This window comes from Choristoneura fumiferana, chromosome 24 (genome assembly GCF_025370935.1).
Source record: "Choristoneura fumiferana chromosome 24, NRCan_CFum_1, whole genome shotgun sequence".
Lineage (NCBI taxonomy): Eukaryota > Metazoa > Arthropoda > Insecta > Lepidoptera > Tortricidae > Choristoneura > Choristoneura fumiferana.
In genome coordinates, this window is record NC_133495.1 from 8,478,927 (window position 1) to 8,612,866 (window position 133,940).

The following is a 133,940-nucleotide window of genomic DNA, read 5'->3' on the forward strand; positions in this document are numbered from 1 at the left end:
AAAACACGATTTTATTTCGTGAAACAATCAATGAGTATGAATATGAATCTATTTAATTATAATAAGGATGAATTCATTAAATGCATAGTGCAATTTGTTTTACAATAGTTTTTAATTTTGAATCTGTTGGCTAAATATGCAAGAATTTAAAGCGACACTTTACAAGAAAAACTAAAAAAATTTTTTTTGCTATTTGAATTTTGAACAAATGCCCGTCCATTAGTCGTAGGTATTGAGCATACGTTTTTAAAAAGTAACATTGTAATTTTGAACAGAACGTAGTTTTTTTTCCTCGCATTCAAAGTGAAAAGTAGTGTTTATCGCGAGATCAAACAACCATAATGACACACGAACTATATAAACATCTCGTGTTATTATGCCTTGTTTTAGTCCCTTGTTGAATAATCTACTATTAATATAAAAGTGGACAAACGGGAGTACAGGTTTCTTTTCCATGAAACTGATAGTGATTGACCCCTATCCCACCTGATGTTAAGTGCAGATGAGGCCAAAGGTGTATCACTGGTTCAGTAAAAGCCTATTCACTCTAGCCTTGAAGATACCTAGATTGTATTTATCCAGAAATACAGACGACGGGAGCGAATTCCATTCCTTAGCAGCTCGCATTATGAAAGATGATGCAAACCGCTTCTTGCGGGTCAATGGAACTAACTACATAAGGCAGAAGACGCTCCCCCCGCCTAGAAGTCCGTTGGCGAAATGGAGACATGGATGGAATGGGTTGGATGGATGATTTACCTGATGGTAAGGCACTTGTCCCACCGCCGACGATGAGCGAGAAGCGAGTAGAGCGAGTAACTAGAAACGAGTGGGCGAGCAGCGAGAAGCGAGAGTAGTTTTGTCGCTCGGCTGTAAGCGAGTGTTCGCGTGCGACGGGCGATTACTCGCTCCACTCGACTCGCTCGTGCGGGGCGGCCGCCAAGCTGACATCGCTGAGCGAGTATCTATAGCTCAGCGAGTTTTATAGCTCTTGTCGCTGCGACAAAAGATGTAAGAGCGAGTTTTCGCCGACAGTGTGAACAGCCAGCGATCAACTATTAATATATGTGTCTCTTTTACTCACACAGGATCTTATATCTTTTGTTCGTTTCTTGAGCGAGAAAATAGTCGATAGCCAATCGTTTCCTCGCTGGCGGTGAGACAAGTGCCTAAATGATTTATCGAATCAGGCGTTTCTTTGTGGAGGATATCAATTAATTATAAACAACTAGCTTTTGCCCGCGATTTCGCCAGCGTGGAATTCGGTTATCGCGCGCTGTTCCCTCGGGAACTGGGCATTTTTTCGGGATTTAAAAGTAGCCTATGTCACTCTGGCCCATAAACTATCTATATGACGTGAAAGACGGACGAACATACAAACACACTTTCGCATTATAATATTAGTATCGATTACTTTGCTCACCCACAACCTGACGATACCTACATTTATGCAACATGTGTTCATGCATGCTCCTCCGCCTCCACGCTATAAGAACACACATTTTTTTATTCGACTGGATGGCAAACGAGCAAGTGGGTCTCCTGATGGTAAGAGATCACCACCGCCCATAGACAACTGCAACACCAGGGTATTGCAGATGCGTTGCCAACCTAGAGGCCTAAGATGGAATACCTCAAGTGCCAGTTATTTCACCGGCTGTCTTACTCTCCACGCCGAAACACAACAGTGCAAGCACTGCTGCTTCACGGCAGGATTAGCGAGCAAGATGGTGGTAGCAATCCGGGCGGTCCTTGCACAAGGTCCTACCACCTGCCTGCCACATCACACAAACCCAACTATCACCAACACCACACTACGCTGACGCATTTCAAACTCGACCAGAGTTCATCAACAGAGCAACACAACCGTTCATTATGCTACCAACACAAGACTTGACTAGATTTGAGTCAAAACATACTAGAATTCCTTAAAGGCATTAAATAAATAAGAGCAATCTATAAAAATAGCAGTTGCATCAGCAGCGAGTTCAATTTCAACCGCATTTTTTTTATTTAAAACTGACCAGACATTGTCCTCTATCTCAAAGTGCAGATGAGACCAAAGACAAAGCTCACTGGTTCAGTAACAGCCTATTAACTGCCTCGAGTTCGCGCTGTCATCGTTCATCCACCATTACCTCTCATATTTCGTTTTCTAGAATTTTTTTACCACAACGCAAAAACTACCAGACACTGGCAAATTGTCCTCAGATGGACAGAGACAAATTTTTTTCAGTAACAGCCTATTAACTGCCTCGAATATCTAAAACTTTGCCAATACTCACCATCAGTGAACAAAGTTATTTCATTCAACACAAGTAAGAAAGCAGTAAGCACAGCTAACGGGCTGGTCATCTCATCAACGAATATGATGATCAGCAGCACTTTTTAAAATGGCTTCTGTTTATGGATACGATTATATTAATAGACAGGTTCAAACATGTCGCAGATGGTTCGGTAAGGGTCCAAGACCCTCCGATTTGTTCAGAATTGAATATAAGGTAATGAATTTGTCATGTCATTTTGTGTTGTGATTGATGGATGACGTATTACGTTGCTTAGAAACGTGCGTGTATCGATAATAGATATACCTAGTGCCATCCACGAAGACGCGTGATTTTGTCAAAATTAGACATTAATGACATTGTAATAAGAACCACGGCACGCGTCATCGTGAATGACTCTACCTGCAAATAGAAATAAACTGAGGAAAGAAACGTTTTAAGTTGTCTTTGATCGATGGAATGAAGGAGGATTTTAAGCTCGTCGTGTGTTTGATGATCGACTGCTGCGATGTGCGGTGTGAGGGCTCGTGAAATTTGGACGAGAAAATACCTTGATGCAAGGCTCAAGGTCGGATTTATAGATCTGAAAGCCACACCATGTCTGTCTCTTTTCCTCGCCACTTTCCTTGCCATAGTCGAGTGTGTAGGGAATATTACTGCAATTATAGTTGTAAAAAACACATTCAGTGCCAAGAATCCGTTAGTTCTAGCTCTGTTCGTAGGCAGTTTTCGCTACAAAGCGGAGAAACGCTGCTACGCGCTACGAGCGTAGCGCCGTAGCGCATGTGGCCGCGAATGTGTTAATTAACCAAATTTATGGTTAGCTACCGATAAAATGCAGTTATTAACGGTTAATTATCCGACTGCGACAATGAAAAAGGGTAATATGTTTTATTGTGTAGTCAACTCCTAGGTGAAGTGAAAAATCGGTGTCCGAAGGATAAAGATTTCAATTTAGATTTTAGCCTACTTCCTACTAATATTATGAATGCGAAAGTTTGTGAGTGAGTAAGTGAGTGAGTATGTTTGTTACTTCTTCACGCTGAAACGGCTGGACGGATTTGGATGAAATTTGGCAAAAAATTGGTTTGTAACCTGGATTACAACATATATAGATAGGGATGGATAGGGATAAAATCTTGAAATAATAACTACTGGGTTTACAGTCATGAAATTTGATATGTAGGTAGGTAGGACGGGTGTAATAACACATAGGCTACTATTTTATCCCGATATTCCCACGGGATAGGGATAAAATTTCAAAATAATAAGCGCTCTGTTTCGAGTCATGAAATTTGATATGTAGGTAGCCGAACCTCTGAAATAACACATAGGCTACTTTTTATCCCGATATTCCTACGGGATAGGGATAAAATCTCGAAATAATAACCACTGGGCTTAGTCATGAAATTTGGTATATAGGTAGCTAGGCGGCTGGAATAACACATATACTACTTTTTATCCCAATATTCCCACGGGATAGGGAAAAATCTTGAAATTTCAGCACTGGGTTTAGAGAGTCTTGAATTTTGTACAGTTGTTCACAACACAACCTCAATAAAGACCACGATATAAATTTTGGAAATTTCCAGAGGAAGGTACTTGCATTGTCATCTACTAAACTACATTTCCATACCAAATTTCAAGTCCATGCCATTAACCGTTGAGGAGTTCTGTCCTGTGGAGACGATCCTGGTTGGACCACTAGCATGTCACTATTAGATTATTGTATTGTCACCAGATTTACATAAGTATGCCAAATTTTAAGTCAATCTGGCCACTAGAAGTGGGTGAAATTCAACTCGTAATATTTGACCTGCACATACATATATACATACATTGCAAGTTAAATAATAGCTTGTAAAAAGTGTGAGGGCGGCCGGCGCGCCAAAACACTGGTACCATTTTGTAGAAAAAAAAACTTTTGGAAAACTTGTCAAATTCATAGAGACATAAAGTAACGGTAACATAAAGGTTTTTTCAAGCCGGTGCATTCTAAAATAAACGCAAACAAAACAAACACTTTTTTTTTATTAAAAACAACGTGATACTAATAAATCACAGCGGCCATAAAATTCAAGAAAAACCCATAAAGTTCCGGAAATCTTGAAAACCCATTATTTTCTTCGCATTAAATCCGCGTGCCGATAAAGAAAATGTACGGGGAAATAATAATTTTAAGATGGACTTTCAAAAATATTTCGATAGAATCGTTAAAATTATTGTATTTATTGTATTGCTAAGTAATAATGCTGGAAATGGGTTAAGAAGGGGTATTGCGACTTTGGGGTATCTTTCGAACTTGAAAGTACTAGGGAAGCATGAACGAGAGGCTCCTATACTGAGGAAGTCTGAGCAAAACAGTGATGAGGAGATTAAGTCGATTTTGGAAGAACAGTACAGGTTCAAAAATGATGGGACGTCTACCAGATACAAAATCACTAAGGAAGACAGAGAGAACACACGTAAGTTTGAATTTTGAAAAATTCAAAATCGTGATTAGATAATATTCCTAGTAATGGGTCCCGTCCCGACTGATGAAGTTAACAGAGTAACTGTTTTTTACTTGTTAGTTTTTATTTAAAGTTTTTTAATGTACTTGCATCTTTAATAATTTTTATATTTAATATTTTTTTTATATTCCTGTGAAAATTATATCTTAAAAGTGTTATATGTGTGCTTAGAATGTGATAATTATTAGGTTTCATACGATACCATATTATTAAAATTAAAAAAAGTAAACCGTATCCTTACTTTTTTTCGTGGACTCCAAATTAAAATACGTACTTACAGTCTGGTTTTGACGAATCTAATGATACCTAATGTTGACAACAGTCTAGCCCTCAAGGCTACAGACAGGGCCAAAATAATAAACATACATACATACGCTCGAAAAATATAACCCTTCTTCGGGTAGTCGGGTAAAAAAATAGTCACGTTAAATAATGTACCATGTACTGTTAGAGGTAACATTTTAGGTAAATAGCTGTCGATGAATCCATTAGGTTCTGTGGGAAACCCAACATCTTGTATAGATCAATATGCAAGGATCGCACGCTAAGTGGCTATGCCACTTGGCCCCTTGCTGCTTATTTTATCCTGGTACAAATATTTTACAAGGAGGCGAGTTTCCAGTTAAAGTAGGTAAAGTAAATAGTGGTGCACGTAGACATAGTTCACGCAAGAAGAGTTTAGAAATGAAGCAAAATTCTAAAATCAAGCAAACCCCGAATAAAACATGTTTTTGGGCATTTCAATTTAGCAACTTATTTTATGACAATGCTGCATGAAGCGTAAATAAAAAAATTCTGTACGCTTTTTAGTGAAGTAAATGTTGTTGACTTTGCTTCTAATTATGACTCTATTCCTTCGTTATAAGACGCTAGACATAAAAAAAAAGTTATTGACACAGTGACAATACAGTGGTTACCTTCATTTGTTGACTTTAAGCATTTCATAAATTAGTAACATGTTATTTAATATTTTTTTAAACTTACTTGATCCTGCTGAACACGATTCTGCCCGGTGCCAACCTTCCCCGCGTCCAAAACTTCTCAATCGCACTTTGCCCGCGTCAGAATTACATCCCAAGCTCTTTCAGTTTGATACAAGACCTGTGCCCAGCAGTGAGGCTTAGTTCGGCTGGGATGATGATCAAATTACCACTATAAATATCTCTACCTATAATTGCGACTCTCGCTTATTGTTAAGTCTTGGGAACGATATACAAACAAGTGATAATTAATTAAACTTACCTATTATAATACTATCGACTGCGTTTTCGGCAGTTTACGACAAGATAACTTTTAAAATAAAGATTACAAGTTTTCTCAGTCCTAAAAATTTTTTTACCATATATTTATGGTAGTATTTTTTTTCCTTTAGACAAAATTGTCAATTTAAGCCCGACTTTAAAAAAGGGTCAACTAGCCTATCTTTGTCTCATCATCATCATCCCAGCCTATATACGTCCCACTGCTGGGCACAGGCCTCCTTTCAGAACAAGAGGACTTGGGCCGTAGTTCCCACGCGGGCCCAATGTGGATTGGGAACTTCAAACTAACCATTGAATTGTTTCGCAGGTTTGTACAGGTTTCCTCACGATGTTTTTCCTTCACCGCAAAGCTCGTGGTAAATTTCAAATGTAATTTCAAATCTTTGTCTATTGTTTTCAAATTTTATGTAATTTGCCGGCGTTAGAATGTTGTTCACCCTCCTCCCGTGGATGCCCCAGAAACCGGCTGAAGAATGGTACCAGTAGACGGGCAGCAGCGTCTTCTTGGTAACCTTACATCCTATACTGCGTTCGCCAACCTGCGGGGCTACTACGAAATTCGAAAATCGAAGTTCGTATCGTACCGTCCCTCTCACTCTCATATTAAACAATATTAGGCCGCATAGACGTCCGTTGTTTTCACTGGACAACGGACCGTTTTTTTTGCCGGATTTGCGGAATTGTTTGGCTTCGTCGCCCGACAAGTGTCCGGTGCATGTACACGCATTCATTGTTAGCCATATAACACCGTAAGCATTAGCACGCTGAAGGGTAGACGAGTTCTTGAGTGGAGACCACGGATCGGCAAACGTAGCGTAGGACGTCCTCAGAGTCGGTGGAGCGATGATCTTCGCAGGGCGGCTGGCAAGAGCTGGATGAGAGTAGCCGAGGATCGTGCTCAGTGGCGTGCCTTGGGAGAGGCCTATGTCCAGCAGTGGACGAACATAGGCTGATGATGATGATGATATAACACCGCAAGTCCGGCAAAAAAAAACGGTCTGTTGTCTACAAGAGGCCTTAGCGTCAGCGGGACGACAAGATACGAAGTACGAATTTTACACTTTATAATATAGGGCCTGTTTGCCAAGCGTAGCGAGTATTGGAATCCCCCTCTCGCCTCATTATGGGGGAGACCTACGTCCAACAGGGACTTCCTACTCCTACGTCATTATGATGATGATGTTATTTGACACGTATCCTGCAGAATGGTTAGAATCCAGTGAAAAAAGTGAAATTGCGTGGGCTTTCCGGACTTATGCAGTTCGTCGCATCGTGGGCGGTATGGAGACCAGCATAAGCATGTATCCATACAACGTGGCCATATCCCGCAACGGGAAGCACTGGTGTGGCGGCTCCATTATTGACGAGCAGTGGGTGCTCACCGCCGGACATTGTCTTGAAGCGTAAGATCTTTAACTTTATGGCAGCCTGGTCTTTATTTCTAAGTCTCGACTCAGTTTAGGGTTAGGCTTATAGTTTCGCCATGTTTGTCTGTCTGTCCGTTCGTCCGCGGCTTTGCTCAGGGACTATCAATTCTAGAAAGCTGTAATTTTGCACGGATATATATGTAAACTATGCCGACAAAATGGTAGAATAAAAAACTAAAAAGGTACCTCCCTATAGACGTAAAGTGGGCGTGATTTATTTTTCTCATCCAACCCTATAGTGTGGGGTATCGTTAGATAGGTCTTTTAAAACTATTAGGGGTTTGCTAAGACGACTTTTTGATTCGTTGATTTTTTGCGAAATATTCAATTTGAAAGTGCAAATTTTCATTAAAATCGAGAGTCCCTCCCCCTCTAAAATCTAAATCGGTGGGTGGAAAAATTTAAAAAAAATCAGGATGGTAGTAAGTATATCAAACTTTTAAGGAAAATTATAACGGCTAAGTTTGCTTAAGATATTAATAGTTTTACTCTTAAATAGCAGCCTAAGGTATAAAATATACCTAAACTTGGAAGATTCTGTATAATATACGAAATCCTTAGAAAAATATTACTTAATTTTTCGTAATGGCTACGGAACGGATTGAGTCTGATGTAGGGACTCGAATTGTTTATTTGAATTCTTATAAGATTTTACTGAAACGAGAATTTATATTTTGTAAAATTAAATCAGATTTATGATGATGATGATGAAATTATGATTAGACCCCAGTTATTTTTGTTATTTATTTAAATTTTATTAAAAACGAATAGAGTACCTAAAACAGCTACAGACACACTATAAATTAAAAAGTTATAAACAATACTTAGAAATTACGCTGTTATTATTTTTCTGCGACGTGACACCATGTTATTTTCATTCGGTACTAATTTTTGGGTAGGACCTTCAAAAGTGCGTCTTCATTGTGAACATTGAGGTTTGAACCTTTTTGGCGCACGCCTAAACAACAGATGCAACAGCTGGAGTTTTACCTTAAATCTTAAGTTGGAAATACAGGGCTCAATAAGACTCCAAGGATTTGCGTCTCTACCGACAGCACCTGATACCTAAAACAGGTCAAGTGTGAGTCGGATTCACGCAGGTACCTATAATAATAAATAAATAAATAATAAATATCACGGGACACTTGACACCAATTGTCTACTAGTCCCAAACTAAGCAATTTAAAGCTTGTTTGTACTATGGATACTAGGCAACGGGTTACTTATATAGATAAATACATACCTATGCCTATAACCTATGAATATACAGTGTTAGCAGAACCCCTCTCCTAAGCAAAATGTATGCATTGCGGGTTTGTGAAAACGTAGTGTAGGGCGTCCTGAGGAACGGTGGACGGACGACTAAGAGGGTCGCTGGCGGCGGATGGATGCGGTTGTGGCGCGCCATGGAAGAGGCCTATGTCCAGCAGTGGACTGCTGCAGGCTGATGATGATGATGGGGTCTTTTAGATTTCCGGTTGTCTAATAAATTGCACCATTTCCAGAGCATTCGATGGTGACAAGAGAAAACTGCAACCTTTCATAGTTCGCGCTGGCAGTTCCTTCCACAACCGAGGGGGATATCAGGGTAGAATCAATAAGGTAGGAATCAATCGGCATCTCTTTCATTTGTTAACCCTCGACGCAAAAAGAGGGGTGTTATTACTTTGACCGCTATGTGAGTCTGTCTGTGGCACCGTAGCTCTTAAACGGGTGGACCGATTTGAATGCGGTTTTTGTATTTGAAATCAGGTTTTTTAGCGATGTTTCTTAGATATGTTTCATCAAAATTGGTTTACCCGTTTTTGAGATATTGAACTTTGAAGTGACAAAGTCGGGGGTTTTCCAACTTTCTTACTATTATAGCAAAAAAACGAAGTAAATTAAAAATATTTTATAAAAGGCACCTTTTATCCAGGTATTTTTCCCAAAATCCTATGCCCCTGGGAGTGCGGATTACGACTTCTCGCTCCTACGTCTGGATCGGCCGATGCCTATTGGACGAAACATCGCCGTACTCAACCTGCCCGCCAAAGACTACGTCATCAAAAATCAGGATATTCTCATCGTCACGGGATGGGGCAGCACCCATGTAAGTAAAATCAAAGCTTCTTGCTGCTTATGTGGGCCTGGTATCTGGTTGATGAACGTTACAAGACACATCGCCGTACTTAACTTGCCCGCCAAAGATTACCTCATCAAGAATCCAGGAGCACTCATGTAAGTGAAACCGAAATTCCTTGTTGCTGATGTGTGCCTGGTAGCTAGCCGATGGCCTTAGGAAGAAACATCGCCGTACTCAACCTAAACGTTGAAAAAAATACACGCTGTACACTCATACAGATCGATACAGAAGAGTTAGCACGAATGAATTGAATGAGTGAATGGTAATGTATGTGCATCACAAAATTATTACAGGTTGATTCAATAAGTGATGATGTTGACACACAGTGCCAAGTGACATTCAATTCATTCATGCTAGCTCTTGAATCAACCTATAACCAAATTCTTTTCGAAAATAAATTAAGGAAATATTGTTGTGTTAAGAGTTCCCCGGGAATGGAATTGCGACCCTTTCAGAGATAAACGGAAATTGGTTCTTAAACATCGGCTTTTATCGCTTTTTGTTACAAGCACTCATGACAGGAGATGGTAAGGGGTAAATTTTATGGAACTTTGGCGAAGGCTCTGATTATCAATTGCAGAAGTTCGTATCTGGAGTGCCTGAGTACAGCACATCAACTAAATAGGCAACCTTTCTCCTCTTGGTATTCTACATCAGTTCGCCCTTCCTCCCAACTCGATGCAAAACCTCAACATTTAAGGCCAGCGCGTCTATTATGTCCACATTTCAAATGCTTCGATGCGTTTTCGGAGTTCCTCTTTAATGGTCCAGGGTTCACATCCGTAGGTATAAAAGTATGGGCCACACAATAGCATTGCAGTTGACGCACACATAAGATATTTTCAGGCTGCGACTGCAAAGCACCTTTTTCATGTTATAAAGGAACAATGAGCGATTTCGATGCGGGTTTCTATTTCAAAGTCATTGACCCAGTTTTTATCCACCCATGTGCACAAGTATTTATATCTACTGCAAACTGAACCCAATTAAATTGAAGTGGGCTCAAGTGAAGTCGTATGTAAGAAGGAACAATAAAACCTTTTAGAACAAAAGCCCGCAAGAGACCTTCGTTATAAGTAGTATAAAGGCTGAAAGTTTTTTATATAATGGTACTAATGAAGGTAAGAACGATCCTCAACTATGAAATTTGGATATTGAGGGCTTCGGAAAATAACATGTAAAATAAAAATGCTCAAACGGACACGCGAGGAAACTAAATCACATGCCAGGGTAGAACCTTTTTATAATCAATTTAGCTACGATTTCTTTGCCAGATGTTTGAGATCTCAACATGACATTAGGAGCGGAAAGGTTCCATCCTGGCATATGATTTAGTTTACTCGACGGTATTATTGGTTCATTCATCAAGAGGAAAAAATATTCAGCCACATTGTAGAAGTCTTCTTCCACAAGCCATGCTTTAAGTTTATATTTAAACTAGCTTTTGTCCGCGGCTTCGGCATGGAATTTGGTTATCGCGCGCTGTTCCCTAGGGAACTGTGCATTTTTCCGGGATAAAAACTAGCTTATGTCACTGCCTGGCCCATAAACTATCTCTATGCAGGTGGTAGGACCTTGTGCAAGGTCCGCCCGGATTGCTACCACCATCTTGCTCGCTAATCCTGCCGTGAAGCAGCAGTGCTTGCACTGTTGTGTTTCGGCGTGGAGAGTAAGACAGCCGGTGAAATGCTGCACTTGAGGTATCCCACCTTAGGCCTCTAGGTTGGCAACGCATCTGCAATACCCCTGGTGTTGCAGATGTTTATGGGCGGTGGTGATCTTTTACCGTCAGGAGACCCACTTGCTCGTTTGCCAATCAGTCGAATAAAAAAAACACGTCGATCCGTCGCTCCGTTTCGAAACACACACTTTCGTATTTATAATTAGTATGGATATCTTTAAAGATTTTCTTTATGTCATCAATTAATTTTCTAAAATTATTTCTTGACATGCAAACTGTCATCATACGGATCTGAGACGTAGGCGCTAACGATGGGCCTCATGAAGAAGCTCAAAGTCACTCAGAGGGCTTTGGAGAAGGCTTTGCTCGGGGTTTCTCTACGGGGTAGAATCAGAAATGATGATCTCACCGAAAACATTCTGTAAAAAACTAGCCAAGTCTCGATGGAGCTGCTTGTTTATCTCTAAAAAGTGATGAAATCTAGACAAAGTCGTGCCAAGTCTAAGGTTCCTTACTGCGATTTCTTTATTATTATAGTTAATGTTGTGTGACTTGGCCGTTGACTTGAACCCACTCACGTATAAAGAATGTTGAGTCTTAAGTCTTATCCAGTAAATGTTGAGACTCAATACGCGGACAATATAAACCGGAGTCCATGGACAATATAGATCAATGTGTTTCCAGAACATATGTGACACTAACGTCGATTACTTAAAGTTCCATCTTACAGACTGCTAATGGGATTCATTCCATGGATACAAAATTCAGATCTATTGTGAGGCGAGTTAATGTGGACTGATCCGCTTAGGTTCAAATAGAATACTGTGTTTTTGTGTTAAATACTTGTGATGTATACATGTATAAATCTGTAGAGATATTGGTAATTTTTTTTGTAAGTCTTGTTGTAATAAATTGAATAAAGATATTTTGATTTTAATTTGTTAAACATATAACAAACGTGTTGTATTGTTGTTGTAAATAAGTTACGTTTCTACCTTCGCAGGAATCAGGTTACGCCCACATACCAGACCGTCTCCGGTTTGTACCAGTACCGGTGATGAAAATGAACGATTGCCAGGACTCATACAGATTTTACATCACCCCGCGAATGCTGTGCGCAGGATACGCAACCGGTGGGAAGGACGCGTGCAACGTACGTTTAGCTTCTCATGATCAGCAGCCAGAAGACGTCAATTTTTGATCAAAAGCCCCCTTTACTCAAAGAAGCCCAAAATAAATAACAACTCGCCACTTGCATCCACCCTGTCCACAACTCCCACGATGTCGTCAGTCTCTCTAGTGGGAGACCAGCTAACGCTGTCTTCCAGTTCATGGTCGCCACTCGAGGACTTTCTCCCTGGCCCATCCAATGCCACTTCAACTTGCAATTGCTAAGGGCGGGCCACATCGCTCGAAGAACAGATAAGCGTTGGGGGAGTAAGGTCTTCTAGTGGCAACCGCGAATCGGAAGTCGAAGCGTTGGCAAGCTTCCCACGGTAACCGGGCAACCGGTAGATGCCAGTAGCGAGTTGTCGTTTATTTTGGCTTTCTAAGGGCTGATGATGTTGATAATTAGGTCTTAAAATATGGTACTCTAGCCCAGTCGGCAAAGCTTTGACGATTGTATAAAATACTATTCTTGAACTCTTCAGCACGACTCAGGTGGTCCAGCTGTGCGCGATGGTGTCCTTCTTGGAATAGTATCCTTCGGGGGCAAGCAGTGTGGAGATCCGCGGTCTCCAGGAGTCTACAGCAGGGTATCGGAACTGACTGAATGGGTGGAGAAGACCATCAGCGCGAACGAAGCTTCCCGGGTTCCTGAACTTCAGGAGAAGATAAAAAAGGCCAGGGAGCGGGAGCATGAACTGCAAAGGTGGGTGAAAGTCGTCCTTAATTGTCATATTTTGTATGAGCTGTCAAAACGTGATTCTCCTATAGATTTTGCATGATAATAGGTAGTTATATGACAGCGCCGTATAGCCTGGTGGTTCCAGTGGCGTAGCGTGGGTGCGGGGAGGGGGCGGGAATTTTGTTTTCGGCAAAATTCCATAATAAATAATACTGAATAATCTCTAGATAATATTTCACAGTTTTATCGCACCTACGATTCGAACCGATTAGAATGAGTACGAAATTTTCCATTACTTATGTGCTTATACTGTGACGAAATCGGGGATTCCCCTTTCTATAATTGAATGGTACAGTCGAGTTCATAAACTTGTGAGAAAAACTTTGGATCAAAAATATCTAAACACGCTTCTACGCAGTTAAGGGGATCCCATGCCCCAATGACCTTCGATCTGAATTCCTAAATTTTCTAATGATTTTTGTAGCTAATTATATTAACAACAACGGCTTTAAGCAATATAGTATCCCATATTTACTTCAAAGTTCATTGTTTTCGAGATATTTGGCATCAACGTTGAACAATTTTAGGCCAAAAAACTGGTTTTCTGGCCATAACCTTTGTGTTAATAAGTTTCAAATGAAAACCCTCGACCAGTTTTTAGAGACGTCAAAGACGAGCCCAAATATGTAGATTTCGTATATGATAGATCTTTCACGTCAATAGAGATACGAAATAAGTGTTTTTTCAGACAATGTTTAAAAAAACATACAAAATTAAGTATTAATTTTTTCAAAATACGGTATACAAAAATGGAGATAAAAGATTGGAGAACCGATAGCCGTTTGACTTATAATTCTATCTGTAGTGCAAAAGTAGGAGATATGATTCAAAACTTGTCAAAAATCGATGAAAACCTCGGGTAGCCCCTTAACAATAGAGTCGGCTGATAGCCACGCTACGCCACTGAGTGGTTTCTGAGTACGAAGCTTGAGGTCCCGGGTTCAATCCCCGGTTGGAGCAGATATTTGTATGTATGTATGTACTCTTTATTGTAAAAAATAAGTAAAAAAACACAATTGACAAACAGTGAGATATATATACACAAAGGCGAACTTATCCCTTTAGGGGATGTCTACCAGTAAACCTTTAACCTTTTTTAATTTGTATTAAACATACGAACTTTTGTTCTCGACTCTTGGGCCTGAGTACCCCCTCCCTTCACAATGTTAGTGTTGCTATTATATAAAATTAGCATATAACTAAGCTGTCTAGGATTTAACTAGTGGTATGTATTCACACGGAGAGATGTGGTTGTTACAATAATGTTTAAGTATAAACTACTAAGTACCTTATAAGAACGAAAAAGATAAAAATAAATCCAGGGCTCTGGAATCTGTTAAGTAAATTAAAGTTCAACAGTCGGGACCCATTCAAAATCGTGACCTGCTCTAACATTCTGTGCAATGGGTCCCGACTAATATTTTAGTTCTTCACTAGATTTACTTTTAATCGACATTTTACACAGGTTTAAGGCTAGAGTAGAAGACAAAAAGAATAAAATCAAAAGTTGGCTACGAGAAACTTTAAAATCGCCAACTTTCATCGAACTCGCCAAAAGAAAATTGAAAGAAGTCGGTGTCGTGATGCGGAGAAGCGCCTCTTTGCCGATTATGGAAGCTCAAAACATTAGTTACCTAGACGATAAAGCTATTGATGATATTAATCTCTCAAACCTTATAAACGAACGAATATTAGAAAACGATGATAAAGATGAAGACGAACAAATGCTCAGAACCTTGGCTTTAAAGGAAATCATGTTGAACGAGAGTGAGGAGAGCGACAAAGACGAAAATTTTGAAGCCATCGTTGCTTTCGTTCTTGGAAAATAAGAAATAAAATCTTGTTTAAAACAAGATTGACAGCGCCATCCCTGGATTACACAGCGAACAGCCTTGCAGAACTACACGGACATAATCACACAAGCTTGGGCAGTTTTCCTATTCGCAACTAGATGGCGTGTAAACCAAAATATTTTTTTCGTTTCGTTCTTAATTATTAGGTAGAAAAGTGCTATATCTTATAAAATCTACATATGTACGAAAATTACTTTTCTATACGAAATCAATGCTATTTAATTACGTCTCAGTTTACCAGGTGGAGAGGTTTTCTTCATTTTTAAGTTTAGTTCTGCTACTCGACAATAGATGTCACTAAAAGTCAAACTTTAGCAGTAAAATCTTTAAAAATAACAAAATAATAATATTCTTGTACCTATTAAAGTTATTTGAATTTATAAACTTTTAATTTGACTTGCGATCCTTTCACTTGATTTTTTGACTGTCGATAGACAGTTCAAAGATATACCTTACTACAAACCTTGACACAAACCCATCTATGACCACCACCACACTACACTGACGCGTTTCGAACTCAATCACAGCTCATCTTCAGAGCAGCACAACCGTACACCATGCTACTAGATGTCAGTCTAACATCTAGTAGCATGTGTTGGTAGTCCGGTCAGGATTGTCTCCACAGGACGGCTTTCTTTCTTCAACGATTAATGGCATCGACTTGAAATTTGGTATTCAAATGTAGTTTGGGTGACAATACAAGCGCAGTCAACTAAAAGTATAGTCAGCAAAAAAAGCTTCTATAAAAATGATTTTTTTACCAAAAACTTATTTCTGTTAGCAATTTGTTTTTGTCTGGAGTTTTTCTTTTCAGGTGGTAGGACCTTGTGCAAGGTCCGCCCGAATTTCTACCACCATCTTGCTCGCTAATCCTGCCGTGAAGCAGCAGTGCTTGCACTGATGTGTTTCGGCGTGGAGAGTAAGACAGCCGGTGAAATTACAGGCACTTGAGGTATCCCATCTTAGGCCTCTAGTTTGGCAACGCATCTACAATACCCCTGGTGTTGCAGATGTTTATGGGCGGTGGTGACCTCTAACCATCAGGAGACCCAGTTGCTCATTTGCCATCCAGTCGAATAAAAAAAAAAATATTCTTGGGAAAATAGTGCATTGGTTTTGTTATGTGAAATTATGCAAAAAGAGTTATGCGAATTAACTCTTGTGTCAAATATATTTTATGCGAAGTAATATTATTCTAGTAGAAAATGAGTGACTGAGCTTTTTTTACATGGTCATGTGACGTGATCTCTTCACTATGTAGTGAAGAGATCACGTTTCATAACCACAATTTATCACCGCTAACCGATCGAAATAAGCAAAAAAACAAAGACAAACGTTCAATTAATTCATTTAATCTTCAATTCAGTCTCCAGCTGCTCTATACTCTTGCCCCTGGTCTCCGGCATCAGCACCAGGACGGCAGCAAACCCAAGGAGTTGGACCGCGGCGAAGAAGTAGAAGTTGGCGTACATACCAAATGCCGCTGTAATGGGTGCGAAGGCCGCTAACAGCGCAAAAGACAGCCCCCAACCCTGGGCTGCTACGAAACCCATCAGAGTGGCTCGGATCTGGAAATATAATAGCCTGAGTCAGCAGGGGCAGGCTGAAAACCAGCGCTAGCAGTTTCTTCTCAAGCGCAGTATAAGTTGAGCCTGTTCCTTTTGTCATAGTGCAAGGGACTGCGCAAGCGCATTGTGCTGAGATTAGGTATATAAGTTTTATTGCTTTTACATTTTTAACATAGATACAGTGTTTAGGGTACGGAACCCTTATAGTTTCGCCATGTCTGTCTGTCTGTCTGTCTGTCTGTCTATCTGTCTGTCTGTCTGTCTGTCTGTCTGGCTGTCTGTCCGTCCGTCCGTCCGTCTGTGGTGATTTTTTTTTCTAATCCAACCCTATAGTGTGGGGTATCCTTGGATAGGTCTTTTAAAACCATTAGACATTTGCTAAGACGATTTTTCTATACAGTGATGAGTTTGCGAAGTATTCAACTTTAAAGTGCAAATTTTCATTAAAATCGGGCGTCCCCCCCTCTAAAATATAAACCGGTGGGTGGAAAAATTTGAAAAAATTCAGGATGGTAGTAAGTATATCAAACTTACAAGGAAAACTATAACGGCTAAGTTTCCTTAAGAATTATTAGTAGTTTAAGAGTAAATAGCAGCCTAAGGTATAAAATATACCTAAACTTGGAAGATTCCGTATAAAATACGAAATCCTTAGAAAAATACTACTTAATTTTTTCGTAATGGCTACGGAGCCCTATGTAGGGCGTATCCGACACGCTCTTGGCCGGTTTTTTAGGGTTTACACTGACAGCAACTGGTGTGTCGTCTGTCGATGTTTCGTAGCAAAACTTTGAATGTACAGTCACCAGCAACGATATTTGACACTACAAAGCGTGCATAATTATTTGATACGACTCTTTTTCTAAGGCGTGTCTGTGGCTACTACAATATTCGTAAATCTAAGTTCGTATCGTACCGTCCCTCTCACTCTCGTATGAAATAATATTAGCGACAGCGGGACGGTACCATACGGACTTCGATTTTCGAATTTCGTAGTCGCCCTACTGATATTTTTGCACGCTCCGCTGTGGCAGATATTAATGTGGTTGTATACTTATGGATTTACTAGCTTTTACAAGTAAAAGCTAGTAAATCCATAAACCAAGGCTCGGTAGCAAAATTCCGAAAAACAAAAATTCTAAGTACGATATTCCTAAAGAAAAAACTGCGAAAATCATAATTTATAATGCACACAATTCCTAAAGATACATGTCCGTCATGTTCAGTTCTGTTGACCCACGTTTAAAATATCTAAGGTGCAAAACTGCTTATGAAAATCCCAACTTCACTCTACTCATATCAGTCTCCTCGTGACCATGGCCACTGTAATGTGGTCGAAATGTCGAGGTAAATTTACTCGTTTGTTTAGCGTGATAAGTTCCACTTATTATATTTAACTGTTTGAGTGAAAATCACGAAAGTTTAAACATTTGAATACAATACAATATTCTTACCTGAATATTAAATAGTTCGGACATGACAATGTAAGGCACAGGCATGACTCCGCAAGAAAAAGCGACCATGGACCCCAGGATAGCAGCCAGCAGCAGCCAAGCGGGAACAGACCCTGGCGGCTGCTGCATCACCACCCCCACAGCGGCCAGCGACGCTGCTGATACCAGGTAAGCAGCGAGTAGAAGCACCTGAAATTTTTGTTTGTAATATTTTGAATACAAACTTTTTCCTAACTGTGCTTTTGACTGCAGTCTCATTCTCGCATTGTCATCTTTTGGATTTTGGAATCCACACACACCAATAGGACCCATGGACTTTGCGAAGGCTCTCTATCGTTTGCCCGAATTTCATATGCCATACATAAGGGTTACTCAAAGTGGGGTACGCGAACCCCTAGGGGTTCGCTATTCGACGGTAGGGGGTTCGCGACAAGGTTTACTTGATGGTGACTGCAAGAGTGGCAAGATGATTAAGATTGGTTTTTGGAGTCTTTTTGTATTTTTTATTTCAACTCCAAATTTGTTACTTATTTGTTTGTTATTTGTTGTTGTTTGTTTCAGTTTGTATTTTCGCTGTCGTCTAGAAACTATAACAGGGGTACGTGGAGCCATAAGTTTGAGAAACCCTGCCATACATAATGTAATCGTTTTCCATAATTTTCATTTGCCATAAAGTATGGTAACCTGTAGCGAAGGTATGTGGAGAATTAAGGCAAATCAGATCGGTAGGATTTTTCGTAGCGTCTGTAGGCCCTATTATATTTCCTAAAAAACATAAGCAAGCACGGGATCTCCAAGACAGAACAACATAACGTAACCGCTATTGGGCTTGTGAGAACAGTCTTAGGGTGTACTTTGATTAACAATGGAATCCGGAGTCTGGTGTTGGAGCAGTTAGTCCTTTCAGCTAAGTATATTATTACTCGCAGTAATGTAAGAAGTAAACCCACCTTTCTCCCAACTCTTTCCATAGCGACCATAGCCAGGAAAGACCCTGCCAACATGACAGCCGGAAAGGTAAGGGTCATCAGCTCTGCGTCCAAGTCCACGCCCGAAGCCTTCAGGATGTTGACTCCGTAGGAGACCAGGGCGAAGTTCCCGCTCAGGGTTTGTACGCAGTTCATGAGGGCTGCGATGATGAAGGCTTTACGCCAAGCTCGGTCTTTTACTGGAAGGCATAATATTCATCAATATCAGCGAATCAGCCGGAAAACGTCCACTGCTAAACATGCCCCCCCCCTCAGGACCTACGCTAGCTGACGCGGTTTGCACGGAGCGGATGGACGCCTATTGGAAAATTGTATGAGCTGTGCTAACTGCGCGCGGCGCTTGCGACGGATTTAACCCGCACCGCGTCCGCAGGCGTGCGCCCGCGCATTGCACCCACGCCAGCTAGCGTAGGCTCTTAGAATGCCACAATGAACGACAACTCGCCACTTGCGTCCACCGGTTGCCCACAACTCTCAAGATATTGTCAGGCCATTTAGTGGGAGGTGTGCGGTTCGTTTTCCAGTCGAGGCATAATAAGTGTTGTTGTTTAATTTATTGAATCAGGCGTTTCTTCGCGGAGGTTCATATCAATGAACTGTAAACAATTATTTTGCTCATCCGCGACCTGATGATAGCTACATCACAACATGCATTTATTTAGGGGCTGTTTCACCATCCATTGATTAGCGTTAACCGACGGTTCAATGTGATGCCGTCTCCGTCTATTCGAACAAAACAAATAGAGACGGCATCACACCTAACCCCCAGTTAACACTAATCAATGGATGGTGAAACAGCCCCTTAGTCTAACATCTGTTAGCATGTTGAGCTCTTATGATAAACTCTGGTAACTCTGGTGCGTTTTAAGCGGTCTTTTTCGCCACGAACTTGCAAAATCTGGAACGAGCTTCCCGCTGGGGTCTTCCCATCGACGACCTGCGTGCCTTTAAGAGGCGAGTGTACCATTTTCTGCAGGGCCGACAACGCACTGGCATCGCGTAAAGCGCTGCGGGTGTCTATAGACAGTGGTGACCACTTAACATCAGGTGACCTACTAGTTCGTTTGTCTGGCCTCTCTAACATAAAAACAAGTTGGAAAAGCGCCAATGTAGAGTGGTGGTGGTAAATAGTTGGGTTTGTGTGATTTGTGTATGTTCTTACTCGTGCAGTGTAGAGGAGCTGCATGAATACACATTTGGACGTAGCTATTATTGTAAGGTCGTGGATCATCATCATCATCATCATCCCAGCCTATATACGTCCCACTGCTGGGCACATGCCTCCTCTCAGAACAAGAGGGCTCACGCGGGCCCAGTGCGGATAGGGAACTTCACACACACCATTGAATTGCTTCGCAGATTTGCGCAGGTTTCCTCACGATGTTTTCCTTCACCGCAACGGTCGTGGATGAGCAAAGTAATTGTTTATAATCATTCAGTGTGTGAACTACATTATTTTTATTTAATTTAATGCCATTATACTTACAAATAACAATCATAGAAAGAGGCGGCATGGTTTTATAAAACTCGTCGTCCTTTTTCATTTCGTTGACTTCATTTTGGATTGATTTATCGTCTTCGTCTAGGCCTCTAAGAAAAGCCAGTGTTTGCAATGCTTCCTGTGGGTGAGATACTTAAGAGGTTGTAATTTGTAATAATTATGAAGTAAATATATAACAATTGTATTTACGAAATAGAGTAGGTAGGTGTGGTAACCAACACCTTTAACCCTTAATAAGGCCCTATTTATTGGAGCATACTATCACAGAATCAAAAGCAGCTATCGAATACATACTTCAAAAAATATATTTTTAAAGCTAGTCGAATTGTATCGTATTGAACTTAATAAAGTTTCCAATCGTAGCTAATTTGAAATTTGTTTTGTGTGACGTAATTGCATGAGAATTAATAAGGCAACATTTCATTGTTTACTTAACTCAATGCCTCAACGGTCGCTAATCGCCTCTACCTTATTAAGGGTTATCTAACAATTCGTGAACCTTCTCAAAAATTAAACCATCAAAGTGTAGGTATAACAAGATTGCTCATCATCATCAGCCAGAAGACATCCACTGTTGAACAAATGCCTCGCCACAGATATAGATTACACTAGATAACGCAAACACCTCAATCTGAATGAAAACCAACCGTGTCACTTTTTTATATCTACTGTGACGTCTTAAGAGCGAATTAGCGATGTGAATTCCCCGATGTCCGCGCAAAATCGATTCAAATGCGCCGCCCGCCCGTGCCGTGGGGCTCGAGTCAGTCACTAGTCATGATTAGTCAGTTAGCGGTCAGTCTTTGTATGGGGCCAACCCCGACGTTTGATCGGGGTTCGGACACGCGAAGTAGATGCATTTGCGTAATCTAGTGTAATCTATATCTGTGGACCTCACCCCCAGAACGCCACAATTAATGACAACTCGCCACTTGCATCCACTGGTTGCCATCAATATGTCGGTGGAGATGTTAGCGGGGAATCACCTGGAGTTTGTTAGCACCCCTACTTCTCCGTTACCCGGCTCGCTACCTAGGTCAGGAATAGAGGATATGCCGACGACTGTACTTTTCACTATTGTGTTGCCAAAACCTACACGCTTGACAAGCAGCTTGGGGATTGCTATATTGCTGAAGAAACCGCTACCTGTCTTCTGGGTTTTCCCTTAGTCGCCTTCTAAGATACCCAATGGGATAAGATGGGAGAGGAGCTATTCTTTTCCGGACCCCAAACGGACTATTCCTTAATTAATTCAATTAAAATACTGAAATAATCTACAGTATTGCCAATATTAGCTCGTTGAAGTGGCAATGGGCAGGCCATATAGCACGGATAACAGATGGTCGCTGGGGCCGAAAGGTTCTCGAGTGGAGACCGCTGATCGGCAAGCGCAGCAGGACATACACCAACGAGATGGACGAATGACCTGGTTTAAGTCGCGGGTTCACGGTTGATGCAAGCCGCTTCCAACACAGCGGACATCCTATGGCTGATATGATGATGATGATTGCCAATATAGCCGAATGAACTTACATCGTACTTTCCAATTTTCACCAAATACCCAGGAGACTCTGGACACTTAAGCATCAGGATAAACGTGAGCACCGGTATCCCGGCCACGATATAAAGCACTGTGTAGTATTCCACATAGGCTCCGAGGGCGAAGATGATGAGGATGCCCATGTTGCAAGCTACGATGAGTAGGGAACCCATGGCGCCTCTCATGTTGTCTTGGCTGATCTCCTTGTTGTACATAGGGACGACGTTGAAGCAGCCGCCAGCCGCGATGCCGCTGCAGACCCTGGCGATGACCAGACTGGTCGTGCTTGCAAAGTAGAGCTTAAGTACCCAGCATAACTGGAAGAGACATTTTTATTCTCTGAATTCGTTAGGGTTAGCTGAGATTTGGGTAGAGAGAAGTGCAGAAAGTGGCGTAGCGGGGGTATCAGCAGGGCTACTACGAAACTCGAAACTCGAAATTCGTATCGTACCGTCCCTCTCGCTCTTGTATTAAATAATATGTGTCAGAGGGACCGCACGACACGAACTTCGAGTTTCGAGTTTCTTAGTAGCCCTGCAGCCGGGGTGGAAGAAAAATTTGCCGCCCTCTTGCTTAGGTTATAAAAAAACTATAGTACAGTCACCAGCATTAATATCTGCCACAGCGGAGCGTGCAAAAATATCTGACACGTACTTCCGGCCCTAGAAATAGAGTCGTCATATATTTATGCACGCTTGTTGTGTCAGATATTGGTGCTGATGACTGTACCTACACAAGATGTCAATATGTTAGTGTACAGTCATGGACTTTAATTCATGAACCACCGTGGAACCATTTCACAGTAAACGTCATAGTGACATCGCTTAAATAACAAGTAAAAACGTAATGACTTTTCCTTTGTAAAGGTTCCGGGCCCGGGCATGCGTGGCTCATGAATATCCTTGACCGTACCGTTCAATTATAAAAAGGGGCTTCCCCGATTTACAGTATTAGTAATAGAAAATGCTAATTCTAAACAGTCCCAATCGTAAGTGCGAAATATGAAACATATTATTATCTAGATATTATTTATTATTGAATTTTGCCGCCCCATCAAAATTGCCGCCCGGGGCGGACCGCCCCCCGCACCCACTACGCTACGCCACTGAGTGGAGAGCCATTCATCAGCTACACTTATACAAAAGTGTTGCTCTTAAATAAAGAAGATCTTTTGCTGGTGGTAGGACCTTGTGCAAGGTCCGTCCGGATCGCTACCACCATCATGCTTTCTAATCCTGCCGTGAAGCAGCAGTGCTTGCACTGTTGTGTTTCGGCGTGGAGAGTAAGACAGCCGGTGAAATTACTGGCACTTGAGGTATCCCATCTTAGACCTATAGGTTGGCAACGCATCTGCAATCCCCCTGGTGTTGCAGGTGTCTATGGGCGGTGCTGATCACTTACCATCAGGAGACCCACTTGCTCGTTTACAACATTACAACTAGTTCTTCAACATTTCTTACATGCTGGGCTAATACTAATTTATTGCCTTTTATTACGGTTTGTGGTTGGAAACTAATATTGTGTGTAATACCGGGTTTGAAAAAAACCCGGTTTTTATGAATAAATTGCACTTAAATAACGTCAACAATGCTATTTTAATCTTTGGTTTAATTTTATTTGCAAAAAAACCAACAATGTTTACATGTCATTGACAGTCTCCGCAAATGTTGTCACAGCTACGCGTCGCCACCGTCGTGCACGTAGCCAATAGAATGATAATACAAACACAGACAGTTTAATGTACTATAAATAGATAACCAGATAGAGAGGCAGACAAAGGCACGCCCCTTATCAGAATACTGCATGTTGGAGACACCGTAAAACACAGCGGAATAGTGCATGACAGTTACCAGCATTAATATCTGCCACAGCGAAGCGTGCAAAAATATCTGACACGTCCTTCCGGCCCTAAAAATAGAGTTGTATCAGATATTTTAGCAAGCTACTGCATTCCTTGAGTGCGGTGACACCGAGCAAATTTAGATACGCCCGCGACCGCGTTGCCGCGACACTACCATATTGTACGTCGAGGTCAAGCACATTTTTAACCCCCGACGCAAGAAGAGGGGTGTTATAAGTTTGACCGCTATGTGTCCGTCTGTGTGTCTGTCTGTGGCACCGTAGCTCTTAAACGGGTGGACGGATTTGAATGCAGTTTTTTTTATTTGAAATCAGGGTTTCTTGAGACGGTTCTTAGACATGTTCATCAAAATATATATTCTAGATAAGGGTTAAATAAATAAAATATACTATTTGTTGTTGTTCAGTTTTTGGGGCTTTTAAATTTTTTGTTAAAAAGTTTTTGTCCATTCAGTTTTAGATTTTTTTTCTACATGGTATACCTAGCCATGAATATGGAGGTAGACAACTTAAAAAATAATTTTTCAGTCATTTCACAGAACTCTGCAGTCAGTTCAATATAGGAATGGACAGAAGGAAAATAGGCTCTATAATGCACGCTTTAGGAAGTCATTTAATAAATTGCTTTTTTTTAGTATACGGTCTAAACTAAATTCTAATTAAAATATCGAAGACGTCAATATTAGTTTTATTATTCATTAACTAATTGTTGCCCGCGACTCCGTTCACGTAGAATTCGTTTATTGCTATCCCGCTAAAACTATTCTATGACTTACACTATCTGTATACCGAATTTCACCTAAATCGGTTTAGCGGTTAAGACGCGAAGAGATAGGTAACAAAAAAACATACAGACTTACAAACTTTTGCAATTATAATTTATATAAGTGAGATTAACTTTGCTATTTTTCATATCATAGTTTAAAAACAATAAAAAAACTTTTTCTATTTTCTTGAAAACTTCTTCCTTACTGAAAGAGGCAGAGATAAAGAGCATTCTGCAAAAAACGAAACGTTTATAATATTGTTAACTCAAGAAATATTCTGTACATTATTCATAGATTTTAATCGCTAGATTGGATCAATATGAGAACCTTTAATCATATACGAATAGTTAATTTTTCACAACTATAGCACTGCACTAAATTTGATGAAATTTTGAATAGAAAAAAGCTTGCTTGAACTTCATAGCAGAAACTAAGAGTAGAATGATTTAAAAACATGGAATGAGAGCGGATGAGTCCACGAAACGCAGTTATTAAAGTATGTATAAATAAAAATCGAATTAATATTATGTATAAATTACGTAGGTAGGTGTTAATATTGTGTAGAAAAATTATGACTTCATCTTATTACTTCTTTTATTCATCACATCATCATCATTATTACGACTTCACAAAAAAAATTTAGAACCCCTTCTTCTGTAACTCTAGTCAAATGTTATCCTGAATGGACTATAGCGGAATACAAAACCTTACAAAGAACTATAAAACTCACTAGAAGTTAAAATTATCGCTTGGATAAAATATTTACCAGAGAACTATAGATTTTATGTGTAAAGAACTTACCGTTTGTGGTACCGCCATTATCAGTATGCTGGTCTTCCTGCCATACTTGTCAGCAAGGAATGAAAATATTGGCACAAATACGAAAGCTGTGATCGGTAGAGCGCTTGCCACCCATCCAAGCGTGGAGTCAGATAGAGGTGCTCCTGTGGGCGAGGACTTGGACTGCAGAACCTTGGCCACGGGCGAGATCCAGCAAGCTTGCATCGCGTAGGTGAAGGCAATTGAGTTTGCTGAAATAGCTTCTCGTTAGTTCTGGTGGCCTAGTACATTTTTATGTTTAGTGACTTGACATTTTAGACTTTATTATTTTTAATGTACATTTAGGGGCTGTTTCACCATCCATTGATTAGTGCTAACTGACGGTTAAATGTGATGCCGTCTCTATTTATTTTGTACGAATAGACGGAGACGGCATCTCATTTAACCGTCAGTTAACACTAATCTATGGATGTAACAGCCCCTTAATATTTGTTTTATTTATTTTAATTGTTGTTGTTATTCTTATCTTGAAATTCTTAGAATTTCATTTTTTATATTATTATCAATCTATTAAGCCCGGTTTAGACTTGACAGAAAAAATCGTGCAAGTTGCATTACATTGCGAGCCAAAAAGCCAACGAGTTTGTGTAGTGGTCAATCGAGCGCCGCAATCTAAGGACTTCCATGACTTATCATATCCCAGAAGAGGCGTAACTACTTCTCCGAAACTAATTTGTAGGTAAGGTGTAACAAACGTACACACACACACACACACACACACACACACACACACACACACACAAACTTTCGCATTTATAATAATAAGGTAGGATTTTATTTCTTTTGACGGTTTCAATATAACTTGACATTTACGTAAATAATGACGTAGGTTAATATTATATTTAATGAATGAATAAAGTAAACTAAACTAACTCTAAACGACTAAATAATAGCTGCTATGTGAGATGAAATGAGATAAGAAGTGTTTTTATTACCAATGATCCCCGCAGCCCATTGCACGTAGGTGTGGCCTTTCTTAGTCGTTTCTTTCTCAGACTTCATTTTTATTTCTTAATTTTTTACTTACTTACTAATTTAACAATGACTAGTAGTTGCCTGCCTAAATTGCAGTAAATGAATAAAAATGTGAAATAATGTAATATAAATACCTTTTGTTCTCATCTGTAGCGGCCGATAGTGATAGATAACGAACAATAGCGATAAACCTTATCATACCTAACATAGCTTTAGGGTTGCTAAAAGCTGCAATTAAGATAGCCTTACTTTCTGAATTAATTAGCGAATTAGCTCGTTGAAGTAGCCCGGAGAAATAGCTGTTGGGGCCGAAAAGTTCTCGAAAGGAGACCGCGCGCAAGCAAAGCGTAGGACTTCCACCGACAAGATGGACGGATGACCTGGTTAACGCGGGTTCACGGTGGATGCAGGCCGCTGCCAACCGAAGCAACTGGAGGTCTATGGGGGAGGCCTATGTCAAACAATGAACGTCCTACTACTGATAAGATAATGACTTTCTGAATCCTTTGCATATTTTTCTATTAAAATGTTAGTTTAAGAAGACGCTAAAATTTATGTTAAAAATTTATCTGCCCGTTCGGTTCTGGCCCCAGGCGATCCCATAGCTGGTACTTATGTGTCTCAAAGACTGCGAATAACAGTTCAAAGAGGTAGAGCGGCCAGTTAACTAATTTTCATGGTACGCGGAACAAAACCCGAATTTAAATCATAAAATGTGTAGTTTTAATTTATTTTATATTAAGTTTTAGTGTTTCATGGTATTTTATAAATTTCTTAAATTATTCTTAACAGTAGGTAGGTGAATAATCTGCTTTGAATTGCATCACCTGATAAAATCTTATTTTTTAACCCTAAAGATAGTCTGGAAGAAATCGCTCTAAAGCGATAAGGCTTCCTATTTACCTACCTTTGGAACCTTTTTTCTATACAGGATGTGGCCTGTAATACGAGCAAAAAGTTAAAACAGATCGTCCTCGTCCAACTAAACAACATTAGTTCAGCGACTTTTAAAAATAATAGAGTCTTTGAATGTTCCCTTTTTCATACAGATTAAGTACTTACTGCTATCAATGTACGCCATCCTAGAACATAACTGACGTCGCCTGTCACGGTACAAACTTAAAAGTGTAATAAACATTAAATTAGTGGATAAACGAACAATCCGAAATGTTAAATCTGTTGTAATTTAAAAAATAAAATGAAACAAAGAATCCTTGACAATAAACTGAAGAGAAGAGAAGAACTTAAGTACTTACTTCAGATAAGTCCCATTCTAGACTTGCAAGAGAAATGGATTGATCTGTTCAAAATCCTTTAATTTTTACAACTTCGCAATGTACGCCAACATACAATTTTTGTTGCAGGTCTAAACTGATCTTAAAAGCAGAAATTAAAAATGAAGATGTTCATGTTTGGTTTAGTTGTAACAAAATGAGACAATTTCAAGCAAGACTTAACGCTGGACACACCTCATGATGATACTAACGCCATCTAACGGAATAGTCACATAAGCAATTCATCATCATGCCAGCCGAAAGACGTCCACTGCTGGACATAGGCCTCCCCCAAGGCAATCCACTCAGATCGGTCTTGTGCTTTCCGCATCCACCGCGATCCCGCGATCTTAACCAGACGAGATGTCGGTAGGCCTCCAACAAGATGGAGCGACGACCTGGATAAGCAATTGCTTCCTTACAAATATCAATTAAAAACATTTTTTATTAATTAACTGAAATTTCCTAACCCTACTCTATTGGTCTTGAATCCTAAAATATACCAATGAGTGACTTGTATCTCTTATCATCCTTAGAAACGCTAACGTGGAACTCACGTCTACGTTAATAAAACATTTTCACAATGTTTACATTTGTAGTCCTACACAAATTTACACGGCATTTATTTAAATTGTTTATATAAAATACAATATACTATTGTATTACCTATGTCTGATAATACTTAAGATCTATTGTTTTCGATGTGTTAGCTTTGTGATTCAGAATTCCACCTGTTAGTTAAGTAAATATAATTAAGCCTTGACATAATTGCCTCTTTTTCGGGGAACTCTGTAGTCTTTAATTCAATCTTAGATACCTGTTGTAATAATCAAGATTCTATTCACACCTCTCCTTCAGAAAAGTAACTTTTCCTCCCAGACGAGAGGGAGCAAAGTGCAACTTTTCTGTTCAAGGCTTTTCTAAGTATTTTATTGCAAATGACATTTTTTGAAGTTGATAATTGTAAAGCCACGCCATTTTCTATGCTGGTTGCTCTTTAATAATACCTATTTAGATTTTTTTTTCAGGTTTCTAAATGCTCAGTGTGAAAAGTTGTATGAGCCACTCGGGAGGAAAATTATTTTCATCTTGGGCGTTAACACTTGAATCCCTCATAACGCTCAGGATTCTACTTTAGAATAGAATCCTTTGCTACATTCTGGATTCAATGTACGCCCTCGTCGTAAATACACCATTTTGCTCCCTTGTGACCCAAATAACTATTATAGTTCGATGGTACCGTTTAGCGGCTGTCAATGGCTTCGTTGATTTTTTTTAGCGGCGACATTTTGCAGGGGTCAAACCAATATTTTGCAGGTGGTAGGACCTTGTGCAAGGTCCGCCCGGATTGCTACCACCATCTTGCTCGCTAATCCTGCTGTGAAGCAGCAGTGCTTGCACTGTGTGTTACGGCGTGGAGAGTAAGACAGCCGGTGAAATTACTGGCACTTGAGGTATCCCATCTTAGGCCTCTAAGTTGGCAACGCATCTGCAATACCCCTTAGACCTGAGACCCACTTGCTCGTTTTCCATCCAGTCGAATAAAAAAAAACATTATTATACCGGTATTCATTTATACCAGATTCAAGTTTTGGTTTCATACCGGTTCAAATACCGGTATATACTGTTTTAGTACCGACATTTTTGATACCAGTTTGAAGCATTGACTAGTGATTTTAGCGTCTATTTTGACATACCTACAAATTTGTACGGAAACTATTGTGCGCAAGTTCTACTCGTACTTAGCCGATTTTCAAAATATTTGAAAGGATTTTTACCACAGAATCAGACACAGAAAAAATGATTATTGTAGAATATAGGTAGGCTGTAAGATACAGAGTTGTTTAGACATTTTGTGATGTTTTATGTCTTGCCAATGGGCGTACAAAACATTCAATTGGTAGGTACTTCAAAAATATAATCAGTTGAAATTAATTTAAAAATTATAATTAAATAAGAAATTGACATTAAATAAAAATAAAAAAAACAATAAAAATTTGTAATTACTTGTCTTAAATAACAAATTGAATTTATAATTCAGCAAGTTATAAAATATAAATAAAAATTATGATTTCACATTTATTATAGTCATTTTTGTAAAAAAAAAAACGAAATTGTCATTCAAGTAGTCAGAAACGGAATAATAAATCACAGGTAAGGTACAATACAGTACATAATTTAAAAATTCTGTCCCCTAAATAATTGAAGAAAAAAAGCCCTGTATCAAAATAGACTAAGCTTTTTCTATAAAAAATTCTGGTTCCTTGCTAAAGAACAGGCAAAAATTAATTTTCAGGTTATATGCTAGCAACTACGCTAGATCTTAGCGACAGTAACAAACAATTTTGACTTTGACGTTGCTTCGATTTTACCCGTTTTCGAATTCTAAATCACTAGTGCCTTCTCTATTTTTTTCCTTTTCTACGCCAATTTCAGTTCTAAAAACATTCTGACATATGCATTTAGAGTAGATAATGTGAGCGAGTGTAGCCTTTTACGTCTCTGAGAATATAGCTAGATGGTAAATGGCTGGCGTATTGCCGAACGAAGGAAAAGATGACGAAATAGGTACAGACCTATTTCGTCATCATTTCCTTCTTTCATTCTAAATTTCTATTCATTCCAAGGCCGCGTGAACCCCCTCAAGCAAATAGCGTGAAGCAGTATCGCAAAACACACCAACCACGCCAAATATCTAATTACATCCGCATAAAGTACATTTTACTTCAATTAAACTTCCTTTCTCGTAGTTATATCGCACCAATGACGCACTCTTAAGAAACTTAACATTATGAACTGTTTGGAACGGTAAATATTTGAAATTGTCAGCACTGGCTTTTTTTTGGATTATTTTTTGTTTGTATATTATTTTTGCGTCGCATCGGAAAATTTTGCCAAATTAATCGTGGAAGTTCTTGGATGGTCACCGCGGAGTGGGACACATGGCGTATGCCGTCTGTGGCAAAAGGATGAGCGGAAGACAGAGTACGGTTAGGCTGCTTTTGGTCTCCATCAGAGGATGTGTAGCGAGAATATGAAACGTAGTGACTTTTTCTACCAGAGATGTGCGAGGTAGCTGAGCGGTGCGAGGTCCAAAAAAGCGAGCTGGGTGCGGAGAGGCGAGCTAAGTGGGTACTTCGCACCACATCCCTCGCACACATCTTTCCCTTATTTTGTACTAGCTTTTGCCCGCGACTTCGTCCGCGTGGAATAGTAACTTTGGAAAGTATTTAATTTATTTAGGATACCTATTCTGCCAATAATAGCACATAGAAACTTCTACGGCTTACTGAAAATAACCATTTCAATACATTGCTATAAATATAAAGTATTTTTTTTGTTTATCCGGATCAAATGATTTTTAGGGTTCCGTTCCTCAAGAGGCAAAAATTGAACCCTTATAGGATCACTTTTCTGTCCGTCCGTCCGTCTGTCTGTCAAGACCCTTTATCTAACGGAGTATCGGTATCGAGTTGAAATTATAAACCCCTAAACTCAGGTCAATAGTCCCGAAAGCTGTGAAAAAATCAAACTTCTAAGTCAAGGCAAACAAAAGCTACAGTCATTAAAGAGGTGTTTTCATACAAATCGCCTTAACAGAAAAAGTTATAGCGCACTGCCGGCTGTCTTAGAAACTTGGAATCTTGCATAAAAGTGGCTCTTATAGCACAATAAATAAGAAAAATCTGAAAATCATAAATTTTTCATGATGACCTCACATTGCGTACATTATTCTTATGAGCTTAGAAGGTTCTGCTAACACTGCATCATCCCCTCTGCTAACATCCCCTCGCAGGTAAAGTTTTCAAATGAAGAACTTTTTCATAAACATTTTTTTTTGTTATTCATCATCATCGATCATTATCACCACAATCACCATCATCATCACCAATCATCATAATCAGCACCACTATCATCACCATCACCATCAATCAGCTCCACAGCCTCCGCTCCGCTCAGCAGCGTCCGCTCCGTTCCACTGCCTCCGCTCCGCTGCCTCCTCTCCACAGCCTCCGCTCCGCCAGCCTCCGCTCCGTCAGCCTCCGCTCCGCCAGCCTCCGCTCCACCAGCCTCCGCTCCGCCAGCCTCCGCTCCGCTAGCCTCAGCTCCGCCAGCCTCCGATCCGCTCAGCAGCGTCAGCTCCGCTCCACTGCCTCCGCTCTACTTGACTGCCTCCGCTGCAGCCTAGATTGTCTCCACTCTATCCGTTGCCTCCGCTCCACTCCGTTGCCTCCGCTCCACTCCGTTGCCTCCCTGCCTCCGCTCCGATGCCTCCGCTCCATTGTCTCCGCTCCGCTCCACTGCCTCCGCTCTGCTCCGCCAGCCTCCGCTCCGCCAGCCTCCGCTCCGCTCAGCAGCGTCAGCTCCACTCCGCTGCCTCCACTCTACTTCACTGCCTCCGCTGTAGCCTGCATTGTCTCCGCTCCATCCGTTGCCTCCACTCCACTCCGTTGCCTTCTCGATTTATCTTCGAAATGACTACCTTCCATATACACTTTCATCCCCTATTTCATCCCCTCATAGGTCAAGTTTTCAAAAAAGGTCAACCAAATATCGATTTATTTCTTATTAAGTGCCTAAATTCCAAGTTTCATGGTTTTATCATCAACAGCGACGAACTTCCACCATATAAACTTTCATCCCCTATTTCAACCCCTTAAAGCCTCTTTTTCGCGATAAAAGATAGCCTATGTTCTTTCCCAAGGTCTATTCTATCTCTGTACCAAATTTCATCAAAATCCGTTCAGCGGTTTAGGCGTGAAAGCGTAACAGACAGACAGACAGACAGACAGACAGACAGACAGACAGAGTTACTTTCGCATTTATAATATTTATAATAATATAATATATAATATAATATATAATATATATAATATATATATAATATTATAAGTATATAAGTATAAGTATAAGTATATATAAGTATAAGTATGGATAGTATGGATATACAAAAACCTCACTCCACTTCGCTGTTTCCACTAGAGCTGCGCTGAGCGAGGATAAGTATGTATGTATGTATGTAACTTTATTGTACAAAATAAGTAACAAACACAATTGACAGACATTGAGATATATGTACAAAGGCGAAGTTATCCCTTTAAGGGATCTCTACAGGTCAACCTTTGAGTGGATGAGAGGAGCATTCAGTTAGGGACAGACCAAAAGTGAGTGAGTGGGTGAGATTAAAAGTTAAAATAGCTAGTGGCAGCTACAATACAATGCTTTAAATAATACCAGCTGTGGCTTGCAATACGAGCAAATAATTAAAACATAGATCGTCCTCGTCAAACTAAACAACATTAGTTCAGCGACTTTTAAAAATAATGGAGTTTTTAAATTTTCCTTTTTTCATACAAATTAAATACTGCTATCAATGTACGCCATCCTAGAACACAACTGACGTCGCCTGTCACGGTACAAACATCAAACATTTTGCTTTCTCTCTTCTTTCTTTTGCTTCTTCGAATAAACTTAAAAGTATAATAAAAATTAAAGAATTAATTATTTTTAAAAGTCGCTGAACTAATGTTGTTCAGTTTGAGGAGTATGATCTATGTTCTAATTATTTGCTCCTACTCGTATTACAAGCCAAGCCCGGTATGTAGGTATATAATATAATGTCAGGGTTAAAATGAAAACAATAAGTTACAATAACTTTAATTAAAACTTTATTTAATTAATACAATGATCATTATTGTAAAATCGTCAGTAGATCTTAATTGGATTTATATTTATTGGTTAAATTAATGACTCATTAATACAAAGCACCTAGCTAGTAATTTGTTGGAGTTTTTGGGCTGAATTATAAAGCCATATTCTAGTCATCCCAGCCTATATACGTCCCACTGCTGGGCACAGGCCTCCTCTCAGAACAAGAGGACTTGGGCCATAGTTCCCACGCGGAAGCCGTGGTGGCCTAGTGGTTTGACCTATCGCCTCTCAAGCAGAGGGTCGTGGGGTTCAAACCCCGGCTCGCACCTCTGAGTTTTTCGAAATTCATGTGCGGAATTACATTTGAAATTTACCACGAGCTTTGCGGTGAAGGAAAACATCGTGAGGAAACCTGCACAAACCTGCGAAGCAATTCAATGGTGCGTGTGAAGTTCCCAATCATATTTTAGTATAAGTAAGTAATCCAAATATAAATTTGGTTGCATTGAGAGTCCACGATAAGCTCGCGATAAGGGATAAGTTCGCCGTTGTACTCGTACAGTATCTCAATTTTTGTCTATTTAATTTTTTTCTTCTAAGACAACAAAGAGTTTACGTACATACATTCATGGGTTGCAGCGAGGTGTAATTTTTGAATTTCTTCTAGCGTCTAATATCTACTTATACACCGTGTTTTTTTTATTTCCGTTTTTTTCATATGTTTTTATGTACAATAAAGAGTTTTACAATACAATATACAATACAATACTTTGACTGAAGGCTCAGTTAATTCAAAACAGCGCACACTTTCCGAGCTCTGGTCACGATAAGTCCTACCTGAATGTCTTAAACTCCTATCCCAAATCCTTGGACAAAGCTGAAGTTTTGCATAGGTAGAGGTTCTTTCTACGACGCAGACGAGGAATGAATAGCTTCCCACGGGTTTTTACAACTGTTAGTCTAATCCTGCAGCATTGAGGGTACTGCTGCGGTGGGCTGGCACTGCTGCAGGCACCAACTAACAGCTACCTACCCTAGAAATTCCCTGCACGCCAATGGTCTAGTCCAGCGATGTCAAACTAATGGCATGCGTGCCAGTTATGGCACACGACAATATAATCCCGGCACGTCACTAATCATCGAATACATGTACTTAATTAATAGTTTCATACTGTGGTTGTGCAACCACTAAGTCAAGAATGAACTTAATTAATATTTTTACACTGTGGTTGTGCAACCACTAAGTCAAAAACCGGCCAAGAGCGTATCGGACACGCCCAAAATAGGGTTCCGTAGCCGTTACAAAAAATTAAGTAATATTTTTATTTCGTATTTTATACGGAATCTTCCAAGTTTAGGTATATTTTATACCTTAGGCTGCTATTTAAGAGTAAAACTACTAATAATTCTCAAGCAACTTAGCCGTTATAGTTTTCCTTGAAAGTTTGATATACTTACTTAATACCATCCTGATTTTTTTCCAATTTTTCCACCCTTCGGTTTAAATTTTAGAAGGGGGGGGGACGCTCGATTTTAATGTATATTTGAAATTTAAAGTTGAATATTTTGCAAAAATATCATCGACGGGTGAAAGGCTATTTGTATCAAGCGACACTTTGGGCGATATTGAGTTATATATATCATTGCAATCAGCAGATTTTTCTGCGTCGATTGAGCTGGGTTTGGTAAAGATCTGAGCACTTTTTTGGCGCTTAAACCGGTCATAATTTGGGGACTAATTCAGAACATCGAAGTATGAAGTGCCATTAAATTTGCCAGTTTCAAGTAACTTTTGATTTAAGCTATATGAGGCTGTGATGGTTTTCCGCTTAAACTGTTCTTATCTTCCTTAAACTAATACACAAAGTAGCTTAAAACATTTTTCCTATATTTAAAGTTTACTAACAACGTCAGTTAAAGCATGTAGCTTTCCACAAAAAATCAACCAACATGTCGCTTAATACATTTAGCCTGCACCAAAAACAAATAAAGCATGTCACTTGAACCATTTTGTTCTCACCTAATTTTCATACCACATATCGCTTGAACCATTTTTAAACGATGTCAAATTTAGAAAACGATGTTGCTTCAGCTTTTTATATCCGACATTTTTTATCCTAGGTAGTCATTGCAAGCGTTGAAATATATTACTAAAGTTATTTAAACCTATACAAATCAATATGGATAAAAATACGTTGTGTAGGTTAAAGCATAAAACTTAACTTCACTTGCCCTAACTTCATGTCATGACGGTTAAATACACAATGACAGGAAATACTGTAGAAGAATTTATCCCTATTATTTCTAGACCGAAATTGCTTAATAATGCAAAGTATAAAACATCTCTCTCTATAACTAAGGTTAAATAAAATGAACTAAAGAAAATGTGCGATACCGAGAACGAGATAGTTATACCGAGAGGTTTTTCATCAAGAATATTTAAAACTTATGTGTAGATCACATTGATAACAAAAAATGCTATTTACTCTTAAACTACTACTAAGTCTCAAGCAATCTTAGCCCTTATAATTTTCCTCGTAAATTTGATATACTAACTACCAAACTGAATTTTTACAAAATTTTTCACTCAACAGGACTTTAGAGGAGGGGGACGCTCGACTTTAATGAAAATTTGCAATTTGTTGAATATTTTGCAAAAAGATAACTATATCGAAAAATTGTTAAGGCAACCCCCAATGGTTTTAAAAGACCAATCCAACGATACCCACACTATAGAAAAAAAAACACCCCTTCTTTACGTCTAAGGGAGGCAACGAAAAAAATTTTATTTTTGTTTTTTTACTCCTTCGTCGGCGTGACTGATATGCGAAACTATAAGCGAAGCGAAACTATAAATGCAAACTTTTAATAAAAAGCCGAAAAGAAATGGTCGGCTTGTATTTTTGTTCATGTAAACTTAACACAAAGATGACAGGTTCTTCAAATTTTTTTTTATATTTACACCATAATACTTGCAGTCAATCTAGCTAACTTCGAGTTTGCCTTTGAAATGTCGACAAACTTTTAATCGAATATCAGTTAAGAGTCAATGTTTCCTATTGTTTCATTTTATCGAATATTTATTACCTCGAATGATTAAAATAAGTATTTTTAAATTAACGATTTTTAATTTCTAGTTTATTTGGCAGAAATTCATTTCATATTTTATTATTTCATACTTTTTTGAATGAATTTTATTTATTTTTGTTGGGATCGCAGTTCTAACGTAACCTAACCAACTTTTCTGGTAGCGACTTATTTTTATTGGGGTCGCAGTTCTAACCTAACCTACTTTCCTGGTATCAATTTATTTTTGTTGGGGTCGCAGTTCTAGCCTAATCTAACCTACTTTTTGGTAGAGATTTGTTTTTGTTGGGGTCGCAGTTCTAACCTAGCCTAACATACTTTTCTGAAAGCGATTTATTTTTGTTGGGGTCTGGGTTCTAACCCAACCTAACCTATTTTTCTGGCACCGGTTTATTTTTTTGGTCACAGTTCTAACCTAACCTACTTTTCTGGTGGCGATTTTTTTTGAAGTGATAGTTCTAATCTAACCTATTTTCTGGTGTTTTATAAGATGTAAACAGCGATGTTTTGTTTTTCTGTGTCATGAATAGTTGATGAAATGTATTTTTAAGCAAATAATATTTCTTGTAGTGCTGTTCTAATAATTGTTTTAATATGTAATGAATAGCCGATGAAGTGAAATAACTCCAAGAGAAAGAATAAGTATTGAATATTCTATGAATAGATTTCGATGAAATTAAATTCGATAGATAGTTAATCAAGGGGCACCCCTAACTTTGATTATAATAATTATATTCTGCCTAAACATAGATACATACTTCTACTACTATTTCATCGACTAAAAATGTTGCCAATTTAAAGTATAACCGTAGGAAAGTTTGGCTAGTTAAATTCAATTTTTTTTTCTTATATGCCCTTATATTGAAAGTTGGCCAGATTTACTTGTAATAACAATTATTATAATTAAGCTTTTGAAAAACAAGATAAGTACTTTGTTAGTAAAGTTTTAAATTACGGAAGTTGAGTGTGATTTGATTAGTTATAATTATTATGGTAACAGGTGCCAGTTTGGTAAAACAATTAATAATTTACATACTTAGTTCCTAAACCAAACCAAAATTAAAGCTTTTTGCGAAAAGTAAAAACATTTTTGATTTATAATTTTACTTTTTTTATTTTTTTACTTGTAGACTTGATTCATATCTCTAAATACTGGAGTATCAACCGCCTACATCTAAATAATTCGTGAAAAATCTGTGATTTCAAACAATCCCGCTATTAATAAGCATGTGTCTTCAATCAATATGAACTTCCCCTATTTTTTTACAAATAAGGCATATAAACTAATTTACTTTGCACCGTTTGGCTTGTGACATGACGTTTGATTCATTTAGCTTTACTCTGAAAGATAACCATCGATACACTTCAACCATTTTACCTGCTTCTGCAAGCGGAACCTGGTGTTCCTTAAAACAATTATCCTGACTCTAAAAAGTGGCTACTTTGTATGAAGCGACGTTTATTTTAGGAAATAATAGGTTTTTTTTTATAACACCTAAACTGATTTTGAAGCATGCAAAATGAAATCCAGTGCTGGCACTATTCTATAAATATAACCATTTGTTTTATTTTTATGATTTTTTTTCTGAAATTTTCAACTTTGATTGCTTCTCCTGTAAAATTCGAAAAATGTCGCTTAATACAAATAGCCTTTCAACCGTCGCAATGAATAGAAAAATCGTCTTAGCAAACCCCTAATGGTTTTAAAAGACCTATCCAACGATACCCCACACTATAGGGTTGGATGAGAAAAAAAAAATCATCCCACTACGGCTATGGGAGGTACCCTAAAAAAAATTCATTTTTATTTTTTTATTGTACTATTTTGTCGGCATAGTTTACATTTTGGCTCCGGAACCCTAATACTTAATTAATAGTTTTATACTGTGGTTGTGCAGCCACGAAGTCAAGAATGTACTTAATTAATAGTTCTGCTCTGTGGTTGTGCAACCACGAAGTCAAGAATCTATGATGTCACGTCATAGTCAGGTTATTGGTTTTTATAAAAGTTGACGCATTCGCCGTAAAGGTTCGCCATCCCTGGTCTAGTCCATGTTGATCGGGATGGTGTTCTCCCCGCTATCGGCGCTTTCTTGGTCGGAGTGGGGGGGGATGGAGCGGATCACGCTGTCAATCCACGCGCGACTGTGTGACACCTGGATACAAGGAGTATACTGATTAATGTGGTTACTTGCAGAGAGAGAGAGAGTGATAACTTATCCCAGCAGAGGATAACGTAAAAAAAAATCTTCACTTAAGCTACGTTTCCACTAATGATGTGCGAGGTTCCGAGGGATGTGTTATCTCTGGTGGAAACAGCTGAGCGGAGCGAGGCGAGGTAGGCATGAAGCGTTTATATTTGTTCATGACATGAAAAACACATTCTTCACAACACATCCTCGCATATCTCTAGTGGAAACCGGGCCTTAGGGTCACCGCACACGGGTCACTGGCCACAACCGGCATATTTTCTTAGTTTCATATAAGTTTTTTATCCGCGACGATTTGTAGCGTGGGCCGGCCACCAGCGTCAACTGTGTGCAGCGAGTCCATTAAAAATATATGAGAACTACAGGAATATGCCGGTGGCCGCGTTTTGTTTGTGGTTGTGGCCAGTGACCCGTGAAACAAAATATCGGTTTTCTTTTTCATTCTCATTTGTATCTTCAGGAAAACGAAGAAAACCGAATCCCGAGCGCCATTTACATTCTGGTTGCACTGCATGATTATTTTTTAATGGTCGTCATCACCATCATCGTCATGTCCCAACAGGCCTCCCCCAAGGCTCTCCACTCAGACCGGTCTTGTGCTTCCCGCATCAACCGCGATCCCGCGATTTAACCAGGTCGTCGCTCTACCTTGTTGGAGGCCGACAATTTTTTAAAAACCTTTTGACCCCATCGGCCATCAGTCCTGCGAGCAATGTGCCCCGCCCACTGTCACTTCAGTTTCGCAATTCTTCGGGCTATGTCGGTAACCTTAGTTCTACAGCTACTTTATGTTAATTAGAGCTAATTTAATAGGTAACTTTAAACGAGAAATCCATATAATCCTTGTATTTGTACAACAAAGAGTCATTGTATTGTCTTAAAGAGTCACTGACATTGCTCAGAGAATTAGTTCGTTGAAGTGGCGTTGGGCTGGCCACGTCTGTCGCAGGACCGATGAACGGTGGAGCAGACGAGTCCTCAAATGGAGACCACGGACGGGAAAACGTAGTGTAGGGCGTCCTGAGGCACGGTGGACGGATGACCTTAAGAGGATCGCTGGCGGCGGATGGATGCGAGGGGTGAAGACAGAGTGTTGTTGCGCGCCATGGAAGAGACCTATATCCAGCAGTGGACTGCTGTAGGCTGATGATGATGATGATGATGGATTGTCTTACCATAGCGTAGACGCCCGGCTTGGACTTGAAGGCGCATTCTTCTGTGCCAGAGAACAGGGCGATGCCGTGCAGCGTGCCCCCGCGGTTGATACCGCTGAAGTGCACCGCTGGGTCGCCCGTGTCGCCCTGGTACATGCATAACATTATTATGACATGGGAAGGAAGCTTTGATATGTGGATGATGGGATACGTATGAAAATGTAGCTACAATCAAAAGCAGTCAGAAAATCTCGGATCTTCTCTGCTACCCTGGTATCGGTCGGTATAAATAACGTAAGGGATATGGTCAAAACAGAACTTTCTTAAAACGCTGTATTTGGTCTCTTCGAAACACAACTAATTAATAGCATTTTTTTAAAGCTCCTAAAATTATTAATTAGCAATACCGACTTTATGCGTTCACACAGGCGAACACAGACTGCGCAGGGTAATAAATAATTAACATAACAAAAAACTTTTCCCAACATCCCAAAATATTTTACTCAAATTATTCTTTGCCAAAAAATAATTTCCTAAAACAACTTATCGCAATTTTACGGTAAGACAATTTTTTTTGCAAATTATTGTATCAAAAATATTTAATTAGTCATGTTTCATATTACCAAGTATTATTTAGTCAAATGTATCGTTTGGCATAAAGTACTCCCCGAAATATTGCATGGCATTAATTATAACATTTATAACCTACTTTTCTAGTAGCAGTTCGTTTCTGTGAGGGACGCAGTTCTAACCTAACCTAACCTACTTTTCTGATAGTAGTTCGTTTCTGTGGGGGACGCAGTTCTGACCTAACCTAACCTTCTTTTATGGTAGCAGTTGGTTTTTGTGGTTGGTTCGTGTGCGAAGTGTAACATTTTTTGGAATATAATATTAGCCAAAAGAAAACGTTTGCTTAATAAACGTTTGTCGTAATAAAACTTGACAATGTTAAATTATGACAATTAATGCGAAATTTAAATATGCTAAAGATTCGTTTGGGAAATGAAACTACTGCGATAAGTTTTTTAGGAAGTGAAATTTGGCGAAAAATATTTTGCCGAAACGGCAGTACCTACACCGATTGACAGGTTAGATCCATGTTTTTGACTTCAGTCTGCAGAATCTGCTACGATGATTGTCCAAATACAATCAAGCTGGAGACATCAGTTCAGTGTTTCCTTTCATCAATCCGTTGTACATCAGATCCGGGAAGACGTGGCCATTGGATGGCGATTCTGACACCACCTTGATCCCCTGTTCCCCTGGTACTCACAGCACACAAAGCGACCCCCTTCACGACGCTTTGCAGACACACATGGTCGCGCTGCAGCCGATAATCGTTCCCATACTCGACGCGGCACGACGCCCGTGGCACCTCACGGACTATCATTCGTCGCAACTCCTGGTTCTCGCCTTCACGGATCTGCCCTGATATCTGGAGGAGAGGGATTAGTTGACAATTTATATGGGAGAAACAACCCAACAGTCTTCATGAAAGCTTCATGCTTGAGAGGCTATAGGTCAAACCACTTAAGCCACCACGCTTTTGAGTATTAGGAACAAACCTTCATATTTATCTCTACATATAAACGGTTGGCTCTAATATAATTCCAAGCCGGGAGCGGGAAATAATTATCAAAATCGCACCACTCTGTAAAAAGTTATGCGTAGTCATCCGTGGTGGTCATACATAAAAAAAATATATGTATACGCGTTGACTTGAGAACCTCTTCCTTTTTTTTTCGTCGGTTAGAAACGAATTTTCTTTCCACTGCATTCTCTAGCCATATTTCTCCAGGAGTGCCTACGTAAAGATGACGATATGAGAGTGAGCAGCTGCGGACAACTAGGAACTCCAGAGTCCAGCACTGCGATGTGGAGGGAAGGCAAGGGGGAAACCATCACACTATTTTTCCAACAAAGTCGGAATATTCAGTAGTTCTATCTAATCTAGGATCTAAGTGTAACGATTTAGAAGAACTGCCTAAGTAAGAGAAGGAGAGTACTAACGGATCCGAAGCCGGTAACGACAGTCTCTCCGAACCGGACCGGCAATTCGGCGCCGCCCGTCGCCAGCGTGACGGCCTGTATACGGCTGCCGTGCGGCACAGCGACGTTCAGCTGCAACATACAGAAATGAGTTCAATATTATCATCATCATCGTAATAATTCAAAAAAATAAAGGTATTTACAACAAAAAAAAAACCGACTACAAAAATCCATTCAAATTTTCTACTCGTTTGAAATCAGTGCCTCAACACGAGTCAGCAGGAGTGATAGAAGCCTCATAGATAGTATGGAGGTAAGTTAGGCGACTATAGGCTCATACTGCTAGCTCGTGAGGAGTCATATTATATTGTGGCGACCAAAAATTGCGTAGCAACCATGTTAAAGTAAGTAATCGAATTTCAACCCATGAAATCTAGTTATTGAAAAGTTCCAGTGCCTATTTGCGGTCTTCTTCATAATTCACCAAACGATCATTTCCAAGACCTAAATGCTAAATGTACCTAAATCATCAAAAGTGTCCCTGGGTCATATTCGAGCGTTTCAAACGCCTCAGTTTTCGTAGTAATGTTTTGTTATGAATGGACTGTAGTTTGATGACATTTACGATTATTTTTAGACGTCCTGTACTTTTCCTAGATAACCTGGAAACTGTAACAGAATCTTCTACCATATCAACAAGAATGAGCCCACGTACATTAAATAAAATAAAGGCTCGAATAATCGCCGCCCTACAATATTTGAAGAGTTCGCTCGATTTTTTCTAGGATCCATCAGATCCTAAGTTCAATTTCAAAGCTACAGTCGTTACGAAACAAAATGAATGACGTGTCTGTATGTCAATATGTTCACCTTGACCAGAGCGAGGTTATGCTCCGGGTAGTACTGGTCCATCCTGTACTCCGGATGGCGCTGGATGTCCACGGCAGCCAGGATCTTGCCGCCAAAGTCGCGGAACACGGAGCCCATGCGTACCGTCACCTCTTCTTTGCTGACACTACATATAAATAAGTTACTATAAAAAAGATCCCATCAAAACATAAATGTGAAATGAGAGCCAAGTTCAATATTATGATATATGCCTTTATTGTTGACTTTAATGACAAAAGAAGGCGATCTAAATGGGTGCCAAGTGCCAAGGTGCCAAGTTTATAAATGTGAAATGAGAGCCAAGTTCAATATTATGATATATGCCTTTATTGTTGACTTTAATGACGAAAGAAGGCGATCTAAATGGATGCCAAGTGCCAAGGTGCTAAGTTCATAAATGTGAAATGAGAGCCAAGTTCAATATTATGATATATGCCTTTATTGTTGACTTTAATGACAAAAGAAGGCGATCTAAATGGGTGCCAAGTGCCAAGGTGCCAAGCTCATAAATGTGAAATGAGAGCCAAGTTCAATATTATGATATATGCCTTTATTGTTGACTTTAATGACGAAAGAAGGCGATCTAAATGGATGCCAAGTGCCAAGGTGCCAAGTTAATAAATGTGAAATGAGAGCCAAGTTCAATATTATGATATATGCCTTTATTGTTGACTTTAATGACAAAAGAAGGCGATCTAAATGGATGCCAAGTGCCAAGGTGCCAAGTTCATAAATGTGAAATGAGAGCCAAGTTCAATATTATGATATATGCCTTTATTGTTGACTTTAATGACGAAAGAAGGCGATCTAAATGGATGCCAAGTGCCAAGGTGCTAAGTTCATAAATGTGAAATGAGAGCCAAGTTCAATATTATGATATATGCCTTTATTGTTGACTTTAATGACAAAAGAAGGCGATCTAAATGGGTGCCAAGTGCCAAGGTGCCAAGTTCATAAATGTGAAATGAGAGCCAAGTTCAATATTATGATATATGCCTTTATTGTTGAAATGACAAAAGAAGGCGATCTAAATGGGTGCCAAGTGCCAAGGTGCCAAGTTGAATGGTCAGTTCTGAAATTATTTTATAACAAATTAAAATATAATTTCTTCTTATAACTCATGATAATATATTGAAGCCTAAGGTCGGGCTTGGCTAGTTGTCATATACGAATTATTATTAAGTACAGACCTTAGAGTAATGTAGAAGAGCCCTATGTTCGATGGCTAGTTTCTACCAGCAAGCCAAATTTTCGGAAGAACAAAATAAGAACTTATAGCTTTAAAACTTGCGAAGGCTAATATAATTCGTATATATATAAAACTATAGCCAAGTCCGACATTAGGCTTCGAAATATCCTATCCTGTCGGGATTCTAAGTTGGTTATATTATAACACAAGAACACAACAGTGGTTAAATAGACTTACTAGTCAAAGCATTGCGCCGCGGTCAACACCCATTCTGGTCCGACGATGGCACCACCACACCAGTGCTTATTATGTAATCTGAAAAATAAGTTTTTTGTAAAAAAAAACAATTTTAACACAAGCTTTTTTGCTGACTGTACTTGCATTGTCATACTACATTTCCGTACCAAATTTCAAGTCGATGCCATTTATCGTTGAGGAGTTACGTCCTGCAGAGACGATCCTGGCCGAACCACCAGAATGTCACTTCCTGATTATTGTGTTGTCATCAGATTTACATAAGTACTCATGCCAAATTTCAAGTCAATTCGACCACTGGAAGTGGGTCAAATTCAACTTGCAAGATTTGACCCGTACATATATAGATACAAACATTGCAAGAAATAAAAGCTTGTAACAAAATTTACCACATGAATATTGTCATTAAACAGTAAATGCTGAAAATCCTTACTTTCTTCGCGCGAATTCTATTTCTGTTTTTATTATTATTATTCTTATCCATGTCACTTCACGTCATGTAATGTCACGAATAAATGTTTTCTTTCTTTCTTTCTTTCTTTCTTTCTTCCTTATCGATATTATAAATGTGAAAATAACTGTCAATCTTTCTGTCTGTTACCTCTTCACGTTTCAATCGCTAATAAACCGATTAAAATTAAAGGTGCGATGATATACGAGTAGACGCAAATAAAGATGATTATGATAGTTTCAGACTCTGGGAAGGACATAGGATAATGTTATCGCGATAAACTAAGTCTTCGTAGGCGGAGACAAAAAACAGCTAGCTTATATAAAATAACAAACCAACAATAGCTTCCAATAGCGTGAGGGGGAACAATCAGTTCAGCAGTTTTGGAGCACATGGTATGGCATGACATGATGACAAATTGAGGCTATTTCACCTGGTTATTGCTTGGTTGTGCACAGTTCTGGTGGGGCAACCAGTATAGAAAACGAAAAAGTTTATTCGGGACACAGACAATTAAAAGATAAAACAATAAAAAGAATATAATATGAAAATACAATTGCACAAATAAAAATGAATGAGAATACAAAATACCTACTAAAAATTACAAATATTTGCTTGTGCCCGAAATGGTCCCGCCTGAGCATAAAATGCGCACTCCTCGGGTTGAGCCAGCGCTGGTCTTCCGGCGAGACCATTTTAGACAGTCACCACAGGTCACAAATAAACGCGTGCATCCAGAATTACTGTAAATCTGCCCCTGACTTTGTGTTAAGAGAGAGCAGAAAGATGGAGTACCTCACAGACACAGTATAAGGGTAGTCCTCCAGGCAGACAAGACCTCCCTCTGTCGTCAACCTCTTCCTCCGCATGTGAGTGAGGTCCTCTTCCATCTTTGGGGGGAACTCGCATTCTAATTCCGCTTTTGCTGTTGTTGCTGTGTACAAATTAATCGTCAAGAAGAATGGGGCATCAAATTTCTTTGTTCTTTCATTAACATTTGTTTTATTTACTACCATAATAATTTACATTTCATCGCATATTTGTATTATGTTTCCTAGTTTGTGATAGGTATTTCTTTTATATATTAAAAATAAAACTCTTTATTGTACAAAAAGAAAATACAGAAAGGTTTCAAAAAAACGGACTTTTACAAATCAAGTTGTTTGATCATGATTGTAGGTGCACTTACCACATTCAACAATAGACGAGTAACTAAAATAAACTAAAACTAAAAAACAATTTACAAATCTATGCAACATTGCAGAAATAATTTCACCCGTTCATATTACATGAAAACTGTGGAGGGAAAGCTAAATGGGCTCAACCACAACCTCAACCGAAAGGAAAGCTTACTGATCGATTTTTCCAAGAAAACAATGTTGTGTATGGTGTTACTAGTTTAGTTAGAAATTGTTTGGGTAAACGTATGCGAAACAATGGTGTAATAGTTTAAACAAACACCCTTGTGTGTTACGTCAAATGAACGAGTCAAACGGTGGTGCAATTAGAAGAACAATCACCGAAGTAAAGGTAACAGAAAATAAACAAAGCAGTCCAGTGATCGAAAAACAAGAAAATGAGATTTGAATCCAAATTATCTCAAACCACTTTTGATTCAAAATTTCAAATCTTCCCTTTTATCGGGTTAAAATCTACAAGGTAAACGTGATATCAAATTAGTTTTTCTGGTTTAGTAAAGTTGATGCTGGGCATGCTCAATTATTTAAATATTATTTATTTTTGAAGAGTAGGTATGTAATGTATGGATACATTGAATTTGTGATTTAACTTCAACAAAGTACGGTAGTAATAAACAAATTTTAATTTCAAATATTGCACTTTTTAGACTAAGTTTTAAGAATTGAGCTAGAGCAATATTGTCCAGCTGAGCTATGTATTAGTTTTGTAGAACTTTTAAAAGTAGTTTTATTAATAAAATCACCTTTTATGGTATGTTGTAGTTTAACGGTTTGTTTTATTTTATTATTTATTTTTGATTTTGTCTGACTTTATTAAATCTTTTTTTATAAAGAAATATATCAAAGAGATAACGACATTTGAAGTGATGTTAGATGGGTACCTAACCTACCGTACTTCAAAAAAGGAGGTGGTTCTAATGTTCCAATGTTTGTATTTTTTTTAAGTATGTTTACCGATTACTCAGTCAATTGTGAACCGATTTTCAAAATTATTTTTTTATTCGAAAGAGTACTCTTTTGAGGTGATTCCATAGTCACCAAGTCAAGATCTGATGATGGAATCGTATAGAAATCGAGAGCAAACCTCAAATTTTATAGGCACATCTATGGTGATTTTGGCATTGTTAGCATTAAGATAAGCATTTATATTCAGAAGGTATCATTTGGTAAACTGGACAGCTGATGAAGAAGACCGTAGATGGCCAATGGAACTCGTCAAAGCTAAGTAATGCTCGCGCGTCTATAAACGATCATGATTAATAAACCTAGATAAGCTACTAAGAAGAAGCTTTAAGTTAATGATTCTTTCGAACTGATCATCTGATGCTGAAGCCGGAAGGTAGGCAACGGAAATCTGTTATAAAACAACGTAACTAAGCCGTGTTTGGGCTTAATCGAATCGTTGTGAAATGTACTTTGGCTACGAATCACTAAAAAGTGAGAAATAATTATTTTGTAACGTATGTCAATATCTTTGCATGGGAGAGAGTTCCCCTTGCAGGTATACCATCACTTGACCGAATTTCATTTGTCCGAATTTCATGTGCTATAATACGAGTATTCAACCACCATAATAATGTTTCTTATAATTTCATTTTCACTACTCATTGTTTACCAAATTATGGCATATAACTTTCGGGCAAACAATAGATAACCCCCCTTGTATAATTCAATGTTTATTAATAATGTTTGATAAGCATTCATCTAAACTTGCATTGGAGATATTCCGGAGTAATTCAGCTCATGACAATCCTTTTGTTCACCAGCTTTAATAGTGCGGTTGTCATCTGTAGATGTACTTTATACGTGCAGAGATCCACATGTCCCTGATAAGCCAGCAGCAGGTGCTTATCTCACAAGACTCCAATTCATTTCAAGATCAACACACCTATTGTACTAAATCAATTGTTTCATATTTCTTATCATTTATTTTCCCGACTCAATGGAGTGTTACGAATGTTTATTTCTTCTCTATTATCTACTATTTAACATCATAAATAGCCAAGCCTCGCTTCAGTCAACAGAAGTAGCAATACGTGCACTTAGACAAATATTTGGAATGTTATGTTATTTTTAGAACTGGAAAATGATTAAAGATTGTATAGTGTTGTTGTTAGTTGCTAGTTTTTGTGTGTGCCAGGAGTATGATGATGATGATTATTCTGAGATCCAGAACACTGTGGAGTCGGGGAGTAGGGAAGTGTTTAATGTCTCACGCAGGGGGAGACCAGAGAGGGTTGTTAAACTTTTAAATGGTAACCGTTTGAAAGTGGCTGGAGTTAAAAGAGGTTGGTCTGTGATATTTGTGTCTCTTCTTTCTTTTTTTCTTTATTATTCTTAAAAAGCAATTATTGATTTCAACCAATTTACTTAAACAGCTCCGTTGATAAAGATATTGTAGCATTGAGAATGCTTTGAAATTTATAAAATTCATGTATATCACCAAAAATATGCATACCTACCTAAGTATGCACCTAAATATCATTAGAGTGATTAATTTTCATATTCTACTTAGTTTAATTTTAATTTATAGTGAATAAGGAAGAAAACTGTATTTTTGTGCTTGTGTTTGTGGTAGCAGGTATTTGGTTATTTAACGTATTAGTTAAGTGAATGATTACTTTTTCATTTAAATGAGTTATGCCGTGAGGGGCCTATGTTCAACAGTAAACGTTATACGGCTGATATAATGTTGATATTGATATGCCATGTAATAGACTCCAAATTTCACCTTTTATCGTAAATAAATATTAAAATTTATAAATAGATTTTATTTAATATAAGCATGGTTATATTTGCAGTAAGAACACCAAAATCAACTTGGCGACCTGAAATAGAAATAACAGATCCAGAACCCACTGAGTCTGTCTGGATTACAGAATCAGAAAGAACAAAAGAGCCTACTTGGAGAATAGAGGCAACAGAAAAACCTATTTGGAGAATCGATGCTATTGAATCAAAAACTTTAAAACTTAACGAGAGAACAAAACATAATAGAAGACCTAGAGAGCCCCAATGGACAATAGTACCAGCAACAGAACCTACAGAAGAAATAACCGAAGCTACTGAGGAAGTAATGAAAGTTACTAGGAAAGCAATAGGTTATAGAAGCTTCAATGCTAAACGTTTCAAAAGTGCAGATGATAGCAACGAAGAATACAAGACAACTAAAGAAATCCATTTCAAGGAACAGCATCATACTCAGGCTACCCATGCCGACGAAGAACACAAAGAACCTCTGGTAAATTATCCATTTGCTGTGTCGATACAGAGAATGGGCTCTCACTACGCTTCTGGAGCCCTGGTAGACAAAAAATGGGTCCTGACCTCCGCAGGAGAATTTCACAAGTATGTATAAATTGTTTTTCTAGAAAATACCTCATCATCTGGTTCACTAGTTAATGCCCGCGAGATGATCGCTAAGCGAAATGTATGCAAGGTGTCAAAATAGGAGACACCTGTGGGCTTCCGTGGATGTGTATCTTCTGTTATGATGTGGAAAATGCTCCTTATGCATCCCCGTTTGGGGAAATAAAGGGTATGTGGGGCTCCTCGCGATGAGGAAACCCACTGCAACGAGTTTCCTCGTTGTTATTGAGTGTGGGCATTACGGGTGACTACCGCAACGCTCACTGACCGTCCCGGGATTGGGTTTCTTTAGTCAACACCGTGGTGGCTTGGTTCCCTGCCCTCCACTGCTAGTGTCGGAGTAGGGGATGTATCCGGGATACAGTTCCCCTGGAGCGTAGAGTGGGATGCCCATTGCTCAGTTAGCGTTAAATTATGATCAGTGCCGTTATCTTGAAAAGTAAGCAGCTCTTTGGATCACCAAGTTATGAGAGAAGTAAGTAACGATTCTCAGGCAAACATGTTGACAGGTTGCTTGTTAAGTTGTTTAGTAATACTTCGTGAAATATAGAGTGATTAGTAATCAGGATACAATTGGAAGTAGTTATTCAAAATTTTTCCAAACCTCAACAATTATTTTTTTGATTTGGAACTAGTTTCAGTAACATCAAAATCGAAGTTAAAGAATAACATGACAATGCTTTAGAACATTTTCGCATACTCGTAACTTCGCCCAATAACAAAAAGCTACGCTTAATAAACCAGTGATGGACTAAGTAATTGTGGGGATAACAAAGCTGATCCCCCAATTTTCGAAGTTGATGTAAGTATTTTTTAGCCCTGTTCATGACTTGACCAAGAGAACCCGAGACTGGAGTTCCAGTCACTGTTATGTAATAGGACACATTTTTTTCTCCTATTACAATCGAAAGTGCTCCTGATTCTGAGTAGGAAAACTAAATTTCATCCAAATCTAAAAAAATAGTCATTTCAACAACACTTTTTCTGAAAACGCCCAAAAACCTTTTGCTTTGATTGGGGCTAAGGCTGGGACCAGTCTTTTCTTTTCATATGTACAAAGTTCAGAAGTATGAGCACTAGACGTTGACTTTAAAGTAAACAAAATCGTACATTCGAAGAATCAACTTTAGGTAATCCAAAAAAAGCCAACAATATGGCCTCTCAAGCAGAGGATTGAGGATTCAAATCTGAGTTTTTCGAAATTACATTTGAAATTTACAACGACCTTGACACCTAGAGTGAAGAAAACAAAATGAGAAATCCTATGCAAACCAGCGAAGCAATTGAATGGGTGTGTATGAAGCTCATAATCTGCCCATTCCCGCGTGAGTACTGCGACCCAAGCTGAATGATGAAATGAAATGTATGCTATGCAGTAATAGGTAATTTTGTATACAGCGTGGGCCGAATTTTGTGCCGTTGAGTATATTTATATTTTTTTCAAACAAATTAAAGACAACGTTGACGTCGCAACGTAACAGGAAGTCGAAAGAGAGATAGGTAAGGATAAGTGTCAATTACTACACCGACAAGAGTACAATATTATACACTATGGATGATGTTGATGTTGACGTTGTTGGGTCTATTAGATTAATAGACCTTACATTTATGAATGTTGAAGGTATGTTGAAGTTATGTTGTAAATGTTATAATGTTAGAAGAACGGATTGTTAAGTAAAAGATGTGACCGTCCTGGTAGAGTACCTTCATTGCACTGAAATATAAAGTAATACATTTAATTGCGTAATTTTATTTAAACAGAATGACGTACACAGAGGGTGCAGCGTCAGCCTTAGCCACAGAATAAGTAATAGTAGGTACTAGCGGAAAATTTTAATAGTATTTGCAATCTTGTATCACGTGAAGTATCGTGCAAGGTAAACAATTTATTTGAGTAAAGGAATACGCTAAACCAATACACGAGGGAGCGCTTAACAATTCAAATACCTATCACGTCTTTTATCAGATCTTTAGGTAAAAACTTGATGGGCGGGGTTTGCGTTTGCTTCAATAACATCAATAAAATTATACTTATCTTTGAAGTAATAAAGTTAACACGTCGAATCATAAGTATTGACGCATATCAAACCCCGCCCATGTTACGTTTTTATCTACATATACTTATAAATATGTATCTTCGTGCACACGATCTTTCTGCCTATACGTATATGATGATTTTTTCATCGGTGATCAGGTACTTGTCCTTTTCCTTAGAACCACTGTCCTTCCCAATTTCTTTTTTCCGATGTAAAAGAATGTCTTTGCTCACCCGCGACCTCATGATAGCTAAGTTTATGCAAGATATGCGACCTAACCAGAGATAACCAGAGCTCAATTTCAGAGCAACGCAACCGTACACCATACCACCAGATGTTAAATGTGTTATAGTGTACGGTTGTGTTGCTCTGAAGATGAGCTCTGGTTGAGTTCGAAACGTGTCAGTGTGTTGTGTTAGTGGTGATAGGTGGGTTTGTGTGACTTGTGTGTGTTCTTACAGAGATGAGGTGGCGGAATTGCATGAACACGCATGTCTTGCATAAACTTAGCTATCATATGGTCGCGGGTGAGCAAAGACATTCTTTTAGTTCATTGATATTGACCTCCGCAAAGTAACGCCTGATTCAGTAAATTATTCTTTCTTCCGTTCCGTAATTATCCTAATCAATTATTTTAGTGTACGAGAGTCCATAAAGATCTACCGAGCGCGGTTGGGTTCCGTAGACTGCAAAAAAGGTGGCACGGTTGTGCCTCTAATGAGCATAGAGATACATCCATCATTTGTGCCAGGAAGGCCGAACTATGACATAGCGATGATACGACTGGCGGTGCTGGTGGACTTCACAGACTATATACATCCAATTGGCTTGACTAAGATACAGGATAAAGTGCTGAGCGCCAAGTTCTTGACCACGTATTGGCCACGTGTAGTCGTAAGTACTCTTCTCAATACTGCTTCTCCGTTTAACAACATTCTGCTAAGTTACATATATCACCATGTGCATCCATATATCCATTGGTATTCCACAGAGTCCATAACCAAATAATGCGAAAGTAACTCTGTCGGTCTCGAGATATTTTGGGATAATAATAAATAATAAATCGGTTTGACTAGTGTAAGCTTAGCAAAGCTTGTGTTATGGGTACTAAGCAACGGTAATGTAGGTAAACATCGTTGACCCAATTTTTTTTCTTGAAAAATCCATTTACTTAATTCTAGATAAAAGGACAAGTCCTGCCTCCGACAGCAAAAGAAAGGGAGAAGCATAATCGCATGCGCGTCTCCACGCAGAGACTGGTGCCATGGGACAAATGCTACCAAAGACTGACCCATCAGAAGGAATCATTGGCAGAGTCAAGTCTGTGCTTGAGGCCTGTGATTGCACATCATACTACCTGTATGGTGAGTAACAATTCTAACTCTAAAATCATCTCCATCTCATTTCATCCGCTGCTCCTCTCTAAAGAATGAAACTGATTAGCGATAATGCTTACAAACCTTAGCTCGCCAGTCAATAGCTTCAGTATGTTCTTAGGTTTTATCGCCTGCTTCCCCCATGATAGAACTGGCTACCCTCTTGACCATATCACTTTCTAAAGTCTTGTCGGAATTTTCTGAAAACGATGCTACTTTTACGCCAACCACGGCGACAAATAACGCCATCTAGCGATCCACCTGTCAGAAGACCCTCATTGATTGTGAATCATTCAAAACCGTTTATTCATTTGTTTCCGTAGCCCGATGTCGGCGCTCCTGTGATCGCCAACGACGGTCTCTGGGGCATCACTTCGGGCTGGATCAGCAAAGACTGTACCACAGCCCGTCACCCCAGCCCCATAGTCGTCGCGCGAGTCTCTTCGCCGACCGTGCGCTCCTGGTTGAACTCGCTACTGCTAGCACCTGAAAACTAAATATCCTGAGCATTACAAAACAAGCCTCGTCACACTTACCAACTGGATATAGGGGTGGAACTTCAACTGCTTAGAGTATTTCTCGGTGAAACTCCAATATGTGATGTAATGCACACTAATCGATATATGGCAATTGCGTGACACCGTCTCTAAAGACTTGGAATCTCACTGTCACCGCGCTTACGTAGAGTCAGCGCTATGCTTGATTCTCGCTATCAACGCGGGGCCAGCGCTCAGAGCTCATCTACAAACAGGTGCCTCGCAATTGCTTTCAATCTATCAGATGTCGATGATGACCTGTCAGATTAATCAGCTGTCGTCTCGACGTCACCCAACAGTTTCACTGCGAGTCGAGTGGACTCCGTATGGACTCCGCTACTTGCAACGGTCGGCTTCACAGATGTTCAGTGGAAGCTCATACAATGCCAGTTAAACGGAATCTGAATAAAGGGTGGGCATTATAAGGTATACTTTGGAAATGCAGAATCCTTTGGTTGACGCCTGCTTGATTGTGATGTGAGGTGGTGCCACGCTGACATACCATCCGAGTATGTATATTTAAAAGGCAACAGCAATGGAATATGGCCGCGGCCACATGAAATCGCTCGACGCTCGTTTTCAGTGTCAAATCTGGTCACGTGATATATAGCGATAAAGCTGAAAATGTTGAGCTTTATCGCTAGAAAAAAAGCCTCTTCAATTTCGGCAAAAAAACTGTTATTTTTTTTTCATTCACTTCAATTTCTTTTTTTGTACCACTGCTACGACTGCTACTAAATGAGATTAAGAAATCAGCTTCCAATGCCAAGATCGATCCTGCAGAAGCCATTTTGTCGCTGCTGCTCGACGCGGCGACTTGACGCTACTTTTTTGAGTCGCGGGAAATTTAAAATCACCTTCAAAATGGGGTCACGTGACCAGATTTATCGCTGCAATCGAGCGACGAGTGACTGCATGTGGGACCTTATGAAAATGTTTCATAATAAGTTTCACGTTGCAGCACCTCACTACTTTATGAGCTCCTGATACATCACAACAACACGTTTACAATAAATGTGTAAAAAAATATTGAACAATGGAATGATAATGTGTATTGTTCATGACTTGAGTAAGCCGTTAAGTAATGTATGAAAGTTTAGACTTAGTCGTACGCGCGAGAGAATCGCGATCTCATGGCCTGCTAGTAGATATAAAAACTTGGTGTTAAAAGGAGTTTCAAGATTAAGATTTTCTTAAACAATGTCCCTCCAGTTTTCTTAACATATCAATGTGAGTATTGAATTCTATTTATCCTACTTACACTTATAAATGAGTGTGCGATTTCACCAACTAAAAGGGCTAGACAGATTTGAATACAATTCGATTACAATTCGATTATCCTACGGGATCAGTCTGTAGCCATGTAAATTTCTGATCGCTCAATCACTAAGCCAGAAACAATCAAAGTAGTGGTGTTCTTCATATAACGAAAGCGGAAATGATGTATTTTTTGAGAATTTTATTGGGAATTTAGTAAAAACTCGGAATTTCAAAATCCACTGCCAGACTTAATTAAAAGCTATCGTTCGAGCAAGCGAAGTGACAGTAAAAGTTTATTGTAAACAAAAATATAAGTTCAAGTTTTTACTTACTTTTCTTAAAGTAGGTATTAAACTAGAAATAAAAATTATGTCAGTACATAGTTGTGGACCTTTATATGTATAAGTAAGTTAATGTGTCTACTGCAATAATAATGCGTGAATTGCGTGATAGACCTTTACTTTCTTTGAAAACCGTTAATAAACATTTGTTCGTTTTTAAAGAATATAAAAGTCTATCACGAATAATTATTGGAGTAGACACATTAACTTATATATTAAGAGCAGTTCTAACATACCTGTTGCCAGCTCAGCAGGTATAAACGCTCTTAAGCTTGGTAGTTTTAATTTGAAATCCCGAGGTTTTACTAAAATTCCAATGAAATTCAAAAATTTGTTACTACAGTATGGAAAATTCCCTTGCACAATATGTTATCTATGTTACCTGCTGTAAAGTTATTAACTAGTCCTTCCTTTTTTCTGTAAAAAAGGTTGTCTGGAATACCTTGTAATTTTTCTCTCTGTGTGTGTACCTGTTTTTTGTATCGCTTACTATTTCTGGTGTACACAACATTACTACTTATTGTACACATTGTACAATAAAGAGTCATTGTATTGTATGTTGATTTAGTAGCTGATGTTTTGTTATTTTTAAAGTGATATTCAGGAGGTGTTGATATCTAGATATGAAAATACATTAAAATCCGTCCAACCGTTTTAGTTGATGAAGTGTAACATAAACACACGTTAACAAATTTTAACATTATAAAATGTTGTACGATTGCCAATCAAAATTCTAACACAATGACAATGTTCTATGTATGCTCAACAATTGAAGTCCTACATGGTACTTAACTATAAGTAGACGGAAGGGCAATACCGACCAATCTATTATTACTGAGTTCTTTTAAGGTGCGGCCACACCGCTGCTTAAAAAACGGCGACGCGGCAGTACGGAATCGCAGTGACGCATCGTATGCGCACCGTTTTTATTGCATGCTATCCACACCGCTGCTTGAAATACTCAAACGGTGCGGAATCCCAGTGACGTGCCGTTAACGTCACGACTTTTGTTCGGTAAAGTCCTGACGTTTAGCGGTGTGGATAGCATGCAATAAAAACGATGCGCATACGATGCGTCCCTGCGATTCCGGACCGCCACCGTTATTTAAGCAGCAGTGTGGCTGCTATTCGTCGGTTGGAACTATCCGTAGTTATGTAGATAATAACTGTTATGAAATCTTGTAATTTTATATTAAACATTTTACAAATTGTGCGCATTTATTATTTTATTCATGCTTTAAATAGGTAACTTTTAATAGTATTTTGCAGTAATTCTTCACTTCTTAATTTAACGGAACTTTTTGATTCATTATTGGAATTCGGCTGATGCACATTAAGATTATTAACCCCCTTGTTTCACCATCCATTGATTAAATTTATCTGACGGATAAATGTGCTGCCTCTGTTTATTTTGTTCGAATAAACGGAGACAGCATCACATTTATCAATGGGTGGTGAAAGAGCCCGTAAATCTTTAAATAATCATTAATAGCCGTATATAGCCCGTTCGCTACATTTGAAATTTATCACGAGCTTTACGGTTAAGGAAAACTTCATGAGGAAACTTTATTGGAGCAATCTGCCATGGTATTTACAAGAGTGAGTTCCATTCCTTAAATGCCGTGAAACAGCAATCGGCAGAAATTACAGCTAGTAAGGGCCACATGAAACTAAATATGTATAACGAAGGTGGACTGGATTGACAGCAATTCTGTTCGTTTGTTATGATAAAATCTGTTTACCAATTAATGTTGTGTTTCGGCGTGGAGAGTAAGACAGCCGGTGAAATTACTGGCACTTGAGGTATCCCATCTTAGGCCTCTAGGTTGGCAACGCATCTACAATCCCCCTGGTGTTGCAAGTGTCTATGGGCGGTGGTGATCTCTTACCATCAGGAGACCCACTTGCTCGTTTGCCATCCAGTCGAATATAAAAAAAGTTACAAAATTATCATGTGTCATTTGAATCGTAGAGTATGAGAGCTTCCAATAATTCAACGCATGTGTAAACTGTCGGGAGCTAGAATGTCTAGTCTAGTGTATACCTAAGTCAGTCGGTTCAGTAGTACTCTAAGAGATAAACATACGATGCTTATACGGAACTGGATTGTTCGTAACCCCCACAAGGGTAAGGGGGGATTCAAGGCTTCAGTCTTTTATAGATTGTGGCTCTATCGTCGCGTCGCCTCGAATGCGGGTTGATATTTCTGTCTTAAGAAGGAAAAATATTATTTTAATGCTAAACTTGAACGCTTGATTTTATGTAAATGTGAGTGTTTTTCGCGCTAAAACGGCTGGACGCGTTTGGATGTGGTATGTAGTTAAATGGATTTCGGGACCAAAACATATACCTACTGCTTATTTCCACGATATTAAAGAAATAATGAAAATACATTTATTTACAACACAAGACACAACAATTGATAGTATTAAGTACAAATAGTATGTGTCATTGCGGTTGTGAATCGGACACTGGCGCAGCATAATCCTGGCGGGCTACTCCGAAATTCGAATATCGAAGTTCGTGTCGTTCCGTTACTCTCACTCTTGTATTAAATAACTTAAGCGTCAGCGGGACGGAACGATACGAACTTAGATTTTCGATTTTCGTAGTAGCCTTCTCCTGTGCCCTTAGTGTAAGTTTCGGTTACAAAATACGTCTCGATCGCGTTCGCGTTAAAATCTCAATTTGCATGGAAACACGGACATCGCAAAAGTTCCGCTAGAGGCGCTGTTCGTGTTTCCATATAAATTGATATGTTAACGCGAACGCGATCGAGACGTATTTTGTAACCGAAAACTTACACTAAGGGTACTGAAGCGGATATTCTTACGGGACGAATGTTGTCAAGTTGCTAAGTTTTTTGCGGCGCATTCAGAATCAGAATCATTCTTACCAAAACTGTTACATAATGAACATATGCACACACAGCTATATACATAGGTACAGATTTTTCTTGGCAATAATGGTCTTTCAGAAAGCGACGGTAGTATTTAAATTCGGTCAAATGCGACTCTATTTCAAGGACCGGTTGGACGAGTCAGATATTTTTGCACGCTCAGATGTGCTAGATATTAATGCAGATGACTGTACCAAAAATGCCTACTTATAGAGTAAACGTATGACATGAAACTTGAGTAGGTCTTCTTACAATGCTAATGAAGACTAGAATGTAGTTTTCTGGAATTTACTTACGTGGAAATGTACCAAAATCCCAGAATTTCAATTCATATACTCGACCAAATGATTAATAGGTACAGTCACGTCTAAAAATATGTATACAAAAACAAGGTTGCATAAATATGTAGTCATACATTGTATCAAAAATATTTATCTATTACTGACACCAAAATTGTATTCATTAAACTTTTTCAGTATTATTAATCACAAAATGCTTCAGAAAGTTGCATACTTAAATAAATTCCATTTAAATGTATCCACCTCGTAGGCAAAATAAGTATACATGAATGGGTTCCATATACATATAACCACACCAATTTGGCAAATATTTGTATACGCCGTTTGATTCATAAATATGTAAACACGATTTGATATTTTGATTCGTTTTGAAGAATTACTGTTTTGTTAAGATTACATGTCTGTCTCTTTCGTAACCTGCATGCGGGCAGGGACATACATACTACGAATCCATACTCCATTAAAATAATATTATATACTGGTGACCCGTCCGGCACAACACGGTTACGGTATACATAGACACCGTGAATCACACTATTTATTTGTGAAAACCGCATCAAAATCCGTTGCGTAGTTTGAAAGATCTAAGCGTACAGACAAAAAAAGCGACTTTGTTTTATACTATGGAGTGATGAATTGAAAGTAACTCTGTCTGTTCCGGCATCACGTCGAAACCGACTGGTTTCGACTGTCAAGGGGCTGAACATAGGGTACTAGTTTTTATCTCCAAAAGCAACCCTTAAGGGAGAAAATGGGGATGAACTGACTGGAGTGAGCTGGATGAAATTTGGTATGGATATATTTAATTTTTTATACACCATCAAGAATCACCAAATACTTGGAAACGTCCAGAGTGGTCATTAATATCGACTAAGCCAAAGCGATCAAGTTGTTCGGGTCATCCACTGAGGACAGATCCACTGAAGCATCTATAATTTGCAATCTTTAATCATTGTAATTTTAATTATAGATCTCTCACTCATCGTACGAAACACAGTAGCAGGACTAGCCAGCTCCTGCTTCACGTCGATATTCTGTGAGAGTGTGGTACTACCCGGTCGAGCCCGCCCATTCGTACTGCAAACCAAGAACTGGCTACAGTGCGGCTCTACCACTAACATTAACAATATAATTAAAATAAAAACAAAAAAATGCTTAGTGCACCTTTCTGAGAATGACCTTAAACTGAAATATTCAATATTTACAAGTCAATTCAATCTAAGGACTGTCAAGTGCGTCATAGAATAATCGTGAGTGACGTATGCAGTGACAAGTCCGCAGTGTTGTATGTGCTAATTTAATTGACTGATGTAAAAAATAAATAAAAACTGACTTAGTGATGGACTTTTTTATTTGTTGTTCAGTAGAGCCTTCGATTACTACCCAACCAATTAAATATCATGAAGAAACGTACACACACCTGCTATATAATTAATGGTGTGTGCTATATTTCAATTCCCACTGGGCCTGCGTTGAAATAACGCCCAAGCCTCATTGTGAGAGGATACTTTATATGTAGGTATGTATAATGTATGGATAATGATTATGACTAATTTTCTCATAGTATGTAAAGTGTATTGTAAATAAAAATAAAAAAACAATCGTTGAGTTACGGTCAAGGAAACTGAGTCACGTACCAGGGTGGCTACCTATGTGCTACTAATGTCATGTTGATCCCATACACTTGCAAAGAAATCACAGCGCAATTGAATATGAAAAGGTTCCACTTGGGTTCCACTCTGGTACGTGATTCGGTTTCCTTGAACTTGTAAAGGCGAACTTATCCCTCGAAGGGATCTCTACAAGCAACCCTTGAGTGATGTGAGGAATTATAAGTCTCATAGTCTTACTGTAGTTGTGCTGTGCATATTCAGATCTACCTAAAATTTAAAAAAAAAATGTTTGTGCCTAATTAGGTCTTATAATTTTTTAGCTACACATTCTAAATATTAACATCTAACTGAGAACAATAAAAAAAAAAAAAAAATGTTAAACCTTACAACGGGTTTGAACCCGAACTTCCTAAGCTGAGTGATAGAGTAAACTCAAGCCTTGTGCAACGCCAATCTGCTCTTTATCATGAGAGCGAAATTAACAAAGACTTCTGTTTATAACAAATTACAAGCATGTGTGCGAAAATATCTCAGTCGAAACTGCAGCGATCAAGTGAAAGTATTTTCTAAATTAAAATACATCTGAAACTTGGTACGATATATCACAAATTTCACGCTATTGGCGGTATGTACATTATTTTATAAAAATATCCACGATTTCATTCCTAAAAAAAAAAAAATACGTGGAATTTGCACACTAACGTCATCTACTGGCACTGTAGTGCCTAGCTGACCGTGACAAACGACCTTAATCTATGCGCTTGCTTGCCGTTGCGCTCACCACGTAAGACAATGTTTGGTAATTAGATTACCTATTAGAATATATGATACAAGTTAAGATTGATTTTTGGAGTCTTTGTGTATTTTTTATAATCAACTCCTAATTTTTACTTTTACGGTCATCCCGTAAAATCCACATAGAAAATACAAACTGAAACATAGATGCACAGAAAAACCAGAAAAAGAGACCAGCGCTGCTGGGAATCGAACCCATAGGTCCTCAGCATTCTGTGCTGCGTGCTATACCGCTAAATCACCACTGTACAGACACAAATTTCTCCTGTGCACCACATATCTCAGCTTGTTTATTTCTTATTTAGTCACTTAAGCAGCGACACTAGCGACATCTATGCTTTTAGCCCTCATAGAGAAACTTTCAGCACCCCATCGGAACTAACCGCTCACCCGGACAAGAGATGTCGCTATTAAGCAATCAAAGTAAGATTGGGACTCCAAAAACTTTCGTTTACGGTTCGATTCCCAGCGCTGGTCTCTTTTTCTGGTTTTTCTGTGCATCTATGTTTCAGTTTGTATTTTCGATCTGATACAAGCATTGCGTTTAACGCAGCGTTTGTCGCATAAAAAAACCGAGCGCTTTAGACGAAATATGGTATGAAGATAGTTTGAGACCCTAGAAAGGACATAGAAAAGTTTTGTCTCGGAAAATTGCACATTGACAATTGAAAGAATCTTAATTCGCAGACAGAGTCACAGACAACAGCTTTTATGGAATACCTTTAAACGAGCAATTCTTGCATAACTAGCTTTGGCCCGCGGCTTCGCCCGTGTGAAATTCGGTTATCGCGCGCTGTTCCCTCGGGAACTGCATTTTTCCGGGATAAAAGTAGCCTAATGTCACTCTCTGGACCATAAACTATCTCTATGCCAAAAATCACGATCCGTCGCTCCGTTTCGACGTGAAAGACGGACAAACATACAAACACGCAAACTCACAGACTTTCGCATTTATAATATAGTACCTATACCTATGGATTAGAATCTCGGAAACGGCTCTAACGATTTCGATGAAATTTGGTATGTAGGGGTTTTCGGGGATGAAAAATCGATCTACATAGTTTAGTCTAATCTCTGGTAAAAAGCTGGTTACCGAGTTTTAGCCCGAGCGGAGCTTGGTCACCCAGGTACTAACATTAATACAATTATCAGCCGGAAGTGCGAGTGAACAAAGACACTCTTATTTCTGCGAATATTCAAAGAAAGGAGTGTTGTTTTTGTCACCTTTCTGCAAAGGTCAGTAACCGGTGACATTGCTTACAAACGATAAAGAGCGCGAGCGAAGAATACAGCAGATACGTAGGAAACTTCTTTTAGGCACTTGTCCCACCGCCGGCGAGGAAGCGATTAGTTAGTAAATATTTTCTCGCCCAAGAAACGAACGATTGATATAGCTCGCGTCAGCAGCAGATACACATAGTATAGGTAGTGCCGCCAGAGTTCAGGTCAAGCACACAAGAACATGCCATGAATTAATTGGGGGATTCATTGCATTCAATATAATTTGCAATCAGTTCTTTATGAAGCTGTGTGTGTAATCATTCACTTCAACTCTCGTCCCACCACCCTGCCTATAACAGTCAATCTCTAGCTGTTCACACTGCCGGCGCGAACTCTCTTTCCACTAGTTTGTCGCAGCGACAAGGCTATCAAAAATAAAACTCGCTCAGCGATGCTGGCTTGGCAGTCAGGTCAGAGATCACGCCGAGAGAACAAACACCCGTCATTTTACTCTACAGTGCGAGTGACAAAATTATATGTCCAATAGAAATGTATAAAGTACTAAATCTTTTGTTGAACAATATTTATAGTGAATGATATAATGTGCAAATAAATTATAATAATATTAGAAATAGAAATAATAAAAGTTGGATAAGCGATAACTTGAAAAAAAAAACTCAGAACGTGACAGATTATTTATATATGGTATGGTATAATGAACCAAAGAATATGTTAAAAAGACTTGCTTATACTAAGTATAGAAATAAGTGTACGAAGGCTATTTTAATAAGTAAAAACGAATATGATAAACAAAGTATAGTTAATGGTAACGGAAACATAAAAAAAGTATGAGAAAAAAGAACTAACTATTAGAAAAGGAAAGGTCGTCTATAGATAGATCAGTATTAAATAGTATGGAAGAACAGGGCAGTGTAAAGATATTTGTAACAAGTTTGCTTATAATTTTAGTGAAATTGAACAGATAAAACAATTGTAATGATAAATGGCTGGAAAGGGATGAGTATGTAAATAAGTCGAACGTATACGTATGAGATGGCAACTAGTAAGTCGCGAAGATGTTAAACGTGTCATAAATAAAATGGATAATAATAAAGCTCCTGGATGCGATCTGGTACGTATGTCCGACTTAAAGTTAGTTGTAGACAAAGTCAACCCAATCATAGAATAACGTACGAGTATAAACCGCTCAGTGATTGAAAATAAATACCCGAACAAGCTCAAGGAATCTTTGGTTCGTCCAATCCACTAAAAGGGTGATCGTAGAGACTTTTCTAATTACAGACCAATATCCATTTTATCGAGTATAGACAAAGTAATTGGAAAATGCGTAGTTAATCAAGTAAGTTCCTTCCTGCAAAAAAACAATATACTTTATGACAATCAACACGGTTTTCAAAAAAATAAAAGCGCTAATAAGTACATTATTAAGTAGATTCACAGATGAGATAAATACACATTTAGACAATAGAAAATTTGTTGTAGCTATATTTTACGACTTCAAAAAAGCATTTGATACGCTAGAAACCGACACCCTTTTGAATGGAATGGACGAATGTGGTGTGGGGCAACCGCTAAATCCTTGGTTCCTACCGTGTGAAGCTAGGCGACACTCAGCGAGATACAGGTCCGCTGCGGGGTCCCACAGGGATCCGTATGTGGTCCTGTGTGCTACCTAATGCACGTCAACAGCTTGTGTGGGGTACTACAGAACAGCACTGCACACATGTTTGCTGACGACCTCTGTACTCTTAGACCCGGCACTGATCTTGCCGAGACGTGTCGCTTGGTACAACAAGACGTAAATGCAGTAGTCAAATGTTTCCATGATAATGGTATTATATTAAACTCGGATAAAACAAAACATATGATTATTCAGTCACCATATACTTGTAATACGGAAACACCACCACCCATGTTTACTCATAGTTTTTCATGTATACATAATAGCCTAACTAATTGCCAATGTAACCCCATTGAGAAAGTTAATTCTGTCACTTATCTTGGTATTAGAGTTGACATTAAGTTTTTCTTGGAAACACATAAATCATCTCTGTAGTAAACTTAGAATTCTTCTCGGGAAAATTTATCATTTAAGTTTCAGAACACCACAAAACATTCTCATACAACTTTACTTTTCCTTAGTAGGTAGACACAATATTGAGCTATGCTCTCGATTCCTATGGCCTAACATTTAAATCCTACATCGATAAACTAGAGGCATTGCAATTACGATTTTTAAAATTAGGTACTTGAAAGTAAACAATAAAACTAAGCAGAGCTGTAATGGCGATTATTAAAAATTATTCAAAATCCTTAAAATATTTCCTGTTCGACTAAAACATAAATACCTAGTAGCCATAAATAATCATAGCAATCTGGAGCGTAGTTTAGTATTGATCAACAATAGTCATAATGCTAGGTCGGTGTCCTCAGGTAAATATGAAGTGCCCCGAGTGACCAACTACTTTACTTCGGCGATAGAACATTAAACAAAAGACTACCGTATTTGTTTAACAGCTTACCCGATAACATCCGCCTAGAAATATTTAGTAGAAACTCTTCCATAAGACATAGTTGTAACAATAATTATAAAAATTTACGTAAGAATAAATTACACATTACATTATTTTATATTTTTATAGAAACTGTATCCTGCAGACAAACTGTGTAAACAGTTTTGCAGGGCTATGTGCAAAAAAAACTATGTAAAAATAATGTCAAATAAATACTTTTTCATTCATTCATAGAAACTACCTTAGGAAACTACACACTCGTTTTTCTCGCTGCTCGCCAACGCGTTTCTAGTTTCTAGCTTTTCTCGCTTCTCGTTCATCGTCGGCGGTCGGACAAGGGCCTAATCATTGCACTATTTTTAGCGGGTATTCAATGGACGCTGGTGTGTTTATTTTTCGCGAGTTTCTCAATGCATTTGGCCAGACGGATCAGAGTACCTAGCTCGCATGGAGGTCAGAGAAGCCGTGGTTGTTTAGCGGTTTAACCTATGGCCTTTCAAGCAATGGATCGTGGGTTCAAGTCCGAGTATGCACTGAGTTTTTCGAAATTCATGTGCTGAATTACATTTGAAATTCACCACGGGCTTTACGGTCAAAGCAATTCTTTACAATTTGAAATTTTCCACAAGCTTTACGGCTTTACCTGCAAAACAGTGGAATAGTGTTTGTGAAGTTTACAATCCGCACTGGGCTCGCGTGGGAACTAGCTTAAGCCCTCTCAATTTGAGAGGAGGCCCCGGCCTAGTGGGACATATATATCACGAAAGTCCTAGGCATATCATGAAATGGCGGCCGGCGAAGTGCCACAACCGATATGGCTGCGTTTCATGATATGCTTAGGAATGTCATGATTTCCCTTAACTGGCCAAACCATGAAATAGTGGCGTTTCATGATATGCCTAAGAATTTCATGATCTGCTAAAACGTCACTAGGCAAATCGTTAAACTGTGAGTTTTGAACGATATGGCGGATGTCCCTTAGCCAATTCATGAAATGGCCCCATTTCACGACATGCCTAGGAATTTCGTGATCTGGATCATTTTACGATCGGCCGCCGACATATACAACATGTTCCTACTCCCTGGACAATAACTGAAATCCCGAATACAGTTCCTTCTCAGAAATGTTCTCATATTATTATATCACACGGGCCACGTGTAATACTGTATTGTTACCTACGTTACTAAATATGTTATGCGATACATAAACATTATAACTTGAATATTCAAATATTTGGTAGCGTTCGTTTGTTTCAATGGCTGATAGCGTTTAATTTACACTACACAGAAGATGACGTCCTTACGAAACTCACTATCTATTTGCTTATCAATGAATTAATAGGGGTGGAGAAAAGCTTTATTATTTATGTGACGTTTAATAATAATTAATAACCACGGCGACTTTAAGGTCCAGTTTAGACATGCAAGAAGAATCGTGCAAGTTACATTGCATTGCAGCGTCCGATTGTCCACTGCGATCTCCTAAGCTTTATGGCATCGCAAGGTATTGGACCTTGGATTATTTTTCTTGCCGGTCAAGACTGGGCTTAAAAGTTTTTTAATCCAACAGTTTTTAGATCAGGTCATTCAACAGTCAAGTCAAGTCAAAATATCTTTATTCAATTTAGGCCATAACAAGCACTTAATGAATGTCAAAAAAAACTACCACCGGTTAAAACCTCATCATCATCAAGGACGTCGTTCTAGAGATTCTAAAAAAGTTGCCAAATGTAAAGCAACCAAACCAGTCAAGTCTTTGACTTGACTTGCTTGATCGATCATTCCTGTACGTCGAAACCGAAACTCGGATTAATTCACCAATTCCAATAAATACCTACAATTCATACTCTTCTGACTCTCCATAATCTACTTACCCCCCCCCCCCCCCCGGCCATTGCTGGTGACGCCCTTGATCATCATCCATCATCATTGTATATTTGTATTCTAACCGACTGAGCGGCCTACGGCCCAATAAACTGTATTGTTGAGCTGAGCACAATTTATTTTGCGTCTCTTCTCCTCCCTGGGGCACTGGCGCCCAACGTGGAGCCAGAACCCACGACCCTGAGGTTAAGAGTCTCATGCTCTACCAACTGAGTTAGTCGGGACACATGACTGTGTCCCTATTGTTGAACTTTAAGTTATAACAGAGTTCTAAACTATCTAAGATTTGTTTTCCCTTTTCAGTTTTTATTTAAACTTTAAGTTAGGAGGGCTTTTCAACTATTTTTCTTATTCCCACGGAACCCATGCAAAATTCGAAAAACTTTCACCGTTGAGTTATTCACCTACATCGTAAATAAAAACCACGATGTAACTTTTGGGAATCAGCATGGGCATTTAATAAAATCTCGTAATTTCGATTCGACTTGCAGATCCAATGGTTCACATGAGCGAAACCGTGCTCTTTATCAAGGGAAGAAAGAAAATACATTCCTTCACAACAACAAGACACAACTATAGACAACACGAAGGATAGAGTGACAAGTGAAGTAGTGTAAGTGAAAGGCTAGACGATGAATTAATGTATACTCATTATTAGCAACCCTGGCGCTGCTTGCATCTTTATATAACATGTGCTTTTATGTTTCAGCCATTACAACGTCCATGGACGATGCCTGAGTATACTCTCTGATATCTGACTGATTTAGAATTATTTTGATATCGTTAAGTGAAAAATGGAGATGGACATGATCAAAACGAAAGCTGAAGTTGAAATAGAGCCGAAGAAAAAAGGACACACGTATATTCAATGGATTGTGGCAATTATTGGTAAATAACGTTGCGTTATTTTTGACTATATTCGTGATTCACCATGATTTCATAAGAGAGTTGAGAAAATTGCACAGCGGTCTGTAAAGCCGGCTCTTGATTTGCAGAGGATATATAACTATTTTCATTCAATAGTGCCTTAAAACTTTATGATGTTTTAGTGGATGAATTAGCGGTTCAGAAATGAAAACGTAACGTAAAATTGTGGTGTGTTAGCACTGTTTTACAAAGGGTACATCAAAAATATTGATGCATTACACTATTGGTATTCAAATTCCACCGCTTTGACGTGGCTCACTATATTATTTTCGTGTGAAACGTTACCTATGTGGTTATAAAAAGATACCGTCGCTGCGCCTGCCAAATTCCATAAGTGCATTTTTTTCATTTTTCGTTTTTTCACTAATCGCAATCTCCGTCTGATTATCTATGTGATGATAAAGTCTTTTTTGTGATACAACACCTGACAAGTTCTCAGGTCCGTGAAAGTCAAAATACTGAACTACTTCGGAAGGGTAGGTATGTCTCATAATTACAGAAGTTGAAAACACCGAATTACATAAGACCTATGAACGGAAGTACGAATATTCATCATCATCATCATCATCCCAACCTATATACGTCCCACTGCAGGGCACAGGCCTCCCCTCAGAATGAGAGGGCTTGGGCAGTAGTTCCCACGCGGGCCCAGTGCGGATTGGGAACTTCACACACACCATTGAATTGCTTCGCAGGTTTGTGCAGGTTTCCTCACGATGTTTTCCTACGAACCTGTACGAATATTGAAACGCCAAATTTGACCGAACGTTTTGAGTCCCGAAAGTTCGTTTGACCGCAATCCAAATAATTAATATACATTTTATCGAACAATAGCGTAGCTACATAGAGCAGTAACTTGATTTTTCATTCTTAATAAGTTTTTGGTAAAATTTTCATTTTTAATACAAGCTTTGTTTGCTGACTGTACTTTTTGTCAACTATACTTGCATTGTCACCCAAACTACATTTGCATACCACAGGTCGATGCCATTAACCATTGAAGAGTTCCGTCCTGCGGAGACGATCTTGGCCGGACTACCAGGACATCACTACCAGATTATTATATTGTCACGCAATTTACATAAGTATGCCACAAGTCAATCCGACTACTGGAAGTAGGTCGAATTTAACTTGCAAGATTTGACTACAGACAGACAGACAACGGGACAGGTGAAACTAAATAAAGGCTTGTAAAAAGGGGGCAGCGCTCTCTCCCTCTGCCCCTACGGCCACGGCTTCTTAACTAAGGGCTACACCCTTAAAAAGAACCAATAACCATGGTACCAGGAGGGCATAACTATTAAACATCTTTACTTCTCCAGCGAACTCCCCCGTCTTGACGTACGGCTTACAAGCTGGATGGATCTCCCCTACCACCAAAACGCTGCAATCCCAGTCTTCACCGCTCGGCGCGCCTCTCTCAGACTATACCATGGGTGTGGTGGCCAGTCTCATGCCCATCAGTGCATTGCTGTCAGTACCAGTCTTTACCTACGTGGCTGAGAGATATGGGAGGAAGAAGGCGATTCTGCTGATCAGTGTGCCGCATTTTGTAAGTATTAATTTTAGCAACGTTAAATAATTACATACTCGCAGTAGTTGTAATATACGTCACATCATATAACAAAGGGAAAACATGTGGCGGTACTCAAAATACGACCGAGCAGCTGATAGAAATAAAGAGCCTCATTTACCCCACGAGTTAAGTATTTAATGTGAAGGAGTCTTAGTATCAGAATACATTTTTTATTTTTATTTGACTGGATGGCAAACGAGCAAATGGGTCTCCTGATGGTAAGAGATCACCACCGTCCATAAACATCTGCAACACAATAATATAATAGCTTTAAAAAAAACTCGCATCGAAGCTTAAATAAATAAGAAATGGGGAAAGCGTATTATAAGTACGCCTGTCCCTGTTTCGCAGCGAAACTCTGAATGTACCATCAGCCACAAGAAAGCATACCTGATACGACTCTATTTCTAGGGTCGTTAGGATATGTCGGATAGTTTTGAACACTCCGCCGTGGGAGACATTTATGCAGGTAAGTACCGCTACACCAACACTGGACAGGAGTACAGACACTAATTTCTCTAAGCAAACAAGCTGAGATATGTAGTGCATAGGAGAAATTTGTGTTTGTACTCCTGTCCAGTGGTGGTGTAGCGGTATAGCGCGCAGCACGGAATGCTGAGAACCTGAGTTCGATTCCCAGCGCTGATCTCTTTTTCGCTGGGATGACCGTAAAAGTAACAAAATTTGGAGTTGAAATAAAAAAATACAAAAAGACTCCAAAAACCAATCTTAATATTAGTATATCTGCCCTGATTGGGGATCAAACCTGGTACCGCAACCTTTGTAGTCAGATTTCCTAACTCAGCGCAGCAGCAACGGTTGTCGTGGGCTACCTACGTGTTTTTGTATGGGTTGTCTAACGATTTTTTTCTCACTACAACAACTGGTATTGTACGTGCGATTGCAACTAACAAACGAAGTTTAAAAGCAAAACCTTCGTCTTTCAGATATCCTGGCTCCTCAAGCTGATCTCACCCAGCTCCATCACCCTAATAATAGCCAGAATCTGCTGCGGAATCGCCGCTGGTGGTTGTTTCAACGCCATCCCCATGTACACCAAAGAGATCAGTCAGGACGATATCAGAGGACTCTTGGGCTCCCTCCTCATCTTCTTCCATAACCTGGGCATCTTCTTGATGTATGTGATTGGAGCATACCTGGATTACTACACGGTTCTTTATGTCGTGGTTGGATTGCCCGTGCTATCGTTTTTGCTGATGCTGAAATGCCCGGAGTCGCCTGGGTTTTTGGTGAAGATTGGGAAGTATGATGTAAGTTTTGTTCTTTATTTAAATTCGGCGTGGCATTGGTTCATTGTGATAATCATTACCCTGTTTTCATATAAAATCCTTGTCTTGCAATTGGCATACAGTATTTAATGAAAATCCGCACTGGGCCGGTGTCGGAACTACCGCCCAAGCCCTCTCATTCTGAGAGGAGGCCTGTGCCCAGGAGTGGGACGCATATAGGCTGGGGTGATACTGACGATTTAATGAAAAACAGACGGAGGGATAGACAACAAAGTGATCGTATAAAGGTTCTGTTGTTATTACCAATTAAGATGAACTCTTTCTTTGTCGTTGCGCTCTTGGCTCTGTGTGCTCGTAGGTAGTCACATTGAGGTCTGCATCGGTGGTAAAGGCGGACTTCGTACGATCTTCCGCCATATCCTCTGCTGGCAGACTGTCTTGTGTGCCTTTTAAGATACGAAACCCTAAAAACAGAGAAAATAATGTTTATACTGGCAAGAAGGCGTCCGAAGGCTAATTTTCGCACTCCATTGGTTAAGACCGCCATAATAATTTCGTTTTTTTGTAGGAAGGTGTCAAATTAATATCGTCACTTAGAGGCCTAGAGGCAGATGACAAGTGTATCCAAAACGAAGTCGATGCAATGAGGAAAGAAGACGAATACTACAAGACGCTGCCCTCTTTCTCTTTGATAGTCATACGTGAGTATTATTTTAATACTACTATACACTAAGTACTCGCGGTTTCTCATTTCCATGGGAATTTCCAAAAATTTAGTTTATAAGTATTATGTGAACACTTAAAATAAGTCAGTAAAAATAATTCGCTTAGAATTGGGTTGTCTCAAAAAATACCATTGAATTTACCCTTTTTTTTGTATAAATAGAAATAAGAAACCAATTTCACTGCCAACAAATTGACTATAGGGTATAATTGGCAACCACATTAATTTTGATCTCCAAATACTCTTCTTCATTTCCCAGTGAGGGACCGTGCCTGGCGCAAGGCATTCGTGCTGGTGGTTCTCCTGGTGGGAGTACAGACGTTCAGCGGCAACTTCGCCGTTGTGACGTACGGGTCCAGCATCCTGGCGGCGTCAGGGGCCCAGATGAACGCCGAGCTTCAGGCCATCAGCTTCCCCGCCATCATGATGATAGGCTCTATCGTGTCTATCGCTGTCGTCGAGAAGATAGGGCGAAGAGTAAGTCTGAAGAGTTTTATACCGTGTGGAAACCAATAGGCTTATTACAAGCTTTTATTTAGGTTCACCTGTCGGGACAGGTGAAACTAAATAAAAGCCTGTCTGTCTGAAGTCTGTCTTTCTGTCTGTAATCAAATCTTGCAAGTTGAATTTGAGTAACTTCCAGTAGTTGGATTGACTTGAAATTTGGTATACTTATGTAAATTGCATGACAATACAATAATCTGATAGTGACATCCTGGTATCCTGGTATCCTGGTAGGATCGTCTCCACAGGACGGATATCTTCAACGGCTAATGCCATCGACTTGAAATTTGGTAAGCAAATGTAATTTTGGTGAAGTACAGTCAACAAAAAATACAGTCAGCAAAAAAATTTTTTTTCTTTTACCAAGAACTTATCATAAATAATTCTAATTCGTCTAAAAATAAGTATTCTTTATGTCTATTAAACAGTTAAGGTTCCGCGCATTTACGCCGTACGATACTTTTTACACCGAACTTGTGGGTTTCCTCACTATGTTTTCCTTCATCGTAAAGCTCGTGGTAAATTTCAAATGTAATTCCGCACATGCATTTCGAAAAACACAGAGGTGCGAGCCGGGGTTTGAACTCACGATCCTCTGCTTGAGAGGCCATAGGTCAAACCACTCGGCCACCCCGGCTCAGCACTGCTGTTACTCAATAAATTTTAACTGAACACTTTGTCAACAGTTCATCTTTGGCTTGTCCAACATCATCACGGTCTTCGCCCAAGTGGGCTTGGCGACAGTTCTGCTGCTGCACGCCCTGGGCTACAGCACTCCCGGGTGGCTGCCCATGCTGTCCATAGTCCTGGCAATGTTCGCGTACGCATTCGGGGTTTTGCCGATACCGTACATTATTATGACGGAAGTGTTTAATATACAGGTAAGCTTTCTCAAATAGTGTTTTTAACCACCGATGCAAAAAGAGGGGTTTGACGCCATGTCTGTCTGTGGCACCGTAGCTCTTAAATAGATGGACCGCTCTTGATGCAGTTTCTTTTACGTGAGTTTCTTTTAGAGTACCTAAATAGCAGACAAATTATAAATTTCGTACAAAATACAAAATTCTTAGACAAATATTACTTGTATTTTTTTTAACGGCTACGGAATACGGAACCCTATCGCGGGCGTGCCCGACACACTTTTGAAATTTTTAACATAAAAACTGCTTGAGATTGGATTCGGACGGGGCCTTGGTAGGTACAATTTCCAGCTTCAATATCTAAAATTTTCTTGTGTTTCCAGATCAGAGCAAAGCTGATGTGCATAGCAATGGCTCAATCGTGGGTGATGACGTTTATCCAGCTGGCAGCCTTCGCCCCAATAACCAGTGCCTTCGGCATGCACACCATGTTTTTCTTCTTCGCTGGAGTGAACCTCTTTGGTCTTTTTGTGGTAGTTGTACTGATGCCCGAAACGAGAGGGAAGAGCGTAGAGCAAATAGAAACTGTACTGAGGGACAAATAGTAGTTACGTTAGGATATAATAAATTATATTTCTACAGCAATCTATTTGTTTTCAATGATAAGTCGAAAAATAACTAAATAACAGTGTTTTTTTTATCCACTACCTAAATATAGGTATATAGTTTATAGATACCTATAACGCACAACACTCAAAATTGAAAAAAAAAACACTAGCCCTTGTACATGACCCATCGAAATTTGAATATCTCGGGCAGTTGTGTCCTATGCATGGGCTAACGGTATCTCTGAAAGCCATTTACGAAACAATATACAAAAAAATCAGGCAGATGCGCCTTTTTTTCCTGATTCTGAATATGTAAGTATTTAACTCAATTTAACAAAAAAATTAGTTGTGCGCCTTTTCGTTATGACGGCAGAATTCAAATGCTGTCCGTCTGTACCGGCCCTTAGGTAATCTTATGACTGGCAGTTTGAGTTTTCGTAAAATGTTAAACGAACATAAATCATTGGGGAATCCCCCACTACAATCCGATTTTTTTTTCACTAGTTCGAACGCATAACATAAAACATAAAATTCAAACGGAACGCATCCAAATTCGTTTGTCTGTCACTGTCACAAGTGTCACATCACATTGACAGTTGTGTTAGATTACAGATTGGGTTCGGCTTGATTTGGGAAACAATTAATGCTTTATTTCCCGATATTCTCATCGATATTGGATTGAAACCAGATATTTCACTAATAAATAAGTCAGTTACCAAATGAACTTGAACTTATAGTGGTCTCATATAGTAAAAACGTCACAATGGGATTGTTATCGGACCCTGAATATAGGTCCGTAAAATGGGTTAGAGTTTTGAAGAGGATTCATAGACCGCTCTGCTTCTTGTGCTACTTTGGTGCCCTGGTATGGTTCGTGATGCTCGGCAACAAAGAGTTCAACAATGAGACTTATTTCTCCGAGAACGCTCTGCTTCCCGGCTTGGTGACCACAGAGTTTAATGGAGAGAGTGCGGCGAGCAAATTCTACGAGGAACTGTTGGATGAGATTCAGGTATTACTGCTATATACGCAAAATTACTACCAAAGCCCCTATTGCATGTAGTGGTAGCATATTTGTACAAAAAGAAGTAAGTACTTTAGTTCTTTATCAGGTTGTATGTTATGATTGGTTTTTTGGAGTCTTTTTGTATTTTTTATTTCAACTCCAAATTTGTTACTTTTACGGGTATCCCGTGAAACCATATCGAAAATACAAACTGAGACATGGATGCACAGAAACACCAGAAAAAGAGACCAGCGCTGGCAGGTTGTATGTTGCTGCGTTAAAACAGGACTTTCATATAAGTTTTTACATGTACTCTGTGTTAAGGAAATGGCATAAGTTAGCAATGGGATCCAGTTTGGTGTTTACTGCAAGTATGTATTGCCTGCGCAAAAGAGTGATCTTGTGTAGAGTTCCTCATTCAGAACTTGGCTCTGTATTTATTAGAGTTCTATTAAGTTGTATTCTAGGTTAGAATTTTGTATGGTCAAGAACTTTAATTCATGAGCCACCATGCAAGGGCAGATCCACCATCGTGGGCACGATGGGCATGCCCACAACCCTAATAGTGGGGCCGACACATTTTAACGGTCTATTGAGATCTGATGATAAAAAGGGAACCGAATAGTTAAATTCAAAAGTCGTTCATGTATGAGTCATGATTGTTCATGAGTGCATTCATACTCCGACTTGCACTTGGCCGATTTTCTGTTGGCTGTGACCACAACCTTTTTTGAGGGCTGGATCTGCACCTGCCATGCCACCATGGAATGATGTCACTATGATGTTTACTGTGAAATGGTGTCAGGGTGGCTCATTAATAAATGTCCTTGACTGTACCTTAAGATAATTAACACAATCCATCAATGCTGCTGAACAATCTCGTAATAAAAATTAATAATGTTATGTTTAGCCTTAATATTGTCAGAAACATCAATAGTGTAAGTTACTATTACTACGCAAATTTTGCATTTATTTATAGTACTAGCTTTTGCCCGCGGCTCCGCCCGCGTGGTATTCGGTTATCGCGCGCTGTTCCCTCGGGAACTGTGCATTTTTCTGGTATAAAAGTAGCCTATGTCACTCTCGGGCCCATAAACTATCTCTATGCCAAAAATCACGTCGATCTGTCGCTCCGTTACAGCGTGAAAGACGGACAAACACACAAACATACAAACACACTTTCGCATTTATAATATTAATTATAATAAGTATATGGTTAAAGGCTATACAGTTGATACAACAGTAGCTATGACCATAATCCAGAGATATAGTAATCCTTTTTTCAGACCAAGTACATGGATTCCGAGGAGATGCCAGTGCCATGGCTGGTGGCAAAGATGTCGCAGCTGAATCTGGAGGTCTACACGCACAACTTCACCCTCGACTATCCCATGGGGCAGGGGCAGGTCAGTAACAGTACCGTTAAATAGGCAGTAAATAACTGTAATATGGATATGTTTAAATGTATATATGGTTTTTGAACTTGAACAGAAAAACTATTTTTAAGCTACCTTTACAGAGTTATAATATATCACGGGACAATTCACACCAATTGACCTAGTCCCAAAGTAAGCTTAGCAAAGCTTGTGTTATGGGTACTAGGCAACGGATAAATATAATTATATAGATAGATACATACTTAAATACATATTAAACACCCAAGACCCGAGAACAAACATTCGTATTTTTCATTCAAATATTTGCCCTGACCGGGAATCGAACCCGGGACCTCAAGCTTCGTAGTCAGGTTCTCTAACCACTAGGCCATCTGGTCGTCAAAAAAAATGACAAAAGTTATAAAGGTTAGAAATTGCATGTGACATTACACGCAAGTGGTACCATATTTGCTGCATAGAGAAAAGCGTTTTAGAAAGAGACAGATATAGGTACAGATTTTTCAAAAATCAGTATAAATCGAATTTTTAACCGATTTTTTTTTCTTCACTAAACATTGTTTGTATTTTTATAAAACATAAAATCGCTCGTTCGGTAATGCCTTATTTACCCTATTTAAGACACAATGTAATATTGTATTTGTATTTGTGTTATAGGTGTTCACGGGGACGAACGTGTACGGCATCCTGCGGGCGCCGCGCACGCCGTCGCTGGAGGCGCTGGTGCTGACGGCGCCGCACCGCGCGCCCGGCACGCACCAGAAGGGCACAGCTGCCGGCCTCGCGCTCATGCTCGCCTTCGCGCAGTTCGCACGACGTTAGTATCAGTGCTGGCTTGAAGCCGCGTTTCCACCAGAGATGTGCGAGGAATATGTTTTTCGTCAACCAATAGAAACGCTTCATTTACCCATCCTCGCTTAGCACATCTCTGGTGGAAACAGCTCAGCGAAGCGAGGTTTTTGTACATACAAAGCAAAAGAAGAATGCGTGCGATGTGTGCGATGTGTGCCACCTCTTTTAGCAACGAGGGGTTAAACATGGCGCGTTTTATGTACTGGACAACCTACTATTTGTCCACAGCACAAAAATACTGGGCCAAAGACATCATATTCCTGGTAACTGAGCACGAGCAACTGGGGATGCAGGCGTGGCTGGAAGCATACCACGGCATCCGTCGCGACTCGGAGACGTTCTACACGACCCTCGGCGGCTTCTGGGAGCCTGGTATGCCGGCCCTGGACATAGGGTCCTGGGCTTCACTGGGATCCTTGGGGAAGCACCTCCATAAGAAGTGTCTGAACCCTGGCAAGCTGACTGGAAGGTCCGGGTCGATACAAGCGGCCATCAATTTGGAGTTTCACACGCCTAAAATAAGTAAGTACCGACTTTATTATTCGTGAAATTAACTTTCTGAGTTCCCAGATTAAAATTACTATAAAATGTCTGTAGTTCACTGTAGTTTTAATTCAAAGATGTTAGAATTACCCTCTAAACTCTCTAATACTGGCCAATTTTTCATAGAATACATCGAAGTGAAGGTGGAAGGTTTGAACGGGCAGCTCCCGAACTTGGACCTTGGCAATCTGGTGCACAAGCTATGTGTCAAGTCCGGTATTCACCACTCATACAAAAGCAGGTACAAAACTAATGTGCACACTGTACAGATCGATTTACAAGAGCTGGCACGAACGTAACGCGACTCAGACATTTTTGTAGGAAAATGACAGATGCATGGCATTTTCACATTTGTGTGAAGTTTTGCAGGTGGTAGGACCTTGTGCAAGGTCCGCCCGGATTGCTACCACCATCTTGCTCGCTAATCTTGCCGTGAAGCAGCAGTGCTTGCACTGTTGTGTTTCGGCGTGGGGAGTAAGACAGTCGGTGAAATTACTGGCACTTGAGGTATCCCAGCTTAGGCCTCTAGGTTGGCAACGCATCTGCAATACCCCTGGTATCAGGAGACCCATTTGCTCGTTTGCCATCCAGTCGAATAAATAAAAAAAGTGTATTCAAAATATTCAAATAGGTAAAGGGTGTATCAGACGGTTCACTCGAATGAATATTCTTTCGAGTGAATGCTTAATTTTTCCTTCATTCCATGTTCACACGGCTCAGCTGGAATGACATAAAAAAAGAACATTCATCCGTAGTTTTTTTCAATATGGTGTCGAATGAAGTCTTCGAACAAAGGGGTTCTATCTTTATATTCGCCAAAGTTTGTGCTTACAAAAAGGCATTGGTAATTTTTAAAACTCTCCAAAAACAGCTAAGTATTTTGTTTGTTCTACTTGAGCACCAATTTGCCGAGACGTTTGACTTAACGTTCGTCTGCTACAGGGTTCGAGACCAAATGGCCGAATCCGAGTGAACGTTCTCTCTGTCTTCAGACTGTTAATTTTTCGTTCATTCGGAGTGGAATGAATGATGCCAAATGAACCGACCGACATCGCGGATCGGTTCACTAATGAATTCATTCGGAACTTTTGTTTCACTTTGTGTTTAGACGTGTCATTTCGAGTCAAAGATGCCGAATCAAAGACAGAAATGAACGAAAAATGAACACACGAATACTTTCATTCAATCCACTCGTGCCAGCTCTTGTGAATCGACCTGTACAGTCGACGTCAAAGTTATATTTCAAGTTGAAAGTTCCAAAAACATCTATACATTTAAATAAGTTTGCATACAGTATGACAAATATTTGCCTACAAAACGTGATAGTTTCATCTTCTTACCCAACTGTCCGACGGATGGTTATGTTTTTCGAGCGGATGGGCCGATTTCGAAGCGGATTTTTACGTGAAAGCGAGCTTCCTTGCTTTGATTCTTAGTTATGTTTCATTAAAATCGGTTCTGCCATTTTTTAGATACATGAACATTGAAATGATAATGTCGGGGGTTTTCTACTTTGTGACTTGGCTTGTTTTTTTACTAGTTACTCTTGGATCCGCAACCGCAACAAGGTCGACGAGTGGAAAAACGGAATATACACACTGATGGGACAAGTTGTCACACAAATGGCTGGGGTGAGTATACACCCTTAGTTTTTTAATTATAAGCTTTAATAAGGTAGAGGCGATTTAGCGACCACTTGCATTGAGTTGGAAACTGAACCTTATTCATTTCATGATACGTCACAATTTCCATTGTAATTATTGAAAATGCGACTAGCTTTAAAAATATTCTTTGTCAGGCATGTATTCAATAGCTGCTTTTGATTCTGTGGTAGTATGCCCCAATAAATGGGACCTCAAGCTAATTTTGAAGGACAATTGGAAGTACACTGGTTGCGCCGTATTGCCGTGTGCAAGGAGGTGGACAAGCCTAGGCAACGCTGGCCGGAAACCTCTGATGCCATGCGGTATTCTTTCATTGTCATCTTGTCGTCTGTCTGTCACATATAAACAAATCATTCCGCTTGACAATCATAATAAGGAAGTTATCCTCAATAATCTACTAGGATTGAGTAATACTACAGACAACCACGTGCACTGCCTTCAAAATCATCATCGCAAACCCGTGGCCAGTCAGAAGGTCGGCGGCGAACTTGGGTAAGTCCACCTTCCTTCGCCAACTTGGCACGGGCCGCACCATACACTATAATGTTTTACGGATACGGCAGTTTGTATGGAACACCTTTTTAACCCCCGACGCAAAAAGAGGGGTGTCATAAGTTTGACCGCTATGTGTGTCTGTCTGTGGCACCGTAGCTCTTAAACGGGTGGACCGATTTGAATGCGTTTTTTTATTTGAAATCATGGTACTTAGACATGTTTCATCTAAATCGGTTTGGCCATTTTTGAGATATTGAACTTTGAAGTGACAAAGTCGGGGGTTTTCTAACTTTCTGTTGGTTAGGTTATTAATGACTGTATCTTTTGAATGCTGCTTCAAGAGGTAGTCATCATCATCATCATCATCCCAGCCTATATTCGTCCCACTGCTGGGCACAGGCCTCCTCTCAGAACAAGAGGGCTTGGGCCATAGTTCCCACGCGGGCCCAGAGGTAGGCGAGGCGGGGGGGGGGGGGTTCAAGAGGTAGTAGGCCTGAGTATTTGATGATTTCGGCTTGTTATCTTCACTCCTTGAGAAAATGGGTCTAGCTAGACGGGGTGACACTGTTTCCCGGCCCAGCAATACCTCCCTGATATTTCTTGTACTATGGCCATCAAAAGTTGACACCAGTTTGTATGGGCGTGTACACGAAATATCGGGTCGGTATTTCCATGTCGGTATTATCAGTGCCGGTAAATAGTGTCACCCGCTAGACGGACAGACGGTAGAGTTTTTTCCGAACCGGTGATAGTTTTTTTTTGACATTCATACATAATCATAAGTGCTTGTTATAGTCTAAAATTGAATAAAGATATTTCGACTTTTAATTTTTTTTGAGGTAGTGGCGGCACAGGACTTTAATTTGGACGTGGCCAAGATAAATTTTACGAGGCCGTATAAGGCACACCACATATTAGATGGCGGAGTTTGAACGGGGGGGAGACCGGGAAAATTAACTGTACGATTACAAATATTGAACGCACAGACCTTATATCGAGATAGACCTTACTCGTAAGAGTTTACCTACCTTGCGTGTAAAATGTTTGATCCACGGTCTTTGAATCGGTACCGTGCGGTCTTGATTCCCCACCACTAAATCTCGCTCGTGACGTCATCGTAGATACGAACAATTCGACACGCTAGGTTCTCATACAGTTCGCGCTCTTTTCGTCTATCTCGATATAAGGTCTGTGATTCATTTGCATAGCTTGACCACACTACTTCGCGGAAGAGTAACTAGGTTTTTTTATTATGAGATGGAGGTAAACGAGCAAGTGGGTCATCTGATGGGAAATGAACAACACGGCCCATGAGTCCCAACTATTCAAGGAGTCATTGGTCCGTTGCCGGCCTTTTAAGAAAGTTATAAGCCCTTTTCTTGAAAGCCCCGATGTCATAGTTCAGGGTTTCTCAATGTGGGGTACGCGAACCCCTAGGGGTCGCTATTCGACGGTAGGGGGTTCGCGACAAGGTTTACGTGATGGTGGCTGCAAGACTGGCCAGATGATTAAGATTGGTTTTTGGAGTCTTTTTGTATTTTTTTATTTCAACTCCAACTTTGTAAAGCACTTATTTGTTTGTTGTTGTTTGTTTCAGTTGGTATTTTCTTTGGCAAGACTATTCTTACCTATATTTGTTACCTTTTATTGAAATAAATAATATACATTATATTATCATGATGATTGAAATAAAAACTTAGTTTCTCCAACAGCCAGTTTTATTACTTTGTGGGGGGGGGGGCTGGGTTCGCTGTCGTCTATAAACTTTAACAGGGGTACGTGGAGCCAAAAGTTTGAGAAACCCTGTCATAGTTGTCCGAAAACACTGCTGACGGAAGGATTCCACAATTTCACAGATAAGAAATTTCAGAAATCCCAGAAAATTTTAGATTATCCATTTTATTTTAGATATAGCTATAGGTACAACTAGCGCCACCAGAGTTGAGGTCACGCACACAAGAACAAGTCATGACAGCGGGATTTTGACATTTACTCATTAATTTCATTCGTTCTCCTTCTATGCAAACAGTTCTTCATGTAGCTGTGTGTGTAATCATTCACTTCAACTCTCGTGGCACTACCTATACTAAATTTTAAAAATATCACTCCACTATCTTTTGCCCGCGGCTTCGCCCGCGTGGAATTCGCTGTTCGCTCGAGAACTGTGCATTTTTCCGGGATAAAAAGTAGCCTATGTTAACTATCCCTATGCCAAAAGTCACGTCGATCCGTCGCTCCGTTTCGACGTGAAAGACGGACAAACATACAAACACACACACTTTTGCATTTATAATATTAATATGGATGTTGCAGGTGCCGAATGGCAACCACGGCCTGTTCCACCGTTTCGGCATCGAAGCCGTGACCTTGGAGGGCAGGGATGCCCTGGACCCCGCCGGCGCCCCGCCCAAGGTCAACGCGCTCACATCAGCCAACTTCTACAGGCTCGGCATCGCGTTGGAAAGCATACTTCGCTCGCTTAACAACCTGTTGGAGAGATTCCACCAGAGCTACTTCTTTTACCTCATGGCGGCTACCAACAGGTTCATTTCTATAGGTGAGTTCCATCTTGAACATGAAACTACCGTGAGACTCGCTCATATTAAATGATATTGTAACGGATAACTCACGTCTTAAATTGAGTTTAGCTCGACATGTTTCGGGCTATTTCGTAGCCCTTCTTCATAGGAGCACGCGACTCGGCGTTCGCCGCAACACGCGCACTACGCGCCACCGCTCTGCTCGCGCGACTGCCCGACGAAGAGCTTGTTCAGAAAGGGCGAATTCGCCGCGATTCTCTCGCGCGTATTACGCGCGACCGTTGCGTCCACAAGGTGCGTACCAACGCGCAAGCATTTGGGCACTCGATACGTGCACTCGCTCTAGAGTTCGCGCGTTAACTGGAGTAGTGCGAGTCGAGAGTCTGGCGTAGTGCACGCGATTTACGCGCGTATTTTGAATTCGCGCGATGCTTGTGGACGCGATGTATTGACGTCTAGTACCTCGACAACGCGCGTATGAATTCGCGCGATACGATTCGCGCGTATTGCGCCCCTTCTGGACAAGGTCGAAACTAACACCGGCGCACAACTACCCGCATTTTTATCGTTATTTTTATTGTCAATGACAAATGTAGTCTACCCTTCACTCCAGCTTAATTTTCTCCTTATTAATTACATCTGATTTAATTTTACAGGTCAATACATGCCGTCCTTATGTCTCCTATGCGTTGCCATGCTGGTCAGAGCCCTGTCTCTCTGGGTGACCACTCAACAAGAAAACGAGGATGACAAACCGACAAAACCTAAACCGAAATCTGACTCCGATAAACCAGGAGAACAGGAATCCAAGGAAGCTGAAACTCGAGAAGAGACTGGCATGCGTAGAAGGAAGAATTCTAATGAAGTACTAGGAGATAAGGAAGTGATAGAGACTGACAAAAAGGTCAAGAAGACGCATAAGAGAAAGAATTCGGATGTACCAGCAGATAAGGGGTTGAAGGAGGAATCCAGTATGAGCATAGTGAATGTAGGAGCTAATTATTTGCTGGTACATTTCTTGGGTTATGCTGTTATGAATTCGCCTGTGTTTTTAAGTCAATTTGGTAAGTGAACTTCAGAGCGAATTTTAAATACAGACACTTTGAATCAGTACAGACGAGTATTTTCATATAGATGGCGCATGGCGAGAAATAATTCGCATATTAATTATAAAAATAGTAACTATCGCTGTTTCGAATAGGCTCAGAGTTGTTCAGCGAGATATGGAGAGGGTTATGTTCGGAGTTTCTCTTCGGGATCAAATCAGAAATGAGGAGATATGTAGAAAAACAATGGTCACTGGCATAGACAAGTGGATTAGCTCGTTGAAGTGGTAATAAGCTTGGTCAAAAAGATGGTCTTTGGGGCCGAAAATCGGATCGGCAAGCGCAGCGCAGGTGCAGGGGTTTGCAGGTGGTAGGACCTTGTGCAAGGTCCGCCCGTATTGCTACCACCATCTTGCTCGCTAATCCTGCCGTGAAGCAGCAGTGCTTGCACTGTTGTGTTTCGGCGAGGAGAGTAAGAGAGCCGGTGAAATTACTGGCACTTGAGGTATCCCATCTTAGGCCTCTAGGTTGGCAACGCACCTGCAATACCCCTGGTGTTGCAGGTGTCTATGGGCGGTGGTGTTTTCTTACCATCAGGAGAGCCACTTGCTCGTTTGCCATCCAGTCGAATAAAAAGAAAAAATAAAAGAAAAGCGTAAGACGTCCACCAACGAAAAGGACGGATGACCTGGTTAAAGCTGCAGGTTTACGGTGGATGCAGGCTACGGACCAATGACTACTTGAGTAGTTGGTACTGTAGTGGACGGACGGTACACTAAACTTGATATGCCCTAATTTGAATTAAAACCATGCGTATTCAATAAACTTCAAATATATTGCAAATCGCTTGCCTTCGTTGGCGGCTCGCATACAAGTCTCTCGAACTCCATTGCGCCCGTTCCCTGTTATAATATTTAAAAATAGAACTTGGTTGCCAGTTCTAAATGAACGAGTGTAAAGGAGTTTTACACAGTACAGTACTCATGGGCGTGGTGATCCCATCAGACACCCGCGCTTGCTCGTTTTCCTCCCTCTTATAATAAAAAAAACATCGTCATGGCATGCTGTCGTCGACATTACCTTTGCTTGAAGGATGACGTTTGTTTTGATGATGCTGGAGCAAGTGATGTAATATATGGGAATAAATGTCTCTTAGCCTAATCCTACCTTGTCTTTTCATTTCAGGATCCAAAAACGAGGGCCAAGGCTCAGAAGTGCCAGTATACTACGGCCTGGTGGCAATATCCCTTATCCTCACCTTCCTGACTCCATTCCTGCCGGGACTACTCCGCTCGGGTCGCATGACTTACGAGGAGTTATCCCTGGTCAACATACTGCTGCTTGTGGAACTGGCAACTGTCTGTCTGTCTGTCGGCATGCATAACTATCCACTGGGATTGGCTATAGCTGTTTTTTATACGCCATTGGCGCTGATCATTGGTGTGGTGATCAAAGGACGCGGTACTAAAAGGTAAGAATAACCCTCTTGTATTACAGTACCCGGCTAGGCGGTAGAGTACGGAAGAATTTAGATTAAAATATAAAAAAGATAAAGATAAAGATAAAAATATTTTATTTGCTTAAACATGAGTAATAGTTAAATACAGTTGGTACACATAAAAAAGAAAAGAAGTCCTACATGTTTTACCTAAATATAATAAAGAGCAGTTCAAACCCCCCAAAACTTTAAATTGTACGATGGCATCTTTAGGAAAAAGAGGGAACTATCCTTTTTCTAGTAGTTGCAAGAGCTCTCTATAGATATCTGAAGCTTACATGTTATTAACTTGACGTAAACTAATTAAGTCCATAAAGGTGCAGTATTTATTTGATATAAAACGTCACTTAATAAATAGGATGATTGATGGACGGTCGCCAGTGTTCGGAAATCGTCGTGAACAGCCAATTGTCTTTTTCCGAAGACAAATGTGCAATCTTTATCCGCTGGGTACTGTATTTTAAATTTTGACATTAAGAGACTTTATGCTTTAGTAGTAAAATCTTCGTGTAAGTAAACTAGAACTTTTTTTTTTATAAATGATTCCTAATTTATATTAATAAATCGATAAAACTAAAAGTTTATCCATCGCTATACAGCGTGGTATTGCGGCATGTGTGATGGACACTTTTGCGCGCGGTTCTTTAGGTTTCTTCCTTTATTTATTTATTATTAAAGGCTGACCAGGAATATAAAAAACCTGACGCGAGGGCAGCACTTCTACGTTTTATATTGCAACATTCTTTACACGTACTATAGGATACCTACCAATCATACTGACAACGTTGTCGGTGATGTTATTCAAAGGAATATTTTCTAATCTCTCGGACTTTTTTCTATGACAATCTTGTATAATCGTATGTATAATCTTCGGCATTTTAACGTACAACAACACACAATAACACTTTAAAATACCACGCGCAAACAACGTTAAACTTTGACAGCAATAGACAGATGACATTTGAATTTAGTGTTACCAGTGCAAGAAATTAGTTATATTGGTATTCCGCAATATGGCGAGGTTTTTTATAATTCTAGTCAGCCTTTATGTACTGTTTATGACTTCACAAACATTTTACTATCCATAAAAAAATTAACAATATATTTCACATGAAATCAGTACAAATGTAAGTAAGTGAACTGTTGTTTCCAGTGTTGCTATTTAATTTCTTTGTAATTGAAGTGAAAAGCAGAATGTGAAACTCGAGCATTAAACTCATTTTTCCGTCGACGTGTCTATCCACCCTCGCCGTACGCTCGGGCTATACGAACTTCTCGGGTAAAATGGCTCGTTTTATGCTCTTGTTGTACAGTGACTACTTATTGTTCGTCATTTGTTTATTTTCACATTTCAACCCAATGCTACCGTTAATTCGTGTGTGGTTAAGTATTGCAATTTGTGTGTTTTGGCGCTCTTGGACTTAGCTGATTGTTTTTTAGGGAAGACCCTTTATCTCGTGAATGCGCGGAGATATCGAGTTGAAATTAAAACCATATGCACAGTTTACAGTTCCTTGAAGTTGTGAAAAAATCAAACTTCTAAGTTAACGTAAAAAAAGATCTCTAGAGAGAAGAGTCTATGCTGCAAAAAACTTATATTTCGACACGCAAGGGAATACAAATTTCTAGGGTTTTTTCCGTTCGACCGTCGACACGCAAGGGAATACAAATTTCTAGGGTTTTTTCCGTTGTCCTAGAACTATGAATTTGAAGCGTTTATTCATAAATACATACAAATTTGTACGGAACTTTCGGTGCGCAAGCCCGACTCGCACTTGGCCGGTTTTTTAAATTGGAACCGCGACAGTTCAAGGCGGCATTTTTTTACCTCCAGGGCTGTCACCCTGTTCCTGAAGCGCGTGTTCTGCGTGGCGCTGCATCCTTTGGCAGCCCTGACGCTGGGTATGATGCTGTACAGTCGCGCCGCGTTCCCGGAGGACGGCGCGTGGGGTGCGGCCGGCCGGGGCCGGGACGCCGCCGTACAGGCCGTCATGTTCGCTGTTTCTGACTCCCTGGTACGTTGTCGTTACTCACAAAGCCAACACTCCACTTTTACTGGCTGGGGAAATACAGGGACTAAAAAGTAACTGTTAAATAAATGAAGACTGTCTCCTCTGCTGCTATATTTAGTAGTGCCCAGAATCTCCCAATAGGTTAAGACGGTCCCCATATCGAAAATACAAACTGAAAAATATAGATGCACAGAAAAACCAGAAAAATAAGACCAGCGCTGGGAATCGAACCCAGGTCCTCGGCAAAAAAAAGAGACAAAAAGATACAAAAAACAATCTTAATTCAAGTGGAAATACTCGAGCGCATCAGACATTCCTAAAGTATACGCAGTGTATATGCATATGCCAAACTTAGTTACGTACATAGTACCTTTGAAAAATATTCATAGGCGTTGTTTTTGCTTACCGTACAAAAATGTTCAAGGTTGTGTTCAATTTAAATCTTATCTAATACCTTTAAACGAGCAATATATATAATTAGAATCTCGGAAACGGCTCCAACAATTTCGATGAAATTTGGTATGTAGGGGTTTTTGGGGATGACAAATCGATCTAGCTTGGTCTTATATCTGGGAAAACGCTTATTATCGAGTTATATACCGAGCAAAGCTCGGTCACCCAGGTACTAACATTACATCTAATCAATATCATTTAAACCATTCACTGGACTCATTTCCACGTTGCTCTTGCGTCAGTTAATTTTTACGTTTGAACATAAAAATTTGGCCGACTAAGAAAAACTCCAGGTATAGAGCCGGCAACCTAAATAATTTATTATCAGGATGAATAGAACCTTCGAATGGCATGAGTTTCATTTTGCTACTTAATTACGTTTTTTTTTTTTTTCAATTTTTAGCCACCTTAAAATTAGGCTGACTCACGAAACTGCCAGGATTAGGCGAGGCAACCCTATAGATTTTGGAACTTCTTGATAAGCACTAAGAAGCCGTGGTGGCCTAGTGGTTTGACCTGTCGCCTCTCAAACAGAGGGTCGTGGGTTCAAACCCCGGCTCGCACCTCTGAGTTTTTCGAAATTCATGTGCGGAATTACATTTGAAATTTACCACGAGTTTTGCGTTGAAGGAAAACATCGTGAGGAAACCTGCACAAACCTGCGAAGAAATTCAATGGTGCGTGTGAAGTTCCCAATCCGCACTGGGCCCGCGTGGGAACTATGGCCCAAGCCCTCTTGTTCTGAGAGGAGGCCTGTGCCCAGCAGTGGGACGTATATAGGCTGGGATGGTTAAGCACTATCGATTGTACTACGTACCTACTTGCTACTCGATGAGGTAATTAACACCCAAAAAATGATAATCCAGGCAACCTTTTGATAGGCAACACCCTAGATAAATCGCATCTTGCTACTCGATGAGGTAGTATATGAGCGGTTAGTTCCGAAGGTGTTGATGTCTCTCGATGAGAGCTAAAACATAGATGGCGCTAGTGTCACTGCTTAAGTGGCTAAGAAAGGGGAAAAAAAGGCAGGCTGAAATGTGTGGTGCATGGGAGAAATTTGTGTCTAGACTCCTGTCCAGTGGCACGCAGCACGGAATGCTGAGGACCTGGGTTCGATTCCCAGCGCTGGTCTCTTTTTCTGGTTTTTTTCTGTGCATCCTTGTTTCAGTTTGTATTTTCGTTAAACACTAGTTAGGTTAGGCCTGTACTTAAGCTGTTTAGTCGTCTGAGTGCGATTCTGTAGCAATTATCTTTTCATCACACTTGCTCGTAAACAGTGTCGTAACATGCAGGCTACCTTGGTTGCAACCCCCCAAATAAAACCCTCGACCTTAATGTGCTTGTCATGAAACCCGTGGTCGGTAGTCATTGCCCGTACTAATTTTCATGTCATGAAGCCCAAGGTCGGTATGAGTTTGTTACTGCATGGTGTGCTGCTGCTCCGTGCGCGCGCTGCACACGCACGCCATGCACATGCTGCGGGGGGGAGGGCAGCGGGGAGCAGCGGTATCGGCAATTTTTGAAAAAATATTAGTTTTTTTACAATTGTACAATTTTACTCGCAAATGTGATGAAAAATATTGCATGTCGCACGGGCGGTACTAGAATTACGAACATCGACTCATTAATGCCCTCTGTCTTCGACTTCGGGCTTCTAATAGACTCTCGTTCGTAATTCCTTATTTACCGCCCTTAAGACACAATGTACTATTTCAGATCTACGGCAACTGGCTGTTCAACGTGGCGTGTACGACGCTGCTGCCCATGTGGATCATATTCTGGCAGATCATGACCAACCCCGTCCCCGCGCCTGCTTAGTTGCGACAGTATTGACACAAGTACTATAAGAAATTTAAGTTCAGTTTACATGTGCAAGGATGTTGTTGTTGTAGCGACTAGCGCCATCTAGTGAGCAAATATAGAAACTGTAACGTCGAAGTTTCTCAACACGGACGTATACGGTGATCAATCCAAATGGGTCAGTAGGGAGTAGTCAGAAACTATGAGAGATAGCGAAATCTCTTTTTAGGAACCATAACGTTGATTTCAAATTGAATAATAATAGCATTTTTTTTTAACTCTCATACATAACCGGGAATCGAACCTTCTCCATACTGGTCCATTTGGATTGATCATCCTGTATAAAACTTAAAAACAATTGACGCCTGTTGCGCAATATGTAATACTTATTTGGGTATAAAAAGCTTTGCCAAATGTTTTGAGTCGGGCCTCTATTCAAACATAGTTTAAGGGTGTCTGCACTAGATTACGCAAATGCATCTACTTCGCGTGTCCGAACCCCGACCAAACGTCGGGGTTGGCCCCATACAAAGACTGACCGCTAACTGACTAATCATGACTAGTGACTGACTCGAGCCCCACGGCGCGGGCGGGCGGCGCATTTGAATCGATTTTGCGCGGACATCGGGGAATTCACATCGCTAATTCGCTCTTGAGACGTCACAGTAGATATAAAAAAGTGACACGGTTGGTTTTCATACAGATTGAGGTGTTTGCTTTATCTAGTGTAATCTATATCTGTGGGTGTTTGGTAGGTGGTTGCAACCACTACAAAGTGTCTGGCAATGAAGGGAGTGATTTTTAATAATAATATTATTCCGAACAAAACCTATAAACTAAACTAAACTAGTCCTTCCTTCTTTCTGTAAAAAGGTTGCCTGGAAGAGATCGCTCTTAAGCGACAAGGCCGCCTACTGCTTACCTTGTAAAAAAAATCTCCGTGTATCTGTTTTCTGCATCGCTTACTACATATTTCTGGTGTACAATAAAGAGTCTTTGTATTGTATTGTATTGTATAAATATCGATGTTCATATATACTTAACGAATATAATGTGAAATTTCATAGTTGGGTTAGGTTAGCAGTGTTATTTTTTTTTATTTATTTAATTAAAACAATTCAACATGCATTAATTAATTATTTTTTGTTTTCTTATTCTTCTTCTTTTCTCAGCCTTCTTCTACCAAATTCTTGGCGTGGTAGGCCTCCTTCAACCTCTTCCACTCCGATCTATTTTGGGCACCTTTTTTATATCGTCTTTCCATCTCATTTGCGGTCTGCCCGCTGGTCTTTTCTGTTCCCATGGTCTCCAATTCAGAACAACTTTACACCACGAATCGGTTTTTCGGACAATATGTCCCGCCCATTGCCATTTGAGCTTCGCTATCCTTCTACAGTCACCAGCACCAATATCTGACACAACAAAGGTGCATAGATATCTGATACGACTCTATTTCTAGGGCCGGAAGGACGTGTCAGATATTTTTGCACGCTCCGCTGTGACAGATATTAATGCTGGTGACTGTATCAATGTCGGCGACTTTACTTTGCTTTCTGAGCCATTTGTTAGTTTTCCTGACCCTCCTTGTAACTTCAACCAGTTTCCTCTCCATTGCTCTTTGGGCAACTCGGAGCTTTTCGACCACAGCTTTCGTTGTTCCCCAACAACGTGGTGTTTTGTTGTTTTTTAATTAGTTATTATTTATTATTACTGTTAGTATTTCGGCCTTGTTCTGGCTGACGCGGGCTCTTGTTCTAATATACAACACTCAGCTCTCACCGAGTGACGAAAAAATGAAAAATAAATTATTTTTACAGTATGACCTAATATTTCGTAGCAAATAGTTCTTACATACTTTTATGAGATGGATTATAGAATTTGCATTGTAATAGGAAAGATTAACTTATATTTGTATAAGGCTTACTGCGATACTGCGAGAATACTACAAGGTTAAAAATGATAGCAATAAAAAAAATATTACATTCTACTTATTTATTATCAATGTCAGACCTATTTATAAATTTTTAAGCTTGTTTTGATTTAATATGGGAACTATATTTTCTGTCACTTAAATTTAGATTTGTCACTAAACTGCGAAACCCTAAATATAATATATATTTTTTTTTATTTATTTAATCTCATAATTAACACTTACAGTCAAGCCACACATGCTAATTATATAATAAGAGAAGTGCATAATAGACTGTATAAACTAAATATTTACGTTAAGCATCTATTGAGGTCGGTGTCACTATTGACTCCAAATGCCGGTTTGCCGATGCAAGAAATCTCGAATCGGAGGTAAAAAACAAATCCAGACTGTTGTTGTTGTATATCTATCCCTAAGAAATATATTAGTCGTCATATTAATCAAAACTGTCTCTAAGTATGAGTCATCAGATTAATGTAAACCTGTATCCTAAATTATAGTTTGATCATGAAAATTCGATCACCAAAATAATAGATCTGTCACCTAATAAATAGATCAGTTACTTAAGTTACGACGAGCGAAGCGAAGAGGAGTGTTAGGTATAACTGCGATCCGCAGTGCGCGAGCCGAGCGAGCGAAGCGAGCGTGCCGCGGTAGCGGCCGGTGAAGTGCCAGAACCGAAATTTTTTTTGCTAATACTTGTATGATGAGTACAAAGAATGTAGTAGGTACTTGAGTCTTGGATGTTTGTATGTAGTTAAGTGTATATGCATTTATGTCTGTCTACTCGTTGTTTAGCACCCATAGAACAAACTTTGCTTAGTTTGGGGCTGGGTCAATTGGTGTAATTTGTTTGAGGATATTATTATTATTATTTCATTCATTGTATTATCATTATCGTCAAATTTCAGTTCAATTATTTGATGATCAATATTATTTTCCAGTGATTAAAATTAATTTTGAGGTAGCCATTTCTATATTGTTTGGTGATTCAGTTTTAGTGACACATCTATTATTTTGGAACCCAATATAATTATTTGATTGATGATCAATATTATTTCCGACTAATTTTTAGGTAACCGTTTTAATATTATTTGGTGATTAAATTTAGGTGACAGATCTACTATTTTAGGAGCAAATTTTTTTTATTAGGTCGCGGAAAATGAATTTTTTAGGTGATCAATAAATTCATACCCATTTAATATTGCCTTTATCAAGTTGTAATTTTTTGCTTTTTACTGCCACTGAATGTTTTTTTTATTGGAAGCGAGCGTTCTATTATCATGCCATAAAATATAATTGTGGCGAGAATTAATGTCTCTATCCACTACACCGTAACATGACATGGCCCTAATAGGATCGTGTCAGGAACGGAATGTCAAGCGCATACATGACATTCGACGGCGACAGTTGGTTACGAAACGTGCATTGCGCGTTTGACGATTTCAATATAAATTCTTATAATTGAATTTTATGTAAATTATATTATAATATTATATTGAATTAATAAATAAATTAAACTAAACTAAGAAATTATTTATATTTATTTAAGTAAATTTACGATGTGGCATGCTCGATATTTTATGGTACGGTTTTAAGGTATTAAATATGATTTAAATGTCAATTTTGTTTTCACGCCCGTAATAACGAACCAACCACTATACCTGAGGCCAGGCAGTACCTTTGGCTACAGTGGCGCCAACTGGTGAGCGCGAAAACGGTAGCCCTCATTCGACTGAAACACACAGTAAGCGATAGAGATAGAGCATAAATACTCGTAACGGGTCATTTTCTGAGGAACTCTCATCAGGGTGATCATTTGAGAGAGGATTTGAAGTAGCTATTACAAGGTTAATATGGATAAGACTAGTACCGAGTAAGAATTTATTTTTATCAAATAGGTGCGTAATAAATAGGCTGTATAAAACTCCTTTAATTAGAATAAAATATTTTTCTTTATATGTACCTATATAGTTTATTGCAAGAATAACATTTATTGAATTTAATTATCTATAAGATTGCATTGCGGTAAGTAAGTAATAAGATAACTGTAAGACCAATAAACAACATAATATCTAATAAATAAATCTTTCTATGTATCTAACCAATCGCAGTCATATCCATATTAAACTTGTAATCGCTACTTCAAATCCGCTCTCTAGTGATCATTTACTCGTCACCTAACGAACCCTCTACGTTGTCACAATCCACAATATCATACAAATCAAATGTTTGATTTGTTTAATGCCTTCGTTACGTATCTTATGTTTGCCTAGTAGTTAAGGTAAGCGGCTTCTGATAAATATAACATTACTGTTATATACATGCTGTGAAGTGGTAATTTGTTAATTTATTTCGTGACAGAAAATTGTGACAATATGTCGGTATTACGCCAAGTCCTGTGCACAGTTATACGTAAGTATTTAAGTTCTCTACCCACTATAATGGTGATTTCCACCGGCGAGGCGAGACGAGACGAGGCGACACGAGAATTGAAATTTGTATGCATTCTCGCTGCCATATTTTCAAGCTGTCGAACTGTGTGCCACACGTTGATGCAAGTTAAAAAAAAATATTTTTTAATTTTCTGTTACGTGTGTGTGTGCGTAACCCTATAAATATTTATTTTTTGTAATTTAACTAGAAAACTATATTCCAAGTTTAGGTAGGTATATTTTACATCTTAGGCTGCTATTTACTCTTAAACTTGTAAGTTTGATATACCATCCTGAATTTTTTTCAATTTTTTCCACCCACCGGTGTAGATTTTAGAGGGGGGGACGCTCGATTTTAATGAAAATTTGCACTTATAAAGTTGAAGATTTTTCGAACAAATCACTGAATCGAAAAATCGTTTTAGTAACCCCCTAAGGTTTTAAAAGACCTTTCCAACGATACCCCACACTATAGTGTTGGTAACGTATCCCCTCCACTAGCCACCCAGAGCTCTTTTTATGTGCGTTGACTTGTATGCATTTTGAAAATTAATTAAAAAATATTTCCGATACGTTAGATTTATTATTTTCTACGATTTAAATAAAAATACTCAAATTAAACGGTTCAATTCACGATTATCAGTCAGGAAATAAGAAAGAAAAAGAAAGAAAGAAATCATTTATTCGTGACAACCTTCGAAATAAGAAAAATAAATGAAAGTTTATGCATGTCATGAAATTGTCCCAAATCAGCAAGACGGAAAACGGTTAGAATAGTTTCAATCTTTTTGTGCAGGGGGCGACTCCGTTGTGAACTCACCTTTGAACAAGACCTTACGAAAAGATCGAAACGAGTCGGATCGTTCCTGCCTTATAATATTTATATTTTTAATTTCATCATCACACACACACACAAACATCACGCCTGTATTCCCGATTGGGGTAGGCAGAGCACACGAAAAACATACATGTCACTGCTGGGCGCAGGCCTCCGCTCAGAATGTGAGGACTTGGACCACAGTTCCCACGCGGGCCCAGTGCGGATTGGGAAGTTCAAACACACCATTGATTTCCTTTACCGTCACGGGTTCTAATTCCTCGCTCACACCTTTTGAGGTTTCTATTTTTTTTTACATAAAACTGACCGTGCCTGACCCCTGTATCACCTGATTCTTGATTCATGTGCATTCAATACATTTAAAATCCTCCATGAGCTGTACGGCTTTACCTGCAAAGCAATTAGATGGTGTTGACTTAAGTAGGGATTGCAATCCGGATAATCCGAAGTTCGAAAATTAGGCGTAGGCCGCCTAATCCCCTTTTATAAAGTGCCCAACAGTGGGAAAGACCGAGTTGATGATAAAGATAATGAGGTCAAAGTTCAAGTTTTGGGCCAAATATTCTCATTAACTTTAGATAGCATCATCATCTGACCGAGAATACTACCGAGACACAAATGTCAATCGAACATCTCAAATATATATAGATATATACATCGACTTGAAATTTAATACGGAAATTTAGTAACAATGCAAGTACAGTCAACAATGAATGAATGAATGAAAAAAGTTATTCGACACACATGATAGGTACACACAAAAATTACAAAAATAGTACATAATGTGACATAAAATATTAAAAATAAATGAAAAATAAAAAAATATTAAATTTTGTATGTAAAAGTTACACTTAGCAAAAAAGTTAAAAAATTAAACTTTTAACAACTTATTTTATAGTATGCTGGATCCGTATGAGCCTCAGCATCACCTTTTCCTGGCCTTCCTTCACGGTCAACCTCTTCAAATCCGAGAACACTACTCTGCACCGGCCCATGACAGGGACAGAAGCAGCGCTGTTCGGTAGCCTCTCTTCTATCGGCGCTATGGTTGGCGTACCCATAGCTGGTCTGCTGCTGGATGTACTAGGGCGAAAGAAATGCGCGCTGTTGTCGGCTCTGATTCATGTGGTGAGTTAAGGTGATTTTCCACCGGCGAAGCGAGACGAGAATACATAAGTTAATGTGTCTACTCCAATAATTATTCGTGATAGACTTATATATTCTTTAAAAGCGAACAAATGTTTAGTCTATCACTGTCAATGACTGACAGCGCCATCTATTATTTTCTATATAAACTACTACGGATGGCTTATAGATCATTTGTCATAGGATAGGAGTAAGCTGTCAATTAGTTTCATGTAAATGGTATTTAGTTTTCGGATAGCCCCCGAGGTGGCGCTGTAATCAAACTAGGATAATTTTGTATCAATTTATTTAAGTTACTTTTTGAATATACATCATCGAAGACACACGCAAGCTCTCATTTTCCGTCCCTGCACCTAACAATCACGCATAATTATTGGAGAAAAAGTAACAAAAATGCAACGTTGCCAGCTGAGCAGGTATAAACTTTTTCAGTTCGCGGCGTAATTATAGGGTTAGTATTTCGTCACGCAACTAGGGAGCCTAGCTAGTTGAAATAAGCAATGATGATTTTCATCAGATTGCCTTAGTTTCCAGGCCAACCCGGTTCTGGGCACCCCTGTAGGTATTATAGTATTAATTAACAAAGACTCGCGGCAGACGCTGCATAGTAAAACTTGCAAATGAGACAGAGCACATCATGCTCTTTCTCGCACTTATACTCGTACACTATTTACGGGTGACGTTATAAAGACGAAGAGATGCGCTGTTTGATTACGTGTTTTTATCGATAACAATGGGTTCTATTGGAGTATTTTATTACTATTTATGGAGGGTAACCTACTGTGTAATTATTGATAACTACCTTCATATATAATTTAATTATGTAGTAGTAAAATAATTATTAGTTATAATCAACCCTTTGGATATGGTGATTTGTACACATCAAGTACTTAGTGCAGCGATGACTCACGCATTTGCAATTAATTTACAGTTCAGTCAAATTGAGAGCGCTCATCCCAAGTTAAAAATGGTTTATGGCACCGTCTGCCGCGAGTGTTTGTCAATATGCACGCTGGGATGTGGGTGCAAGGGGGTGCAGTTGCATCCTCTTGATGTACCTAAAAGAAAATACAGATCGATACTAAGATACGAGTATAGAAAGAAACTTATAAATGCACCCCCCATACATTATGCCAAGGAGGCCAAATTCAAATTATTCGATGTTCATTTATTATTAATTTCCTTAAATTGTATTTTTGTGTATCGAATATCCATTAATATTATAAAAGCAAAACTTTATTAAGTCTGTTTGTTTATTACCTCACCACTTCTAAACCACTGAACCGATTTAAATTTACCTAGTTTACAGATACTTTGAGTCCCGGGAAAGGGTGTAGGATAGTTTTATCCGGGAAAATTGTGTTCCCGCGGGATTGCGATAATTCCACGCGGACGGAGTCACGGACAACAGCTAGTTCATAAATAAATATCTCTCTCTCTCTCTCTCTTACTCTCTGTCTCTTTCTAATAGTCAACTCCTGCCTTTCAGCTCGCCTGGTCAGTCATCGTGTTCGCCAAACGCGTGGAAATCCTCCTCGCCTGCATGTTCGTAGCTGGCATCAGCTGCGCTGTTTTCGTGGTGATTCCAGTCTACATCAGCGAGATCTGCCAGCCCTCCATCCGTGGCACCATGGCGTCCTTCATGATTGTCTCCTATTGCTTGGGGATGCTGTGGTCATATCTGATTGGAGGGTTCCTCGACTATAACCCTATGTGCTACGCGTGCCTGAGTATTGCTGTTGCTGGGTTAGCAATGGCTGTGTTTTTGAGAGAGTCGCCTGTGTTTTTGATGCGCAAAGGGAGGGAGGAGGTAATTTGATTTCTTGTGGATTTAAAATAAATATGTTTGGGTAATTTTGTAATCAAGGCTAAGACTTACTGTAGATAAAAAAAAACTAAAAACAAAGTTTGTTATTTATTAAACAGTTCTTTTCAATTTGAAAACTAACAAAATACATCCACATAGCGCTTTACGAAAGGATCTTCTTTCAAGATAAAGATGAAGTGGCATGTTATTTTGGAACTTATATTATCTTCGTGTAATTGTTTTTAGGAAGCGGCGGATTCAATTGCATTCTACAGAAGTACGAGACGAGATTCCAAGACTGTGGTACAAGAGGTCGACGCTATACGGCAAACTCTAAACCCTGAAGAGGGAGGTAAAGCATCTAGATTAGCTGGTTGATTTTGTATGTAAATATACGACATTCCCATAAAAGAACCCAAAAACATGATCCGAAGACAGTACATACCAATACATGTACACGCTTTATGTCCTTTTTGCTCCCGTTATAAAAGGCAAGTAGCTGTGGCAATGGCAATGGTCGGGCCACATTGCTTCAAGAACAGATTAACCGTTGGGGGAGAAAAGCCTTCGATTGGGGACCGCATACCGGAAGACGATGTGTTCCCCTCACTAGATGGACTGACGACATCATGAGAGTTGCGGGCAACTGACGAGTTGTCGTTCATTGTGGCGTTCTAAGGTGAGGCCTTTGTTCAGCAATGGACGTCTTCCGGCTGACGATGATGATTATGATGACAAAAGGCTATTCTTTTCTTTGACGTCATGTGAGGCCATGTTACAAGCTTTTATTTCGTTTCACCTGTCCCGTTGTCTGTCCGTAATCAAATCTTGCAAGCTTCCGGTAGTTGGAATGCCTTCAAATTTGATATACCTACTTATGTAAATTGCGTGACAATACAATAATCTGGTAGTGACATGGTAGTCAAGCCAGGATCGTCTCCACAGGACGGAACTTTTCAACGGTTAATGGTATCGAATTGAAATTTGGTATGCAAATATAGTTTGGGTTACAGTACAAGTACAGTCAACAAAAAGTACAGTCAGCAAAAAAATCTTGTATTAAAAATGTATTTTTTACCAAAAACTTATTACAGAGAAAACTGAAGAGGAAGAAAAACTTAAGTCAGATTCAACGACTGAGAAGCCTAAAGAAACCGTATCGTGCCTGCAATTCTTTAGTAAGTAGCTATAGATTTACTTAGTAGTTACTAAACAGTCTGTATCAGTATTTTACGGGATGACCGTAAAAGTAACAAATTTGGAGTTGAAATAAAAAATACAAGAACACTCCAAATAACCAATCATAATTTGATTGCTTAGTAGCGACATCTCTTCGAAAGAATGTAACGTCTCTCGATGATGCGAAACATAGATGTCGCTAGTGCTGCTGCTTAAGTAGCAACCTGAGATATGTGTGTATAGGAGAAATTCGTGTCTGTAGGGGTATGGCACGCGGCACGGAATGCTGAGGACCTGGGTTCGATTCCCAGCGCTGGTCTCTTTTTCTGGTTTTTCTGTGCATCCCTGTCTCAGTTTGTATTTTCGAGTCTGTATCAGCTTGACATAGGTTTATTGGCAGATCTTGAGAGCTTACATGCTGTAGGCAAAAATAGATGATGATGATAGTTGAGAATAATTGCATTCGTAAAAGTTTAGTTCCAATATTATTCAAAAAGGTAACTTTATGTTGCCGCCTTTTTGGCTGGCCATTTCGGTACCTACAATATCTCTCTATTATACCTTCCTATACACTTTCTACAGCTTTTGACCTTTTAAAAGTCATAGTAATAGACAGACTTAGTTTCTTCTCTTATAATGTAGACTGGTAAGGAATAGAATCTTTGGCCTCATCTCCACTTTCTAACAGTTCATCATTTATTAATTCACACTTGTCATTAATTTAGACGACCAGATGGCCTAGTGGTTAGAGAACCACGTTCGATTCCCGTGTCGGGGCAGATATTTGTATGAAAAATTCGAATGTTTGTTCTCGGGTCTTGGGTGTTTAATATGTATTTAAGTATGTATCTATCTATATAATTATATTTATCCGTTGCTTAGTACCCATAACACAAGCTTTGCTAAGCTTACTTTGAGACTAGGTCAATTGGTGTGAATTGTCTCGTGATTTTTTTTTAATTATTTTACAGAGAACTCCCAGTCTACTCGCCGAGCTGCAACCCTGGCTCTCATCCTGATCCTGTGCTCCATGTTACAAGGCTACGTGGCTGTGTGCGTGTACGCCGAGCCTTTGTTCAAGGAGGCAGTTCCTGATCTATCACCCATCCTATGCAGTGTGCTATCTGCTATCATTGCAATTATCGCTAGTCTGAGTTCAGCGTACTTGGTTGACGGCCTTGGACGACGGGTAAGCTTTGAGTTTATGATTGCCTGGTACCTACTATGTAGTAAACTTTGCCTAGTTTGGGACTTTATCAATTAGTGTCAAATCTACCTGTGATATTTTAACCGAATTCAAGAAAGAAAGATGTCAACCGAATTATTGTACTTCCCATTTGGTCCCATTTATTTTTGAATTAAGTTCCTTAATATCATAATTTATTGAATCGGGCGTTACTTTGCGGAGGTCCATATCAATGAACTAAAATAATTTCCTTGCTCACCCGCGACCTTACGATAGCTAAGCTTATGCAAAATATGCGTGTTCACAATATGTGTGTTATGTGTGTGATGTGGAGGAACTGCATGAACACGCATATTTTGCATAAGCTTAGCTATCGTAAGGTCGCGGGTGAGCAAGGAAATTATTTTAGTTCATTCCTTAATATCAGTTTTATTTATTAAAGTTATTAATTAACCAAATCATTCTCGTTTTTGTCCTCTGTATCTATTTCAGCCCCTCATGCTGTACTCGTCTCTCGGCTCGGGCATCTGCTGCGTGTTACTAGGCTCGCAGATCCAAATGCACTGGGGCCCGCCCATCATGACAGTGATCATCATATACAGCTTCTGTTTCATTTACACCCTGGGTGCTGGCGCTGTACCTTTCGTTTTGGCCGCTGAGCTATTCGTACCTGAGGTAAGCGCTCTGGATTTATTAACTCCTAGTATAATAATAACTTCTTGTATTATTTAAACACTAAACGGACGCCCTGCGCTTGCGACGGAAAACGAACTCCACGAAGGTTTCTGGGGCAGACTAGTTGGCACTACGAGTACGTGGGGACCGTTGACAACTTTGTTTGCTATTCGTGTCCTGTTTGGGATTTGTATAGAACTCTGTCAGCCAATCGGAAGACTGTGGCGTCGAATACACCTCGCGATACTAACGCCATCTAATGATACTCCAACTGTCAGAAATCTCTTATTGCGAAGCAATCTGATGCGGAGTGACGCTGTGCCTTTGTTCTACGTGCGCATAAATATAAAAATAAAAATACCTGCACAATGGAACGTGCAAAAATATCTGACACGTCCTACCGGCCCGAGAAATAGAGTCGTATCAGATATTTATGCACACTTTGGTGTGTCAGATATTGACGCTGGTGATCGAGTGTATCCTATTCTGTTACCCTATCAAAAATGCACACAAAAAAACTCACCCGAATCACCCTGTTTGCAGAATTTTCTGGCTGAAAGTTGCGAGGGCCAATCAACTATTTTACCGACACTTTGGGCGTCTCCTGCGTTACCAGATTGTCTCTGGCGTAACCAAAAAATCGTACTTCCAGCAAGATATTTCACGGTTTAATAGGTTGAGCTTACGTATAATGGCATGTATTCATGTACACCATCTATTAAATTACAGAAAAAACATATTAACTTACAAAAATCTGCAATTCTTTGAAAAATGTCGCGGACAGATTAGTGTCGGTGAAAAAGTTGATTGGCCCGGCTGAGCTTGATATTAACAGTACGTGTTCTTCTTATAATTGTGTCTACATGATGCATTTCTCTTTTACAGATATCCAGTATGATGTCCATGCTAATATACGAGCTGGCTTGGTTCTGCACGTTCGTCGTCCTCTTCGCCTTTGCACCTCTAGTCAATCTCCTCGGCTTGGGGACCTTATTCTACATCTTTTCCGTCGTTTGTTTCTTTACCACTGTCTACACTTATTACAAACTACCCGAAACTAAAGGATTGACGATTGATGCGATACAAAAATTATTTTTGAAAAAATGAATAAATTCACAGGGCGCAATATAATTGAATAATATTGAATTGTGATGACTAAAAGCCGATGAAGGAAATTTGATGAAGGCGATGATTCGTTTTCTTGTGTACGGCTATCATTTTATGGTAATAATACAGTTAGTACAGATAAGCGAGTGGCTGTTATGTATTTTATTAAAAGCTTTTATTTAGTTCCTTCTGTTGTTAGTAATCAAATCTTAGACGCCAAATTTGACCTATGTCTAGAGTGGTCATGTTGACGTGAAATTTGACCCATATCTAGTGGTCATGTTGATGTGAAATTGTAACGAGGTGTGTTACAACTCGTTTTCTCCTAACTCTTTGATTGATTTGTTGTCTTTGTGTCCGTCACGAATAGCAGAATAACTATTAAAAACATTGGAAAATTATCGAAAAAATAAAATAAAAGAAATAATATTTTCCCATACAAAAATGTTCATGGGTTTCGTAACTGTCAGTTATAAATAGACCACATCCCCACACACTTACAATATGTTAGTTCAGTTATTTTATTTTTGCCTAGAAATAATTTGATATGGCAAAACAAAGTTGGTTGATGGTTCGAAAACGCAATTGGACCCGCTAGATGGCGCTGTTGTTGGTATGTTATCACAAATTTTAACGTACTAGTGTTTTTCGGGCAGGACAACGTCTGCCGGGTCCGCTAATAATAAGATTAATAAAGTTATTTAGGGATTTTCATTTCGGCTTCCCTGAAGCAACGGAAGACCCCCGGCCAAAAGTCGGAGTGCAGAAACATCTGCAGATTGTTGGTTTGGTGGTTGGTGCATTTGGATTCTAACCCTCTGTTTCACCACCCATTGATTAAATTTATTTGACGAATAAATGTGATGTGAAAGCTTTGGTGGCCTAGTGGTTTGACCTACCGCCTCTCAAACAGAGGGTCGTGGGTTCGAACCCCGGCTCGCACCTCTGAGTTTTGCGAAATTCATGTGCGGAATTACATTTGAAATTTACCACGAGCTATGCTCTGAAAGAAAACATCGTGAGGAAACCTGCACGAACCTGCGAAGCGATTCAATGGTTCGTGCGAAGTTCCCAATCCGCACTGGGCCCGCGTGGGAACTATGGCCCAAGCCCTCTTGTTCTGAGAGGAGGCCTGTGCCCAGCAGTGGGACGTATATAGGCTGGGATGATGATGAAATGTGATGTCATCTCTGTTCGTTTTGTTCGAATAGAAGGAGACGGCATCACAATCAATGGGTGTTGAAACAGCCCCAAAAAGAGCAAAAATTGTTACGACTGTTGTCTGCTGCTCCACAACCGATGACCAGGTCCAGCCAAGAGTGTAGCCACTTAGAAAACCAAAGCGTCATTGCACGTGGCAGACACAAGACGGAAATCCCAGACTGCTGGAATTCCCATTGTTGTGAATTATGTACTGAAAAAACCGGTCAAGTGCGAGACGGACTCGCGCACGGAGGGCTCCGTACAAATATTTTTATTATGTGATGTAACTAAAAATTTATGCTTTTCGCAATTTTTCCTTTATCTGTACCACTACCATGAGTATACAGTGACCGTAATCGATAGCGACGGCGTAAATTATTTGTAGAGGCGCTGCACAATTCTCCGTACTAATAATTTACGCCGTAGCTATCGAGTAGCGGTCACTGTAAACTCATGGTAGTGGTACTGTGCTATAAGACATTGCTTCGTACCAAATTTCATGATTCTGAGTTTACTGGAAGTACCCTGTAAGTTTTGATTCCCTTGCGAGTGTCGATAAATTGCAACATAAACGGCTGTATCTTTTGACTGCGTCGACTTATAGTTTTATTTTTTCACAGCTCCTAAGCAGTAGACCTGAGTATTTGATATGAATTTCAGCTTGACACCTCCCCCCCCCCCCCCGTGGACGCGTTCCTGATAAAAAGGGTCTTGACAGACAGGCAGACGGACACCAAAGTGATCCTATAAGGGTTCCGTTTTTTTCCTTTTGAGGTACGGAACCCTAAAGACTTGGTTTAAATTAAACAATAGAAATCCAGCCTATAATCCTATTTAAACTTTATTTATTTTCAACCGACTTCAAAAAAGGAGGAGGTTCTCAATTCGAGTGTATGTATGTTTTTTTTTGTATGTTTGTTACGCGATAAACCCGCCAATTGTGGGCAGAATTTCAAAATTCTTTTTTAGTTCTAAAGGACATACTTCCGAGGTGGTCCCATGGACACCAAGTCAGGATCTGATGATGGAATCCTAGAGAAATCGAGGGCAGCCCTCGAATTTTTAAAGCACACCAAGTCAAGTATTTACTTTCAGAATGTATCATTTGGTGAACTGGACCTGATGATGAAGACCGTAGGTACCGGTACTCTGTTATAAAATAATATAACTATGCCGTGTCTGAGCTTAATGGAATCGTTGTGAGATGCCCCTTGGCTACAAATCACTAAAAACACTGAAAAAAAAATAACAAAAAATTGAACCGACTTTAAAAACCTTGAAAATAATTTTCTACTAGTTTGAAGTCGGTGCCTCAGCACGAGCCAGCAGCAGCAGGAGTGATTAAAGGCAAATACATAATATGTAGGTGAGGTAGACGACTATACGAGTAGTTCCACTCCTGCTGGCTCGTTCTGAGGCACCGACTTCAAACTAGTAGAGAATTATTTTCAAAGTTATTCGGTTCCATTTTATATTAAAATTGTTGACGTGCTATTATTTACTTATCTACTTATAACTTTACTGGCCTCCTGACAGTGTTTTAGTGAACATATCAGCTGCCTTACAGGGCCAATTCAACGATAATCTCTAAACTACGTAGACGTAACTGGTTCTGCCTGTAAAACCCACAATTCCTAATATCGCTCTGTTTGACTTGCTAAATCTCTTTATTTTGCCATATAACTAATAACTGTTTGCGTTAGCTTAGAATAACTCAGTCAGATAATAAATATGAACGTCATTTTAAAGAACAGTGCCGACGGGGGCAGTCAAGGAAAGGTTTTTGGGGAAACTCTTAGAAAATAAACATTTATATATTTTTGCAAAAATTAAAGAATACAATAAAAAAATGTCTATAATCAGGCAATTGCTGTGTACTGGTGTAGGTAAGTTTTAGGGAAAAAATAACTTTGAAAACAAGTGCTGTAACTTTTCGGAAGTGCGAGTGATGAAATTAAATACCTATCAGCAGAGCCTTCGAGACGATTAAAATCTGAAATAGAAGCAGTAAGAATCATCGCGCTATATGCCCTCGGAAAGACGACCGTTTTTACTGTACTTACTGTATCATAATCCAAAATGTCTTATATTACTAATCCCATTAGTAATTATTAGAATGGTTGTAATCCATATACGTACTAATATTATAAATGCAAAAGTGTGTGTGTTTGTATGTTTGTTTGTTTGTATGTTTGTCCGTCTTTCACGTCGAAACGGATCGACGTGATTTTTCGCATAGAGATAGTTTATGGGTGAGAGAGTAACATAGTCTACTTTTTATCCCGGAAAAATGCACAGTTTCCGAGGGTATAGCGCGTGATAACCAAATTCCACGCGGGCGAAGCCGCGGGCAAAAGCTAGTCCTAAATAAAACTTCGTGACTTTTTCACCTGAAACTCAAACGATTTATTTGCTCACATGTTGTAAAATTACACGATGAACATTATTAGTGTTTCAGACAGACATGCACCCTGCAAGGGCATTGCAATATGATACTTACTCATAACTATAATAACTGTACCATAACCTGTGCTATGTAGTCATAGTTTATAGACTAAGCGTCGGTTTGATCTTGATACCAAACGCGATGAGTTATAAAGGCCCGACCGTCAGCCGCAATAACATATAATTATGGAAATGGTATCCTCACGTGGCCGGCGCTGTGTGCGCGTACCTTCCTGAGGAAGTTTGGCTACGTGAGCCGCATGAGGGCGCATGAACGGAGGTGAAGCAGGCGCCGTGGCTGGAATCGGCTAGGAGGGGGATTAATTAGTAATAGTTTAAGGGGCTGTTTCACCATCCATTGATTAGTGCTAACTGGCGGTTAGGTGTGATGCCGTCTTTATTTGTTTTGTTCGAATAGACGGAGACGGCATCACATTTAACCGTCGGTTAACGCTAATCAATGGATGGTGAAACAGCCCCTAAATATCTATGGTTAAAGGAAGAAGGCTTGACGCTGTTAAATAAGATTGGACACACAATCACCGGTTACAAACTCTTCCCCAGTATGCTATCTCTGCATAAACATGGGCTTGGTTTTCACATGGCCATCATCAACGCTGTTGCTGTTCAAGTCTGAGAACACTACCCTGCACCGGCCCATGACGGAGACAGAACTGGCTCTCTTCGGCAGCCTTTCTTCTATTGGTGCTCTCGTCGCCACCCCTGCTGCTGGCTTCTTACTGGACATCATTGGCCGGAAATACTGCGCCATTATGTTTTCATTGATGCATATTGTGAGTATCTTCATCAAGTAGAAAACGTTTAATACTATGTCTTTAGAATTCCACAATGAACGAAAAATTGCCACATACATTTGAGTTTTGTCAATGCTACGTCTTTCCGATAAAAGTTATCATTTAAATTTTTTTCTTAGCTGGGCATTATTTTAGTTAATCATCATGTCCGTTGCTTAGTACCCATAACACAAGCTTTGCTTACTTTCATCATCATCATCCCAGCCTATATACGTCCCACTGCCGGGCACAGGCCTCCTCTTAGAACAAGAGGGCTTGGGCCATAGCTCCCACGCGGGCCCAGTGCGGATTGGGATTGCTTACTTTGGGACTAGATAAATTGGTGTCAAATGTCCCGTGATATATTTTTTTATCATATCAGCCAGAAGACGTCTTTAATTACTGCATGCCCAAAGATCTCCACTATTGATTTCAGCTTACTTATGTCAATATTTACCAGTCGCACCTTGAGGAACCTATGTAGATTATGCTTGAATTTGTTGTTCAACCTACACTGTGTTTATGTATCAAATTTCAAGTCAATCCGACCACTGGAAGTGGTTTGAATTCCATTTTCATGACTTGACCCACATTTAATAAGAAAAAGACACAACAAAAGCACTGACCAATATTTTCACACTTCTTAATAGTCATTATCACTAAAAGCAACCGTAGGACGTCAGCTTTGGACATAGGCCGCCCCCATTAGACATCCAGTTCCAAGTTGGCCTGTATCTACCATGGGGCTGTGGCTTTAACCAGGTCATCCGTCTATCTCGTTGGTGGGTTCCTAAGCTGTGCTTGTCGATCCACGCTCTTCATTTAAAAAAGTTACGGCCCAGACGGCCATTTGTCCTCCATGCCTGCTCATTGCCACTTCAACAAGCTAATCCTCTTAGTTATGTCGGTAACTCTCGGTTTTCTAAGTATCTCCATTTCTGACTCTTCCCCGAGTAAAGCCCTCTCCATAGCTCGCTGAACAACTCTAAGCCTATTTATAAGGCCCATAGTGAAGCATCACGTCTCGGATCCATGTCATAACTACCAACACACACACACACACTGTTCATAGTAACAACTATAAATCCTCTTTAATTTTAACTGACATTCAATATGCCTTCTCTATCTTTATAGGTCTGCTGGACAATGATCATAGCATCAGATCGAGTAGAAGTCCTGCTCACAGCCATCTTTATATCAGGCATCGGTGGCGCTGCCTTCCTGGTAGTCCCTGTCTTCATCAGCGAATTCTGCCAGGAGTCCATAAGAGGTGGGATGACCTCAGGAGCCATGATCTTCTACGCCGTTGGCATGATCATTTCGTATGCTATTGGAGGGTATATGGATTACTATCCAATGGTATACGTCTGTCTGTCTATCGCGGTGCTTGGGATCGTTTTACTTGGAACACTGAAGGAATCGCCACTCTTTTTAATGATGAAGGGAAGAGAACAGGTAAAAATTTATAATCTTCTTATTTAAAAAAATTCTTACTGACTGACTGATTAATCAACGTTCAGCCAAACCCTTGAAAATATGAAGCTGGGATTTTGAAAAGTAATGCAATTTATGATACAAACAGGAACAAGGATTTTCAAAGTTTCTGCTAGATTGTGAATGATATAATAATAATAATCATCATTATCGTCCCAGTCTGTATACGACCTACTTCTGGGCACAGGCCTCCTCTCATAATGCGAGAGCTATAATAATAGATCTATATTAATAAACCATTAAAATTACCATGAATTTAGTTAAGCGTTATAATGTTATTGGAATTTAAGTCTTAAAAAAACCAGTAGATCGGAAAACCTTAGAAAATTAGATTGGCAGGACAGGATTTGTTCTGCCAAAATGTAACAATGTGTATGGAAAGCGGAGGTGGGAATACCATGTTACCTAATATTCTTAACGAACTCGATTACAATGTGAGTGAATTCAACGGCAGTTAAACCTTAGTATGGTTTTGCTCGTTGCTTGTAAAATGTTATATTGTTTTTCTATTTAGTAAATAAATGAAAAAAAAAATACAAATAAACATGATCATCATTATCATCTCAGTTCATATCATAGTACATGGGCGACCGAGCTGTGCTCGGGCTAAAACTCGGTAACAATCGTTTTCCCAGAGATAAGACCGAGTTAGATCGATTTTTCATCCCCGAAAACCCCTACATACCAAATTTCATCAAAATCGTTGAAGCCGTTTTCGAGATCACCGAAATATATTTATATATACCTATACAAGAATTGCTCGCTTAAAGGTATTAGATCGATAGATATATTATGACACTGCAGGCAGGACACGGTGGTTCTTAGTACTGTAACGTTTGATGACTGTTATTAATTTCTTTTAATGTTGTTTTTCAGGAAGCCAAAGAATCGTTGGCATTTTACCGAAATATCAAAGCCGATTCAAAAGAGATCCAGCATGAGATAGAGACCATACGCCGAACGCTGAACCCTGAACTAGATGAGCCTGGTAAGCATAACGCTTCGTATAATTTCAGTAATGTAGAGCTTGTCTAATTTAAAATGACGTGACTAGTTAGATAGCAAATCTTACGATAAGCCGCCTAGGTCCAACGGGTGGCATCTCCTTTAAACTCAGGCAGTTATTTTTTTTTTTTTTACTGTCGGCGTGACTGATGTGTATATTCATGCCAAATTACAGCTTTCTAGTACTAACGATATCTGAGCTTAGCCGCGGACGGACAGACAGACAGACAGACGGACAGGCATGGCTAAACTATAAGGGTTCCTAGTTGACTACGGAACTCCAAAAAGAAGAAGGTTATGCGTACAAACTTATGCGTATTATCTTTAAAACTTACCACGTAAGCGATTTTCAATTCACAACAAAAGGATTATGTTTTATGATTTAATAGACATGGTTAATTATTCATGCACTATCTGTCATCTTGTAATAAGTAGCTTTATGATAATTTATTTATTTATTTTTTGCTGTTTATCTCACTGCCTATATTTATTTTAGACGTGTATTATATGTACAATATAATTATATATGTATTCGTAGATGTATTTTTGTTGCGTTTTAATTTTCTGATCTACTTTTGATGCAATACTGTTGTAAACTAGTCCTTCCTTCTTTCTGTAAAAAGGTTTGCCTGGAAGAGATCGCTCTTAAGCTACAAGGCCGCCTATTGCTTACCTTGTAATTTTCTCTCTGTGTATCTGCTTTCTGTATCGCTTTCTATTTCTGATGTACAATAAAGAGTCTTCGTATTGTATTGTATTGTATTGTATCTTTTGCGCAAAACTTCTTCATCAGAAACTTAATTTACGTTGCTATACTCGTAATTAGCTACGTCAATATCATTAATGTCATCATTATCAATTTCATTATTTTTAGAAGCTATACTTTCACCCTGTGAAAGCCGTGGTGGCCTAATGTCACTGTGGGTTCAATCCCGGTCGCAGCTCTGAGTTTTTCCAAATTCATGTGCGAAATTACATTCGAATTTTTGCCCATGCTAATACTTCACGGTGAAAAAAATCGTGAGGAAACCTTGCAATGATTTGATACGAGAGAGAAGCGGAACTTTGACAGTTGCTGTTATGTCAACAAGTACGGCGTTTCGAATAAAACCAAATAGTGTAGTCATAACATTTCACGCTAATTTGTTTTATGAGAGAAAATAAATATAGGCAAAAATAAATAAATCATAATAAATATTGATGTATAGGAAAAATAAGTTATTTTATTAAAACATACTGTTATGAAAGTATGTTTATAAGAGCCTTTAGAAATATCTGCCCCGGCCGGGGATCGAACCCGGGACCTCAAGCTTCGTAGTCAGGTTCTCTAACCACTTGGCTACCCGGTCGTCTAAACCTAACGCTGTATTATCTGCTTAAAACACTCAGTTGTTCGATTTATTTACAACAAGAGCATAAAACGAGCCATTTTTCCCGAGCCGTTCATATTACCACCCGATCCGGTACGGCGAGGGTGGATAGACACGTCGAGGGGAAAATGGGTTTAATACTCGAGTTTTACACTCTGCTTTTCACTTCGATTGCGAGGAGATGAAATAGCAACAGTGGAAGAAATTGTTCACTTACTAGGTATCTTTTATTTTTTAAGCACTGCTATATAATCATAAATTTTTAGTTTTATAGATTTATCCTACTAATATTATAAATGCGAAAGTTTGTGAGTGAGTGAGTGAGTGAGTGAGTGAGTATGTTTGTTACTCTTTCACGCTGAAACGGCTGGACGGATTTGGATGAAATTTGGCGAAAAGTTAGTTTATAACCTGGATTAAAACATAGGATACTTTTTATCCCGGTATTCCCACGGGATAGGGATAAAATCTCGAAATAACAACGTCTGGGCTTAGAGTCATGAAATTTGGTATGTAGGTAGTTGGACGTCTGGAATAACAGATAGGTGACTTTTTGACCCGATATTCCCACGGGATACCTAGGGATAAAATCTTGAAATAACAACCGCAGGGCTAAGAGCCATGAAATTTAGTATGTAGGTAGCTGGACCTCTGGAATAACACATAGGCTACTTTTTATCCCGATATTCCCCCGGGATAGGGATAAAATCTTGAAATAATAACCGCTGGGCTTAGAGTCATGAAATTTGGTATGTAGGTAGTTGGACGTCTGAAATAACAGATAGGTGACTTTTTGACCCGATATTCCCACGGGATACCTAGGGATAAAATCTCGAAATAACAACCACTGGGCTTAGAGCCATGAAATTTGGTATGTAGGTAGCTGGACCTCTGGAATAACACATAATCTATTTTTTACCCCGATATTCCCACGGGATAGGGATAAAATCTTGAAATATTAACCGCTGAGCTTAGAGTCATGAAATTTGGTATGTAGGAAGCTGGATGTCTAGAAAAACACATAGACGACTTTTTGACCCGATATTACCACGGGATACCTAGGAATAAAATGTCGAAATAACAACCGCTAGGCTTAGAGGCATGAAATTTGGATGTAGGTAGCCGTATGTCTGGAATAACACATAAGTACGCTACTTTTTATCCCGATATTCCCACGGTATAGTTTTGTAACTAAGGGACCCCATACATCCCTGTATTATTATTATTTTGTATTTTTTTCTTTAATTGTATACTGTAGTTTTTAAGTATTTTATTTGTAATTATTTTATTTTGAAAAAACTTTCTGCCAAGTTTCTTGCGACGCATTCTTCTTGGCAATGATGGTCTTTCCGAAAGCGCTGGTAGTATAAAAAATGACGTGTAAAAGTGCCCATTGCGGCCTATTTACTGAGTAAATGATTTGAATTTGAATTTTGCATTTGAATTTGGATAGGGAAAAAATTTGAAACTTCAGCACTGGGTTTAGAGTCTTGAATTTTGTACAGTTATTCACAACACAACCTCAATGAAGACCACGATATAAATATTGGAAATTTCCAGGGGAATTTTGTAAAATCCCGAAAACATCAATTGCAGCTACCACACCGAATAGTTTACGCGTGCGAAGCCGCGGGTAAAAGCTAGTTTTGAATAATTTTTGTCTTTACATAAAAAAATATTATAGAAACTTTTTCTGTTTGTAAGATTTTACTTTATGCACAAGAGCATAAAAAATAATTTTATGTCGCCTAAATCCAGCATAAAAATCAACTTTACGAGCATGAGAAGTGAAAAATAAATTTTAAAGCTGTCCTAACGCTATGAGTAGTTATAATACGTACGAGTGTACTCACTAAAACGTGCCAAAACTACACATAAGGTCATTCCAATAAATTCTACTTAATCATAATGGAATATTTATTTGGACAGCTGGATTGTATTATCGATCTTATCTTTATAAAACTAAGATAAATAAAATAATGTGCTTTATATCTAGATAACAATCACAAATATTTTACGTAGGTACTTTAGGAGCCTTTATATGTCGTAGATTTATTTAATGATTTGAAACCATTTTTTTGCCACTTTGGTATTCAGAGGGTCGAGGGTTCAAACCCAGGTACGCATCTCTGAGTTTTAATTCGCACTTGATCGGAATGGAAACAACAGTTTAAGCGCTCTCATTCTGAGAGGAGGCCTGTGCTCAGCAGTGGGACGTATATAGGCTGGGATCATGATGATGATGACTCCTTCAAATTGAAATGGATCAACAAAAGTACAGTCAGCAAAAAGAGCTTGTATTAAAAATGATTGTTTTTACAAAAACTCACACGAAGCGCGATCCCTATCAAAAAATTCAGACGGCAAGACAAACATTACGTTTAATTCGCTAACGCCATATTATTCTTTTTTTTCATCAGGAAATTCCCAAACTCACGCAGCTCGTTTACGATGCCTTATAAAGCGTAATTCGAGATAAACGTTGATATCTTAAGAATAACGTTTTTAAGCCTATTGTTTGCTTAGACTTGTAAAGATTACTACTCGTAGTGTCATAAAACAAAGTTGAGATAAATATCTTCCGTGTCAAATTATTTAAAAGAAATTACGACGTGGATTCATTGTTTACTTGTAGTTTATTGCTGTAAGCCTATTTCTCAAAAAGTTGTCCATTTTCAGTTGTACTCTTATAAAAAAAAATCCTGAAGCTATTTCAACACAAAAAATAAGTAATATTGTGTTTAAATATATACAAAACTTTGTGGTTAAGGTGATAAAAAGACAGATAATCTTTGTTGTTGGATCCAATAGAAAGTTTCCATGTATAGAAGATTTCGTGATGTTTTCCTGACGTCAAGAAATTTTGGATGTTTTATGCAGTTTGTGTTTTATGATCTCGTCCTTAGTGTTAATAATTTCTTGTTGTTAATTAATTGTTCATATATTACCAATGTACCCTGATTCGAAAACCATTTCGAGGGATGGGGTTTTTGAACAATTTTGCCCTGTACTGATTCAAAAATACTTAAGGGTTACGAATATATAGGCCAAAATATGTTTGACCTTAGTTTGACCTTCGTATTTTTCATTAAGGGATGAATCCCTTTACCTGAAAAGTAAATCCATAAGTATCTAGGTTTATCTATGGTATCAGTCACGCAGGGCCCGTATTACGAAGTGCAAAATTCGAACTTCGTATCTTGCCGTCCCGCTGACGATACGAGATTGAGATACGAGAGTGAGAGGGACGGAACGGCACGAACTTCGATTTTCGAATTTCGTAGTACCCCCGCAGGTCACAGGCAGATATTGATGTCAGTCAGTTGTCACATACATGTTTGACATTAGCCGAAGAGTAGGTATTAACATAAAAAAACAGAATGTACTCTAGCAGGTTTCTGCCTAATGAGTAATTAATAAAAAAAAACATTAAAACATAATACTATATGAAAGAGATAAGTCATTATGATATGAACCTGAAGAGATTAAGTCCCTACTCGCGCCTATTACAACTAACGACGTAGAAAGATCGTTCAGCTCATTGAAATGGATCTGGATGAGGCGGATGGATGGGAGAAAGACACCGTAGCTTAACTGTTCCAAATATAGAAAAAATATTAATAGTTTATTCTGAAAATCGCGTTTACTACTAAATTTACTGCAGGTTATTTTTATTATTATGTCATGAGGCTTGGTAGTACCTAAAGCTAAAGTTTTAAGTTTTTATTTGTGTAGTCCTCTCTTATTTTCTGTGGCAATCAATGATTTTATTATACATACATACATACATACATATAATCACGCCTCTTTCCCGTAGGGGTAGGCAGAGACCACTTCTTTCCACTTGCTACGATCCTTACATACTTGTTTCGCTTCGTCCACTTTCATTATTCCCTTCATACAAGCTCTTCGGTTTAGGGTACTCTTGACCTGGCCTTTTTTCAAGACGTCCCTGATTTGGTCTCGAAACGTCCGCCTAGGTCTACCCCTTCCAACACTTTCATTCACACTCGCCTCATACACTTTTTTCGTCAATCGTTCTTCATTCATTCTCTCGACATGGCCAAACCATCTCAGCATACCTTTTTGTCACTACATCTTCTTTCAGACCACAACGTTTCCTTATCTCACTATTTCTTATCCTGTCACTCAGTTTAACTCCTATCATACTTCTTAACGCTCTCATCTCAACTGCATTTATTCTGCTTTCATGTTTCTTCTGCCATACCCAACTTTCACTTCCGTACATGAGTGTCGGAACCAATTTTATTATTATTATTGAAATACCCCCTACATGAGTTAAAATAAAATTGTATCATAGTTTGTACACTATTCGCAGAGAGGTAGTTATTTAAAAGGCATAATTATGATTCATTTCAGATTAACATATCTGTTTATCTCTACTCTTTCTCAAAACAATATCCGATTGAATGTGACACGGACAGTTAGCATTTATTGACAACTAGCTCTTTTCTTTTTAAATATTATTTTATTTTACTTCGCCTTTCACTTGGTTTCAGCCGCCATGTGTAATTTACGAGACGTCGTAACTGATATAAAAAAAAAATTGAGCTATGCCATTTTATGCCAAGATATTCAAATTAGTATTTTTTTTATTCGACTGGATGGCAAACGAGCAAGTGGGTCTCCTGATGGTAAGAGATTACCACAAAAAATAAGATAAAAAAAGTTGTAAAAAAAGTGAACAATGCCAATTTCATGACGGGACAACTTTTTGAGAAATACTCGTATACTAGGTGCGCGATACCCGCTCTTTTAGACAATAAGCTATTTACCTAGTTTTACTGCCAAAATCGAAATAGTCCGTCAGATAATTAGAAAATAATAGACACGTATTTTTTTCACTCAATTAAACTAAAATAATAAAGACAATAATATATTTAGCCAGTAAAATTCCGCGTGACGTACCGCCGTGTGATACCTTTGAAAGAAAGAAAGAAAAAACATTTTTTGCCCATAAAAAACACATACATATTAGTGAGAAGGTACCATCAGCCAAATATGTGGTCTACCATCCTAAAAAGTTGATAATTGTTTGCATGTCCCAAAACAATAATACCAATAGACGTGTCTGTCAACTTGAAAGTTCGACTTTAGCGACATATTATTTTGATAGGAACTTGTTTAAAACTCTGTTTAAAGCCAGTGGTAGTTTAAGCATATCTATCATAATTTTTTGTTCATATTACAATACAAACTTATTTTTAACTAATCTATCTTAAAATAAACCAAACAACTTCCCTACTTATGTGACAAACACGTCGCCGAGAGACGTCACTGGCATCGACTCCAAAACGCAGGCCGCATCTCCTTTTTTTATTTACCCGACTGCCCGAAGGAGGGTTATGTTTTTCGAGCGTATGTATGTATGAATGTTTGTATGTATGTATGTAAGTATTTATGTATGTGGGTATGTATGTCCATTTCTTTGGTCCTCGCTGCAGCCTAAACGGCTAGACGGATTGTAACATATGAGGTATCATTGGATTCGTCATAACTGTCGGAGTGACATAGGGTATATAATATTTCAATATGGCGTGTGCGAAAAAAAATATGGCGAAGGAATAAAAAAAAATATTGTAACAATATGGGAATCAAATTAAAGCTAATAATTAGCCCATTCTAAATATATACGGGTTATAATACTTTTAATCTACTATTTTCACAGAAATATCAAAAGTGTATAAAATAAAAAACATTAAATTTAAAAAAATCAAAAAACCCGACTGCCTTAAAAACTAAAAGGAAGAAAATAAGTCTAGTGGTCTAGAACTCTGTCAAGAAGCTCATTTAAGGTTCAACAGTCGGGACCCATTCAAATCGTAACCTGCTCAAAAAATCTTGGTAATACTCGGTGGTACTCGTAGATTTTTTTTTACATTCATAAGTTCTTGTTATAGCCTAAATCGAATAAAGATATTTTGACTCTTTTATATATTTATTAATTCAACAAACAGTCACATAGTTAAACATTGCATTTAAGAGATGATAAGGATAAGACCTGGAGTGCCATAACAGTAATAAAGCATACATCGGTAAACAGGAATGGTAGATGCGACAAAATGGCAAAACAAGTACAATAATAATCCTTATACGCTGAAAAACAGTTAACCATTCTTATGGAGTTAAACAAGAGAATTTTATAGAATTGCGTGCGATTACTTAGCATTTAGATGGCAGGATCACGGTTCTTGAAATTAATACCGTTTCTGTGGGCAAGAATAACAATGTGAGACAAATCTTTGTTATAATAACTGAGACAACGGTTAAAGTAAGAGTTAGTACAATATTTAGTGCGGGAGAACGGAACTGAGAACAATTTTTCATGTCGTGCATTGCATTTGATATCGTGAATAATGTTTAACCGTCGTATTTTGTCGGAAAAGTTAATATTTATCTTACTTTCTCAACTAGCTTACTGAAGTTTACTGAAGCTAGTTGAGATAGCATAATTTATCCGACCAAATACGACGGCAAAACATTATTCCATAGATCTATACGCTAATTGGTACGTTTTATTTAATTTCAGATACACCTGAAGAATTCGCTTTGAAGCCAAAAAGCCAGCAACTACCGGAGAAGCTTTCTTTGCTGCAGTTTATTAGTGAGTATCTATTATTATAATTTGAATCCAGTGTAAATTAATGCGTTCACGGCGAAGATTAAGACGCTGGTTAACTTTTCCACATAGTTTTGCCTAAGGCTTACGACCATATTTATATCGTGAATTCTCTCGTCAATACTATGCTAACTAGTCTCTAGTCAGAGCTGCGAATAGTTTTGATTTCTACGAAGAGCACAGTGCTGAGCAAAATCACATTCTCTAAACTTTTTTAGAGTCTAAAGCATATCAGCCATGATAAAACATCGCAAAAGTTTGTTACACTTCTTATTACTCCTTTCAGAAAAATCTTACACCACGCGTCGTGCCCTCTTCGTCGCTCTAGTCCTGATGACAGCCTCGATCTTCCAAGGACTGGTTGTGATTCAGGTGTACGCTGAACCCCTGTTCACTGAAGCCATCCCCACCATGTCAGCTACCGTTTCCAGTGTGCTGTTGTCGATCATAACCGTGATCGCTGGCTTCGCAGCAGCCTACCTCACTGATGTTGCTGGCAGAAAGGTACCTTGTTGGTTATGTTGTCCTATTACATTTGGATTTGGATTTGAACATAATGATGCTTTTGTATTTCTCCGTGCATGGCACGGGGCGATTGTAACAGCCACGGAAAAGAGAAAGGTTAACTTTTTTTACGTTTTCAAGGATGCTTTCTGTGTTGTCCACATGGTCTTCATTCATGTTGTACATACAATACTTGGACAAAATTTCACTTCTTTAGACTTAGCGGTTGAGACTTCATGAGGTTATAGTATTTGTTTGATATATTATTTTGATCCTTTGACAGTAGTTGATGGTGGATGTTATTAATTAAATTCGGGAAAAATTACTGGCATAGGTGAATAACACAGTACGCTATTATGTGTCAAATTGTAACTATCTATCATGTTCAATAATAGGAGGATTCCAGTAATCAGTTAATAACTTTGTAATTCAGGTACAATTTCAAAAGTAATCTCACATAGACATTGTACAACTTTAGGATCAGGAATTCAGGATATCCGAAATGAATTTCAAAAAATATATTGCCAGCCCCTCATGCTGTACTCTTCGATCGCATCTGGCGTGTGCTGCGTGCTGTTAGGATCGCAGATCCACATCCACTGGGGCCCTCATGCCCTGACAGCTGTCTTCATCTTCTTATTCTGCGTGGCGTTTACCCTCGGAGCTGGGACCATCCCCTATATTCTATCCGCTGAACTGTTCCTGCCTGAGGTGAGTGCGTTTTAAAGTTGCTTAGTAGTAACTAGACTTTTTTTAATTATTAGGTTAGGCTAGAGAGCCTTTTGCTAGGTTAACCTTTTCGAAGCCATCGACTTGATATGAAGTCAGAACATTTCGAGCCCCACACGCCACGACTTGATATCAAGTCAAGAGTTTGGTGAGGTTTTACAAGTTAACTCAAGTACTTTATATTTTCTATATCTTGTAATTTGCATATTTACATCTTCGATTTACAAAATATATAAATCCGTTATCTATAACCGCTTTAGAATGGCGGTGATAAACTAAACATTAAAGTCGGGTTTAACCTGTCCTCTCCCAGAGGCGCAAATTTGTGCCCAAATTCCTTTGATCCTGTTATCCTGGGAGATGACAGATTAAAATACAGCCACCAACGCTAATGGCTTGATTTGCAGTCCACTAGTGTTGTGCCCCCTCCCATAGTTAACCACGATACCGGGGGTCGGTTGCTGCTGATGTAGGCATAGTCTAGAGCCTTTGTTTGGTGGCACAATTTTAATGGGATTATCCATTTATCTCTCGTGTATTTTTTATAAACATGTACAATAAAAGTGGGAGCTACGGACTTATTGTCGCAGAGTTTACGTCAACTGGCAGCCATGTTGAACAAACTTCTTTCGCTGATTGACTTGGATGGACTTACCTACATTTAAAAAAAACTGTCATATCGATTTATCTGATTTTGATAAAATATTATGATTACAACTGTATTTTTTTTTAAACCACACGGAATTGTATTTAACCGATACAATTGCAATAATACTAGTTTTTTACCCTTTTATTTTATACCAAAATCTTAAATTCAAATTGTACGTGGCACATTGTGTGTGGGACCCGGATAAGAGAAGAAAGACAAAAATAAGTTTTCCTCTTACCCCTACTAAAATAATAAGGGCAATTTAGTAACTGGGTTAAAACGTAGTTAATCGTTTTAATAAATCTAGCCATCTTTAATGTTTGCACAAAATCTGAAGTCCCATACGCCAATGACTGCAAATCAAGTCTATCTAAAACGTCAAAATGTAACTAGTGTTGTACGTGTCTATGGTAGTCCTGTACTTGCACTATTAATTAAGGGGGACAAAGCATGTCTCTGTCTGTCTGTCCGTCTATTACCTCCTCATGCTTAGAACGCAAAACCGATTTAGATTAATACTGATCATTAATCTTTTTTTGACCACGATATAATTTATCGACATGGACTTTTGGATTCCTTATGTATGACGGGTTGTTTACGTACAATTTGTTGCTTGGCGTGGGTGGCACGCTATTGTTTTTTTGACGTGGCTACGAAGTGGTTAAAATCAGATCAAATTGTCAAAAAACAAGAATACAATACAATGACTCTTTATTTTGCATCACAATAGTAAGCGATACAGAAAACAGGTGCATACTCGTAGAATGTTTTGAGTAAATTGGTGGTAAAAGTAGACAGTCGAGAGCATAAATATCATGCAGCGTTAATAGTACATTGTGTCTAAGGGCGGTAAATAAGGAATTACGAACGAGAGTCTATTAGAAGCCCGAAGTCGAAGACTGAGGGCTTTAATGAGTCGATGTTCGTAATTCTAGTACCGCCCGTGCGACATACAATGTTTTTCATCACATTTGCAAGTAAAATTTTATATTTGTAAAAGAAAAAATATAATTCTTCCAAATATTGGCGATACCTTAGGCTGTGCTCTTGGCAACGTCGCCCTCTACCTCCCCCTCCCTCAGCATGCGCCGCAACGTGCGTGTGCATGTGGTGGTCCATGTGGTCCTGCAGCAGCGCGCGCAGCACCATCAGTACGGGCACTGACTCATTTACCGACCTTGGGCTTCATGGCAAGAAAATGTGTACGCGCAATGACTCATTTACCGACCACGGGTTTCGTGACAAGCACATTAAGGTCGAGGGTTTTATTTGGGGGGTTACAACCAAGGTAGCCTGCATGTTACGACACTGTTTACGAGCAAGTGTGATGAAAATATAATATAAACATCGACCTTTATGGTTAGTGGCATAAAGGTTTATAGATATTTTTATCGTCTTGGTAACATACATAATATACATCTTTGGCCACGGAAGAATAAAAACAAGTGGAAGTGCTATGTAGATGCAGCGGTGCATGCCACAAGTAAGCGGGGCGGTACGCTTACTCGATGACGTAGGTAATCCTCAATTAGTAGTTTTTTTCCTGCTATCATTTTTACATTCCACAATTGACCAATACGACATAATTACTGTAAAACAAGGAATGTCGCGACACTACTAAACGTGATCATACTCTACGCAATGTTGAACACGACTGGCATCGAGTTAACGTACCTCCGCTTACTTGTGGCACGCATCGCTGCACCTACATAGCACTTCCATTTGTTTTTATTCTTCCGTGTCTTTGACTGTACTCAGTAAATATTTTTTACCAATCCTTTACAGGTTAAAAGCTTCATCTCGATGTTGGTTATTGAGTGGGCATGGATGTGTAACTTCATCATCCTGTTCATCTTCAATCCGCTCGTCACAGCTATCGGCCTCGGCCAGGTCTTCTACTTCTTCGCAGTCATCTGTTTTGCCACCGCTGTCTTCACTCACATCTTCCTGCCTGAGACCAGAGGGTTGCCTGTCGACGCTATACAGCTGCTGTTTAGCAAGAGGAGACGTCATGTTCCTAACCGTGCTTAGATTTAACGCCGATAAGTTTCATAAGTTGCGGAAACATGGAAAGTTTTCATAATTTTTAATTTAGCTAATATCAAAATCACGTCAAGATCTCACTGGCTCGTGTTGTTTGTTATTTCACAGCCGGGTTCTCTTTATCTGGCATAATATCGATTCTCTGAAATACAATTCGCATAACAGGTATCTCATATTTTTTTTTACCGAATGATAATTTTGCATAATGATAAGTTTGCATAATTATCAGTTCGAATAATAGTCATTTCTCAGAATATTAAATAGCAGAACACTCTTATTGCCGAATATACTTCTACAGAATATTAAATAGCAGAATATTTAGTATCGCTGATTTTTATATGGCATAATGGCATAGTTACAAACTAACAGCTACCATAATAATGGGTTAAGGTTAAAGTAAGGCCAGCAAAGTAAGCGTGCTATAACAGCAGCAGGCAAAGCGCCAGAACAGAACAGCAGCTACATAGTACCTAGATTGGGTTAGGTTAGAACTGCGACCACAACAGCGCAGAATCTTACTGCTGCCAATAAAGGTTAGGTTAATATAGAACTACCATTAAAAGGCGACCTGGCAGACCTAGACGGCGATGGCGGGATGAACTGAACTTCTTCTTGAAGGACTGGCCTCTGTATGCAGGGGACAGAGAGCAGTGGAAGTATTGGGGGGAGGGAGGCCTTTGCTCAGCAGTGGGACAGAATAGGCTAACAATAATAATAAATTAAAACAACGCATGGGGTGTTTTTAACGCTTCAGCATTATAATGAGCCAGTGTCAGATTCACAATAATAATAGTAATTGTCTGCCTCAATAATAACCGTAAATTAATTGCAAGGAATGTTTAGTAACATTTTATTCTGCTTTTTACTATCCTTATGCAAAGTAATATTATGAGATATGTCTTTCTGCGTAGCAACTATTCGAACATATAATATTATTGTCATCGATATTATGTGATGTTAAAATTCTGATTTACAAAATTATGAGAAATGATAGTATGAGAAAAAATATATACGAAAAGTAATTCGGTGATATGATGATTCTGCTCAAGGTTGTTATGAGAAACGAAATGATGAGATTCGATTTTATGCAACATAAATTAGTGGACCTTCACAGCCTGCTTTATTACTACTCATATCTACTACATAATATTACTCATTGATGGAAAATTCCCGCAGGACTTGTTTTAAACTTACTTGAATTTTCCTGCATTAAAATTAGCAGATAAAATCGCCGTAGCGTCTTCAAATGTACTTTTTTAAATCCGTCCGCAATTGAAGAAGATACAGATGAAGATACCTATATAATGTGTTATAATCACATTAGGTACTCAATTAATGCAGAAACGACGAAACAGAAACAAAATTGTGTTGCTCTGAAAGGAGAACATTTTTTATTAATCACAATGTTACAAATATATTATAGCATGTAAAATATTAACTAAACTCTTTACCTAAAAGGAGAAACAATTTTTTATGCTAATATTCCGCGTATACCTCTATTTATTATTAACCCTTTATAAGGCATAAGCATCCAGAGGTGATACAATATAGTAGATTGTACAACAAGAGCATAAAACGAGCCATTTTACCCAAGACGTTCATATAGCCACGTCGGTGGATAGACACGTCGAGGGGAAAATGGATTTAATGCTCGAGTTTCACACTCTGCTTTTCACTTCTGGAAATGAAAATAGCAACAGTGAAAACAATTGTTCACTCACTACGTAAATTTTGTTTTTCATGCATTACAATATAATTATATTTTTTTAGTTTTACTGATTTATTTTCATTGATTTGATTGATTTTTAGTTTTATATAAATAAAAGATGTATTAAAAAATTATAAAGAAACTTCTTTGTTTGTGGCTGTTGACACCTAATTACCTTGGTCTTAGATGAAGATTTTACTAGTGCATAAAAAGTCATTTTATGTCGCCTAGATCCAGCATAAACCTCAACTTTACGAGCATGAGAAGTGAAAAAACAGTTTTTATGTCTAGATGCGTTTTTTATTGCTTTTCAGAAAATAAAAAAAATGATAAATTAAAAAAAAACATCTTAAAAATAATGCAGAATTTTCTGGTTTTTCTGTGCATCTATATTTCAGCTTGTATTTTCAACCAATATCTATGTTTATGTTGTAAACGTGATCCAAGGCCTTCAAAATTTGGGGGATTAAATAATCTTGGGGATTAGATTCGGCAATCGGTATCTAAACCCCTGCGATCTTATCACTTATCCCCTATGACGCGGCGTGATAGGATAGTTAGTTGCTGCATCCGGGTTTGGACATGTCTTTTACACTTTGATAACAGAGAGAGAGAGAGAAAGAGAAAGAGAGAAGACTTTTATTTACACCTATTCAATACACAGAAAAAAAACATCGGATAGTATAAATAGGGCAAGCCGCAGTTCCAGCGAGACCCATTTAAAACTAAGCACATAAAACATCGGATAGTATAAATAGGGCAAGCCGCAGCGCTGTTTTCCAGCGAGACCCATTTAAAACTAAGCACATAAAAACATCGGCTAGTATAAATAGGGCAAGCCGCAGTTCCAGCGAGACCCATTTAAAACTAAGCACATAAAACATCGGATAGTATAAATAGGGCAAGCCGCAGCGCTGTTTTCCAGCGAGACCCATTTAAAACTAAGCACATAAAAACATCGGTTAGTATAAATAGGGCAAGCCGCAGCGCTGTATTCCAGCGAGACCCATTTAAAACTAAGCACATAAAACATCGGATAGTATAAATAGGGCAAGCCGCAGCGCTGTTTTCCAGCGAGGCCCATTTAAAACTAAACACATAAAAACATCGGTTAGTATAAATAGGGCAAGCCGCAGCGCTGTTTTCCAGCGAGGCCCATTTAAAACTAAGCACATAAAACATCGGATAGTATAAATAGGGCAAGCTGCAGCGCTGTTTTCCAGCGACACCATTTAAAACTAAGCACATAAAACATCGGATAGTATAAATAGGGCAAGCTGTAGCGCTGTTTTCCAGCGAGACCCATTTAAAACTAAGCACATAAAACAACGGATAGTATAAATAGGGCAAGCCGCAGCGCTGTTTTCCAGCGAGACCCATTTAAACTAAACACATAAAAACATCGGTTAGTATAAATAGGGCAAGCCGCAGCGCTGTTTTCCAGCGAGACCCATTTAAAACTAAGCACATAAAAACATCGATTAGTATAAATAGGGCAAGCCGTAGCGCTGTATTCCAGCGAGACCCATTTAAAACTAAGCACATAAAAACATCGGTTAGTATAAATAGGGCAAGCCGCAGCGCTGTATTCCAGCGAGACCCATTTAAAACTAAGCACATAAAACATCGGATAGTATAAATACAAATAGGGCAAGCCGCAGCGCTGTTTTCCAGCGAGACCCATTTTAAAACTAAGCACATAAAAACATAGGATAGTATAAATAGGGCAAGCCGCAGTTCCAGCGAGACCCATTTAAAACTAAGCACATAAAACAACGGATAGTATAAATAGGGCAAGACGCGGCGCTGCATGTTTTCCGCACGACATCCACGGAAGAAATGGAGAGGTGTACTTCTAATCCGACACCACACGGGGGGGTAACGAGGTACATTTTGACAATAAATAGGTATACACAATACAATTAATTTGGGTAAAATACAATATACTTACAATACAATTTTTGCCATCAAAACGCAAAATTAGAAAACCAGTGTAAGTTGCCCGCTGTATAAGAACAATTACCTACTACGGCAGAGGAGGTCATTATACTATCCGCAGTTTTATTATCAGTATGTACCGCGCTTTACTTAGGGGCTGTTTCACCATCCATTGATTAGTGTTAACTGACGGTTAGATGTGATGCCGTCTCTATTTGTTTTGTTCGAATAGACCTCCGGGAGACGGCATCACATTTAACCGTCAGTTAACACTAATCAATGGATGGTGAAACAGCCCCTTATTATTATAAACTAGAGTTTACCCGCGGCTTCGCACGCGTAAACTATTCGATCTGGTAGTTATAATTGAAATTCCGTTATTTTACAAAATTCCCGTGGGAAGTTTCAAAATGTATATCGTAATCTTCATTGAGGTGTTGTGTTAAGAACAACTATCCCGTGGGAATATTGGAATAAAAGTAGCCTATGTGTTATTTCAGACATCCAGCTATCTACATACCAAATTTCATGATTTAGGCCCAGCGGTTGTTATTTTCAGGTTTTGTCCCTATCCCGTGGGAATATCGGGATAAAAATTAGCCTTTGTGTTATTCCAAATGTCCAGCTATCTAAAGTAACATACATACACACACACAAACTATCGCTTTCATAATATAAAGTAAACTTTCGCATTTATAAGTAGGATTAGTAGGATAGTTAGTCACCTGCTTAAAGATCTAGTGAATAATGTTTATTCATCGTATCAAGATACCTAAATACGAACTTTTCCGACAAAATACATTATTCATTACTTCTGTACAAAAACAGTGATAATATTTTTATTACAAAAGGATTTCGAACACTGTTTCTTATGCATATTTACAAATCTGCAACTGGAGTGCCGAAAACGCCGATGGGCGTCTAATTTAGCTTTCCCTGGATGCCGCTGATGCCAATAAGCATCTGTTCTGCAGAAGCATTGGCATCGCAGTAAAGTACGTAATCTGGCGCGCGGCAATGAATGGGTTAAGGGGGTTGCTCTTCCATACAAACCTACGGACACCCCGCATAGCTTCCACGGACATGTTTTCTTAGAGGATTTTTTGAGAATAGTAAATTATGGATATGCTCTTCAAGCAAAATCCAAAAAAAAGTAACTTTATTGCATCAAAAGTGCAGCGTGATGCAGTAAATTTTGATGCATTTTACCATTGTATGAGTACAACTGACAGTGTTCGCAGCGAGCATGTAGTGACATCTTATATGGGTGCGTGAGTCAATGTCACAAAATCAAACTATTGTAAATAGGTATCGACTATTTCGTGTGGTCACGTGACCATCACCTTTGGCTCAGATAATACGACAACTAAATGAAGAAAGCATTAGATCACTGAGAGATCAAGTTCAAGTTTCTGAGTCTAGTATCTACTTTTTTGTTTTTAAATCTGTTATTTTCGTAAGTTGAAACGCCTAAACTATTATTTCTGATTAATGCAAGGACGCAAACTGTAAGTAAGACGAAAAATAGGTAAGTTACTTTTAAAATTGTCATTTAAAATAATAATTATTTAAGTAACAGACCCAGTCCTCGGCAAAAATTATAACATTGCATACTTTACATACATTATAATGCGGTGCTTCGATCTAGGACAAGTGGTTTAAATTCAACTTACAAATTCTGAACAGATATTAGTTATTTACTCTTACGTAGACAGTAGCGCCACTAATTTATATAAAGCATATATATTCTCACAATAAAAGGTGATAGGTGTAATCACTAAACTAATTAGTTAAAAAATAAGGTCTACATTCAACATACATTGCATGTGTATGAATATCAAGTTTTACAGTGAGGCTCAAATAAATTCCTACATATCACGGCATTTTTACGGCCGCTAAATCTAGGCTCAGTGAATAAAAAGGTTTTCACAATCGAAGTACTTTTCGTACCACACCTTTTTATTATTATTACTGGCTAGATAAGTAAAATTTAAACGTCATTATAATACATTTTTGTCACAACGTCAAGTCAATGAGATTGATATTCAAAAGCAATTATGTTTGAATAATTATGGTTTGAACACAAATCAAGAAGTCAAAAAGTTGGCGGACGAGAGGAAATTAGCAAGAGTGCAACTCTTAAACTATTTATGTATGTACGATTCGATGATGAAAAGAATACCTATGTAATTGGATACACGGGTATGTTTATTTTATCATTTTTGTCAGAAACATTAATATTTGTTACAAGAACACCAGAGGCAGGGCTGTAAGAATTTAATTCCTACTGGGTGGCCAAAGTATGGCTTATCGTGTGTACCAAGCTTGTGGTCTGCAGCAACCTACTACGAAAACATGCCAAATTTCCCTAACTCTTAGTTGCGTCGTGAACATTTTCACTCCATAGAAGTAAGTCGCTTCCCACCGTCTGTCTGCATATGTACGAGTATGTACTGTATGTACTCTATTATGAAGTGATTCAAGATTTTTTATTTTATTTATAAGTGTGAGAAACGGCAGGGGTTATGGTTTTGGAGCGTATGTATGGTCATTTCTTTCGCACGCTATGCAACAAGGCCTTGATGCATCTTAGCAAACAACAAGACAAGAGCAGAGACAAGAAAATAAGTCTTTGTTAGGAGTGACACAGGTTGTTAATTTTATGCGTATGTTAGTCTGTCTGTGTATCTTTCCGTCGGCCCATCCGTCCGTCCGTCTGTCGATCCGTCCATCTGTCTGTCCGTCTTTCTGTCTGTCTGTGTTTCGAAGTGAACACTACATCATTATTGTCCAGTGATGACATATGGATCCGAGACGTGGTGCTTTACTTTAGGCCTTATAAATAGGCTCAGAGTTGCTCAGCGAGCTATGGAGAGAGCTATGCTTGGGGTTTCTCTACGGGACCGAATCAGAAATGAGGAGATACGTAGAAGAACAAGGGTCACCGACATAGCCAAGCGAATCAGCTCGTTGAAGTGGCAATGGGCGGGCTATATAGCACGGAGAGCGGATGGCCGTTGGGGCCGAAAAGTTCTCGAGTGGAGGCCGCGGATCGGCAAGCGCAGCGTAGGACGTCCACCAACAAGATGGACGGATGACCTGGTTAAAGCCGCAGGTTCGCGGTGGATGCAGGCTGCTGCCAGTTGAAGCAACTGGAGGTCTGTGGGTGAGGCCTATGTCCAACAGTGGACGTCCTACGGCTGAGATGATGATGATGATGATGGTGAATAAAGTTGTACCAACTGTACTTTAGTCGAAAATTTTACTATGACCTTTAAAATTTATAAGTATTTTATTGATAATTAGAAGCAGAGTCTTGAGAAATAGCTCATGTTAGGAGATAAAGAGATCAGAAGAGGTATCGTTAGATTTGTCTCTGTTAGGAGTGACACAGGTTGTTAATTTTATGCGTATGTGAGTCTGTCTGTGTACCTTTCCGTCGGCTCATCCGTCCGTCCGTCTGTTGATCTGTCCATCTGTCTGTCCGTCTGTCTGTCTGTCTGTGTTTCGAAGTGAACATTACATCATTGTCCTATTTTTTTTTAATTATTGTTTACCAACGCACACACCAAACCTTTTATCCTAAAAAGCTGAAATTTAAGATAAGGAAAAAATGGGATTTATTATGTAGTACCTACATAAAATTCTACTGGTTCGTACTATTATTTAGTTTTAGGGTTCCGTACCTAAAAAGTGCCAACGGAACCCTATTTCTGAGACTACATTAGGGGATTCACCTACTGATAGTCTGATTACGTCCATATGCTGTTAACTTAAAAAGCATCGGTCACTTTATTCGTACACCTAGGTATCTTATAGTCTGTCTGCTAATACTATTTCTGTATTTATTAATACACAATTCCTTTCAGATTTCAATGCTAACTAACTGCATATAACTTTGCCTGGAATCAATTATATTGCTGAAGTAGCCTAGGTGCTGTCATGCAATATTTCAAGGTGAAGAAAAGAAGAAAACGTTGAATGTTATATGCAAGAAATTAAGGAAATTCTGACTGATTAACTATGTTTGATTTATTTATTAACGCTGTGTTATAAAGTTTGTTCTAAATAAATAATGATGTACACAACGAAATAAAGTCTTCGTAGGCATCTTTCTTTTAGCGTTCCGTGGTGGAAATTTTAGTGGAGCTTCTAAAAAAGAATACCAACAGGTATGTAGTTTTTATTTTTTGACCATCAGTGGTGTAGCGTATAGCAAGCGGTACGGATTACCGAGAACCTGGGTTCGATTCCCAGTGATGGTCTTATTTTTCTGTTTTTCTGTGCATCTTTATTTCAGTTTGTATTTTCAATTTAGGTTTTACGGGATGACCGTAAAAGTAAAAATTTGGAATTGAAATAAAAAATACAAAAAAGATTCNTTAAGGAGCCCGTTATGTCATATTACATATTTACTTACTGGACAGTACGAGTTACTTCCTGGATCCTTAGCCTAGTCCCGTGATGCGTTACTTTCTGCTAGTTTTGATCGTTGTATTGGCAACATTTCATACCATTTTTGACAAAACATGTTTTCATATAAGTTATCGTAACCGAGGAATCTATAAGGATACTTCTAGTTCTTAGAAACTTGAATTTTAGTTTGCAGATAGCTCTTATGGCTTATGGCTTATATTATAAAAATCAAAAAAATCGCCGGTTACGTTTAAGTTATGAAGAAATATAAATTTCATTTCATAGTATGTACCACACAAGTATATATCATAATCAACTTCGTGTCTTACTTACTACTGCGGTGACATATTGTCACATGAATTCAAACTCACATCAAAAAAAATTTACGAAGAATTTACGAATTTGTGCGCTAGTTAAAAAATATACTACCCGTAATAATAGTACTACTAATCACTACTAATAATAGTACTACCGTAATAGTAGTACACCGGTAGTAATAAAGATACTTTCTGGCGGGCGCTATCTATATTTTACTATGAAGCAGTCGAATTTTTTATAAGTAAAAAATCGGATCCCAATCTGTCGGAATCCCAATGGGCACCTTATATAAGCGCTTTAGAACTGAACGTTCATTTTTTTTTTAACTATAGCGTACAATTTCGTACATTTTTTCTGATTTACAAGAAATTTGAAAAGTCCGCCAGAAAGTACTTCAAACTAGTTGTTTTTTTTTTTTTGTTTTTTTTATAGTCGGTTCCATTTTTTGCTTAAAATTTTTCATGTACAGTCACCAGCACCAATATCTGACACAATAAGCGTGCATAAATATCTGACACGACTCTATTTCTAGGGCCGGAAAGGACCTGTCAGATATTTTGCACGCTCCGCTGTGGTAGATATTAATGCTGGTGACTGTACCTACATTTTTTTGATTTGAGTGAATTCCTGCGACACCATGTCACCGCCAGGAAGTATGACACTCAACTTCGAAGCTGTCCTCACCCTGGAGATCCGCATAGATCGATGTTTACTTGACATCTTATTCCGAAACTTATTTATTGTTTTGTCACTAGTAACGTGCTAGCACAAGTCTTTTCGCGATAGTTTTTAATCTTCTTCTGCGTGAAACATAAACATGTAGTAAGAAAAATAGTAGAATTATTATATGTTCATTTTTTTTAACAACCGAGTTAGTGTTTATGCTCTATGTCACAGGATGACTAAATATTGACAATCGATATCGAGATTAATATCACTCATGTTTAGACTTTGCTCATGTCTAGCTTAGATACATTCTTGACTGAGCCGGCCGCGATAACTGTAGTAGTAGTATGGCGTTCTTTTTCGAGTGTCATTGCTACTGAACTGTCAGGTTGCCTTACAGAAGAAAGGAACTCGTGTAAAATGACATCGCATACAGATACCCAGAATCAAGAACCAAAATCAGAAGAATGGTATAAGTTCATATATTGATAATTTTTATTGTGAGCTTACTTTTTTTAATTATGTGTGACTATTATTACAAATTATATATTTTTAAGCTTCTGATACCTTGACTTTTGTATTTAGGACTATTGCATGGTAGGTGCACGGGCTAGTAGCTAGTTTTATAAGATCTCCGCTTACAAATTGTATCTTTCGCGTCACTCCTTTCATTATAGTGGCATCAATAATAATGTTGATTTTGTGTTGCATTATATTATAGGCTATGATTGGTTTTTTGGAGTCTTTTTGTATTTTTATTTCAACTCCAAATTTGTTACTTTTACGGTATCCCGTGAAACCATATCGAAAATACAAACTGAGACATGGATGCACAGAAACACCAGAAAAAGAGACCAGGGCCTGGGAATCGAACCCAGGCTCAGCAATCCGTGCTGCGTGCTATAACCCTACACCACCGCTGGACAGGAATCTAGACACGATTTTTCCTATGCATACATATCTCAACGAAACAAATACGAAATGAAATAAATACTTGAAAAATTGAGTGGTTTCGGTGTTACCAGGTTCCTTGACCCTGAATGCGTGGCTTTACTGGTGCGTCATGAGGCACATGTGCCATAGTGACCAGTGATTGTAAATAATGGAGTTGTTCTTTCGAAAAAAATAATAAAACTTATTACATACATTATAATATTATTTTATTCTTGAACCACATTAGATAAACAATGAAAATTGCTACGGGGATATTATATTACCTTATCATACTATGGCGACGTGTCAAAAGACCGCTGCACATTGCTTCGGGACAGATAACTTGTTAATTTGCGGAACCTCATATAAATTGACAACAATATTTTTACTTTACTTCTGCGCTACGAACCGTGCCCGACAACTACGTCCATGTGAAATATCTATACAATAAGTTTACATACACGCCCGCTCTCTTTCTTTCCATGTAAAACAATATTTTATTATGTATGTATAGTATATGTCACACACACCGCTCGACTAGCTGTCACAAATACCAATATAAACTATTATTATTAGGTATGTGTGATATATATATTATTTCATGTAGGAGAGGGGTGGAGGAGGGCGTGTACTGCATGTTATTATATTATGTAGGAACGTATCACATAAGATCTAACTGTGCCGCACGGTTGACAGCAGATAAACCTAGAGCAAAAATTAAATACTGTAGGTTCTAGATACTGACTAACAAGCTCAAAAAAAAAATTGCTAGTGTACGGTTGCTTGTTGATTGACTGGACAGCGGGCATATATTTAACTTGTATCACAAAGTTTATACCTTTTTTTGTTCTCCAAAGTATTAGCTGAATCTAACCGACGTTGTTCACTAGCAGAGACCTGCCCCTCCTGATCCTGATAATTATTCTCAAACGCTGTCTAATGCGACGTACTGCATTTTACTTACCCCAAAGAAAAGATGTATGGTAGAAACTGCAACTGTCACAGGCGGAACGGCAGTGAATGGGGCCTGGTAATTGCAGCCTGCTCGCGTGCTCGGACAGATGAGAGGAATAGAGCAACAAAATAATTAAAAGAAACTGGAATTAATCAAAATACCACGCACCAGGACTTATCACGCTAACACACTCGAGTAATATTTACCTCGACGTTTCGGCAACATTACAGTGGCCGTGGTCACGAGTAGACTGAAGTGTGGGGTGTCAATTCTGCCTAGCAGCGCGAGTCCTTCGAACTACCGCGCACTTGTCATTTTTTTATTGTCACCCCACCCTTCAGTTACCCGTGACCACGGCCACTGTAAGTGTTGCGAAACGTCGAGGTAAATATTACTCGTGTCTAAAGATATATTGTTTCAAAATACTTGATTTATAATGCATAATAATTGGCATGATTAATTGGGATATGAATTTTACTTGTACCAGCGGGAAAATTACAAATTATGTATACCCCCGCCCGGTCAACCAGACTAGTTAGCCGTAGATACTACAGGCAAAGCGCGCGATCAAAGTAGCAAAGTAAAGACATTCCTTCTTACTCTTAGTATTTGAGGACATGTATAAACTATTTGAGCATTTCTAAATAAAGTTTGTACATTTGATTTTGCGACTCCTATTTGTGAATAAAATTTGCAGGTATGTAGAGTGAACGATACTGAGCCGTAATAACATAGTCTCTCATCAAAATGTCCCAATTGGTTTGTATGGAAATTTCCTTTTTTGTTACCAAACTACGGATTTGCGGTAACAAAAAAGGAACTTCCATAATTGGGACATTTCGAGGAGACTAGTTATTTAAACTCAGAGTGAACGATTCACTCTATCTAACCTGCAGAATTTTTACCCAAATCGGAGTCACGCAATCATATATGTACAAACGTTTTTAGAAATGCTCATTTTAGCACTGTAGCTTGCTGTGACAAAGTACCAAACTGTTCAGCTACCTATGAGCTTTGACTGCTTCGAATTAGGTTTGATGCAACATCTGTCTCCGATGATGAGGTGTCAGCTAAACTGAAACGTGCCCGTAGTCTGCAAGTACGACGGATTATTTGCGGTAGTTCTAGTTCCTTCACAAGACCTTGAAGAAAAGAACTGCGTTATTTTTCGGCCTTTGTACCTTTGCAAAGAACTGAAGATGCTACTGCGAAAGGAACAAAGGCAAAAAAGTAAACGCAGTTTTTCCTTCAAGTCTTGTGAAGGAACTAATGCAAAAAAAAACGCAATAGTTTCATCGCACGAACATCCAAAGGAAACACTGCCAATAATCCAGTACGCACGAACTACAAACCTGCTGGATCGGAAAAAAATCCTAGCAGATAATACTTACTATAGGTAGATAAATGATACGAAATCGACAACTGTTTTCGACTCGAAGGTAACAAAGGGAGTGTAGATGATTTTGGAACTGATCGTAGTCTTCTGCTGATTGTGCCAAATCATCGGTTATGATATCCTAACAAAATCAATTTATATAAGTAGGTACAAAATTAGCACGGATAATTTTTACCGCAATTGGATACCAGTTATCGGCGAGTGGGTGAACTTTTGCTGTTATGTAAGTATTCGTAAGTATTTATTTATACCTATAAGGCAAAACATGGCCTAAAATTGCATGAGATTTGGCAAACGTATTCTTTTGAGGATTGCAGAGTGCAAAGAAGTTTTATTTTTAATTCGAATACCTACACTACAGAGTAGATTTTTTTCTTCAACGGGAGCGAAGCCGCGGGATTAAGCTAGTAATTATATATACGAACTGAGAAATCCAGATGCAGAAGCCTAGATAAACTCTTCGTCAACTCTTTTCATGTTAGCAACTTATTAATAATGATAATTTGCAGCTTATGATTACTAATTCTCTACTAAAAAGTCTTACCACAGAAATTGAGTGATGATGATGATGATAATTAGGATAGTAACTTTGTGATGTTTTATTACCTCTTTTGATAGAAAGAGCTTACACGAAGCACTGCTCATTAAAATATTAGGTATGTCTAAAAGCACTGTTACACATGCCGTTACTGGACTGAAGCAAACGCGTTTCACAACTTGCTTAATACCTTTCCCCCCTCCACACCGTCTCGAGCTTGCCACTAATAAGCATGCTCGATAGTAGCATGTCCTGTTCACACATGCTACTAGCTAGCATTGCTCAATAGTAGCATGCTTCTTGCTACTAAAAGCATGTGTAACAGTGTTTAAGGGACTTTGGCCTTACGGATGCCCTTGATAAACTTGATTGCCCTGTGCATTCCTGTGCGTGTCGTACAAGGTGACTAAGAGCCCTGGTGGCAGCGCTCTCTATTGCCAACTACGAATTCCAAACTCCAGCTCTGCGGCGTGGAAGGTAAGGACAAACCACCGCACTATTTTCCCAAGAAACTCGTCCTGTAGATTTGCTACCGATTTTCAACCGACGACATGACCACTTTAGCAAGAGTAGTAACTACGAAAAGTAACTATAAATATAACCTGAATAATAGCAAGACCATCAACCAAGACAAGAAACCGTGGTCAGAATCTCGGTAATTTCTCAATTTATCGTACACATTTTATGACCACTTGAAAGGCGTTTGGCTCGTATTATAAATCGAACAGTTATCCAAGACCCTGCTTCTAATTATCAATAAAATACTTATAGATTTTATAGGTCGTAGTAAAATTCGAGTAAAGTACAGTTAGTACAAAATTTCGTGACTCGATAAAAAATGTGAATATTACTCGAAGGAGTACCCCGATCGGGTAGCTAAGTGTCGCAATAGACTTCGCTAGCTGGCGCTGTCTATTTGAGTGTGTGCGTGAGCTCCTAGTGTCGTATACGGCCGCAATCGACGTTCAAAGTAAAGCACCTCGTTTGCGGCTTTGGCGGATATTTTCATTTCGCGAGTGTGGGGTCAAAAATCGGTACGCTTAGATACTCCCGCACTAGTTTTTGGTGAAATAATCTCTTCATAATTTACGAAAAAAACCTGAAAAAAGGAACTATTGATAACAGCGCCATCTAACGGGACATTGCTCATGAGCTAACCAGGAGCAAACCCCTTAATGACTCTCTCATATTCGCTGCCGCGCGCGCTGGCGATACTCAATGCGCTCCTGGCGCCGAGGCCGGACCGACATATATTATTTGCGGGGCGTGGGCTACGTGTGTCGTCAGTGCCTGACGTTTTGCGAGATGATGGATGACAGGCTAACCAGTGTTTCCTACCTGATGGTTTTTTTTATTTATGTTTTATTTGTTTTTTTATATGTTTAATGTAGTTTCACAGTGTATTAGTAATAACTGTAATGATGTGTAAATAAATTTATGTGCAATAAATAATAATAAAAAATAAATAAATAAATAAATATCATGGGACACTTGACCCAATGACCTAGTCCCAAACTAAGCAAAGCTGTACTATGGACACTAGGCAACGGATAAACATACTTATATAGATAAATACATACTTAAATACATATTAAATATCCAAGACCCGAGAACAAACATTCGTATTATTCATACAAATATTTGCACCGGCCAGGATTCGAACCCGGGACTCAAGCTTCGTAGTCAGGTTCTCTAACCACTTAGCCATCCGGTCGTCAAAATAAATAAATTAATAAATAAATAAATAAATTAGGGTGGGGATCTGAAGAGTCGCAGCCGTCGTTTCCCGTTTGTTACGAAAATAAACTAAATAAATTGTCCGTCAACTAATAACCTAACAAACATAGAAAAGTTGAAAAACCCCCGATATTGGTCGACTGGTAGAGATCCCTTAAAGGGATAAGTCCGCATTTGTACAAGTATCTCGAAGTTTGTCAATTGTGTTTTGTTTCTTTTCTTTTTGACACCCCCCCAAAAAAGGAGTGTTAAAAGTTTGACCACTATGTGTGTGTCTGTGGCACCGTAGCTCTTAAACGGGTGGACCGATTTGTATGCAGTTTTTATTTGTAAGCAGGTTT

At 39.0% G+C, this 133,940-nt stretch overlaps 8 protein-coding genes across 8 annotated transcripts in view; 5 read left to right on the forward strand and 3 right to left on the reverse strand.

Moving 5' to 3' along the window:
* The window catches only part of LOC141441643 (uncharacterized), a 3,624-nt gene extending 1,070 nt beyond the window's left edge, over positions 1-2,554 (reverse strand). The window contains exon 1 of the mRNA XM_074106435.1: positions 2,286-2,554. Within this exon, the coding sequence (XP_073962536.1) occupies positions 2,286-2,355 (70 nt within the window). The 5' untranslated portion in view covers positions 2,356-2,554. The remainder of the gene's footprint in view (positions 1-2,285) is intronic.
* Positions 2,555-4,400: 1,846 nt separating this feature from the next.
* On the forward strand, positions 4,401-15,439 carry LOC141441637 (uncharacterized). The gene is made up of 7 exons (XM_074106429.1): positions 4,401-4,750; positions 7,265-7,463; positions 8,993-9,089; positions 9,406-9,579; positions 12,297-12,446; positions 12,946-13,166; positions 14,668-15,439. The coding sequence occupies exons 1-7, from the start codon at positions 4,468-4,470 to the stop codon at positions 15,029-15,031; spliced, it is 1,488 nt and encodes a 495-aa protein (XP_073962530.1). The 5' UTR covers positions 4,401-4,467; the 3' UTR covers positions 15,032-15,439.
* Positions 15,440-16,391: 952 nt separating this feature from the next.
* LOC141441610 (facilitated trehalose transporter Tret1-like) lies at positions 16,392-26,634 on the reverse strand. The gene is made up of 7 exons (XM_074106398.1): positions 26,510-26,634; positions 25,536-25,765; positions 22,101-22,424; positions 20,553-20,685; positions 19,028-19,245; positions 18,078-18,266; positions 16,392-16,623 (listed from the first exon to the last, which is right to left on the reverse strand). Exons 1-7 carry the CDS (start codon positions 26,574-26,576, stop codon positions 16,402-16,404), a joined length of 1,383 nt encoding a protein of 460 aa, XP_073962499.1. The 5' UTR covers positions 26,577-26,634; the 3' UTR covers positions 16,392-16,401.
* An 11,242-nt stretch (positions 26,635-37,876) lies between these two features.
* On the reverse strand, positions 37,877-46,076 carry LOC141441642 (uncharacterized). The gene is made up of 8 exons (XM_074106434.1): positions 45,888-46,076; positions 45,494-45,632; positions 44,230-44,307; positions 42,786-42,930; positions 41,937-42,047; positions 41,200-41,361; positions 39,948-40,073; positions 37,877-38,718 (listed from the first exon to the last, which is right to left on the reverse strand). The coding sequence occupies exons 1-8, from the start codon at positions 45,955-45,957 to the stop codon at positions 38,608-38,610; spliced, it is 942 nt and encodes a 313-aa protein (XP_073962535.1). The 5' UTR covers positions 45,958-46,076; the 3' UTR covers positions 37,877-38,607.
* A 1,833-nt stretch (positions 46,077-47,909) lies between these two features.
* Positions 47,910-54,535, forward strand: LOC141441640 (uncharacterized). Its single transcript, XM_074106432.1, has 5 exons — positions 47,910-48,185; positions 48,699-49,245; positions 51,941-52,196; positions 52,484-52,666; positions 53,002-54,535. The coding sequence occupies exons 1-5, from the start codon at positions 47,984-47,986 to the stop codon at positions 53,173-53,175; spliced, it is 1,362 nt and encodes a 453-aa protein (XP_073962533.1). The 5' UTR covers positions 47,910-47,983; the 3' UTR covers positions 53,176-54,535.
* Positions 54,536-56,983: 2,448 nt separating this feature from the next.
* Positions 56,984-88,952, forward strand: GAA1 (glycosylphosphatidylinositol anchor attachment 1). Its single transcript, XM_074106772.1, has 20 exons — positions 56,984-57,127; positions 66,552-66,673; positions 66,770-66,948; positions 68,310-68,539; positions 69,511-69,834; positions 70,382-70,514; positions 70,797-71,014; positions 71,728-71,922; positions 72,285-72,505; positions 73,218-73,521; positions 74,802-74,921; positions 75,567-75,726; positions 75,990-76,283; positions 76,431-76,545; positions 77,845-77,935; positions 80,777-81,020; positions 81,660-82,067; positions 83,235-83,520; positions 85,382-85,562; positions 87,732-88,952. Exons 3-20 carry the CDS (start codon positions 66,855-66,857, stop codon positions 87,831-87,833), a joined length of 3,720 nt encoding a protein of 1,239 aa, XP_073962873.1. The 5' UTR covers positions 56,984-57,127; positions 66,552-66,673; positions 66,770-66,854; the 3' UTR covers positions 87,834-88,952.
* Positions 88,953-92,054: 3,102 nt separating this feature from the next.
* LOC141441639 (uncharacterized) lies at positions 92,055-100,264 on the forward strand. Its single transcript, XM_074106431.1, has 8 exons — positions 92,055-92,160; positions 93,917-94,146; positions 95,654-95,974; positions 96,218-96,323; positions 97,066-97,149; positions 98,122-98,339; positions 98,829-99,011; positions 99,897-100,264. Exons 1-8 carry the CDS (start codon positions 92,124-92,126, stop codon positions 100,116-100,118), a joined length of 1,401 nt encoding a protein of 466 aa, XP_073962532.1. The 5' UTR covers positions 92,055-92,123; the 3' UTR covers positions 100,119-100,264.
* A 2,440-nt stretch (positions 100,265-102,704) lies between these two features.
* LOC141441638 (facilitated trehalose transporter Tret1-like) lies at positions 102,705-120,177 on the forward strand. The gene is made up of 8 exons (XM_074106430.1): positions 102,705-103,207; positions 104,331-104,560; positions 105,695-106,015; positions 106,931-107,042; positions 114,980-115,054; positions 115,356-115,573; positions 116,102-116,284; positions 118,737-120,177. Exons 1-8 carry the CDS (start codon positions 103,171-103,173, stop codon positions 118,980-118,982), a joined length of 1,422 nt encoding a protein of 473 aa, XP_073962531.1. The 5' UTR covers positions 102,705-103,170; the 3' UTR covers positions 118,983-120,177.
* The last annotated feature ends 13,763 nt before the right edge of the window (positions 120,178-133,940 follow it).

Bases quoted from the DNA above. Each gene is read 5' to 3' on its own strand.
- LOC141441637 (XM_074106429.1), top strand. From the start codon at position 4,468: ATGGACTTTCAAAAATATTTCGATAGAATCGTTAAAATTATTGTATTT. The intron at 7,464-8,992 runs GTAAGATCTTTA...CACCATTTCCAG, and splicing joins GCCGGACATTGTCTTGAAGC to AGCATTCGATGGTGACAAGA. The intron at 9,090-9,405 runs GTAGGAATCAAT...CCTTTTATCCAG, and splicing joins ATCAGGGTAGAATCAATAAG to GTATTTTTCCCAAAATCCTA.
- LOC141441638 (XM_074106430.1), top strand. From the start codon at position 103,171: ATGTCTATAATCAGGCAATTGCTGTGTACTGGTGTAG. The intron at 107,043-114,979 runs GTAAGCATAACG...ATTTAATTTCAG, and splicing joins CCCTGAACTAGATGAGCCTG to ATACACCTGAAGAATTCGCT. The intron at 115,055-115,355 runs GTGAGTATCTAT...TACTCCTTTCAG, and splicing joins TTCTTTGCTGCAGTTTATTA to AAAAATCTTACACCACGCGT.
- GAA1 (XM_074106772.1), top strand. From the start codon at position 66,855: ATGGAGATGGACATGATCAAAACGAAAGCTGAAGTTGAAATAGAGCCG. The intron at 69,835-70,381 runs GTAAGTTTTGTT...GTTTTTTTGTAG, and splicing joins TGAAGATTGGGAAGTATGAT to GAAGGTGTCAAATTAATATC. The intron at 76,284-76,430 runs GTAAGTACCGAC...AATTTTTCATAG, and splicing joins GTTTCACACGCCTAAAATAA to AATACATCGAAGTGAAGGTG.
- LOC141441640 (XM_074106432.1), top strand. From the start codon at position 47,984: ATGATTAAAGATTGTATAGTGTTGTTGTTAGTTGCTAGTTTTTGTGTG. The intron at 49,246-51,940 runs GTATGTATAAAT...CAATTATTTTAG, and splicing joins TCCGCAGGAGAATTTCACAA to TGTACGAGAGTCCATAAAGA. The intron at 52,197-52,483 runs GTAAGTACTCTT...ACTTAATTCTAG, and splicing joins CGTATTGGCCACGTGTAGTC to ATAAAAGGACAAGTCCTGCC.
- LOC141441610 (XM_074106398.1), bottom strand. From the start codon at position 26,576: ATGAAGTCTGAGAAAGAAACGACTAAGAAAGGCCACACCTACGTGCAA. The intron at 22,425-25,535 runs GTAAGTTCTTTA...TGTCTCTTCCAG, and splicing joins TAATGGCGGTACCACAAACG to TTATGCTGGGTACTTAAGCT. The intron at 19,246-20,552 runs GTAAGTATAATG...TATGCCTTCCAG, and splicing joins TCTTTCTATGATTGTTATTT to TAAAAGACCGAGCTTGGCGT.
- LOC141441639 (XM_074106431.1), top strand. From the start codon at position 92,124: ATGTCGGTATTACGCCAAGTCCTGTGCACAGTTATAC. The intron at 95,975-96,217 runs GTAATTTGATTT...AATTGTTTTTAG, and splicing joins TGCGCAAAGGGAGGGAGGAG to GAAGCGGCGGATTCAATTGC. The intron at 98,340-98,828 runs GTAAGCTTTGAG...TATCTATTTCAG, and splicing joins TTGACGGCCTTGGACGACGG to CCCCTCATGCTGTACTCGTC.
- LOC141441642 (XM_074106434.1), bottom strand. From the start codon at position 45,957: ATGTTGCATAGATTTGTAAATTGTTTTTTAGTTTTAGTTTATTTTAGT. The intron at 41,362-41,936 runs GTTAGTACTCTC...CCTCTCCTCCAG, and splicing joins TCGTTACCGGCTTCGGATCC to ATATCAGGGCAGATCCGTGA. The intron at 38,719-39,947 runs GTAAGACAATCC...CCTTGTATCCAG, and splicing joins AGCCGGGCGTCTACGCTATG to GTGTCACACAGTCGCGCGTG.